General features: G+C 38.4%; 2 protein-coding genes across 4 annotated transcripts; both read right to left on the bottom strand.

The window, feature by feature from the left end:
* Nucleotides 1-28,768: 28,768 nt before the first annotated feature.
* LOC105466202 (transcription factor A, mitochondrial) lies at nucleotides 28,769-38,847 on the bottom strand. 3 transcript variants are annotated; one of them, XM_011715233.2, is made up of 7 exons: nucleotides 38,377-38,833; nucleotides 37,743-37,800; nucleotides 35,704-35,774; nucleotides 35,151-35,300; nucleotides 33,100-33,195; nucleotides 29,540-29,596; nucleotides 28,769-29,024 (listed from the first exon to the last, which is right to left on the bottom strand). In XM_011715233.2, the coding sequence occupies exons 1-7, from the start codon at nucleotides 38,593-38,595 to the stop codon at nucleotides 28,872-28,874; spliced, it is 804 nt and encodes a 267-aa protein (XP_011713535.2). In that variant the 5' UTR covers nucleotides 38,596-38,833; the 3' UTR covers nucleotides 28,769-28,871. The 3 variants fall into 3 exon arrangements, with proteins under 3 accessions (XP_011713535.2, XP_011713536.1, XP_070925664.1); XM_011715234.2 differs by having other exon boundaries at nucleotides 37,682-37,800; nucleotides 38,377-38,609; XM_071069563.1 differs by lacking the exons at nucleotides 28,769-29,024; nucleotides 29,540-29,596 and adding an exon at nucleotides 30,057-32,689 and having other exon boundaries at nucleotides 38,377-38,847.
* A 16,155-nt stretch (nucleotides 38,848-55,002) lies between these two features.
* Nucleotides 55,003-90,703, bottom strand: LOC105466203 (ubiquitin conjugating enzyme E2 D1). Its single transcript, XM_011715235.2, has 7 exons — nucleotides 90,483-90,703; nucleotides 64,253-64,316; nucleotides 64,128-64,159; nucleotides 61,980-62,057; nucleotides 60,805-60,910; nucleotides 57,724-57,817; nucleotides 55,003-57,026 (listed from the first exon to the last, which is right to left on the bottom strand). The coding sequence occupies exons 1-7, from the start codon at nucleotides 90,504-90,506 to the stop codon at nucleotides 56,981-56,983; spliced, it is 444 nt and encodes a 147-aa protein (XP_011713537.1). The 5' UTR covers nucleotides 90,507-90,703; the 3' UTR covers nucleotides 55,003-56,980.
* Between the last annotated feature and the right edge of the window lie 11,802 nt (nucleotides 90,704-102,505).

Genomic DNA, 102,505 nt, shown 5'->3' with positions numbered 1-102,505 from the left:
ACAATGTTGCCCAGGCTGGTTGTGAACTCCTGGCCTCCAGTGATTTTCCTACCTCAGCCTCCCAAAAGAGGTTATTTTTTTTAAAAAAATACATTTGCATCACAAAAATCTCCTAAGTAAAGTGAAAATACAAATGCTTAATTAGTAGAAAAATACTAGCAACTTAGAGTATAGAGGGCTTACCTCTCTAAAATATAAAGAGTTCTTAAAAGGAGAGGAAAAAAAAATTTTTTTAAACTCTAATAGAAAAATGGGCAAAATACAAGAATAGGCTGTTTATAGAAAAAGATATTAAATGACCCTCAAACATATGAACAGATAGTTAATCTTTCTTGTGACAAGAGAAAAGCAAATAAAATCACAATGCAATTACCATTTCTCACCTATCAGACTAAAAAAAACCTAAGTTTGAGAATAAACTCTGTTAGTGGGGCTGTGGAGAAACAGGCACTTTTGTACACTACTGGAGAGAGTACAAAATAGTGCTTGGTTCCTATGAAGAGTAACCTAGCAATATCTAAACAATTGCATTTACTTTTCAATCCAGGAACTCCACTACTAAGAAAGTATTTAGAAGATATATCTCCACCAATATGAAACAACATGCATCCAAGGGTTTTCACTGTGGCCTTACTCACAGTCACAAAATATTGGAAACAGTCCAAATATGCATCAATAGGTGACTTAGTGAATAAACTGCAATACAACCACACAATGGAATGTAAAGTGATTTTTGAAAGAATGAGGAAGATATCTGTGTACTAATATAACGTAATCTCCACAATACCTGAGAGAAGGCTTCAGACGATCAAACTTCTCCGAGCTAAAGGAGCATGTTCAAACCCATTGCAAGGAAGCTAAAAATCTTGAAAAAGATGAGATGAATGGCTAACTAGAATAAACAGTGTAGAGAAGTCCTTAAATGACCTGATGGAGCTGAAAACCATGGCACGAGAACTATGTGGCGCATGCACAAGCTTCAGTAACAAATTTGATCAAGTGGAAGAAACGGTATCAGTGATTGAAGATCAAATGAATGAAATGAAGCGAAAAGAGAAGTTTACAGAAAAAAGAGTAAAAAGAAGCAAACAAAGCCTCCAAGAAATATGGGAGTGTGTGAAAAGACCAAATCTATGTCTGATTGGTGTACCTGAAAGTGACGGAGAGAATGGAACCAAGTTGGAAAACACTCTGCAGGATATTATCCAGGAAAACTTCCCCAACTTAGCGAGGCAGGTTAACATTCAAATTCAGGAAATACAGAGAACACCACAAAGATACTCCTTGAGAAGAGGAACTCCAAGACATATAATTTTCAGATTCACCAATGTTGAAATGAAGGAAAAAATGTTAAGGGCAGCCAGAAAGAAAGGTCGGGTTACCCACAAGGGGAAGCCCATCAGACTAACAGCAGATCTCTCAGCAGAAACTCTACAAGCCAGAAGAGAGTGGGGGTCAATATTCAACATTCTTAAAGAAAAGAATTTTCAACCCAGAATTTCATATCCACCCAAACTAAGCTTCATAAGTGAAGGGAAATAAAATCCTTTACAGACAAGCAAATGCTGAGAGATTTTGTCACCACCAGGCCTGCCTTACAAGTGCTCCTGAAGGAAGCAATAAACATGGAAAGGAACAAACAGTACCAGCCACTGCAAAAACATGCCAAATTGTAAGGACCATCAATGCTAGGAAGAAACTGCATCAACTAACGAGCAAAATAACCAGCTAACATCATAATGACAGGATCAAATACACACATAACAATATTAACCTTAAATGTAAATGGACTAAATGCTCTGATTAAAAGCCACAGAATGGCAAACTGGATAAAGAGTCAAGACCCATCAGTCTGCTGTATTCAGGAGAACCATCTCACATGCAGAGACACACATTGGTTCAAAATAAAGGGATGGAGGAAGATCTACCAAGCAAAGGGAAAACAAACAAAAAAAAAAGCAGGGGTTGCAATCCTAGTCTCTGATAAAACAGACTTTAAATCAACAAGATCAAAAGAGACAAAGAAGACCATTACATAATGGTAAAGGGATCAATTCAACAAGAAGAGCTAACTATCCTAAATATACATGCACCCAATACAGGAACACCCAGATTCATAAAGCAAGTCCTTAGAGACCTACAAAGAGACTTAGACTCCCACACAATAATGGAAGACTTTAACACCCTACTGTCAACATTAGACAGATCAAAGAGACAGAAAGTTAACAAGGGTATCCAGGAATTGAACTCAGCTCTGCACCAAGCAGAGCTTGGTGCAGCTAATAGACATCTAAAGAACTCTCCACCCCAAATCAACAGATATACATTCTTCTCAGCACCACATCACACTTATTACAAAATTGACCACAGAGTTGGAAATAAAGCACTCCTCAGCAAATGTAAAAGAACAGAAATTATAACAAACTGTCTCTCAGATCACAGAGCAATCAAACTAGAACTCAGGATTAAGAAACTCACTCAAAACTGCTCAACTACATGGAAACTGAACAACTTGCTCCTGAATGACTACTGGGTACATAACGAAATGAAGACAGAAATAAAGATGTTCTTTGAAACCAATGAGAAAAAAGACACAACATACCAGAATCTCTGGGACACGTTTAAAGCAGTGTGTAGAGCGAAATTTATAGCACTAAATGCCCACAAGAGAAAGCAGGAAAGATCTAAAATTGACACTGTAACATCACAATTAAAAGAACTAGAGAAGCAAGAGAAAACACATTCAAAAGCTAGCAGAAGGCAAGAAATAACTAAGTTCAGAGCAGAGCTGAATGAGATAGAGACACAAAAAAACCCTTCAAAAAATCAATGAATCCAGGAGCTGGTTTTTTGAAAATATCAACAAAATTCATAGACCACTAGCAAGATTAATAAAGAAGAAAAGAAAGAAGAATCCAATAGGTGCAATAAAAAATGATAAAGGGGATTATCACCACCAATCCCGCAGAAATACAAACTATTATCAGAGAATACTATAAACAACTCTACGCAAATAAACTACAAAATCTAGAAAAAATGGATAAATTCCAGGACACATACACCCTCCAAAGACTAAGCCAGGAAGAAGTTGAATCCCTGAATAGACCAATAGGAGGCTCTGAAATTGAGGCAATAATTAATAGCCTACCAACCAAAAAAAATCCAGGACCAGATGTATTCACAGCCAAATTCTACCAGAGGTAGAAAGAGGAACTGGTACCATTCCTTCCGAAGTTATTCCAATCAATAGAAAAAGAGGGAATCCTCCCTAACTCATTTTATGAGGCCAACATCATCCTGATACCAAAGCCTGACAGAGATACAACAAGAGAAAGAGAATTTTAGAACAATACCCCTGATGAACATCAATGCAAAAATTCTCAGTAAAATACTGGGAAACCAAATCCAGCAGCACATCAAAAAGCTTATCCACCATGATCAAGTTGGCTTCATCCCTGGGATGGTTCAACATACGCAAATCAATAAGCATAATCCATCATATAAACAGAACCAAAGACAAAAACCACATGATTATCTCAATAGATGCAGAAAAGGCCTTCGACAAAATTCAACAGCTCTTCATGCTAAAAGCTCTCAATAAGCTAGGTATTGATGGGACATATCTCAAAATCGTAAGAGCTATTTATGACAAACCCACAGCCGATATCATACTGAATGGGCAATGGAAGCATTCCCTTTGAAAACTGGTACAAGATAGGGATGCCCTCTCTCACCACTCCTATTCAACATAGTGTTGGAAGTTCTGGCCAAGGCAATCAGGCAGGAGAAAGAAATGAAGGGCATTCAATTAGGAAAAGAGGAAGTCAAACTGTCCCTGTTTGTAGATGACATGATTGTATATCTAGAAAACTCCATCATCTCAGCCCAAAAGCTCCTTAAGCTGATAAGCAACTTCAGCAAAGTCTCAGGATACAAAATCAATGTGCAAAAATCATAAACATTCCTATACACGAATAACAGACAAACAGAGAGCCAAATCATGAGTGAACTCCCATTCACGATTGTTTCAAAGAGAATAAAATACCTAGGAATCCATCTTACAAGGGATGCGAAAGACCTCTTCAAGGAGAACTACAAACCACTGCTCAACAAAATAAAAGAGGACACAAACAAATGGAAGAACATTCCATCCTCATGGATAGGAAGAATCAATATCATGAAAATGGCCATACTGCCCAATTTATAGATTCAATGCCATCCCCATCAAGCTACCAATGATTTTCTTCACAGAATTGGAAAAAACTAAAGTTCATATGGACCCAAAAAGAGCCCACATTGCCAAGACAATTCTAAGCCAAAAGAACAATGCTGGAGGCATCAAGCTACCTGACTTCAAACTATACTACAAGGCTACCATAACCAAAACACCATGGTACTGGTACCAAAACAGAGATATAGACCAATGAAACAGAACAGAGCCCTCAGAAATAATACCACACATCTACAACCATCTTATCTTTGACAAACCTGACAAAAACAAGAAATGGGGAAAGGATTTCCTATTCAATGAATGGTGCTTGGAAAACTGGCTAGCCATATGTAGAAAGCTGAAACTGGATCCCTTCCTTACACCTTATACAAAAATTAATTAAGATGGATTAAATACTTAAATGTTAGACCTAAAACCATAAAAACCCTAGAAGAAAACCTAGACAGTACCATTCAGGACATGGCATGGGCAAGGACTTCATGGCTAAAACACCAAAAGCAATGGCAACAAAAGCCAAAATTGACAAATGGGATCTAATTAAACTAAAGAGCTTCTGCACAGCAAAAGAAACTACCATCAGAGTGAACAGGCAACCTACAGAATGGAAGAAAATTTTTACCATCTACCCATCTGACAAAGGGTTTATATCCAGAATCTACAAAGAACTTAGGCAAATTTACAAGAAAAAAATCAAACAACTCCATCAAAAAGTGGGTGAAGGATATGAACAGACACTTCTCAAAAGAAGACATTTATGCAGCCAACAGACACATGAAAAAAAAGCTCATCATCACTGACCATCAGAGAAATGCAAAACAAAACTACAATGAGATACCATCTCACACCAGTTAGAATGGCGATCATTAAAAAGGTCAGGAAACAGGTGCTGGAGACGATGTGGAGAAATAGGAACACTATTACACTGTTGGTGGGACTGTAAACTAGTTCAACCATTGTGGAAGACAGTATGATGATTCCTCAAGGATCTAGAACTAGAAATAGCATTTGACCCAGCCATCCCATTACTGGGCATATACCCAAAGGATTATAAATCATGCTGCTATAAAGACACATGCACACTTATGTTTACTGCAGCACTATTCACAATAGCAAGGACTTGCAACCAATCCAAATGTCTATCAATGACAGACTGGATTAAGAAAATGTGGCACATATACACCATGGAATACTATGCAGCCATAAAAAAAGGTGGGTTTATGTCCTTTGTAGGGACATCGATGAAACTAGAAATCATCATTCTGAGCAAACTGTCACAAGGACAAAAAAACCAAACACCACATGTTCTGACTCATAAATGGGAATTGAACAATGAGAACACTTGGACACAGGGTGGGGAACATCACACACCAGGGCCTGTCGTGTGGTGGAGGGAGTGGGGAGAGATAGCATTAGGAGATATACCTAATGTAAATGACGAATTAACGGGTGCAGCACACCAACATGACACATGTGTACATATGTAACAAACCTGCACGTTGTGCACATGAACCCTAGAACTTAAAGTATAATTTAAAAAAATAATAAATTATAAAAAGAAAAAGAAAGAAAATAGGCCGGGCGCGGTGGCTCAAGCCTGTAATCCCAGCACTTTGGGAGGCCGAGGAGGGTGGATCACGAGGTCAGGAGATCGAGACTATCCTGGCTAACATGGTGAAACCCCGTCTCTACTAAAAATACAAAAAACTAGCTGGGCATGGTGGCGGGCGCCTGTAGTCCCAGCTACTCGGAGGCTGAGGCAGGAGAATGGTGTGAACCTGGGAGGCAGAGCTTGCAGTGAGCCAAGATCGCGCCATTGCACTCCAGCCTGGGTGACACAGCGAGACTCAGTCTCAAAAAAAAAAAAAAGAAAATAAACAGAAACGAATGAAATGAATGATATCCTCTTTGGTAAAGCACCTGTTAAAGTCTTGCCTATTGCTCTTTTTATTGGGTTGTCTCTTTTTTTTGTAAGAAAATAAGAGAATTTTACATAAACGGGTAAGAGTCCTTTGCTAAGCAGGTGCCATTGCAAATATTTTCTCCTAGACCTGGCTTGCCTTTTCACATTCCATGTGTTTTGTTTGTTTGATAAACATAAGTTCTCAATTTTATTAAACTCCAATCCATAAGTATATTCCTTTTTGGTAAGTACTTTGTTGTCTCTAAGAAATCTTTGCCTAATCCAAGGTATCAGAAATTTTCTGTTTTCTCCTAAAGCTTTATTGTCTTACCATTCACATTTAGATCAACAATCCAGCTGGATTTGTTTTTTTAGTATAGTGTAAGGAAGGCTCAAGATCAAGACACATTTTTTCCATATGGATATCCAGTTGACCAGCATCTTGTTTTTTTTTTGTTGTTGTTGTTTGTTTGTTTTTTTTGAGATAGAGTCTCACTCTATTGCCCAGGCTCTGGAGTGCAATGGTGCGATCTTGGCTCACTGCAACCTCTGCCAGGTTCAAGCAATTTTCCTGCCTCAGCCTCCCAAGTATCTGGGATTACAGGTGTCTGCCATCACGCCCAGCTAATTTTTGTATTTTCAGTAGAGATGAGGTTTCGCCATGTTGGTCAGGCTGGTCTTGAACTCCTGACCTCAGGTGATCCACTTGCCTCGGCCTCCCAAAGTGCTGGAATTACAGGCGTGAGTCACAGCTCCCAGCCCAGCATCATTTATTTTTATGTATGTATGTATGTATGTATGTATGTATGTATGTATGTATTCATTTATTTTTTAGGGACAAGGTTTCACTCTGTTTCCCAGGCTGGAGTGCAATGGCATGATCATAGCTCACTTCAGCCTCAAGTAGCTAGTACTACAGTTGTGTGCCACCGCGTCCATCTAATTTTTAAACATTTTTTGGTAGACATAGGGTCTCACTTTGTTCCCTGGGCTGATCTGAAACTCCTGGCCTCAAGTGATACTCCCACCTTCACCCCCAACAATACTGGAATTACAGGTGTGGGCCGCACCACCACCCAACCAGCACCATGTATTAACATGATCATCTATTACCACTCACTGCACAGCAGTGTCATTTTTGTCATAAATTAGGTGACTAGTATGTGTAGATTTGTTTCTATCTTTGCACCAATTGCACTCTTCAGTTGTATTTTTACAGGATCTACATAAATAAAATTAATTAACTGGGTCTCTCTGTTACTGCATCACAGGAGAAGATAGCTGCATGGGATTTTGATGAGATTTGGAGGGTCTGGCTGTGGAACGCCTGATCCTATAGTCATAGAATCCTGGACAATACAGCATCTGATCAGAGAACCCAATGAAGGTATGGGAGAGAAGGAGGTATGAGAGTGACAGCCATAACCAGGAGACCTGATGGTCATATCACATAGTGCCCCATCCAGAAGCTGCCAGCCTATTAGAGTAATGAAATGATGTGCTGAAAAGGAGCAGCTGAAACACTAACTCACAGCCAACACTCTGCAAAAGGCACAACTGAAACACTAACTCATAGGCATCCCACAGGATGAAGTACGCATACTGAATCAGACACCTCCATATAGTGCTGGGTCTCCAGTAGCAACCAAGGTATAGAAGCAGGAGTGGCCCTACTTAACATAATTTGCAATGACCCACTAGGGGATTTTTCTTTTTGTCTCTATAACTCTGGGCTCTGCAGGATTAGAGGTCCTGGTTCCAAAAGGGGACACACCCTTGCCAAGGAACACAGCAAGATTTCCATTAAACTACCAGCCTCGGCTGCCCTCTGGGTACTTTGGCTCTTTATATTCAGGACAAGCAGGCAAGAACAGGAGTCATTGTCCTGAAAGGTGTCATTGGCCCTGACCAGCAGGAAAAGGTGAGGCTGACACCTCTTTCTTATACAATGAGAGGAATATGTACAGAACTCAGGTGATCTGTGGGGGCACTTCCTGTTACTCCCTTATCCAGATGTGACTGTGAATGGACAAGTGCAGCCATCCTGATCTAAGAAAAGTGTGATTATCAGGGGTTCAGACCTCTCAGGAATGGGAGTAAGAGTCAACTCAGTAGGTAAGCCATGGAGGTGGTAGCTGAGGAAGCAGGGAATTTAGAATGGACATTGGGTAGGGAAGGTGGGGATAGTGAATGCCAATTGGAGCCCCTAAGCTCCCTCTTCTCAGTTTCCCCTTAGGAAGAGAGGCTCACTGGGACCCCAAAGAAGCTGCTCTGCAAATGTATACGGTGACATGAAGCCACACAGCACAAGGGTGGATTGTAGCAACCATGGAGGTTTACTGCTCATAACTCTCTTGAAGGAAGAACTTGCTGGCAGCATCAGTTGTTAATGAATTCATGGTCTGCCTTCACTTTCAAGCCGAATCTGCATTCTTCCAAGGTAACCCCCCGCCAGTGACTGAGCACAGTAAGGACACTAGGGCCTGGTCATTTCTGTGGGTTTCTTTAACAAGCAATCTTTGCTCTGGAGCTCCCTGTTGGGTTGGCTGAGATTTTGTCAGATCTGCATCGTGGTCTGAGGCTCCCACATCTGGAACCTTAACTATAAGAAAATCAGGACGTGGAATTTTTGGCTTTCCAGCCTGTGTAGTACAGGAAAGCATCCAAGAATTAGGGAGAAGGGAGGCTGAGCACTAGTCTACCATGTACCTCAGCCAGCTCACCATGTCCCAGGAGGAAGTAGGGGGCAGTGGGTTCTGGAAAGCCACAGGTGAAGGCATTTCCTGGCTTGAAAACAGAAATGTAACCAGGAAAGAGGAGAGAGAAAAGCATAGCCAGTGGAGCATGCAAGCAGGTCTGACGCGAACAAGGTTTTCTGTGCTTTTGGAATCCCTATCAAATGCTGCCCTCTGATGTTTGTGGAATGAACTACTTTTGAGAAATGTGAAAACAGCCTGATAAGAGAATGCATCTAGCTGTAGTTTCCTGGGATAAATAGCTCTAGATGTCTGAACCTCATGGAAACCAGGAAAAATCCACCAAACTGAAACTACTTCCAAATGATTGGGTGAACTGACACACAGATCAAGTTTTACTGAGGTGCTATTAACTTAGACCTCTAGGTATAGCTTATCTTTTCTTCCACAATCAGAGTGGGGGCAGTTTTAAGCATTCCTCGTGGTTCATGGAATGATCAGAAAGCACATGATAAATTATGAATCATTTGTACAAACTATGAATCCAAGTGAAGTCTTCCAATAAAAGTGTTTAATTTATTGCCAGTATTATTCATATCACTTCTCTTTATAATCTATCTTTACAAGGTCCCCCCCCAACCATAACACCATCATAAATGTTGATTAGGAAAAGAGTGACATCACTGATTTTCAGAATGTTATGTGCCAGTAGGGAATAAGTTTATGTCAACAAAGTTTCTGTTTCTGAATATAATATTGCCCAGTACAGTTGAGGAATGAAAGTCACAATGTTTAAAAATATCACATCTCTAGCTGTCAGTTGAGATACAGACCACTTGTCAGAGTTACAGATTAAACAGTAAATAAAAGCCAAGAATCAGGAGATGACCCTTGGACATGCCAAGCATGCTCCTGCCTCAGTGCGCTTACCTTTCCCTCTGCTTGCAACAGACTTGCCCTCAATGTGACATCCACAGGAGTGTGGTTCTCTCCTCTTCCTTCCAAGCTGCTGAAGTGGTAAGGTCCAGGGTCTGTGTTCATAGAAGTTTAAGTCACAGTCACATCTTTCTATTCCCCTTTTATCCCCCATGGTCATTTTGTGGCCAACTGGAACTGTGGCTTGGGATCTTTGGATGGAGGAAGGTGGGTTAGAAGAGGTTTCACTGCAGACAAATTTATGTGAGTTGTCTCTATTGGGGTTGGAAGTCAAAAGCACATATTGTGTTAGTTCGTTTCCCTTTGCTAACCTTCCTTCAGTATATGCCTTCCTTTGCTATTTATTCTTTGGCAGGATTTAAATATTCATGGGTCTCTGGGCCTAGTAATTTCTGATAGCCCCTCAATCTCATTCTGATTTCTAAAGGGATTCATGCTAGAGAAGCCAAGTAGGTTAATGAGCAAAGGCCATCATGGCTGGAATTGCAGCACTCTTTTCTGAGAATCGTCTCCACCCCAAGACCACCATCTCTGAGAACCTCTAAATATTTGCAAACTCTTTGGCAAACAGTATCAAACCATTCAGGTTTGAGGCTAGAGTAGTAACTAAAATAAAAACTGGAGATGCTCAGCAAAAACTACTTATATTGTGCCTGTACAGATCAACCTGCAGTTTCCAGGTGCCAGAGCTGTTTCAATTCCCACTTTTCTCTTCCATCTTCCAGTACTAGGGAAAGGTATGTGCAAACAAGGCAAGGCAGAGATGAGAGCATGCTCCCCTCTGCAAGGCCTGGGGGACGTGCATCACACTCTCCCTCTCGACTGTTTGCTTTCCCACTGGGGAAGAGATGGACTCATCTTCAAAATGCAGGGATGAAAGGCTGCAGAAAACAACAAGCTTGGGGCTAAGTGTGGGGTCAGAGCTGTGTGTAATCAATCATTAGGGGGCCCTGATCTGCTGAGCTACTTTAAGGCTTTGGAATTTGACTTAAGGGATGTCATCCTGCTGGGTTCACAGAAGAAATTCCCAGGGGCTAGAGGTGAGGTCTAGCCACAAAAGTGAGATCATAGATGGAGAAACATTTAGAAAAGAATTTGTAGTGCTGTTGTTGTGGTAATGAAAAGAATAATAAGCTGACTACAAAGATCCTCCCAAATCTCTCATGTTGAGTAGTTTAGTCATTGTACAATAAAAGAGCATAGCTTTGAGAGCTAAATAAATGTGGGTTAGAGAAATGATTGCAGTGTTCAGAAATGAGAGATAAACTAAACAAATTACAGCAATTACTGCCATAGAATAATATGTAGTCATTTAAAAATTATGTACTATACACATATTGTGGAGGGCAATGTGGCACAATGGATTAAAAAATGCAGATTCATATGCCTCTAATCTAGCATTCCACTTTAAGAAATTTATCTTACAGGTGTGTTCATACAGGTGCAAAATGACATGTATAAGATTATTTGCCCTAGAAGAAAACCTAGGCAATACCATTCAGGACATAGGCGTGGGCAAGGACTTCATGACTAAAACACCAAAAGCAATGGCAACAAAAGCCAAAATTGGCAAATGGGATCTAATTAAACTAAAGAGCTTTTGCACAGCAAAAGAAACTACCATCAGAGTGAACAGGCAATCTACAGAATGGGAGAAAATTTTTACAATCTACCCATCTGACAAAGGGCTAATATCCAGAATCTACAAAGAACTTAGACAAGTTTACAAGAAAAAAACAACCCCATCAAAAAGTGGGCGAAGCATATGAACACACACTTCTCAAAACAAGACATTTATGCGATGAACAGACAAATGAAAAAAAGCTCATCATCACTGGTCATTAGAAAAATGCAAATCAAAACCATAATGAGATACCTTCTCATTCCAGTTAGAATGGCGATCATTAAAAAGTCAAGAAACAACAGGTGCTGGAGAGGATGTGGAGAAATAGGAATGCTTTTACACTGTTGGTGGGAGTGTAAATTAGTTCAACCATTGTGGAAGACAGTGTGGCAATTCCTCAAGGATTTAGAACCAGAAATACCATTTGACACAGCAATCTCATTACTGGTTATATACCCAGAGGATTACAAATCATTATACTATAAAGACACATGCAGATGCATGTTTATTGTGGCACTATTCACAATAGCAAAGACTTGGAACCAACCCAAATGCCCATCAATTATAGACTGGATAAAGAAAATGTGGCACATATACTCCATGGAATACTGTGCAGCCATAAAAAAGAATGAGTTCATGTCCTTTGCAGGGACATGGATGAAGCTGGAAACCATCATTCTCAGTAAACACAGGAACAGAAAACCAAACACCGCATGTTCTCACTCATAAATGGGAGTTGAACAATGAGAACACACAGGCACAAGGAGGGGAACATCACACACCAGGGCCTGTCGGGGGATGGGGGAACGGAAGGGAGAGCAAGTACCTAATGCCTGCGGGACTTAAAACCTAGATGACGGGTTGATGGGTGCAGCAAACCACCATGTCACATATAGACCTATGTAAAAAACCTGCATGTTCTGCACATGTATCCTAGAACTTAAAGTATAATAAAAATAAAAAATTTAAAAATTTTAAAAAGAAATTAAAAAAAGATTATTTGTTGCACCATTTTCTGTAATACCAAATGTTTAGAAATCTGTTTTAAAAAGTCATGGTATAGCCATACAATGGAATACAATACAGTCTTAAAAAAAATACAAGCTCCCTATGTCCCGATATATAAAACAACAGTAACACCCACCAAAAAGCAAAACAAACAAACAAAAAATATATGTTTTTATATTACCATTTGAGGTTAATAATGTAAGAAGAGGGCGTAGAAAGAATATTTGCTGGATGAAAGGTGTGCAGTTTAATCCAACTTGCCATCAGCCTCTCATGCCTTCAGTCTCAGTCTATTGGATGCCACGCTGTACCTGAACTGGGCAGCCTTAGCTGAGGAAGAAGCATATATATGTACTCTAGTGTAGTAGATTTTAAATTTTAGTGAACATGAGAATCATCTGGGTTGGTTGCTGAAAATGAAGATTTAAGACATCTGTCTTTAGAGATTGTGACTCAGTAGGTCTGGGGTTGGGCTCTGGAACTGGTGTTTCTTTTTAATGAGCACACCAGGTGATTCTGATTTGGCAGATTCCATCTCTGAGAAACTATGCTATAATGACCACAGAACGAGCACCTGAGGTTAACTAAAGCCTCCTCACTGAGTCTGCTCCCGGATCTGTGAGAGGAAAATCCAGCTAGGTGATTTGGCTTCAACATCAAGTTCGAAGGGCCCTGAAATGTGGCTACTGCAAATTTGCTTATGGAAGCAAGAGTCCCTTCTGCAGATATTTATATTTTAGTTCTTTTCAGCATGAGTATATCAATATCATTTTCTAATCCTTATAATAAAACCACAACAGAGGTAATTTCTGGTCACCCAGGTTTATTCAGATAGAAAGATGAATTTATGAACACAAAACAATTTGTTGCCCAGTTGATGCCTTAAGGGTGTTTTATCCTACTTCTACTTAAATAATGACACCTTTCTTCTCGGAGAGCAACTTGACATAGCTATACCCTTCAATGATCATTCATAGAATTTCATACAATTCTATGTATTATATACACCATAGTTAATGCACATGTGCACGATGTGTGAGTATTATAACTTCATTGTTTTGTCAATTATTTTTTCATATAGTCGTGTTCAGTAATAGTTGTCTTTTGCCATTTCTATATTCTCTATTTACTTTTTATTTTTAAATGATTATTATTTATTTTTATTAATAGGTGACTAGGTCTCTGTCACCCAGGTTGGAGTGCATTGGTGTGACCATAGTTCATTGCAGCTTCAACCTCCCGGGCTCAAGAGATTCTCCCACTTTACCCTCCTGAGTAGCTGGGACTAGAGGCAGGTGCTGCCATACCTGGCTATTTTTTTTCCTAATTTTCTTGTAGAGCCTGTGTCTCACTATATTTCCCAGGCTGGTCTTGAACTTCTGACCTCAAGCAATCCTCCTGTCTCGGCCTCTCAAAGTGCTGGGATTACAGGTGTGACCTACCTTACTCAGTCTACTATTTTTATTTTTAGATGTTATTTTTGTTATTTTTAGATTCAGATAAAATAGAAATGCAAATACACATACAACATTTATAATTTTTTCTATGTTGATATTTATCATTTTTCATCAGTTCTGTCATACTTTTCAAATCTACCAATATTTGTAGTTTTGTTTACAATAAAAAAAGTTCTGATTACTCACTGAATTTCCTAGATTTGTATTCTATTCAGGAAAGTACACTGTAACCTTTGTTACATACCAGATGAATAAGAATTTAGGATGGCAATTTCACAAAATTTTGTTCTAAGACACAGGTTTCCTGATATTTAGTGCTTTCTATGTATAGTATTGTTCTACATGCTTGATAAATATTAACTAATTTGATCTTCAAAACAGGACTGACTGTAAGGCAGGTGCTACTATTACTATGCCACATTGACTGTCAATATTGTTTTCCAGACTTGGACTTCTGACCCCAATAGAAATTCATCTTGAATTGAAATCTCTCCATACTCCCCTAAATTGAAGAGTAAGAAATCTCAAAATCTAAATGCTCCATGGCTTTCTTAGGGCTCTCAGAAGAGTTTATCCAATGTATCTTACCACTCTATGTTGGTCCCAGCAACTGCATATTGTCCAGACAGCCCTGCTGGGACTGGGGCCCTTTCTTGACATCTTGCCATGCCTTTAACTTGGAAACCCTCTCTTGGGTGTTTGTCTACCCTTGTCACTGCCTGGCTTAGTGAGGCATTACCGTTGCTACAACTTGTCTCTGAGTATTGCCTGTTGCTTGCATTCTCTCTGAAACCTGCACGTTTCACCTCTACTTCATCACTCATTGAGCCATTGGATTGGACCATCTAGAAATTGTTATCTACTTGATCTAGTCCAGAGTTCAGTAGTCCCTTTGAATGCTGACCATAAACTCATAACTGACCAGTTTCTTCTAACCCAGTTTGACTTCCTACTGCCATTTTGGGTGCTAAATCCAAACCCAACAAATCTACCTAAGCTATGACACTTTTGTATCAAAGGTGAACATTCCTCTGATTTGGAAGTGATAAGGGCACTGACAAGCTAGGTTTCAGTGATGTGACTGAAAGCATAAAGATCTCGTACTGTCCAAGGAAGGAGGTGAAATGTGATAGAAGCCCTGTGGCAAAAGGAAGGTTAACAGACTACCCCTTGACCCCCCTGCTACAGTTTCCTATGTTGCTTCACATTCGGTCTACTCTTTCACTTCATTTGAAGAACCATCTATTTAGAAGCTATAAGAAGTGTCTTCCCCCAGGCAATGGTACTATATTTCCAGCTGGGCAACTCAACACATCTGTGCGATCATCCTAAATTTAATTTTCATCAAATTTACTTCTCCTCCTGAGGATGGTGTTCTCATTGGAAGGAAGAACAAGTGCTCAGCCTTACAAAACCCTGCTTCACATTCAAGGCTCTGTGTTAACACTGAAGTTAGTTCATCAAAAGACAATTATGAGTGCTCTGGAATCCTATAGTGTTTATAACTTGCTGGTTCAGCCTCTTTGAAGTCAAGATTTTTTGTTTTTGTTTTAGACAGCTCTCATAGGAGTCCCTAGAAGGGCTGAAAATGTATAACAAGACATCTTATTGATCCACATATACACTAACATGAAAAGTCTTCAGTTTTAAGTCTACTTTCCTTTATTTTTTAAATTCAATGTTTACTGAGTGCTGAGTATATGCCAGGCAGAATTTTAGGTACAGGAGTACGACAGAGAACAAAGCAAAGATTTCTGCCCTCCTGGAGTATACAGTTCCTAATAGCAATACCTAATAAACATAATGAGCAAATTATATAGTATTTAAAAGTATTGAGGTCTACAGAATAAAGAGCCAGGCAAAAGAGATGGGAGTGTGGACATGGAGATACATGTCGCCATATCAAAAGATGTTTAGAGTGGTCCTCTTTGAAAAGATGACATTTGAGAAAAGACTTAAAAATAAGGGAGAGACACTTACAGGTCTCTGGGGAAAGAGAATTGCAGGAAGAGAGAAAAGCCAGAGTAAAGGCTCAGAAGTGGGTACATGATCTGGTGTCTGTGAGAAATAGCAGAGGTGAGGAAGGAAGTTAGGGGTAGAATACTAGAAACTAAGGTCAGACTCGAAGATAGGGAGTCAATCTATTAGCTGCAATAATAGCCTTGGTTCAGGAATGAGTGACAGACTTCTACTGCTTTGAGTAGAGATTTATTCTTCTGCATATTTCCAATACAATTTCACTTTCTATTTAATATTTATAAAAACCTAAAACATATAACTTTAAGTGTAATTTATGTACAATAGGCCATATTCAAACTGTACAAATCAATGAATTTTGATAAATGATTATACTGTGAACTCACCACCACACTCAAGTTACAGAACATCCTCATCATCCCTAAGAGTTTCCTCACAAGGCTTTGCAGTCTGTCACTCCATCTACACCAGTCCCAGTCTGCTTTTGGCCACTAATCATTGGTTTGCATTTTCTAATATTTTAATATAAATGGAATCCTATAGTATATACTCTTTTATGTCTGGCTTCTTTTAGCACAACAGTTTTGAAATTTATTCATGCTAATGTATATATAAGTAGTTCCTGACTTTTTTTTGCTGAGCATTCCATCATATAAATACATCTTATTTAGTTTATTCTTTCACAGGCAGAAACTTGGTTTTTCCACGCCCCCCCCACCAAATTATAATATGTTAATGTTGCTTTTATCAAGTGCATTCAGTAGCAATTACAATGATCACACTATCCAGAAGTGTTAAAATACTTAGAGTCTAAGGGCACAGGAAATCTTTTTATTATTTTTTTATTTTTTATTCTTAAAGTTCTAGGGTACATGTACACAATGTGCAGGTTTGTTACATATGTATACATGTGTCATGTTGGTGTGCTGCACCCATTAACTCGTCATTTACATTAGGTATATCTCCTAAAACTATCCTTCCCTACTCCCCCCACCCCTTGACAGGCCCCGGTGTGTGATGTTCCCTTTCCTGTGTCCAAGTGTTTTCATTGTTCAATTCCCACCTATGAGTGAGAACTTGCGGTGTTTGGTTTTCTGTCCTTGCGATAGTTTTCTAAGAATGATGGTTTCCAGCTTCATCCATGTCCCTACAAAGGACACGAACTCATCCTTTTTTATGGCTGCATAGTATTCCATGGTGTATATGTGCCACATTTTCCTAATCCAGTCTGTCACTGATGGGCATTTGGGTTCATTCCAAGTCCTTGCTATTGTGAATAGTGCCGCAATAAACATACGAGACACAGGAAATCTTAAAAGTTAAATCCAAATTTATATAGGTATTCTTGTGCCAGAAGAGTTATATGATAAGGTAATAAATAAAAGACATCCCAGCATGAAAATATATTAGTAGGATAAAATTCTATGGAAAGTGTGGAATAGAAAGATGGGAAATATCCCAATGATAAGAAGTGTGTTAACTATGGTATTTAGAACCTATTATACACATTTCAAAAGTGGGGTGACTTTTATCTTTTTAAGTCAGTATTTACAATATGTTAGAATTTTAATCCTTTATCTCTTTAAACACGAAATTTTATATGCCCATTTTAAAATATGAATTTGAAAATAAAAACAATACAAGTAAAAACATTTGAGGACCCCTTTTCTCAGGCCCCACTCTCTGGCTCTTTAATTGTCTGAGCTGGGCAAGAATATTATGTTTTTTCAAAGTTCCTTTGGTGAGGCCGGGCTCAGTGGTTCATGACCGTAATCCCAGCATTTTGGAAGGCCAAGATGGGAGGATTGCTTGAGCCCAGAAGTTTGAGACCAGCCTGGGCAACATAGCAAGACCCCATCTCTACAAAAAATTTAAAAAATTAGCTAGGTGTGATGGAATGCACCTGTGGTCCCAACTATATGGGAGGCTGAGGTGGGAGGATCTCCTGAGCCGAGGAAGTTGAGGCTTCAATCAGCCTTCTTTGTGCCACTGAGCTCCAGCCTGAGCAACAGAGCAAGAGTCTGTCTCAAAATAAATTAAGAAATAAACAAACTCCCCAGGCAACTCTAATGTGCAGCAAGGTTGTGAGGAGCTGGCCTAAAGACAGTGGTCTCTCTCAACAAGACAATGTCGGACAAGGAGTAGGAAAAATGAGAGCCACATTGTTTACCATTTACCTGGGAGTGTTAGTCATCTGGCAAGGTTTAACTATTTGCAAGGTTTACAAAAATACCAAATCAACAAGGCCTTATAGAACTTAAGCTTAAAAAAAAATAGTGAGCGGGCCCAATAACTATGGTGCCTTCCAATAATGAAACAATATTTGCAAGGCACTGTAGCAATTATTGTAAGTAAGTGGAATTATTTCAACTGTAGACAGTTCCAGGCCTAGAGCACTAAGCCACTAGGAGGTATGGTGACAAAGAAAAATTAACTGGCAATTGTCCCTGGGCTCACCTGTTGACCTTTTTCACAGCAATATGTTTTTCTGCTTGCTGTCCAAAATCTCAAGTCTGCAACTTAATTTTGTTTTCCACATCCCTATTTCTCCTCTATTCTCTTTTTGTGCCTTACCTGTTTTTTTTTTTCTCATCTTTGTTTCTTGTTATGATACACCCTATAGTGATGAAAGATGAAACCAGGATTTGAGCTCAATGCTAAATTCCGCAATTAATTAGCCATGTGACCTAGTAAATAATCTATAAGATGGGTGTCATGGTTGTTTTGTATAGTGGGGTGAATGGTAGGCCCAAGAAGGAAATGCCTGTACCCTAATCCTTGCAGCCCATGAGTATTATTGTATGGCAAAAGATGTGATTAGGTTTCTTGAGATGAAGGGTTTTTCCTGATTATCTGGGAGGACCCTAAATGAAATCACATGTATTCCTTGGGAAAGAAAGGCAGAGGGAGTTTGGGGACACATAGAGGAGATATGAAAACGGAGCAGAGGGAGCTGCAGCCACTACAAGTCAGAGTACTGACAGCACCCGAAACTGGAAGAAACAAAGAACAGATTCTCTCCTACAGCCTCTGCAAGGATTGTGGTTCTGTTGACACCTTGATTTTTGATGTCTAGCCTTTTAAAATTACTGTTTTTAACTTTTTGAAGACAAGGTCTAGCTCTGTTGTCCAAGCTGGAGGGCAGTGGTGCAGTCTCGGCTTACTGCAGCCTCAAACTCCCTGGCACAAGCGAGCCTCCCACCTCAGCCTCCCAAGTAGCTAGGAATACAGGTGTGCACCACCACCTTGACTAGCTAATTTTTTACTAGAGATGAGGTCTCACTATGTTGCCCAGGTGGGTCTCAAACCCCTGGCTCAAGTGATCCTCTTGCCTCAGCCCCCCAAAGTGCTAGGATTACACGCATGAGCCAGGATTATTTCTGCCCTTCAGAATTCTAAATTTATGTGGTTTGAAGTCACCAAATTTCTGGTTATTTGTTACAACAGCCACAGGAAACCAGTAATCCTGGTTACTTCCCAAGGCAAAGCAGCAGCTAAGCAATATACAAGTGCTTTTTGAACTAAACTGTTACACAAACACAAGCTCTCTTTACTGGTCACTCTCCACAGGGATTTCTAATACCATGCACACAGTTGTGGTCATGGATCAGTCTTCATGGAAAAGACTTCAGGGGAGTTCCTGGGGCTTTCCTGTCTCATTGCACACACTTCTCCCTAATCCTTCTCTTTCCAAAAAGTTTAGTATTTCTTTTGGTAGTGCTGTGGATATTGCTAATTGTAGCAAACCCCCCCAAAAAAGAGTTAGAACTACCTTAGCCTTGTCTCTTGAATGTGGCAAGCAATTACTCTTCTCTTTATCACAAGATCCTATATCACTTCAGGATACAAAGCAGGTTTTCTCAACAGCAGCAAGACTGATGTTTGGGACTGGACAATTCTTTGCTATGGGGATGACTCTGCAGCATCCTTGTCCTCTACCCACTAGATGCCAGTGGCACCCTCCCCAGTGATAACAATCATGTATTTCTCAGAATAATGCCAAATGTTCTGAGGCAAACTGCTCTGCCCTCCCTCCCCACCAACCAGGTCAAGAAATCCTCATTTAGAGGATGACGGGGCATGACTGGCCAAAGATCTATCTAGTGTGACTGTATTAGGGAAGCAGAAGCCTAGAAGAGCCAGAGTGACACCATTTTAAAATCAACTCCATCTTAAACTTCCCAGTCATGACCCATGGTCCTAAGATGTTCACAGCTAAGAAAACAGCTTAAAGACACCTGTAAGAACAAACTCCTACAGCAGAAAGTCCAGATGTCCCAATACTCATAACAATATATGCTTCCAAGAATTATAGCTATGCTTTGATGCACTTACACACTAAGATATCAAGCGTAGATTTATTTATTTATTTATTTATTTATCTATCTGAGATGGAGTCTTGCTCTGTCACCCAAGCTGGAGTGCAGTGGCATGATCTTGGCTCACTGCAACCTCCGCCTCCCAGGTTCAAACGATCCTCCTGCCTCAACCTCTTGAGTAGCTGGAATTACAGGTGTGTGCCACCATGCCTGGCTAATTTTTGTGTTTTGTAGTAGAGATGGGGTTTCGCCATGTTGGCCAGGCTGGTCTTGAACTCCTGGCTTCAAATGATCTGCCCATCTAGGCCTCCCAAAGCCCTGGGATTACAGGCGTGAGCCACCGCACCTGGCCGAGGATGGATTTCTTTAAATCAATAAAGTACTAAATTTTGTCATGCTATCCACCTGTATGCACACCTTAGTCTTTACATAGAGAAAACCCCTATATAAGAAAAACTTAAAGACGGTGCATTCCTGGGCTTGTTTTCTGAGGATGCCCTATTCTGGAATGGAGTGGCTTTCAATAAACTATCTCTTCTCACTGCACTTTGCAACTCATCTTGAATTCTTTCCTGTGCAAGATCCAAGCCTCTATCGGGGTCTGGATCAAGATCCCCTTTCTGGTAACAGCTCCACTCCTGGTAGATAACTCCAATCTCTATTTATACTTTAAGATTTGTCCTAGATGTCAACAGAGGACATACGTCCTAGTAGCTTGCTGATTCATCATGAAATTGGTCTTTTTGATAGTTTCATCAATGTTTCTTAAATTACGATCAATATTCCATTTGTGGCAGGATCACTTGAACTTCTTATTGACCTGCTGAGAGATCCAGGAATTTCCATTTTACATGTTTTACAAATGATTCTTAAAACTTCTTTGAGAAACACTAGTTTGGATGAACTTCAGACTCCAGGTAGATGATGTTATTTTATTCTAGAAACTCTCCTGGTTCTGGAAACTGATCCCAGTTCGCCCTGACAAAGTCGTCCTTCACGCTTGCTGTCAGTTGAACATCTGATTCTGGAGACCCCAGCCTAATTTCTGCCTACACTGACATCTCAAGTTGTCTGTTGTCACTTACAGTACTGATGTCTCACCTTTCTGTCCCTAGTAGCATTGATGTCCTTAGATACAAGCTCTGATTTCTTTGGATGCATTCAGAGTTCTTATGTTTGTCTCCATACAAATAAAGCCTTGGCTATGCCTAATGTAGTAACTCTATCAACCCTTCCAGCTTTAACATATTTTTGTATGCATGCCTGCATCCTAAATCCTGGCCTTGTTCTGCCTCTGGAGCCCTGGATACAATAACCTAGAGAGACCAGAAATCTATAGGTCTAGGCAGAGAAATGATCAAGTTGAAGGAATTCAGCTCCTTCTTCAACTTTCCCCATCTTGGCTGTCCAAAGAAACTTAAGCATAATCTTTTCTTTCTCTACCTTCTCTCTCACACTTCATCAATTAACAAGTCCTGTAGATTCAATCTCTTAAATATCTCTTGAGTCAACCAAATTCTCTCCATCCCAACATGAGGCAATTGAACATGCTGTTTCTCCTGCCTTTCCACAAATACAGAAGACTATCAGCTGCACAGTAGCCACTCTCACTGGCAGGCTGGCCCACAATCATGCTCCAAAATTATACAGAGAACAAATTTATAATCTGCCATATGCAAGTTAATATGAAGATGGCATTGATGACACAGAATACTGGAAGCTAATATACAAAAGCACCTATTTTAACTACAGATCCAACATATCCCTATCAAAACCCAGCTGGTTTCTTTACAGAAATTGACAAGCTGATCCTAAAATTCATATGAATATGAAAGAGATCCAGAATAGTTAGAACAATCTTCCAAAAAATCAAAGTTGGAGATCTCATATTTCCTATCTTACAACTTAGAACAAATTACAGTAGTCAAGACAGTGTGGTACTGGCATAAAGATGACATATAAAGCAATGTAATAGAATTGAGACTACAGATATAAACTCATAGATCTGTGGTCAATTGATTTTTCACAAGGGTGTCAAGACAATTCAACAGAGAAAAAATAATCTTTTCAACAAATAGTGCTAGGAAAACAGATATTCACAGGTAAAAGAATGAAGCTAGACATCATATACAAAAATTAACTCAAAATGGATAGACCTACGTGTAAGAGCTGAAACTATAAAACAAGAAAATTTTGGGGGTAAATCTTCATAATCTTCTACTTTGCAATGGTCTCTTGGATATGACACCAAAAGCACAAGCAACAAAATGAAATAGATAAACTGGACCCCATCAAAATTAAAATTGTTGTGCTGCAACTGATACCACCAATAAAGTGAAAAAACTACTCCTGGAATGGGAGAAAATATTTGTAATTAATTTATTTTATAGTGGCCTTATGTCTATTATATATACAGAACTCCTGAAACTCTATAATAAATGAGATAACCCATTTCAAAATGGGCAAAGAACTGGAATAGATGTTTTTCCAAAGACATACAAATGGCCAAGAAGCACATAAAAAAATGCTCAACATCATTAGTCAGAATGTAAACACATCAAAATCAAGAGATTCTTCACACCCACTATAATGGCTATAACAAAGACATACAACAACAAGTGTAAGATTGCCATATACGTGATTCACTCATTTTCAGCCACTACTGCCAGCTTAGGAAGTTAGGAAGCTCCAAGTTATAGCACCACTCCCACCAACACTAGCTCCATATTATTTAACCTAAAGAACTTTTTAAAATGGCCAGTTCCACCCTCCAGATTCTGGCCCAGGTATCTGCATGCATTGAGGGTTGATTCTACTCAGCCATAGTTGAGAATCACAGCACCTGGCTTGAAAAATAAACCTATCCTGCAGTAGCATATCACTCTACTTTACTCAGTTTGAGTAAAATATTCACCGGGGAAAAAGAAACCTCATGTCTACTCACACATACCCCTCTCCTGCCCCATGCATCCTGTAATTTCTCTCCAACCACCTTAAGGGCTTTTTTTTTTTTTTAATTAAAGATAGTGTCCTGCCATGTTGCCCAGGCTTGACTTGAACTCCTGGGTCAAGTGATCCTCCCATCTCAGCCTCCTGAGTACAGGAAGCAGCCACCACACATACCCACCTCCACTCACCTTAGGGTTAATCTTTGTTACTAGCCTTCACTACTCAGAATTAGTGAGACCTCTCCATTTCTGCTTCACTCATCTTATGTGGTTTGCTCACACTGACACCAACGAACACCTATCAATCCCTATGTCCCTCCTGTCTTCCAAAAATGCCTAGAAACTGCTGCTCTATTGACGGTAGTTATTTCTTGTTTTCTAGTGTCGCTATTATTTGTCTACTGTACTTGGTTTTGCATTTTAGTCACCTGAATGATGTCTGGAAGAAGGCGGTTTCACTATTTTCAAATCTTTTTTTCACCACTTTATTGTCATTCAGATTACTTTTGCAAAGTAGAAGCTTTGCAAAAGTAAAAACTGAGTGGTAGGAATCATTTTGGGAAAATATTCTGAACTATTTCAGTCCAATTAATATTTGATACTAAGCTTCTATAGCATCAGATGTTACTTATGTCAACATAAAGAGAAAATTCCTTTATTTTAAAAATTCTCCATTACCCCCATCTAAATATTGCCTGATAGTCACAGTATAAATTCAAGCTTGGAAAAACTACTGGCATCACTAAGTATCTACTGACACCAAAGTTCCTCTTCATCTTAGTTACACAACTACTGATGACCTGTTCTGACTGGTGACTGAGGGGAAGAAATAGAGAAATGAGTAAGATGGTTGGTAATACTTCAACACTTCTCAATGATTAATAAATTTGGACCCGTCATCTCATCACTTAATCCTACCCAACATTTAATGCATGAAATTTCTAGTAAGAAAAAACAGAACCTCATAGATGGGTCTAATCAAATCAGCCCTTTCTAAAAATATGAAGGCTAGCAGTTGGTAACCTATATAATAAAAGGTCACTGTGTCAAAACCATGTAGTCCTTTCCCCTTTCCCCCACTGTATATCTGATTTGTGGGAAAGGGGAAATGAAATAAGATAAACTTTAAATTAATACAAGCAAAAAAGAATAGTCAGAGATTTTCTTTTGATATCACATATGTAAATCAGAAACCAATATATAAATGATGCTCAGTGATTAAAAAATGTTCAGTTTATTTAAAATTCTTGTTTAGAGTCAACTTTATTTACTGGCTCCTTAACCAGTGAAACATTCTGAAATGTATTAGAGAATGGTTGTATGTTTTATGTATTTCATATCAAATATAATAAGTGACTTAATCAATTAACAAAAGTTCTTTGTTTGTGAATGATGAGAAAGACTGACACTAGCTTTGTATGGTTTTACTTTGGAAAGCTTTACAAATTTAAAGTAATAAATGTATTCATTTTCTTATTCTTTGCAGAAGTTCAATTTTAAAAAGAACATTACTGTTTTAAAATTTCAAAACATACAACATAGGCTGTGCTTGTAACATTTTCAGATTTGTCTGTGATAGCTTGATGTGATTAAGAGGAAGGAGAGTGGCTGTGAGTGGAGAAAAGAGGGAGAGAATATTCTTATAGTAAATGTTAGTAAAATTAAGAGAAATAATGGGTACTGTCACTCGCAATATAAAAACTTCTTGCTGTTTTAGCACAAGCTGGTGGTGATAAATTTTAGGTACAGAAAACATCAGAAAAATCAAAAAAGTGTTCTAATTACTTTAAATCTACTTATTGTATGCTACTTTTTTTTTTCAATTCAGAAATCTAAATATACACATTCAGAGCAATTAGTAAAAACTAACATATGCCTTGTCCAAAAAAAGAGACATTTCCAAAAAAGGAGTTAGCCAAATACAATAGCATGATTACAGAATTATAGCAAGCTGAATATGTACACAGTATTATTTAAACAAACATCAGAAAGTAAAATAAATACACAACCCTCTCTTCCCTCATCAAATTACTTTCATAAAACCTAATATTGGTATTCCAAAGAACAAAAGTATAAAAACTACTGTATGACTATTCACAACAGTATACACCCTGCTTGATTTCATTTCTTCAGCATCTTTCCTTCTAACACTCAGGTCCTACAGCAACTACTTTGTTGGATCAAATTAAGAAAAGTCTAAAAACTAATAGTAAGCTGTGATGGTTTGCACCTATAATCCCAGCTACTCAAGAGGCTGAGATGGGAGGATCCCTTGAGCCTGGGAGTTCAAGGCTACAGTAAGCCATGATCACGTCACTGCATTCCAGCTTGGACAGAACAAGACTGTGTCTCCAAAAAATATAGTAAGGCTTTATGACCAAGCATGGTGGCTCACGCCTATAATCTCAGCACTTTAGGAGGCCAAGGAAGGAGAATTGCTTGATGCCAGGAGTTTCAGACCAGCCTGGGCAACACAGCAAGATCTCATCTGGACAAAAAAATACAAAAATTAGCCAGGCATGGTGGTGTGCAACTACTGTAGTCCCAACTACTTGGAAGGATCACTTGAGCCCAAGAGGTCAAGGCTGCAGTGAGCCAAGATCACACCATGCCCTCCAGCCTGAGCAACATAGTGAGACTCTAACACATACACACACACAATAATAAGACTTTACATGAATGGTCATTGGTTATGATGTTCTTATTCTTTATAAGAGAAAATCTGTGTATACTGTTACAGCTGAATGGTATTTGGTATATGGCATGCCAGTCTTCCACATGTACTGAAGTTTAAGAAAGGCTTGGATCCAGTATGTATTCTGGATGTCGGGGGGAAAAAAAGGCTTGGAAACCAGGTTATCCTATTATTTAAAATATTTAAAATTACATTATTTTAGAAACAGAGAACCAAATACAATTTGATATTACCATAAAATTACCATAAAATAGTTTTGCTCTTTTTTCACTGTTTTTTTTTTTTTTTTTTTTTTTTTGAGACGGAGTCTCGCTCTGTCACCCAGGCTGGAGTACAGTGGCCGGATCTCAGCTCACTGCAAGCTCCGCCTCCCGGGTTCACGCCATTCTCCTGCCTCAGCCTCCCGAGTAGCTGGGACTACAGGCGCCTGCCACCTCGCCCGGCTAAGTTTTTGTATTTTTAGTAGAGACGGGGTTTCACTGTGTTACCCAGGATGGTCTCGATCTCCTGACCTCGTGATCCGCCCGTCTCGGCCTCCCAAAGTGCTGGGATTACAGGCTTGAGCCACCGCGCCCGGCCTTTTTTCACTGTTTACACCTTTCCCCCCTACATTAAGTTGTGTAAGTACTTGAGAAACATACTTAACACTGAACTTCCCAATATATTTGGGAAGTTATGATATGAATGTTAAGTATAAAATAATACGGGTAGTTCATGTTAAAAGAACTCAGAGGAAATTTCCCTGCAGGGTAACTACAAAGATGTTTTTCATGCTGCATTTGTCCTGAGATGTAACTCATTCCTCTATCTCAATCATTACATTCTACTCATTACAAACACTCCTATGTGCTCTCTGAGCTCATCTGAAGAGAACGGAATTGAGTCGATGATTTGAGTTACGATTTTCTCCATTCTCCTAAAGACTGTACATAATTAGTACCATTCTAGATGACACAGGGACTTAGGGCTGAATTTTCTCCTGAAAACCAAATTGAGAAAGCCTGTGATAGACACTAGCACACCTCCTTCTCTTTCCCCCTACTCCCAGACTGCTCTGGCCTCAAACCTATCCTATCTATTTCACCAATGGCTGACACTGTCCTGTCTGCACCGAGAGTGAGAAGCACCCACAGGGAAAAGTTATTTTAAAATATCCAACTTTATATATTTAAAGCCTCATCTTTCCTCATAAGCTATTTTCTCTTCCATTCCTACCTATGTCAAGCTCAGCATATAACAAGTCATCTTTTTGTGACATCAAAGTCTTCAAAAGTCTTTCTGGAGATCTAGAATCTACAATTTCTAAATATTTTGCATAACATATAAAGTGTATGTAAATTGAGTTATCCTACACCTGTGAACTGATGAGAATTATTCTGCTCAAACAGGCGGTGAAAACCTTTGCTTGACTTTCCTAAAAGGATAAACAAATGCTAAAGAAGGATCGCTTTCAACTACAGTGAGATTTTTGTGATATGTGCTAACTGGAAAAGGTACATTTTTACTAAGCCATAAATAATTTTAAAAGAATATCATTCCACAGTATATGGATCTTTTTCATTATACTGCAATGTAATTTGAAACTGGATTATTTTCCTTGCTAACACCAAGAAGCAACAATTTGTTTAGCTTATCTAGTGATGACCTTTCTGTGGCAGCTACTCTGCCACTGTAACAGAGAAGCAGCCATAGACAAGTAAAAGAATGATCTTGTGTTACAATAAACTTTATTTATGAACACTAAAGATTCATGTTAATTTTCATGTATCATAAAAGTCTTTTAAAAAAACATTTAAAATTATAAACACAATTCCTAGCTCACAGGTCATACAAAGCAGGCAGCAGGCTGGATTTGACCCACAGGCCATAGTTGGCTGTCTCTTAAACAGGCTTTTATACATTATGCAAAGTGTTTCAAATTCCAGAGACTTTGGAGACTTCGTTTTTTAGATTTCTCATTTTAAAACATATATAATACAAGTTTTCTTTCTGGATCAATATACTCACATGAGAGAAAATAATTCAGAAAAAAATAAAATTCCTTACTTAAAAAAAGGAAAAAGCTGTAAAACAAATGTTTCGTCTTAAAATATATTTAGGAAATGTACAATTAAAGATTAAAAATTTTATTCTATGCAACAAAATAATATGCATAAATCTGGTACATAATTTCTTAGTTTTTACTTTAGAAAAAAGACAGTTAAGAAAAAGGTTTATAGGCCGGGCGCGGTAGCTCACGCCTGTAATCCCAGCACTTTGGGAGGCCGAGGCGGGCGGATCACAAGGTCAGGAGATCGAGACCACGGTGAAACCCCGTCTCTACTAAAAATACAAAAAATTAGCCGGGCGCGGTGGCGGGCGCCTGTAGTCCCAGCTACTCAGGAGGCTGAGGCAGGAGAATGGCGTAAACCCAGGAGGCGGAGCTTGCAGTGAGCCGAGATCGCGCCAATGCACTCAAGCCTGGGCGACAGAGCGAGACTCCATCTCAAAAAAACAAAAAAAAAAAAAAAAAAAAAAGAAAAAGGTTTATAAATTTCTCAGTCCCTTTTATACAAAGTTGCGACTGAAACCAGCAATCACTTAGGTGTACAACCGTCAACTCTGAATATAATATGAATTATACCTAGGAACTGTAATTTACCAAGATGAGTTTTGCCTGCTTTTTGAAAAATGCACAATTATATCACAGAACGTTGTGTCTTCTACAATTTGTAACAATTTTGAAAAGGAAACTCCTGCCTCCATAATATAAGGAAACAAGAATACTCTTTCCATAGTCATCATCCTGTATTAAAAAAAAACTTTATAGTCTGATTTACCTTTGTCAAAGGTAAAATGATTCACATTTGCGTGGATTACTCTGATTCTCAGTAGTTCCTAAACACAAAACAAATTTTGCATGAACCTTTACCTGGGTTTTCCAAAGCAAGTATTACACTGGCAGAAGTCCATGAGCTGAAGAAAAAGACACTGAATATAAAAGGTTTACCAACTTTATCCTTTCTAATTTTACAATAGCTTCAGGCATTGAGACCTAACTGGTTTCCTGTGCCTATCCATTGTGAACACATCTCAATCTTCTACTTGTAATACTCCTCAGCACCATATTTTTGTCGTTGCTTTATTGTGCGACGTAGAACATCCTTTCGTCCAATTTCAATCATGTGTTCTTCCCAAGACTTCATTTCATTATGATAACGAATTTCGTCCTCTTTAGCATGCTGAATATATAACTGAGAAAAAGCATAACTGTTAAAATGATTTACTTATTTTTTGAGATAAAATGATTATTTAAAATCGCAATTAATTTCTGGAAAGGTTCTGTATATACTTTAGAAATTACATTACCATTCTACATGTATAAAGGCAGACTGGAGAAGAAATATTTTCATGAGATAAAAGTTAGATGAGGAAAATGTTAAGAGATAGACTGTTATCTCTTTGAATGAAATTTTTACAAGTTCAGATCTTGAGGTGCAGGAAGGGGGCAAGAGCAGGGTATGACTGCCACTAAATACAGTGGACACTCAGGCTTATGAGTGCTGTGGTTTCAAATACCAATTTTATTTGCAGACAAAAAGTACCAAGAGAAAAATGTCAAACTGGTTCTGAGAATATGAAAATAATTTTAGAATACCTGTATTATTAGAAATATAAGGTTGTCTTCACATGAATCAAGCCTTGCCCTAATACATTCTCTCACAGATATCCTAACTAGACACTTGAGACTAACAACCATAATACTCACTTCCTTTTCAGAATCAGACAGATTTTTCCAGTTTTCCTTTACAGTCTTCAGCTTTTCCTGTAAAACAATATATGTTTAAGTTAAGGTAGATATGGGGACTACAGTGACCTTTATTATTCATTCCAACAACAAAAACTCAGATACCAAGAATTACAGGCAAGGCCTCATCAATTCTTAACATCTTTTCTCTCTAAACAAAAACTATCAAACTGTTACAATTTCTAAAAATGAATTGAATGAAGGTATACATTTTTGATTCAGAAATATTAATATTCAGGTATAATCTATATGTTGACATAAACTAACCTCAAAGTCTGTTTTTATTCCTTCCCTGTAGCTTTAGGTTTTATTTGAAAATCTGTGCTTCAGTGTTTAGATACAGTAATAAAAACAATACAACACAAGTCCAGTAAGTCTACTTAGCTGAACTTAATTATATGACCTGGAAAAGGTTATTTTACCTCCCTTGGGCTTGGCTCTTCATTTATAAAATTAAAGGGATAGAATTTTTTTGTTGTCGTTTTTTTTTGAAACAAGGTCTGTCACTCAGGCAGGAATGCAGTAGTATGATCACAGCCCACTGCAGCATTGACCTCCTGGGCTCAAGTGATCCTCCTGTCTCAATTTCTGGAGTAGCTGGGACCACAGGTGTGTACCACCATGCCTGGTTAATTTTTTAAAAACCTTTTTTATAAAGATAGGGTCTTACCATGTTGCCCCGGGCTGGTCTTGAACTCCTGGAATCAAGCAACCCTCCCACCTCAGCTTCCCAAATTGTCAGCATTACAGGCATGAGCCACCGTGCCCAGCCAAAGATGTTTATTTTTGCTCTCCCTAAAATCCCATTAAACAAAGAAACCTTTTAAGGCATAAACCCACATGAACGAAGATAACAGAAGAGGGCACTGTCAACACAAAATTCTGGAAGCGAAAAAGCAGATGCATTAGTGGTAACTGACTTAACTGACAAAAGAAAGCTAATTGTTAAACGGACAGTGGAGAAAACCTAAAAGCAACTGATTTACAATACAGAATTCCCAAGTATCTCAGGAATTGGCAGCACCAGATAGGTATAAAACAGGTGAAGCTAAGGTTAAACACAAGATTGGCTGAAAGAGTGTTTAAAAAAGAGATTAGGGCCGGGTGCGGTGGCTCACACCTGTAATCCCAGCACTTTGGGAGGCCGAGGCGGGCGGATCATGAGGTCAGGAGTTCGAGACCAGCCTGGCCAATATGGTGAAACCCCATCTCTACTAAAAATACAAAAAATTAGCCAGGTGTGGTGGTGCGCGCCTATAGTCCCAGCTACTAGGGAGGCTGAGGCAGGAGAATCGCTTGAACCCGGGAGGCGCACGTTGCAGTGAGCCAAGATCATGCCACTGCACTCCAGCCTGGGCCACAGAGTGAGACTCTGACTCAAAAAAAATAGAGAGAGGTTGGGTCGGGCATAGTGGTTCACAACTGTAATCCCAGAACTTTGAGGGGCTGAGGTGGGTGGATCACCTGAGCTCAGGAGTTCGAGACCAGCCTGAAGTAATATGGTGGTGATACCTCGTCTCTACAAAATACCCAAAAAATTAGCCAGGCTTGGTAGCACATGACTGTAGACCTAGCTACTCAAGAGGTTGAGGTGGGAAAATTGCTTGAGCCCGGAAGGCGGAGGCTGCAGTGAGCTGAAATAGTGCCACTGCACTCCAGCCTGTGTAATAGGCTGCCTGTCTCAAAAAAAAAAAAAAAAAGAGGTTAAATTTCTACCATGGCAAATTGTAGGACATTTATCCTCTCTAGAGAGTAAATTAGTGTCACTCTGTGAAAACCAGGTACAGGTACAGTTGAAGGAAATGGCACCATGCTAATAGCAGACAGATTAAGTTAAAATGTATCCAGCAGTTCAGGGGGAGAAAAAAAAAAAAAGGAAAGCTAAAGGAAAACAGTACGGAAAAAATAAGAAAATTAGAGGACCAGCTCAGAAGATGCATATACAAGTAGCAGGAGTTCTAAAGGGGAGGGAAAAAAGCACCTGATCACATTCAAAGGATGAATAATCAAAACAAGTTTTAAATTTCTCAAAAGCAGTACAAAAAGGTAGAAGAAAAGGAATTTTTACATTTGGAAGGAATATGTTTTCCAAACTAGAATTCTATGCCCAGTCTAACAAGTGAATGTGAGGATACAGACATTTTCAGACATGCAAAACTCAGAAACTTAATTTCCCATGCACCCTTACCGGGAAAGATGCTACACAAGAATCAGAGAAAACCAAAAAAGTAAACAACAGAAGCAAAAGAAGCACCACAAGGATAATGAAGGAGATCTCAAGATGTTAGCTGTATACTGGGATTAGAAGGCAACAGTCACACTGGAACAAACCCCAGTTTTCAGAATTAAACTGAAAGAAAAATACATCCTAAATTTACTAAAAGCTGGTGAATACTGAGAAGTTTGAGGGTGAACTACTGGTAAGTACAAAAAAAAAAAAAACACAAATCTAACTGAACAAAGACATAAGCAACTTCAGGGAAAATAAGTTTCGTAAGAAAGAAAAAATAACCATAGCATATGACATAGCTCAGCTGTGAATAAGCCTGCATAATCATAATCATAATACTATTAGCTTGGTGCAAAAGTAACTGCTGTGTTTGCCATTACTTTTAATGGCAAAGACCACAATTACTTTTGCACCAACCTAATACAAACACACAATACCGAGCTAACCAAAATTTTAACCATATTGGGAGGTAGAGGAATGGAAACATGAGAACCGTAGGATGACAGTTAAATGTATACTTTAAATGGTGGTAGGTAATGCTTAAAGCATAAGATAAACAATGATTTAAGTTGAAAAAAAAATCAAGAAGCAACAATATAAAATGTTATTTAGGGATACAGAAACAGAATTTGTAAAGTGAACTACAGATATAATAATCCCAAAGGCAGAATGCCAAAAATTTCATCTTAGATTAACATGGGTTAAGGATCTAAACATCCATTTCTCTTACCATGTCATATGATTCAAGAAAAAAAGCAACTGCCCATTTGGAGCTTCTAAGCAGCAAAAAAACAGGAAAGACTAAGCCACAGCAGGGATTGACAAGCTTTCTGTTTTCTTTGACACACTGATATGATGACATTCATAAGCATAACACATCCCTATAGGCATAACCAAAATTTTATTAAAAGATATAAATGACGCAACAGGTTACAATCAATTCCTCATAGAAAATATTGCAGCTCTACTCTCATTCTTTCTAGTGATTCTAAAACAGTTAAGAACTGCTGAAGCAGAAAAGCCTCCAGAACTTTAACATCCCTACATATTTAAAAAAATGTTAAGTATTTATATTTAAAAAGTTGGCAATGTATGTATGTATGTGTTGGCAACTACATACCCAAATTGATTGTATGTGGTAAGAAAAAACATTTTTCTTAAAAGAGGGCCTTATCAAAAGAGTTTACTGTCTGGACATCCACTACTTTTCTTCACTACCTGACATACGGCACTCTAGACTTTTCCTGTCGAAGTATTTTTTAAATTAAACAAAAATGTATTTCAGCTTTACCTGCGGTGATTCACCCTTAGCTTCTTGGAATCTTTCAGCTACATAAACGTTATAAGCTGAACGAGGTCTTTTTGGTTTTCCAAGCTGTATTAACTCCTGAATTAAAAAAAATTGGAGGGTCGGAAATAGTGTTAATCTCCATGAGACTTAATTTTACCTACAGAAACTTTATTCACTACTATGCATTACAGATTATTCCTTAAAGTGAATGTTATGATTCTTATATAGTGTGATTATTACATCTTGTGGTCAGAATTGTTTTGACAGCACTATTTTGAAAATTATATTAGATTTCACCAGTTATTTTCCATACAAAACCATTTCCTTTACCTAATATTTTCATAGTCTCCGTGAAATATATAACTGAATATATATGTACAAAACCTTTTTACAAGATAAAACAATCTCAAGCGCATCCTTGCAAGACACTACCGTCCCCTTGACCAAATCACTGCATGCTTCCACCACGACCCAAGAACAATGGACTATTTGTTTAATAATCTTTCATCTCATTCCATTCTCTGAATGTCTCCACCTTTAAAGCTCCATCGTTGTGTTAAATTGGTTTTACTAGTTACCAAAAGGGAAGAAACTATGGAAAAGAATACAAGTATCCCTTACTATCAGTTTAATTTCTGAGTTCAGGGAGTGATACTGCATTATCATACTTAAGTTTCTGAATTTGGATGGTAAGTAGTACCTGTAATTTATAAAATTCTGTGGCTCTTAATAGCAATTTGGCTATAATCAGTAACAAATTCAACTTTTATTCATAACTATAAGTAGGACTCCTCTGATTTAGTTTCTTCTCTCCGAATCTCTCAGTCACTAAGTACTGAAACTACTATAGACTCCAAGCACTTTGAAACTTAACTATTTCCCTCTTTGTTTCTAGAGCTACCACTAGGGATTTCTCTCCTGAGGGTTTTACTTGTAACTTCCTAGTCCTCACACTTCTCACTTGATCTCTGAACTAGCTGGTACTGGGAGTCAAGAACAACTACAAAAGAAAGAGAGAATGACAAGGGAAACTTTATAAACGTCCAGTTCTCGTTTCTGGTCCTCTCTACTCTTAGCACAGTGGGCTGGGCGCATTAAGGAGGAAGGGAGAATGAAAGAGGGAGGATATACTTTAGTAATCGCTCTTCCAAACAGCATCCTTATGTAGACACTCTATTTTTCACTCTTAGTATCTTTCTGGCTTCCTTTTACTGATCAGATCAGCCACCCTAAAGTAGCAGTACCATGGTCTCAAAACTGGGCGGGTCCTCAACCCTAGTGCTAGGACAGCTTAAAACATTAGGGTCAGGGAAAGATGTTTTGGTGTCTCACATTCAAGGGTGTAATCTAGTCTTTCAAAGAAATAGTTTTAACTCTGATGATCATTTTGTAATAGTGCAGGTACACGACTAGCAAACTGACCACCTCACAACTAATACTGGCTCCACGAAAAAAATGTGTAACTTTCAAACAATGACATTTATGTAAATTAATACATTAAGCTGGGAACTACAAATTTTGAACCATGTGAGGTTTTTAATAATTACTTCTTTGAAGAAAAAAAAAAGAATTCCATTCTAAAGGCACTTAATTGATTAGATAAAATTGGCATTTTCCTGATGTGTTAATGAATTAATGCAGTCTACTCAGCAATATTCCATATCAAACTCACCATAATCTATAGAATAATTCAAATCAATACGTTATTCTAGAGAAGACTCAGAAGCAAAGATTCTTGCTACTCCTGGTTTGACTGTTTCATAACTCTGTTCCTGTAGTTTTCATTACTGTTCTACTAACTGTACACCTTAAATGTGGATACATCTGAAAGTAGCAACAAGGATTTCCAAACAGACTCAATGACAAGTGGTCCTAGTGGCTAGCTCACTTTTCAGAAGAGAACTATCCCACTTCTGCCTAACTGAAGAATACCTGATGACATTCTACCATATTGTATCTGCCTATTATTATTAAGAGAAAATTACCTATATTCATAGTTATATAAATCTCAATTCTTTACCATAAGAAAAAAGTATTTCAATGATACTCACTTTTCTTTTTGTCACAGCTTTCCTTTTTAAACGCTTGTCCAGGATTTCTTTTTCCAAAGATGTAATCTCATCTGGAGTTAGCTGTTCTTTAAATTTGCTTATTTTTTCTTTGTATACCTCCCACTCCGCCTTATAAGCATCTCGATATACCTATAAATAAAAAACCCAAATCAAGTCAAACTATTGCTGGCAAATTCAACACAGCACATGCCAGGGAAAGGCAACTGCGTGACTTCAGATAGAGAGATTTTATCACCAGGTGGAAATGTGCTCTAGGATGAGGATGTATATGGATTAAAACATACATTTTCCTTATACATACTAATCAAGGTGAGAGTATAGTAATCAGCCTCCATTTTCAAACTGCTGACACTTCTTCACCTTCACCCCATACATCCATATTCTCACTATGCAGATGAGAAGATATAAAGTTTCTTTGTAGATAACAGATTATTTTTTTAAAAGTCTGATCCATCTGGTCCTTTAAAGAACATGACAATAGTTCCTAACTGCAGAATAACTGGTCAGCCATGTTGAAAACTTATGTGCTTACTTTTTTCTCTGAATCAGGAAGTTCCCTCCAATGCTTGGCAATTCTTCTAACTAGTTCTGTAGTTTTTGCATCTATGGAATGAAATAAAATGAAAAAAGATGCCACAATTTTACATCTCAGGATAATTTCTAAAGATATCCAGGAAAGCACAATCCATACCACACATAACTTAATAAAATGATTTAACTTTCCTGTATCCAACTAATTTAAATGTAAGTAATTTATCCAACATTATTAAAAGTCTGTTATCTAACAACTAAGGAGTATATCATATACCACCAGAAACAGTCAACAGTTTGATTACTAGGTGTTTTTTTTTTTTTTTTTTTGAGACAGGGTCCGTCACCCAGGCTGGAGTGCAGTGGCACAATCTAGGCTCAATTCAACCTCTGCCTCCTGTGCTCAAGTGATTCTCCTGCCTCAGCCTCCCAAGTAGCTGGGACGACAGGTAGGCGCCATCATGTCCAGCTAATTTTAGTATTTTTTGTAGAGACGGGTTTTCGCTATGTTGCCCAGGCTAGCCTCAAACTTCTGAGCTCAAGCAATCCACCTGCCTCAGTCTCCCAAAGTGCTGGGATTACAGGCGTGAGCCACTGCACCAGGCTGATTACTAGTTTAAGAAGCTCGATGATTAATTGCTTCAAGTTTTTTACTTCCATATTTCAAGCAAAATACTTTTTCAAGTCTTTGAGGACTTATTAAACTTATAAAAGCTAACAACAAAATACATTCTCAATTCATAACATTGCCTCGTATTTCAGTAACAGAAATATCATTTGGAAACAAACTATTCGAAATTCAATCTGTTATTCTCCACTTTCTTCTTCATCTTAACAGGAATGATGGCGTGCAATTAATTGATTTTTTAAAATACCTGTTAGTACTAACTCTTACATTTAAAAGATGTGGGTATTTAAGCATGTCTCTGAAACTAACTCCTTACCTATAATGTGAGCTGCTTTTTTTTTTCTTTTTTGAGAAAGGGTCTCGTTCTGTCACCCAGGCTGGAGTGCAGTGGAGCAATCATGGCTCACTGCAGCCTCAAGTTCCTGGGATCCAGTGATCCTCTCACCACAGCTTCCCAAGTAGCTGTGACTACAGGCACTGTGCCCCGACGCCCACCTCATTTTTTGTAATTTTGGTAGAGACAGGATTTCCATGTTTCCCAGGCTGGTCTCGAACTCCTGGGCTCAAGCAATCCACCCACCTTGACCTCCCAAAGTGCTGGGATTACAGGTGTGAACCACCTCACCCAGCCTAATGTGAGCATTTTTTATTATAGTTCGTTAGATTTTCACAACTGCCCTGTGATGCTTTAGAAATCATAAGGAAAAAAAGTAGCTATTACCTTTACACTATAACCTAAAATAACAGCCCTACAGGCTTTCTAGGGCATCAACAAACATCCTACCTGGAAATGTTTTTTTTTTCAGGAACCCAAGACAAGAAAGGATTTATCCTTTACAACCCACCATCCCCTTGGCAAGGTTGAGGTCTGAATCAAAGAACCAGAGTGGCTCTGAACTCCTATGATGGAAACGTTTATGTTTTCTTATCTTGAAAGCTCCTGAAAGCAGCAGTAATTTGCATAGAACTTTACAGTTTATGGATGCTTCCACAGAAGCTGCAACGTTATTAACAATTCCCTGAGGCAGAAAAAGGAGGAGCTAAGCAAGAGAAAATAATTCATCAGTGGTCCTCTAGACCAAAGGCAACCAGGCCCGAAATTCAGCTTTTTTATCGTCTTCCTAGGGTGCTTTCTACACTACACGATATTTTTAAAATACCGTTTATTAGTTCTCACTTATATTGAAAGTATGTTCATTTGGTATAAAATAGAACTTCCTATTTTACAGACATCAAATGATTGTTCCTGCAGTCACTGAATGCTTTAGTACTGCAATTCAACATTGCTATTTAACTGCTTAATGGCATTTTTATTACATGAGAAAAGGGTACAAGCCCCCAAACACCTTACCTGGGTTCTGAGCTCTATATATGGGTAGTTGTTGTTTAGAAAATCGAAGGTAAGAACTTACAGGTTTCTTTGGACAACTTGCCAAGACAGATGAAAACCACTTCGGTAAATACACAAAACTACATATGAATAAAAAGAAAATAACCAGTATCAGATGTTTAACTGTCAATATGCACATGTATATTATGAGCATAGATCCCAAATAAGAGATGTCATCAAGATACTCCTATGTCTCCAACGCCTTCAACAAGAATGCTAGAGAATTATTAAAACCCTGTCCTAAACGGAGGGGAGCGACTGCAGGACGGAAGTCTCAAAGCCCTTACCTCCTAGGAAGGGCAGAGAGTGGAGGAAAGCGTCTATACTCCAGCTCCTGGGCCCCGCCTCCTCAATGCCTAGATGGTGGCCAGACACTCCGCGCGAATTCGCAGAGGCGGCGCAATGGATCCAAAGCTACAGTGAGGAGGGGTGGGAGGAGCGAACGGAGGGTAGCAAGAAACAAGGTACGGGGTATTAAGGGAGTCAAGGCCTGGTCTCAAAGCCACAGTCCCCTTGGCAAGGTCGAGGTCTGAATCAAAGAACCAGGGTGGCTCTGAACTCCTAGGAGGGGCAGACAGTGAAGGATGGGGTCTACATTCCAGCCCCGGGACGTCCTGGGCCCGGCCGCCCCCTAGGGCACAGGCGAGCGGGCCTACCTGAAGGGGGAGCGCAGTCGACTCCCACAGCCGCTGCACAGCTCCGCTCCGGACCTTCCCAGCGCATTCAGCACGCCCCACATGCTCCGGAGAAACGCCATCGCTCCAGCGGATGAGGCAGTGACCCGGCCCCAATATCGGAGAACCTCCTGACACTACAGAAAAACCCCAGCAATCACAACTGGAACCCGCGTGCGACCCTCCGGTGTTTGTTATCATGCCCGCCACTAGTGAGGCACTATGGGAAATCTGTTAACATCCGGTCGGTAGATGGGGGCGGGGCAGGGCGGAATTGGCGCAGGCGCGGGAGAGCGTCCCCGGTGGGCTGCACTGCGTGGGAGGAAGAGGCGCCGCGGAGATGAAGGGAAACCGCAACCCGCTAGCCTGCGGAGGGCTCTGGCCTCGAGGGGGCGCTGCTGAGCCGCCTCTGGCCCCGACGGCCCGGAGCAGTGGGTTCCTCTGCCCGGCCAGGAAGGTGATGGAGGGACCGCGGCGGACGCACCCCGACCCGGCGTTGGCCGGTGTCCGCCCGTGACGGCCACAAAGGCTGTACGTAACAGACAGTCCTGCATCCAGGACCCCGAGGTCCGATCGGCAGGTGCTGTGCGACAAGCGCAGCGTCTCAGTTTCAAGCCAGGGCTGGGAGCTCGGAGTTCAGAAATAGTACCGGGAGAGGAGGGGATTCGCAAACTTAAAACTGCAGATTCCAAGCCTTTACCGCAGAGCTTAATTCCGTGTGTCTGTGTGGGGCCCATTAATCTGCATTTTAGCGAGTTCCCCAGAGTCTGACAAGTTCTAATGTCTGTGGTCTTGGGACCACATTTAAAGCAATATAGTTTTAGACTGTTTATTCTGCCATCTACTGCAGTCTTCCAGTCTGGCCTCCAGCCTGCTTAATTTGAGCGGAGGAAACTGACTAGTTGTCCACAGTCTCTAGTCTCAATTCTCGTTCCAGTATTAACATTAACGACTTGGGAATATTGCATTCCCTCGTTAAGATTCAGTTTCCCCCTCTGCAAACGAGGATGTTAGACGAAATCAGAGTTTTCCCAACCAAAGCCCTGAGAACTTGTGACAAGTATGCCTGAGACATTGATGTGTCAAAAATTGCTGTACAATTTTTTTATTTGTGTTATACCATTTTCTATATAGGCAATGGCATGAAAAAGATTAGGAAAGACCTAAAGATATCTAAGGGTCCTTCCAGCCCTTAAACACCAGTTGTTTCAGCGCTAACCACCTTCCGAGACAGCCTTTCTTCTGTTGTATAGTCATAATCGTTAGAAAATTCTTACCAGTGTCATGTTGAGCTGACAGTCTATTACCTTTCTGTAACTATGAAAACATTGGCTCTCTGAAAGTAGGACTAAGCCTACTTCTTTTAAGCGGTAATAACCACTTCCCTTTTATAGACTCTCAGGGTTGAAAGGGACCTTCCAGGTCATCTGTTCAAACCTCCCATTCTGGCATGGAATAAACAGGTTTTCTTCCTGAGTATATACTATGTACAACGCCCTAAACATAGATAAAAGACACAGTGTTGTGCCCCAGCCTACCCCCGCCCCCAGCGCCAAACGGTGAGACAAAGTAGTAAATAATTACAACACGGGGCTAAGATAGAAGTTATATTTAAGTTGATTTCTAAAATAACTTGTTTCCCTCTTTGTTCTAGAATATTTTTGTTCTTTCAAATGTTTGACATAAACTTCTTTTGGATATTAAACAAACTTTTTGTTGTTTGCAACTTTCATTTGTATAAATCTTGCTGTAAAGACCTCAAAAATCAAATCCGTAACATTTTTCATCACATACCAGTCTTCCTTAAAACTCACTTACATTGCAGTGATAATTTTACTTCTAAAAGCAGAATTTGCAAAGAAACATAACTTTATCCACTAAAACTGTCATTTAACAAAAAGACATGGTTTATAATTACTTTATAAAACATGAAGACTTACTGCAGTCTTTCCCACGGTCCCTTTGTTGTAAAGTTCATCTAATCCCATGACTTCAGTTATTAGTTGTAGCCTCATGATTGCCATATTGAATCCAGTCCTCTCCTTTGAGTTCTATATCCATATAACCACTGTCTTCTGTACATTTTCACCATCATGTCCCACAAGTACTTCAATTTCAACATTCCCTGAACAAAATTCACTATCTTTCCCCCCTCTTGAAGTCCTTTTCTTGGTAAGAGGCACAAGTTTTCCTCTTTAATCATCCGACCCAGTAACTTGATAAATCATTTTAGAATCTCCCCATTGACACTGCACCCACCATTAACCAACTGATGATGAGTATTGCTGATTCTACCTCATTCATCCCTCTACTATGTATTCCCTTCTCTCCAGTCCCATTGCTGTTGCTTTTGTTCAGGCCAGTAATATGCTGGTAAATAGCTCTCCATAAAACAAAGCCCCAATTTGTAGTGTTTGCTGAGTTTTATGGTGTAAATACTCCCACCATTGGCAGATTTCATGCTAGTGACAAATTTTTTCTTTCCCTATTAACATGCAAACACACATATTACATAATCAGCATTGCACTTCTCTTTCTATTGAACTTTTAGTATTTCTTAAATTAGTAATATTTGAGCAGAAACATTGTGGTAGTTGATGAAAAATTAAAACAACACACCCTGAAGTTGGATTGCACTTTAATATTTTCAGACCTTTTAAAATAACTTTATTTGATTGTATGATTCACAAATCAAAAAAAAAAAAAAAGGTTGAGAAGGTATTGTCATGATCATTATTCCCAATTTCCAGATGAGAAAAATGAAGTTCAGAAAGCCCAACTCATAAGGTTCCAACAGTAAGTTGTGTAGGTAAAAATTGCAATTCACTGTCCTGTGCTTTCCGTTTGTATCAGATCACTCAGACTCAGTGAACATGCCACATCATTCCAGCCCAATATATTTTTATTGGATCATCTATAGTGTGTTCATATCATTTACTTGTGACATCATGTACCACTCTGGCTTCTGATCTTTTTCTCTATGTATACATATTTTTTTCCTCAATAGATGGTAAGTTATATTAGGAAAAGACTAAATCTTATGCCTTCTTTTATCCCCATTGTAGCTAGCACAGTACACTAAGCATGATAGATGGATGAAGAGACAGACGGATGGATGAATGAACTGATAGATAGATAGATAGATAGATAGATAGATAGATAGATAGATAGATAGATAGATGACAGACATATAGATACATAGAGATGAATAGTGTGAAAAGATTACCATCTGCACAAATTATTTATATATAAATTTCGCCCCATAGAGAACAACTACCTGTTAGAAGTGTCATTTGCCAATAGAAGGACACATTTGCCAGTGTATGGAGATGGAAACCATGTAAAATTCTGAAATATATACATCCATGAAAGTAATGATTATGGTTCATTGAGACTTGCATATTGGTAAAGTAGCAGGTAGTGTCAAGAAACAGCAGGAGCAACCGGAAACCTGGATAATTCGCTGCTGAATAATGCAGTTAGATGCACACAGATCACTCAAATGAAGAAAAAATATTGCTAAGAGAAAGCAGTCTTGCTTTTGTAATTATAATAGATAAATAATTTAGCTACAACAGGAGCAATTACCTAATAGGTTTTAGCAGGATAAATAGATGTGATTCTGAACTTGTAAGTAAAATATCTCTGGAAATAAGATCATACTATGAACACCACATTTAAAGACAATTTCCTCATAAGCAATTACATAGCACTGTGATAAGCACTTGAAAGGGACACAAAAAGGATAAGACATTGATCCTGCCCCAAAGAGCTTCCACTGTGATTGGGGGAACAAAGCATAAAGACACAAAAAGAATAAAAGTATAACAGTGCATTGCAGAAATGAGAAAACATGGCCGGGCGCGGTGGCTCAAGCCTGTAATCCCAGCACTTTGGGAGGCCGAGACAGGCGGATCACGAGGTCAGGAGATCGAGACCATCCTGGCTAACACGGTGAAACCCCGTCTCTACTAAAAAATACAAAAAACTAGCCGGGCGAGGTGGCGGCGCCTGTGGTCCCAGCTACTCGGGAGGCTGAGGCAGGAGAATGGCGTGAACCCGGGGGTGGAGCTTGCAGTGAGCTGAGATCTGGCCACTGCACTCCAGCCTGGGCAACAGAGCGAGACTCCATCTCAAAAAAAAAAAAAAAAAAAGAAAGAAATGAGAAAACATTTTACACCGTGAATCTCTCCTAGCTTATTTTTTCTGTGAAGCAAAGTTTTAATAAATTATGTATGGAAAACTACTTGTATAATTTTTTCTTTCAAACCATTTTTATTGACATAGAGTCTGTTTTCATGCCACTGGAGTCAGCCTTTAAAATCAATATACAAAAAGAAGGGAAAGAGAAATAGAGAAATTAGAAGAAAGATCTGTTGCATGTTAATAGTTCCCAGCTACCCAAAATTATTATTATCTGTAAATTATTTCTCAATTAGAACAAAGTCTGCATTAATTGTTAAGGGCATATCAGAATTATTTAAAGCCATTGCTGTAGCAGCATTACAAAAAATAAATATAGCTTGTCTATTTTAAAGCTGATTCTGTGAGTCAGCAGGAGGTAGGACAAGCAAAAAGAACAGCTATAATTTTATGCAAATGTATAATACCCCAATTCATATTACTGGATGTTACTGAAAGCTGACTTCATATTACTGAAAGCTGACTTAAAGATCGGAAGAAATCCAGAATGATTGTATTGAAGGAATAATACCATTAATAAGACAATATAACCTAATGTGTCTGCCCTCATGTCATGGTAAAGTACCTGATCAATACAAATGGTAATAATTATAATTTATTGCTCAACTACATGCCAAGTATTTTACATACATTATCACTAATCCTTTCATAAATCCTCTAAGGTGCTATGATTTCTACTGTACAGCTATGAAAACTGGTATTCAGATATATAAATAAGAGGAAGGATATCTTCCCTTGTTAGCATGTTAACAAAAATTGCCACCTCTGAATCCACAGTTTGCAGCTTTGAAGTTATATGACTCTATGTAGCTACAGGATAGGCAAATCAGTTATGAAGCTGTAGTTTTCTCAAACACCTGCTCACATTCTATTATTTCTTTCCAGTCCCCATAAATACTTTCTTATTTAACTGAGTGGCTTATTAAAATAATATCTTAAGCCAGGGCAGTGGCACATGCCTGTAGTCCCAGTTACTTGGGAGGCTGAAGCAGGAGGATTGCTTGAGCCCAGAAGTTTGAATCTAGCTTGGGCAACATAGTGAGACCCTTTCTCTTAATTAGTATTCAGTCACCCAAAAACATAGGCTTGAATTTAAAGGACTACACATACACATATGCATGAGTGTGCATGCATAAATGACTGCGAAATAGTACACAAAATTTGGTTTAATAGTGATTGTATCTGAGTATTACAGGAGTGCGTGGGTGGTACCCATTTTTTAATTTATATATATTATATATCTTAGTCTTCTTGTAAAACACAATAGTAATATTAATCTTTTGGTAACAATTTTTTAAAAACTCAATTCCTAGGAGAGGCCAATACTGTGCCAGACACTGTGCTAAGTTCTAAAAATACATATGGTTGGGCGCAGTGGCTCACGGAGGGATCACTTGAGCCCAGGGGTTTGAGACTAGCCTAGGCAACACAGTAAGACCCCCGTCTCCATAAAATAAATAAATAATACATACAAATATGATTAAGGCCTGATCATCCATTTAAATTTACCTGGTAAAGTCGGGGATGGCTTCCTAGAGTAGATGACATTTGAACTATTTTTTCAAGTGGGGAAAGGTTGAGATGCCTTCCAGAAAAGGAAAACAGTATGTGCAAGTCACAGATATTTATGAGGGCATGGTGTGCATATGAAAACAAAATATATGTGAAAAGGAGTGGTATGAAACAAACCTCTTTAAGGTTGAGTGGGGTTGGGTTGTAAAGGACTATGTATAATTTGTTAAGTTTGTTAGCAAAATATAGCCAAACAACTTCTTAGGCAGGTTACAGGCACAATTAACTTGTTTTTATAAAAATCCCTTTAGTAGGAGCACAGAGAATGATGGGTGTGAGGAGACTATTGCTTTAATCCAGGAAAGAGGGTCTGAGATTCTGAAGTAACATGGTGCCATGGCTCATACTCCAAAGGCCTAAGTATAATGGGCAAGATTCCATTGACTGGTTAAGTACATAGAACACAAGAATGACTTTAAGGATTCTACCTTGATAGACTATTCCAATTCCAATTGCATACTCTGCTAAGTTAATATCCCCAAGCAAATGCTTTCATTATATCATTGGCTGTTTACAAACTTGCACACTTCTTATTTGCTATCAAACCAAGATTTCATATCCAACAGATCTATGTTCTCCACCTAATCTTTTCTCTCATTCATTGCACACAGACTACCAATGCCATTCTCACTTATTTCTACTTTATTACCTTTGTTTGGATTCTCCTGTTTTCATTAATGCCTTCCCCACTTAAATATGCCAATTAGAACCCTAAGTATCTTCCAAAGCCTAGTTCATTCATTCGTTTAGTGAACAAATATTTAAGTACTTGTGTACCAGACACTGTAGACCCCAGCAAGTATAAAGATGCACACTGGGAATCATGGTAACACTGATGAGAACTATCATTTCCTCAACAGCTAAGAAAAGGAGTGACATAAAAATCAGAGATTTAAAGGATAGGGAAAGAGGGCATTTTAAGCAGAATGAACAATTTGACCAAAATCTGAGAATGAGAAGCACCATTCTATACTGGAAGTGGGGAGAGACTGGGATCCAATGAGAGCTGCAGGCAGTTTGGTGGGAGTCGGGAATGGCAGATGAGACTGGAGATGCAAGTTAAAACCACAAGAGTCTTGAGGACTTGATACTTTACTCGGTTCATGATTGAAACAAGGGGAGGCCGGGCGCGGTGGCTCAAGCCTGTAATCCCAGCACTTTGGGAGGCCGAGACGGGCGGATCACGAGGTCAGGAGATCGAGACCATCCTGGCTAACACGGTGAAACCCCGTCTCTATTAAGAAATACAAAAAAAACTAGCCGGGCGAGGTGGCGGGCGCCTGTAGTCCCAGCTACTCGGGAGGCTGAGGCCGGAGAATGGCGTGAACCCGGGAGGCGGAGCTTGCAGTGAGCTGAGATCTGGCCACTGCACTCCAGCCTCGGTGACAGAGCGAGACTCCGTCTCAAAAAAAAAAAAAAAAGAAAAGAAACAAGGGGAAAGAACCTGAGAACTCAAAGGGTCCTGATATACATATCAGATAGAAATGAGCTTCACTGTTTGAAGTTAAAATGGGTCCAAGTTAAAGTTAGGGTCCAAAGGCTAAACCATTAGCATCTCCCTTCTTTTTTCCATAGGTCCCTCTGCAAAACCACTGCTGAGGCTGTGGGGAACTATTTAAAATTTTTAAAGCTGATAACCCTCAAGATCAGACTTGGGGTTAGAGAGAATACTTTCACACTTCTGTGGATGATGGACTTGAGGGCAGGGAAAAGATAGGATGTTGTGGTAGTACCATCAAAAAATGAAGAGATTTCTGCTTTGAGAAATTCCACTGAGAATCAGAAGAGCTGGATAAAATAAACTTGTAATTGAGAAAGTATGAGAATGCTGCAGAAGTCATGAGACTTTCAGAAGTGAGCTGAGTATCTGTGGTCATTTTTCCCCTGGAGTACAGGTTAGAGGCTGAGAATTTCGGCTCTGTGCAGGCAGAGGAGCACTGCTGAAAGACAAACAGAGTTATTTGTGGTTGCACAGAGCTGGAGTGACAAAACCAGAGACTTAAGGGACCTCAACATTGTAGAGGACTACGTGCTCGCAAACAGGGTGTTCCCGGTAAGTCCTGCTCTGCAAACGCAGCAGGGCGTTCCCCATAAGTCCTCCTCTTGCAAACGAAGCAGGGCGTTCCCCGTAAGTCCTGCTCTTGCAAACGAAGCAGGGCGTTCCCCGTAAGTCCTGCACTTGCAAACGAAGCAGGGCGTTGGGGGCCTGTTTGCAGGGCGTTGGGGGCGTGTTTATATGTAAACATCTTGAAAATCCAGAAAGTCAGGGAAAGGTCAGAAAAACAACAATGTGTCTTGTGACTTGGCAACATTCCGCAAACGCAAGGACTGTATAAAATAAAGCGGAGCGCGCCATTCGAGGTGGCCGCCATGTTTGTCTTGTCTTGTGTTGTCTTGTGTGTTCATTCCTTTGTTTAGGAAACACGCGGACCCCAACACAATATGCAACTAGTTTCCCCCTCAAGTAAGAGCCAAAGTTTTCATTTTGTTGGGCAGCAGGCTAAAGAGCTAAATTTCTGAAAAAACATAGTGTAATTTTCTTCTCTTAGTATTGAGAAGACAACAGCCTGACAGAGGAAAGAGACCCCAAAGAACAGCCTAGGAGCAAAAACACTGAAGTTGTGAACTAAACTAACACCAATGATTTACAACTTCTCTTCTTCCTGCAGCACTTATTGATTTGGATGTGGCTAAAGGCTGAGGATTCAAGCTTGATCCCTTATTACTCTTCATGACAGAAGAACCAGTAGAAGTTTGGTGGTTGCATATAGCAAATGTAACATAATTACATATTTGAAGGGCTTTAGAGACAGCGGGTTTCTTGCTCAAGATGTTTGCCAAAGTCTGAGTCTCCCAGGAGCAATAGGCCTAAACTGTGAATCAAAAATACTGAAAAGCAAGGTGGAATTTCCTATAGCCTGTCTGTGCTGAGAAACAAAGACAGTCGAAGAGGGTTATGCACTATGAACAAAGATAAACTAGACATAGTTTGGGTCTAAATAAAACTGCAAGCCAGCCTCAACTAAGCAAAGGCCCTGACTGCATTAAGGTGGTCATCTTCACACTATTTGACTAGCAGAGCACATGATGTAACCTCTTTGGTGGAAGAAAACATCATGAGTCTTCACAGTTTTTTTGCACAATGTCTGGCATTCAATAAAAGCAGACCCACAGGTAACTCGGATACTAGAGTTAGCAAAGACTTTTAAATAACTGTGATTAAGAACTTCAAAAACTAGAGAAAAATATGGAAAAAATAAAACAATTTAGGAACTCATCCAAAAAACTAAAGTATGTTTAAAAAAATCAAATGGTAACTTAGAACTGAAAAATAAACCTGGAATTAACCACAATGTCTGAAATGGAGTTGATGGGTTTAAAAGCATATTGAAAACAGCAGGAGATAGGATTAAGGCTGGAAAAAAGGTCAATACAAAACTGATGCACAAAGGACAAAGAGGGAAAAAAAAGGAAAACACAGAAAATAGGTTTGAAAACATGTTGGATGCAGTCAAAAGATCAAATATATATTTTTTATACTGGGGTCCTAAAGGGGAGAAATAGAATGGGACAGAAGCAATATTCCATAAAATAATGGCTGAGATTTTCTAGAACTGATGAAAATATATCAACCCACAGATTCAAGAAGCTCTGTGAACCTCAAGCAGGATAAAGACAAAGAAAACTACACCTTGTAACACCATTGTAAAACTGACAAAAATAAGATAATCTTAAAAGCAGTCAGAGAAAATAGGCATATTACTTTTTAAAAAGTAATAAAACTAATAAGGCCAGGTGCAGTGGCTCACACCTGTAATCCCAGAACTTTGGGAGGCCAAGGCCAAGGATCACTTGAGGTCAGGAGCTTGAGATCAGCCTGGCCAATATGGTGAAACCCCTTCTCTATTAAAAATACAAAAATTAGCAGGGTGTGATGGCAGGTACCTGTAATCACAGCTACTCAGGAGGCTGAGGCAGGAGAATCGCTTGAATCCAGGAGGTGGAGGTTGCAGTGAGCCCAGATCACACTACTACACTCTAGCCTAGGTAACAGAGCAAGACTCCGTCTCAAGAAAAAAAGAAAAAAAAAAGACTAATAATAGCTGACCTCTCAATAAATTATGGAATCCAGAACACAATGGAATGACATCTTTAAATTGCTGAAAGAAAATACCCATCTAGAATTCTATTCCCAGTAAAAATACCCTGTAAAAATGAAGGCAAAATAAAAACATTTTCAAAACCAAGCAGAGTATTTTTCACCAGAAGACGTACACTAAACTAAATTCTAAAGGGAGTTCTTTAGTTAAAAGGTAAATGATCCCAGAATGAAACAGGAAAGCAATGAATACTGGAAAAAGTAAAATCGGAGGTAGGTATAATGATACTGACATACAAAACATCAGTGTCTTGTGGAATTTACCATATATATCAAATTAAAATACATGACAATAATAATAAAGGAAAAGGTAGGAAAGAGACAATGGAATCCTGGTGGTCTAAGGTTTTCACATTATAGGGAAAATGGTACAAGTAATAATTTATATTAAACTATAATCAGAGATAGATCTTTTAATTTAGAGTAATCACATGCACAAAGAATGTCTAACAAGTTATCAGAGGGAAAGAAAATGATACTGTTATAAAAACTGAATAACCCAAAAGAAGGCAAAAAGAAAGGGGAAAAAAATAAAACATGGTTAAGAAGAAAAAAACAAAACAAAACTGGGAACATAGTTGGTATAAACCCAACTATATCAGTAATTCCTTTAAATGCAAAAGAATGAAATTCTCTAATTGAAATACTAAAATGGTCAGATTGGATAAAAACCAAATTAAATAGAACCCAACTTTGAAATGAGTACTGGAGACACACATTTATAAAGGGACACAGAAAGGTCAAAAATTAAAGAATAGAAAAAGATATACACTGCAAATACTAGCCAAAAGAAACCATACTAATATTAGATAAAGTGGAGTTTAAGGCAAAAGCATTAATACAGATAGAGACATTTCTTAATGTGATATCACAATTGTATGTGTGTGTATAAGAGATAGTATCCAAGAATATGATTTCAAAATACATAAGGCAAAAATAAAACAGACAATTTCACAATCATAATGGGAAACCTTTTAACATATCTCCCTTAATGGCTGTGAGAACAAGCAAATAAAAATTATAAACACAATTAACAAACTTGATCTAATTAGCACATATAAACACTGAATCTAATAATAAAAATTCATATTCTTTTCAAATGCATATGATACATTTATCATAATTTCCATATGCTGGGCCATGAAGCAAGCTTCAGCAGATTTCAAAGAATTGAAACTATTCATATTATGTTTTCTGGCCACGGAGAAATTAAGCTAGAAATCAATAGCAAAAATTTAACTTAAAAAAAAAAAAAGCCTAATTGCCTGGAAATAAAACAATACATCCTTATATATAACTCATAAGTGAATAAAAAAATCAAAACAAGAATTAGAAAATATTTTTACCTGAATGGCAATGTAGATACAATATTTCAAAACTTGTAGGATGCAGCTAAAGTGGTACTTAGGGGGAAACATAGTTTTAAATACATATATCAGAAAAGAAGGAAGGTTTTTAAAAATTATGTTTCAATCTCAAGAAGCTACAAAAAATGAATCAAAATAAAAAACTAAAGACAATATAAATAAATAATATAAATCAGTGAAACAGAAAATAAATGTACAAAAGAAATTTTAAAAAATAAAATACTGATTCTCTGAAAGATTAATAAAGTTGATAGTCTTCTAGCAAGACTCACCAAGGAAAAAAACTGTGAGGAGATATGTATGACTACAGATACATATTACCTTCAAAGAGACGAGGATATCATGAACAACTCTATGCCAAATAGATCAACGATTTAGATAAAATGCACAAATTCCTTGAAAAACACAAAACCAAGTAACAAAAAACATATCTAGTCCATATATAAAGAAAACATAATTTATTATTAAAATCTTCCCATAACCACCACCACAACAAAAAAACTCTAGACAATATGCCTTCAGAATATTCTTCAAAATATTTAAGGAAAAAATACACAAACCTTTTTTTTTTTTTTTTTTGAGACGGAGTCTTGCTCTGTCGCCCAGGCTGGAGTGCAGTGGCGTGATCTTGGCTCCCTGCAAGCTCCGCCTCCCAGGTTCACGCCATTCTCCTGCCTCAGCCTCCCGCGTAGCTGGGACTACAGGTGTCTGCCATCTCGCCCTGCTGATTTTTTGTATTTTCAGTAGAGATGGGGTTTCACCATGTTAGCCAGGATGGTCTTGATCTCCTGACCTCGTGATCCGCCTGCCTCGGTCTCCCAAAGTGCTGGGATTACAGGCGTGAGCCACCACGCCCGGCCAAAAATACACAAATCTTATACAAACTCTTTCAGAGAACAAAGGAAACATTTCTTCACTCTTTTTATGAGCCCAGCATAACTTGAGGTATGAAACTTGACAAAGATATTCACTAAAGGAAATTATGGACCAATTTCTCTCATGAACACAGTTGCAAAAATCCTAAAAAAAAAAAATTGCAAATAGAATCTAGTGGTTTGTAAGGAAAACAAATACATCTCAAAGTGGGTTTCTATCCAGAAATGTAAGGATAATTTAACATGTGAACATCAATTTGTGTAATTCATCACACTACATTAATCAAAGAAAAGGATAAACATCACAATAATCTTGATAAATGAAGTAAAAGCATTAAATTCAACTTGTAACTCAGTAGTAACAAAAATGCTTTAAGAACTAGGAATAGAAAACTTCCTTGCTATGAAAGAAACACCATTGTTAATATTGATGTAGAGGACTAGTGCTCCCAAGTAAGACGTTCTGATAAGTCCTGCTCTTACAAACGAAGCAAGGCCATCCTTCCCTGTAAACAGGGAGGACAAAGGAGCCAGCTGCAAACAGCAGACCCTGGGGGCTTGTTTATGTGTAAACATCTTGAAAATCCAGAAAGTCAGGGGAAGGTCAGAAAAACAACAATGTGTCTTATGACTTGGCAACATTCCACAAACGACTGTATAAAATAAAGCAGAGCGCACCATTCGAGGTGGCCGCCATGTTTGTCTTGTCTTGTGTTGTCTTGTGTGTTCATTCCTTTGTTTAGGAAACACACGGACCCCAACAATTGACATATAAGAGTTTTCCCTTGGAAATCAAGAAAGGATGCTTGCTATTACTATTTCTATTCAGCATGATATTGGAGCTCAGGCTAAGGCAACAAAAGGAAAAAAAAGAAATGTGGCATATAGATTTGAATAAAATCATCTCTATCTGCAGATGACATGATTGTAAGTATAGAAAACTTCAGAATTGTACAAACTTCAAAGGAAATTTAGCAACGTTGCAGGATATAAGTTGAATATTATAAATTGCTTTTCTATAAAGAATATAAATATGATATGAACTGAAAAATAATTTTATAATAGGTTTTAAAAACTTGATACATAGAAATGAATCCAGTGAAAAATGTGCAAGACCTCTATACAGAGAATTACAAAACAATTAAAACAATTAGCCTATAAAAACAATTAGACAATTAGAAATTAAAGACCACCTAAGTACATTGAGTGATTCACATACATTGGAATGACTAGTCAACAAGACATATTAGTGACCCCAAATTGTTTTCCAAGGAAAAGTAAGGGTCTATGTCCACTTTCCTTGAATTTGAGTTTGTGACTGTTTCGTCCAATGGACTACACACTGTCTGACTTCAAAGGCGAGATCACTTAAAAAGGCAGCTTACTCCTCATTCTCTTGGAACACTTACCTCCAACTGCTCCCTCTTGGAAGTGGGCAGCCATGTTGTGCAAAGATCAAACCACTTAGAAAGGCTCTTAATAAGTGACCTAGAATATACCTGTCCTGGTGCCAATGTATGAGTGGAGAAACCTCCAAATGCTTCCAGCCTCAAGTCATCTGAGTCATCCTGAGCTAAGACCCCAAGTACCGTGGAGTAGACAGGCCATCCCTCCTGTGCCTCATCCCAATTCCTGACCCAACAGAATCCATGTGCATAAAGAAATGGTTGTTCTTTTATACTACTTAGCTTGGGGTGGTTTATTGTTCAGCAGTAGATAACCAGAACAAAAAAAGTCAACTTTACCAAAATTGCTCTGCAGATTCAATAAATCCCAATTAAATCTCAGGACAAATGGCAAATCTGACCCTAAAATATATATGGAATTACAAGGGGCCTGAATAGTCAAAACAGTACTGTAAAAGAACAGAGTTGGAGGGCACACCCTTCCCCATTTCAAAAGCTACTACAAAGTTACAGTAATCAAAACAGTGTCGTACTGGGGCAAGGCATAGTGACTGATGGAATGGAACTGAGAGTCCAGAAATAAACCTCTATAGTCAGTTGGTTTTCAACAAGGGTACTAAGGCCATTCAAAGGGAAAGAATAGTTTTTTCAACAAATTATACAGGCCTGATCTTTAGAATGGCCTGTTTACAAGATTTGCCCTTGGCTGACATCTAGAAACCTGGCTTCTGAAACCATCCCTGAGTGATAAGATGTGCTTGCTGTGCTAGCCTGACTAGACTTCTTAAATAAACAATGTGATTTATGGTGAACACCTGCTTTCCTTCTAGGAGACTAGAATTCTGGAAAACAAAGGATGCGTACGTGATTAGCCCCCAATAAAAACCCTGGACTTTGAGTTTCACACTGGCTTCCTTAGGCAGAAACACTATGCCCATGCTACTACTAGAGGAAGGCTTTACTCTTGTGGCCCCTGCAGGGAGCACACAGGGAGCCTGCACATGGATTCCTCCAGACTGCCTGGTCTGTCTTTCCCCCTTACTTCCCCCACTGTGTATCCTTGCCAGGTGGCTGTAATAAATCTTAACTGTTGAGTATGATGATATGTTGAGTCCTGTGCATTCTTCTATTGACACGCTGAATGTGTGGGACTGCCAAAACAAGTGTACCAAAAGTGCTAACACAAGTGGTGTCACAACTTCCCTCAATATGTATATTGAGTTTATAATGAAATATTTCATATGCAACCCATAGTGATATTTTGCACTCAAGAGATCTTAACAGTTTTTCCTGAGAAGTAAATTCTATGAGGAAAGCAGAGTTCAGACCTTCAGCATATGCCAGTATAATAAAAGCAACCTCCTCATGACAGAAGAAAGGCACATCTCTCTCTTGACAACAGTAGGACCTAAGAGAGTGCTAGCCAAGTTTTTAGAGAAATGTTTCTTATTACACAAAATACCCCCCAATATTAATACTCTCAGGTAAATTTTCTATTAGTTCAGTTCATTTACAATTTAAAGCCACATCCTTATATATAATAGGATAATGGGAGCAGAAATGTAAATGTAACAAAATACAAATAAGGATATAACATCTATTAGGCTGTCACCAGGACACTATCAGCTGTCTACAAATTTTCAGTTATCACCACTACTGAAAAAAGCTAGGGAAAACGTACTAATTACACAGTTTAAGAAGAGCTTGCAGACACATTACTCAGTTCAAAAAGAGAGAACAGAAATGACTAGTTATCTATCTACACGTAGGAACTTTTATAAGTGAAATTAGATGAGACGCTACCTGCTGCCCTATTTGTGCAACACTGCCATCAGAACGATGCAAGAGAAGCATTATAGGATATAAGACCTTTCATAAATAATCTGCATTACATTTTACAGCTATTAAATTGTGATTAAGCCTCTGCTTTAAAAAAAAAAATGTGAAAGCCCTACTTTACAGCTGAAAAGTGATAAAACTAATTTTTAACCAGATTTTTTATTGTATTAATAATCACTTAAAAGACTGAAACAAAGATAAACAGTACTTTCAACAGTTTGAATACAATGAGGCTCCGTTTTTATGGCCATGGCTAAAGCACTGATCACATTTTTCATGGCTGGTCCTAGGAAGATAGAGTAACAGGACTGATGATTCTACTGCAGAACTCAAATTTTAAAGCATTATCAAGTGGGCTGGGCTTTTGTGCAGTTCAAAATGACTACCAGTAAACAGACATGATATAGTCTCATGACCAATAATCTCTTTTAATTTGGGAGGAAAATTAATTTCCTTAATCTCTCCATTTGAAAAATACAGAACTGTGGGAGAGCAGGATGTTGACAAACATCAATGACTGAATCATTAGATAGATCACAGTGATAAGAAAAATTTAAAACTACAATGTATTATTTTTATTTTTTTCTTATGAAAAGTAACTTTTGAGTATTAACTCTTAGAGTTGTCCTTGATATGTAGTTCATTTATAATTTTTAATTTTCCCTATCAGAGTTTTAAGAGGAGTTAAACAGGTAAATAATGCAAAAATTAATAATTAAATATGGTTGACAGAGGCATATATGTAAAGCTTGTGCTTCAGGAATCATATGCTTTTGAGATAGTTGGAGGATGGTGGTGAGGCTGCTCTTACAACCCATATCACTGATGTGGGTAACTGCTGTAAATGGCAGTTATAAGTGTTCAGAATCCAATTTGAACATGTTTTCAACTATGCAACTTCAAGAGGTGGGATCCTAAATCCCCAAAAGACTACCCATTCCTCTCAGTCCAAGAAGTCCTTAAATTAATGCTTAATCCACAAAAAGGCCCTGGCTTTTAATCTATAGTTTTAATAGGTAACCAATGTTCTCCTTGTTAGAGTTAAGCAAAAACAATATACCCAAAATGGTGACCTGACTGATCATGACGCCACTATGGAACTCAGGGTTTTTAGCTAATTATGAGAACTTCTGCTTACTCCTCAAATCTAGTACAATCCAGATGTAAGCAAAGGCAAACGAGTTAGGCAAGTTTCAAAACCTTTAATAAAGAAAAAAAAGAAGACACTTCCAAAAATAAATGCCACACAAATGAAAGTTGTTTTTTTATGTTGTTGTTTAAAATGAAGATACTGAAGAAACAAAACCCTTTATCAAAATATACTAAATACTTAAATCTGATGATGTTGAGTGTTCAAATTCAGGGCAAATGTAGCTTATAATAATATAGCTAAGTATAATTTTTCATGATATGGCTGTTTTAAGACATCATTTTATAGATTTACTTTTTAAGCCTATATTTTCTTAAACATCCATTTCACAATTCATTTAATTATTTTACATTCATTTATAAAAACACATATTTTCTAACAATAGGTTATTTTGTGCTTTAGTAATAATTAACCATGACAAAATACTCAAGTGATTTAAATGCTTTGCTAATGACTACACCCATCACATATTCTTACACACTTCTACAGCTACTGCAATAATCAGAAGGGCTACAACTGTTCTTAAAAATGACACTCACTCAAGGTTAACAAGCATGCTAAACATTAAAAAGATGTATTTTTTCCCCAAGTTAAAACATTAAGACGTTCTAGTTTTCTTTAAAATCTATAAAGATAACCTGCTTATTTAAATCACTTTTCGATGGCAACTTATAAAAACAGAGGGAGGCATAATTTTAGAACTTCCTTTGTAACTTCTATAGTTAAAAAAAAAAGTTTTTCAAATTTTGATGGCATTAAATTCCATTTTATAAATTCTAGATTTTAAAATGTTAAGAAATGTAACGTCAGTTACATCGGGGTGGGGGCATTTTAATGAATTAATCTAGTGACTGTGCAGGTCTATAAAGACCTTCCTTTAGGATGGGTGATACTGCCTTATACTCATTTCAGTACTTTTAACAAATAATCATTTAGATATAATCCAAGACAAACCCCAAATTACTCTAAATTCTCCTTTACAGCAAGGGATCAACATATATCATCTTACAGACTGACAATTTGGTAAAGAGATACTAACCTAAAACAATAAAATTTATATAACTAATGGTGACTAATGGCAAACAAAATAGATCTGATTTTCACAATTTGGAAGTAATTTTCATGCAAAATTTTAGAGTTTTGATCCTTACTTATATTTTTATTTTTTTAAGTAATCAAGACAAATAGTAGAAAAAGCATTTTATTTATATGGAAAAAGCTACAGTAAGATCTGTAAAAGGTGTCAATATAATATTGCCTATACAGGAAAAAATTCAAATGTGAATAGCAACAAATAAAAGTTACACATCTTCCTACTTAGCAGTGCAATTAATTCACATTGCAATAAAGTTAAGTCAAGTATAACAAAATCAAAACAAGTGTTTCTCCATAATCAGTATGCTGAGAATTACAGTGTAAAGATCATTTCAGATTTAAGAAATCTGCAATCAATCTACAGAATATCCTAAGACAAGGGAGACACAGTTAATTCACTTAATTATCAGCCATTGGGGTTTTTCAATACTGTTCACAGGAAAAAAGTAATGAGTCGACATACATGTAAATAGAATATATTTAGTCTATACAGTAAAAAAATACAAATTATAAAGTGAGCTAACAAAGAATGAAATCTGAATACAGATTTATAAAACTGACATCTTAGACAACACATACAGTATTTCTCATGTAAAAACATCTAGTTTCAGCAAAAAATAATTTGGTTGCTTTTCAGCTGCATTGTAGATCTTGTAAGCTGAAGATGCAGATGTCCAAGTGTCTTAAAAACCATAATAAATGTCTTTCTCAATGCATACAAAATGATAAATGCTCTCATCACAGTCTTAAGGGTATTTTTGGAAGTTTGTTTTGTCTTGCTTCAGAAACACATTTAAAATGGGTAAAAATCAAATGGTTTCATGGTACAATGAAACAGTAAACAGTGCTCAATTTACTGCTAATGTTGAAAAAAACCTAGATTTTACAGTACTCTGGTATATATGAAAATGTTTTTGATTTTACATTGCATATTTCTGAGTCCATTCTCTTGCATGTCTGTTGTATCTGTAAATATACAAAAAGGATATAGTAAAAACATACAAAATATTTCAGAAGCATCTATCTATATAAAACTATATATTCTACCTTCTTATACTTAATTGCAATAATCACACATATATCAATTATTGGGTCAATGTGACTTAGGTTCACACAGAAATAAAACAGGAAAAATAATTTTTTAACTCATGGATTTCTCTGCAACCTACATGAAAATGTATCCAACTATACAAAAATCAAAATACAGAAACCGGCTTCTGACAGAAATTTACAAAAGCCAATCCTAAAGGAGCATTATCTACAAATTGCAAATAAACCTACAGTACTAGCAAGATGAAGCAGTTTGAGAATTAGGTCAGTTTGGATGGCCATAGAGAGAACTCCTCTTCCTTGGAGAAGATAATACATATTTAATACTTTCCAATGATTAAATTCTTTCATTTTTAATTTACCACCTAGAATATAAATACCTATTTTTCAAATACAGAGTATATACTATTGAACAGTAAGTGGGAAGGAACAAGATTTATCATAAAAGGTCTAACAGAGTTCTAAAAGAAAGGTTTACTCCATTGGAAAAAGATAAACAATATACACATAACGACCATAATTAAATTTACTCAAAACATATTGATAATATTCATGTTTTAGCATACTATATAGGAATGTATCCATACAGAAACTAAGATAAGTAAACACTTACTTTTCTTTGTCTGATTTATAGATTTGTGCAATATCTGGTACTAAGGGGTCATCTGGATTAGGATCACAAAGTAGAGAACATATGGACAATAAAACTAGATTTAAAAGAGAACATCATATTAGACAATAACCCTCCTACTTCATACAAATTACATATGTGAAAATAATTTTAGTGAATATAGATACTGTACTTACGAAAAAAATAAAATAAACACATCAAATTACATTTTATTCTACTTTGGTTGACAGCAATTGATCTTTAATTTTTAAAGTTATAAAATTACCGTACGATGCATAAAATACAAAATTATTTTAGCTTTTGAAGTTTTAAATTCTGAGTATCCATTTATTTAAAAAAATGTGAGCTTCCAAAGTAGCTATTAGCAACCTTTAAACTTGAGAGTTCTCTACAGAACAATCAAATTACAGTTAACAGTACAAACCATTTTGGATACGGTGCTGATATACCTTTTTATATTGGCTTAAAGCTATAGTCTGTCTACAAAGAAGAAAAATTTGTAAAATTTTTTTCAATGAATCTTTACTTCATGTACATTATTCGTATTGCATGCATTTAAAAATAATGTGAACAGCTATCTTTACATAGCTTGCATATTTTAAAATAGAAATGAAAATTGAAAAAGGAGTTGTTACTCCAGTATGTCAAAATCCTAATGCAAATAACTACACTAAAACACACACACACACACACACACACACACACACAATCTAAGTATCTGAAATAAGAGGGAATAAGGACTCTGGTTCCTCAACTGTCTGCTTCAATTGCATGCCACTACTCAGATCTGAGGAGGTTCATGGAACCCTCTGGACCAACCTCCCATTTCCACTTGCCCCCACCCCACTGCGTTTCTTTTCTATTTTCCTACTCTTTCAAGTCTAAAGGTGGATTTATAGAGCAGAGTTGACTCTTACAATGACAGGCAAAGGGGGGGTGTTATGAACTAAAGAAAAAATTAATATTTTATTCATCTTTCTTATCTTCTATCTGCCCAATGAAACTTAAAGCCTTGTATATTAAACCAACAGGGTAGATTTTCAGGGCTAACTTACAGCCCCAGAATGCTTCCCGACTAACCTCATGATAAAAAGCAAAAGAAGACGTTTAAAATATGGAAAAGCTCCAGGCATGGTGGCATGTGTCTATAATGCCAACTACTTGGGAGGCTGAGGCGGAAGGATCCTTGAGCTTAGGAATTCGAGACCAGCCCGGGCAACACAGCAACCCCATCTCAAAAAATAATAATAATAATAATAATAATAAGCTGGGCAATGTGGCTCACACCTATAATACCAGCACTTTAGGAGACCAAGGCAGGAGGATCACTTGAGGCCAGGAGTTTGAGACCAGGCTGGGCAACACAGCAAGACTCTGTCTATATTTAATTAAAAAAAAAATCTTTTAAGATAAACAAATTAAAAATTTTAAAAAATATATATAGAAAAGTAAAAAATATACAAACAAACGAGCAAGGTATGATCTATCTTATAAAAAAGTAAGCAAGAAGGAAGTTCCTCCTCTGCTCACCCCTACTGCCAGGAGCCATTTGCCCCAATTTCACTATCATGCACACAAACAATGTCTATCCTTTAAGGTAAGGAAAAGGGTAACAGTTAACATTCACGTAAGTGCCTACTATGTACTAGGTACATAGCAACCGTATATGGTAACACTATAAGAATCCCCATTTTTACTTATAAGAAACTGAGGCTGTTTCATTTCTCACAGGATGGTTTCCAGAATCTAACACTACTGATTCTTTATTAAAAGCTACCAATGTCAGAATATAAGTACTCAGTATCTGGCAGTTTGCCATTTCTTTTATATGTATAAGGACTTAGCGGTTTATGCCAAGTGAGATTCATTTTGTGACACCATTCCAGGAAACAGCATTTGAACTTGAATTACCCTTCAACACAGAATTTTTCATATATCTAATGCATGACAGTTACACTGTGTAACTGAAAGATTCTTAAAAGAATATGAGAATCTATATGAATACTGTAGATGAGCATCTGAGGTCAGAAAAACTACCATTCATAAATAATGGAACTGAAAGAGCCATTATTTATCCAATATTTGAAAGAGCTATGGCTGTGGATCCTGCTTCCTATAAACCTTATTACTTTTAAAAACATGTTGTATATTCAAGTAGCAATTATTAAAAATAAAAAATGAGTACAGATTGCTTCCATAAATCCCTTCAAGGGAAACATTTTCTTCAATTTTATAAAAACGGAAAACTTGATGGTTACTTCAGTGCGGCTGCTTCTAACCTAAACAATATTTTCCAACTGTCAGGTTCTCTTCTTTTAGAGAAACAATATATAAATTAAGAGTGCTAGCACAGTAAGTAGTATTGGCTAATGAAATAAAATGGCTTCAGATGGCCTATGTATACACCTGATAATCCAGCAAAGAACACCTATACACCTGTAAAAGTTGAGAATCAGCACAGATCTTGTGTCAGTCACTATAATGACACTCCTGATTATGCAAAGTTTAGACTAACATGCTATATGTATTGCATTATCCTAGTGTGAAATGTCTTCCATTTTAAATCATTTATCAATCAAATCTGGTATTTTTTTCTTGGATGAAGTAAAACAGCTGTAAAGCTTTATTACTGTCAACATTTCCATTTAATGAATGGGACAACTAGTCCCAAAATCTTCCTTTTACTATCTCTTATTCTCTCTTTTTTTGCAGAGACAGGGTCTCCTATGTTGCCCAGGTCAGTCCTGAACTCTTGGGCTCAAGCAATCCTCCTACTTCAGCCTTCCAAAGTGTTAGAGTAACAGGCATGAGCCACAGTGCCTGGGCACTGTCTCTTTTTTAAAAGATAACACCCAAGCTAAAAGGATAAAATGTCTACACTCCCCTCAACCAAAGCTAACTGCCAAAAGCCAGAGTAACATAAGAGCGGAGAGAGCAAAACAAAATCAAAACAGGAGAAAGCACAGTTGATTGTTGTTTTAAAACTTTAGTCCATAGGTAATTCTGTTGTATTTTTCCTGTCTTACTGTTATCAATTGTTTTAAATCTGATCGATGAAATTACCTTTTGATACAGTCAGAGCTGGTGACCATTGTGACCTCAGAATATCGAGACAAATACTTCCATTACTGTTTATGTTTGGATGGTAAATTTTTGTTGTGAAAGCGATCTAAACATAAAACAAAACAACAAAATATGACAATCACCTTTGAATCAACTATGAATAAAACAGAACCAATTTGCTCTAGGGTAAAATATGTTCAAGTTTACATAACGCTAGAGGAGAAAAGTCTTCGGCACAAATCAAATAATTATCTACTTTGTGCTACACATAGTTCTAGCTAGTGAGAATGTGAACACAAACAAGTCAGCTTCCTTCTTTCTCCCTCCAAGGAACTGAAAAGTATTTTGGACAGTGTAATAAATAAGTCTCTAGTAGCTGGTATGACTGGTTGAGTAGCATCTAAAGTAATTAACCATGGCTTTCATCATACACAGAAGTAATCCTTTTCTTGATTTGATTATTGGTGATACCTGGAAGTAACACTTGGATGTAAAAACAGGGTGCTGGCGCTGTTTCAGGGCAAAGTTGAGGGGTCTCAGCTAAGAAATCCATCAAGAACCCCAATTTTCCACAAGAGTTGTCATATCATTTCATAAATACAATGTTAATCTGCTTTTAACTATTTAAAATAATTATTTCCTGAGTGACAGAATCTGCTCATTTTTCCCCTCCCTGAAATCCCCATCATTTGCTTCCTCTTTAGAGCAAATCTAAATTTAACATGTGTTTCTCTCTCCTACCATACTAAATTAAGGGACTGTTTCATATTTACTTTTGGATTCCTCGGTGTAGAAGAACATGGTAGGTACTCAGTGAATGTTTATTGAATACTTAAAAAAAAAAAAAAAAAAAAAAACCGAGAAAGAAGGATCAACTTTGGAAAGATAATCCCATGAAAAGTCTGACTCTTAATCATAAAAATTTCCCAAACTACACGTATCCAATAAGAAGAGAAAGAAAAGCAAGGAATTAAATTTATAGCATGACAGATACTGACTTTTGTTTTATAGACTTAATAAAGTATTTCAATAAGAAATCAGATTTTAGATTCAGTAGTTTTTATAAAACAGAAAATGCTAATCTCCCCCACAGTCTTTGACATACAAAATGAGCTCTAGATAAAAGAGTAAAATCCCTTACATGGGAGTCACATCAATCATAAAAATAAAAATACCTTTGGTGGTTTAAAAGGATAATCTGTCGGGAAATGTACAGTGAGAAAGAAGACTCCACCTTGATATGCGCTATCAGGCTGAAATTACAAAAGATTTGCATCAGCATTTGATTACTGTATTTATTTGTAACGACAGTTATTTCCCCCAAATATTATCAGTTTGAAAAAAATGCCATCATGTTTAAAATAATTTCATTAAATATTACCAGTTTGAAAAAAATGCAACCATTTTGTCATAAGTTCAAATCATTTACCTTGAGAACAGGTTTCTCTTTGCAGGTACGAAGGAGGATTTTCCAACAATTAGGCTGACATCATAAAATTTAAAACAAAACAAAAACAGGACACACACAGTGGTGTGACTTGTCCAAACAAATCTGGTTATGAGTACAAGTTGTTAAAGATCAGTGTACACACAAGACTGCCGCGGGAAAAGATCACTGTCTGCGGCTGTAAGCAGTATTTTTTTTGAAAAAGGCTTGAAGCTAGTAAAACTTAAGTTCTGACGTTCACTTAATGACCAAGAATGGAGATGAACGGAAGAGGCTGTCATGAAAAGAAAATGCTAAGGACCCTGCTACACAATTTATCTGCCAAATCTTCGTGTAGTAATTATTTATAAAATAATGTAGAGAAACCCAAAAAGTCCAAAACAAAATTATATATTCATGCTACTATCAAATTGGGAATCAACTTTACTAGAGAAATTTAGATTTGATCATGTTTCTTTATGGCCATTAGAAAATATAACATTACAAACAAAAAAAAAAAAGGTAAAAAAAGAAAAATGCTAGCAAAATATACCTAAAATTCTATTTTATTCTTTCATATTTCATTAAATATATCATGTTATATCAGCATTCTGGTAATAACACCAAGACTCATTACTTCCTTAGGTTTCCACATATATGCTATAGGATTTTACTGTATAATAATTCTTACTATATATGTTTAATTCTAGTTTCTCAAAAATTGTAAGAAATATAGAAAACGAAGATAAATTACAATGATAGATATGGTCCAGTGTACTGTAGAGTAAATATTTACATTACCAAAGTAAGGGAGTTATGAATAACATAATTATAACCATTCGTTACATGTGATTCACCTAAAAAATATTTGTGAAAGGCCATAATTCAAAAGGTAAGGGTGGGCCTTTAAATGAGAGTATTTTGAAGGTTCTTAGTAACTAATTAAAAACAAACAGAAATACATGGATTCTTATTGAAAGTTGTTATATAAATACATTGTATTTTACCTTTTTAAAAAACAAACTTAATAAAACAATAATTTGAGACAACTGCCCAGAGTCCCGCTTTGAAATTCAGTAGTTTCGGTGTTTTTTAAAGTTAAACACAAGGCCATATGATTAAAAACTCTTTAACTCACTAGATAAAGCTCTTTCAGGGGAGGGAGAAGAGAATGGTGTTCATGAAAATATGTTACTAATGTACTCTCACCCAGAAAGTAGATTTGAGCTGCCAGTGCTCATTCTTATGCAATCAGATTTTTGCTCATAGAAGGAAAAAGCCTGTTTGAAGTCTTAAAACTGCCTCTAAAGTACTGAAAGAAATAATTTTAACAAAAGTAATAACTACTGAGAGTAGCCAATTATCAAACAGTAGATAATTCTGTGTTTAGGACAATGCAACAAAATTAAAAGCAGCAAATTTATAAGGTGGCAAAGATAGACCCATTGTAATATTTTATTTATTCTCTTTCACAAAAAAGAATAGTGATGAGACCTATGGCAAACTGACACTTGTTACTTGTAGGAATTCAATGATTGGCTTCATTAGTCTAATTTCTAATGTACCAAAACTGCAGATGTGAGAACGATTATGCTTAATTACAACTAACTCTCAGTGACTTAAAAAAAAAAAGATAAACACACAGCCTGGTTTCGAGCTGTGGCAATCCATTATGTGCAATGATCTAGGATTCCACAAAGGAAAACATAATAGTGATCCAGGAAATATTTGCCACCAATGCTTTAGAAAATCATTGTAAATCCTTAATAATATTTTGCTTCCTAGGTGATTCAAAGTACAATATTCAACCTTCGTCACAAACATCTGATCAAAGGTGAAATGGCAAGAATGAAGTATGGCTGAGGGGGTTAATTTCATAGATATGAATCATACTTACAGGCCCCATAATAGTGGCTTGCCAGTGGAACACTGAAACAAACAAAGGAGTTTTGGAGTCATTAACAAATGTCCAAACCTATATTTTCAATGGTAGCATAATCCCAGAAATAGAGCAAAGCTTACAGTCATCTCCCACAGGTCCAGCTGAACAGTGAGCAGGTGGATCGCGCTGTAGATCACTTAATTCCTGAAGGAAAGCAAAAATATGTAAGGTTAATTCCTTCTTTTCCCAATGAAACAAGGGTAATGATCCATTAAGATACAAACTATTAGCTTAGCTTTAAAAACATTTAAAGCGGTTCTATTCAAAATATAAAAACATAAATTTTACTTTGTCATTGACTGGTAGAAAGAATAAGGTATGTAAGACAGCTTCAAACCTTGAAAAGATTAAATGGAATAGAATACTGTTTTTCTTTAATATCCCTAAGAGAAAAACTATTTAATGAGTACCTACTGTATGCAAGGTAATTTATGTAAGTGCTAGGTTGATAATATATCAGAACACAGGTACTACTTTAACAGGTTACAATCTATTGAGGGAGCAAGAAGGCTCAGAAAGAATAATACTTCAGGACACCTTTTTTTTTTTCTTTTTGAGACAGGATCTCACTTTGTCGCCCAGGATGCAGTGCCGTGGCACAAGAGCTCACTGCAGCCTCAACCTCCTGGGCCCAAGCGATCCTCCCACCTCAGGCCCCCACCCCTACCCCCACCCCAAGTAGCTGGCACTACAGGCATGCGTCAGCACACCCAGCTAATTTTATTTGTAGAGATGGGGTCTTGCCATGTTGACCAGGTTGGTCTCCAACTCCTGGGCTCAAGTGATCCACCTGCCTCAGCCTCCCAAAGTATTGAATTACAGGCATGAGCCACTGCACCCAGCTCATTTAAGGACAACTTGAAATGGGAAATAAATGAGCAGCAGTCAGGCCATGTTTTGAAACTCAGAACATTGACTCATACCCTCTTTCCTGCCCTCAAGGCAGCAAAGATCACAAAAAAGACACAGCTTTAGAGTTCGCCCCATCCCTGGGTTGTAATCTCAGTTCTTTTGATTTTTCTTCTTTTCTCTTTTTTGGATTTTTTTTTTCTTTTTCTCTAACAGATATAATTCCAGTTCTAACATATCTCACCCTTTGACCTTGTGGAAGTTACTTCACTTCTTTAGCCACAGTTTGGAAAAAACTGATCATCCCAAATAAGAAAGGTATACATTCAATATAAAGGACTATAACTGAAGACTTAATTTAGTTTGGAAGATCAATAACAATCTCTGAGGAAGTGACATTTAAGCTGAAATCTAAAGGATGAGTAGGAGTTACTTTTGGAGGAAAAGGGTGATACTGGGAGGCAGAGTGGCAGAGGATGAGGCTGGAAAGGTAGGCAGAAGCCAGGCAGGAAATAGAGTACCATATAGACCACATTAACGATGTGGTGTTTTATACCAAATGCATCGGGTGGGGGGTGAGGGAGGTCTTAAGAAGTGGCATGCTCTGATTTAATGGACGGTTCTGACTGGATTAGACAGGGGAAAGAGGAGAAGCTACAAGATTAGTTGCTACATAGGCAAGAAAAATGGGGGCTTAGATTGGAGAAGTGGCAACAAGAAAGAAGTGGTAGATATGAGATACTCTAAAGGGCCTATCTATCACAGGAGTTGATGAATTACATGTGCAGAGGAAGGAGAGAAGTCATAGATATGTATGATGAAGATTAGGGACAGCTAACATTTATTCAATGTCTCAGTCATTCTAACAATCCTCAGAGATAGGTGTTATTATGTTCCCCATTTTACAAGTGAAGAGTTAAGGTGACATACTTCACTGCATGCTTGAGTAATTACCATAGGGTGGAACTGGGATTCAAACCCAGGTAGGCGATTATCTCACATTTTAGTTCCACAAATGTACGAATATGGATGCCATTCACTGAGATGGAGAACAGAAGACAAACTGATTTGGAGAGTAGATATGTTGAATCTGTAATCCCTGTGATATGAAGAAACCATGTGGTTCAACATACAGGGGGGGACCTTAAAAAAAGCTAGAAATTGGAAAATCATTGCATATACCAGATATTTAAAACCATGAGAATGATATGACATTTTTGTGGGAACACACAAAAATAAATATGCACTTAATCAAATCTAAGATGTCATCAACTGTACATCACATCCTTATTTTAAGTACCAATAATTAAGAAAAAATGCTGCCAATTTATTTTAAAACACTGTCAATGATAAAATGCATCCACACTTTAGAAATGTTAAAATGTGAAAGACGTGCACCTTAGAATCACTGCAATAGGGTAATTATGGCAATGAGTTCAGTGCTCTAATAGAGACAAACAAGAAGCAGGGCGTGACAGGGAAAGGCCTTCCTAAGAAAGTGATACATGAGCTGAGTAACTGAGCCAAGTACAAACTCAGGTCTCCTTCCAAGCTCTATGTTCTTTTCCAGTATACCTTGGTACTTTCATTTTTGTTTTGCTGGTTTTTTTTTTTAATAGCTAGTACGGTGTTTCTCTTCCTAATAAGAATTAACTAACAGGGTTAGCTGCTTCTTTGGTCAATGTTAGAGTTAAGTAATAAGGCACTGACCAGGCTGACTCATGCCTGTAATTTCAGCTATTTGGGGGGCTGAGGCGGGAGGGTTGCTTGAACCCAGGAGTTCGAGGTTGCAGTAAACTATGATCGGGCCTCTGCACTCCAGCCTGGGTGACAGAGCAAGACCTCCTTAAAAAAAAAAAAAAAGAAGAAAAAGAAAAGAAAAGAAAAAGAAAAAGCAATAAGGAAATGGATTTCAGACTTTGACTTAACTATACTGGTTAAAAGCAGCAAGGCTTTGAAGTTCAAGTCTGGGTGCCACCACTCACTTCACACAAAATCTTGGGAAAAATCTTTTTTTCCTCTCCAAAGCTCAGTTTTCAAGTGGCACTACCTCCATCCATAGTTTCTATGACAACCAAGTGAAGTGATACGTGTCAAGTGTACAGCACAGTCTCTGGCACATAGTAAGCATTCAAATAAAGGGAACTGACAACCTTCCAATTCTCTAGGAGCAGAATACAATTATTAAAATAGTTTAAATGACTGAGGGAGGAACAGTTCCCAAATCACAGCCCCATTTTAGAAGGGCTGTGCCTTATAACAGTTTTCTAATTTGGGCTTTAGGAAATTGCCTCTGTAATTATTCATCATGTTGAATTTTCTAAACACTAGTGTAAATGGGGCTTCTTTGCCCTCATTTTAACTAGAAAACTAGTTAATCAGAAAATGACAGTCTCTGTAGTTTTAAAAAACTGTTAATGACTTGCATGTATATATTTGACAGAGATAATGTGTATGTGAATAAAGCATACATATGCACAAATACATATTGATTTTCTTCATTAACAAGAAAAATCAAAACCTTATTTTAGTTGGAACAGGCTTGAACCATATTCAAATTTCACATGTCAGGCTGTTCTTCAAAACCCTTTAAAATATTGTATTATATATAAAAACAAAGATTATCTTGTTCTTGTTATTATTATTATTTTTGATGTACTAATTCTACCTCCTCTGTTAGAAGTTAGGGCTAAGGAAGAGAGAGAAAATCTAATACACACCTGAAAAGGCCGAGTTCTTAAACTGTCACTTCATTACAGCTCATCCACATAGGAAAGAGGCAGCTGATAGTGTATCAAACATCCTTAATATTGACATGGATCATTATTTGTTATAAATAATTACAGTAATGCTTTGGGGAGGAGACTTACATAACCTAGACTTTTTAGGAGGGTCTAGATTCCTAATATTCTATCTCTTTGTCAATCCATGTGTCTGGAAATATGTCCTGTTATTTTTTCGGAAACACATAACTGAAACTAGGATGCATATGTGCAGATAGAATGACCTACAGAAAACAAAAGGTACAACACATTCTCACTCGGGCCCACAAAAATACAGACCTTAAATTTGAAAAAAGATAAATGAAGATATGTTGGAAAATTTTGAGATGTGTTAATGAGGTGAAAATATAAAACAAACAGAAACTACAACTAGACAAATGAAAACCCCACTCTTTTTGCTTAGTCTATGCAGCAGCCAGTGTACTTTTAGATGACAGACAAAATCAAGGATCACTTTTATTTGTTGAATTCTTTCTTTTGATTTAGATTACTCTAAGTTTTTCTGGAAATGCCTTACTGTCTGATTTACACTTTCTCTGCTATAACTGCCATTCTTAGTTATCTATCTAGTTTTAGCACCACTGCTACATACGGGGTATTAAAGATAATTTAATGATTTTTATATTATTCCAAAAGGATATGTTAGGATTAGTACTCTAATTCCTTGCCCTTCTCCCCTACTCACCATATAAGAATTAACACTGAATTAGACAACTTGCTCAAGACCATAGGAACCTCACAAGAGCCAGGGCTTAATTCCACATTCTTCACTCTAATAGAAGTTCCTCTTGAGAACAATTTATATACCCCAGAGTCACATTTCTTGAACGTTTCTTCCTATTCCACCACTACCTAGAAATCTAAGATGAACCCTATAAATAGCCTCCCAATAACGATTTCGTAAGCCTCCCAGGCCTCCTGCCAAGAACTCTTCATGGCCATGCTTTTGTCTTTGTCATATGCTGGATTAAAAGATCTCAAAGACGAAGTATTTAAAAGCATTCAATATTTTCATTAAGTATTTTATTTACATATGTGTATTACAAAAGCAAAGCAATGATTTGTAGGAAAAAATAGAGAGAGCAATGTATAGTTAAGCACCCACAAGACCATACCTGGACCAAACCATTGTCAATTACAATACATCCATTCACAGCTTTGTTGGGAAATAAGTATGTCACTCACTGTTGGAGGGAGGGTAAGCTGACACAGTGTTCTGGAGGGAAATTTGGTAATAACTGCAAAAGTAGAAAATGCATATGGTCTCTGACCCAGCAATTTCACCTCATAGAAATTACTGCCCAGGTAGCTAAAGATACATATATAAGGATATTTACTGCAGCAGCCTGTATAAGTATGAAAAACTGAAATAACCTAAAGGTCCATCAATAAGAATGGCTTCATGAAATGATACAGCCATATTATGAAATGCTGAGTAGCCATTTAAAAGTGAAACAGATCTACATATGTTGACATTGAAACATGTTAAGTGAATATAGTGATTAAATGAAAAACACAAGTTACAGGACAGTATGCCCATTATGATCTCATATATATAAACTCTAGATGCAAAAATAAATAAATAAAAGGATACACAACAAACTGTTAATGGAGTTATCTCTGGGAGATATGACTGGGTTGTTACTTCTTTATGTATTCTACACCATTTAATTTTTTATAATACTTTTGTAACTTTTTAAAGAAAAATAAAGATTTTCATTCAGGTTCTCAGGCGTTTTAAAAGATAAAATACCCCACACTCTGAGAGAATGGAGGTAATAAATAAATACATAAATATAAAAAAAGATAAAATGGCATTTTTTTCTCTACATATATATTAAGCATCTTCTCTTTTCATTAAAAATGCTTCATAAGACAATGAAAGAAAGATTGAGGTACTGTCACAGATAGGAGGATAGTTACTAAGAAGACCCAGCAATTAAATCCAGTGTGAGATCCCAGATTGGATTCTGTAACAGGAAAAAGGCATTAGTGAAAAAAAAAACTGGTGAGATTTGAATTATGTGTGTACTTAACAGCATGATACCAAGGTTGCTTTCCTTGTTTTGGTAACTGCACAGTGGTTATGTAAGTTGTATTAGGGGAAATTAGGTTAAGGATATAAATGAACCTTATTATTTTCACAACTTTTTGTAAGAAAATTATTTCAAAATGTTAGAAGTAAAACTTCTTATATACAATCCAAAACTTAATTCCCTACTCTCTTTCCTAAGCTTAATTATTTTCCTGTACTCCCCATGCCTGTTAATGGGACATAAGCCAACCAGTCATGAGGCTCAAAATCTCTGTTTTGACTTCCCTCTTTGTCTGTCCTTCGTTTTTAATCAGATGTACTATATATATATATTTATTTATTCTTCCTCAAAACCCGTTACGTTGCTTACCACAGTTACCTCAAACATCAATTACAGTTCAATTGTAACTGCTTCCAATACTCTAGGCATTACTTGCAATAAAAAAAATCTTCTAAAAGCACAGCTCTTTTTATTTCACTCTTCTACTTTACTTCAGTGGCTCCCCATTGCTTAGTAAAGACCAAATTCCCTCAGTGAACATCTTTTCATTATCTAGTCCCAAACCTACAATCTCTTTTGGGTTCCCCTTTACAAACTTGCTCAGTGATTCTCCAAAGAACCCCCTTGGGTTTTCTAAAACACTTTCAGGAAGTCTATGAGATCAAAATTAATTTAATAATAAAACTCAGATGTTATCTGTCTTTTCATTCTCAATATCTCATGAGTATACAGTAGAGTTTTCCAGAGGCTTAATGACATGTGGTATTTTAACAGATTAATGCATAAGCATATGTGAGAATCCAGCTGTCATCGGTAAGCTTGACTATAACGAGATATGAAAACACAAAACAATGCCACTCTACTTTTATGTTTGGAAAATATAGTTATTTTTCATAAAAATGTTATTTATGTTAATGCAGTGGGTTTGTTATTCTTAAATTATTTATTAAATATTTAAAATGTTTTATTTTCTATTATATATATATTTATTTATTTATTTAATTGAGAGACAGAGTCTTGCTCTTACTCCACGCCCTGGCTGGAGTACGGTGGTGCAGTCTCAGTTCACTGCAACCTCTGCCTCCCAGGTTCAAGTGATTCTCCTGTCTCAGTTTCCCAAGTAGCTGGGACTACAGGCATGCACCATCACACCCAGCTAATTTTTGTTATCTTTTAGTAGAGACGGGGTTTCACTATATATTGGCCAAGCTGGTCTCGAACTCCCGCCTCAGCCTCCCAAAGTGCTGGGATTATAGGTGTGAGCCACTGCGCCCGGCCAAATATTTAAAATGTTCTAATCTCTCATATGGTAAATAATAATACATATAAACCCACAGAAATAAAAAATTCTTTGGATTCTACAATAATAATATTAAAGGTTAATTTGTTCTGTGACAACCAAAAAAAAAAAAAAAAATTAAAGGGGTCCTGAGACCAAAAAGTTTAAGAACTGCAGGTACAACCTGACTACTTGGCTGTTTCCTAGACACAGTTAAGTTTTCTGGCCCTTATAATTTTCCTTCTTCTAAAATAACCTTCCTTCCATCTCCCATGCTCAAATTTTACCTGCTTTCCTTAATGCTATCTTTTCAAAGTCCAATTACTAGCTGTGTGACCTTGGGCAATTTGCTTAACTTCTTTGAGTCTCAAGTGTGTCATATGTAATATGGGGACATCTCTGGTTACCTTTAAGAACTATACTGAGAATTAAAATTTCATACCTATGTATAAAAATACATAGGTAAAGCACCTAGCTTAATACCCTACATGTATAATAGATGCTTAATAAATGCTAACTTTCCCCCATCTACCGGAATGTTTTTTAAAACTAAGAATTTTATGCACTTTATCTATGGATCCCTCCATGATACTTAGCACAATGCCTTTCACATAAGGTGTTTGGTATTATTTGAATCAGCAATAAAATTTAAAGAAAAATGTCATCAGTAGAACATGAATATCTCAAATTTCAATATTTTACAAATGCAAGTGATTAGATCTGATAATCGAATCCAAATAAATTATTCTTTTATATAGACATGCAGATTGCATATGGTAAAGAGTATAACAGGTATTACAATAGTGCAGGTCACTTGAAAACACTATGGTTAACTTTTAAATAACATGTGAAACACAAAAATGAATATCAAAATATTAATTATTAAGATATTATGCCATTATCATAAGTATTTTCAATTTATAGAACGTATTATATATTCTAGCAAAGTATCCAAAGCCACACAAAATTCCTGTTAAATTTTTGTTTCCATTTCTCTGGTTTAGAAGATCTCAAAGCTCTAAACATTCCTTATTGTTTATTTAGGATGGTATTGACCGACTTTCAGGACACAGCTTTGGGTTGCTTTCCAAGGGAGTTAGGGGTTTGTGCTGAGCTGACCTCATCTCAAAGTAAGTCGTCTTCTAACCACTGGCAATCCTTCGTGACAGAGCTGCCCACAGACAGGGCTGCAGTCTGTAGCATGGCCAGAAATTTCATTTGTTTGTTTATTCCATGGTTCACTTAACCAGATGTGCTAAATATAGAAATTTATTAAGTATTTCTACATCCTTCCTAACAGGCATTATTCAGATTTTATACTTTCATCCCAACTATACCCTTCCAAGGCATTAAAGATTTAATGCAATAGTATCAGATTATGATGCTAATAAAAATCCTCACAAATCACTGCTCAGGAACATTGTTGATGATTAAACTGGGGCATGAAATTAAAGGAGAACTTACTCATTTGTGGAAAAAATATTTTTATAAGATGTAGCTTAAAAGATATAGGAAAGAGGTCCTCTAGGTTCTTAGAAGCTTAAAAGTAGCTACAGAAGTTGTACCTCCAAGGAAACACATGTAAGAGTAGTTATAAGCCTCAGGGGTCCCCTTCTGAATGTGTCACTAAAGTTTAGAATACTCTAGGGAACCCTGGAAAGAAAGTTTATCCTAGGACAGAAGAGTGATCTAGTAAGGAACTAGTAAAAATAACTGATGTAAACTACCTTCTAAGTCAAAAACAGAAACTGATATATAAAACATTACAAAGTAAGGTGATAAGAAGTGGTAAATTCTGAAAAGTCACAAGGATTGCCTCACAGTTTACTTCCTATCCTTCTCTTTAAACTTGGGGTACACTTTTGTACCCTTATTTGTGAAATGGTAGATTGCTGGGGGCATAGAAAAAGTTAGTGATTTTTTTTTTTTTTTTCGGTTTAAGAGATGGGGGTCTCCTTATGCTGCCAGGCTGGACTCAAACTCCTACACTCAAGCAATCCTCCCGCCCTACCCTCCGCAAATGGTTGGGATTCCAGGTGCATATCGCCACACCCATGATTGTTTTTTAAATATTCCAGTTATTACAAGTAGGACTCAGGGCTGCTATCATCTTGCCACACAGACCGTGTGCCACCGACAATAAAGGACACCATTCACACAGGCCCCAAAGTGAGTGTTGCTCCCTGGGAGCTCTGCAAAGCCTTAATACAGAAAGTTGCACATAGGAAATGAACATATCCTTTAAACCTAACTTAGCATATTATCACCGTCTCAGGCAAACAAATAGTACTTTTGATGTAGAAGCAAAAGTTTTGGTGTTTGGCATCTGAATGGGACCAAGAGTACTTATTTTACCTTTAGCTACTGTGACAATGTGTTGAAAATGGAAATAAAAAGAAAAAAAAACCAATGTCAAACCCAGAACTCAAAAATTAAAAAGCGAAAACAATGACATTTCTAGTAGAGGGAAAGGTTTTGTTCAATAGATGGTGCTGGGTCAATTAGGTATCCATATGAGGAAATCACAACCTTGATCCCCCTACCTCAAATAATATGCAGTTAAGTGCCACATAACGTCTCAAGCAACTGATTGCATATATAGTGGTCACATAAAATTATAATGGAGATGAAAAATTCCTATCACCTAATGACCTTGTAGCCATCCTAACATCGCACTGCAATGTCTTCCTCATATGCTTCAGTGATGCTGGTGTAAACAAATCTACTGTGTTACCAGTCCTATAAAAGCATAGCACATACAACTGTGTACGGTGCATAATAATTGACAGTGATAATCCACAACTATGTTACTGGTTCATGTATTTACTACATTATGCTTTTAATCATTACGTTGATGTGTACTCTTTCTACTTATAAAAAAAGAACTGCAAAATAGCCTCAGGCAGGTTCTTCAGTAGATATTCCAGAAGAAGGGACTGTTATCAGAGGGGACAACAATTCCATGCTGTCCCTGAAGACCTTCCAGTGGGACAAAATGGCGAGGTGTAGAGCTGGAAGATAGTGATAATGAGTATCCTGACCCTGTGTAAGCCGAGGCTAACGTGTGTGTTTGTATCTTAGTTTTTAACAAAAAAGCTTAAAAAGTAAAAAAAACGTGAAAAGAATAAAAATAGAAGCTTACAGAACAAGGATATAAAAAAGGAAATATTTTTATATCACTACATAATGTGTTTTGTGTTTTAAGCTAAGTACTATCAAGAAAGAGTCCAAAAGTTAAAAAAAAATTAAAGTTTATAAACTGAGTTACAGTAAGCTAAGTTTATTATTGAAGAAAAATATTTTTCACATAAATATGTATACACTAAGTGTATGTACAGTGTTGATAAAGTCTACAGCAGTGTACAGTAATGCCCAAGGCCTTCACATTCACTCACCACTCACTCGCTGACTTACCCAGAACAACTTCCAGTCTTGCAAACTCCATTCATGGTAAGTGCCCTATACAGGTATACCATTTTTTCTCTTTTATACTATATTTTTACTGTACCTTTTTAATGAGTAGCTATATTTAAATGTACAAATATTTCCCACTGTGTTACAACTGCCTATAATATCAGCACAGTCACATGCTGTATAGGTTTCTAGCCTAGGAGCATCAGACTACACTATATAGCCTAGGTGTATAGTAGGCTGTACCATCTAGGTTTGTGAAAGTACACTCGATGATGTTTGCACAATGACAAAACTGCCTAACGATGCATTTCTCAGAAATTATCCCTGTCATTACACAATGCATGACTATACAAAAATCAATCCTAAATAGACTATAGGTTTAAGTGTGAAAAGTAAAATAATAAAGATTTTTAAAACCCCATAAAGGCAGAGATTTTTTAACAGGACACAGAGTACTAACAATAAAAGAAAAAAATGAAAAAGTTGGACTTGATTAAAATTAAGAACATCTGTTCACCAAAAGACACATTAAAAAGTGTGAAGAGACAAGCCACCAAGTGGGAGAAAATATTTGATTTGCAATATTACATATATCTGACCAAAGTCTCATCCAGAATACGTAAAAGATATTCCTACAGATCAACTTTCTAAAAAGCAGCTTAAACAGGCACTTTACAAAAGAAGCTATCCAAATGACCAATACATATATATATCAGAAGGGGTTCAGCTTCATTAGTCATTAAGGATATGCAAATTTAAACCAAAATGCTATGCCACTACATATCCAACAAAATGATTTAAATGAAATAGAAGAGAGTACAAGTGTTGGCAAAGATTTGAAACAACTGGAACTCTGGAACTCCTGGTGGAAGAGGAAAACTGATAGTAACCACTACTGGTAAACATAGAAATACTCTACGACCTAGCATTTCTACTGCTAGCTATATACCCAACAGAAAAGTGAATATGCATGCCATTATTTGTAATAGCCCCAAACCAGAAGCAACTCAATGTCCATCAACAGTAGAACGAACCAGAAGCAACCCAATGTCCACCAAAGTAGAACGAACAACTCGAAGCATATTTATGCAATAAGAATGAACTACAGCTCCAGGCAACAATATAGATGAACCTTACAAATATGGTGAGCAAAAGCAACCAGAGACAAAAAGATACATACTGTATGATTCCCCTTAAATAATGTTCAAAAACAGGCTACAGTAATGTACAGTGATAGAGATTAGAATAGTGATTTACCTTGAGGACAGAGGTAAAGCTAAGAAGGGAGAAGAAAGGGTTTCTAGGGTCCCTGTAATACTATTTCTTGAGCTGGGTGCTGGTTTCACAGGTTTGTTCACTTTGTAAAAATTGGTCAAGCTGTATAGTTTATGTCTGTATAACTGAAACAAAAAGTTTACAGTATAACTTTTAAAATGTATTTTGCCACAATGAATAACATAATGATAACAAAAAAGACGAGCAAGGATATATAGAATTCATATAATGGAAAAGATGGCTATCAAATAATGAGACTACTTACAAATCTGTATATGAAAAGAACTCATTATAGAAGAACACTGTGTGAGTATACATATATTTTGTGTGGGTATTTCGGTTTCATTTCCAGTGACTTTTAATCTAAAATTGAAATGCATTGTTGATTCTATTTCCTTCTTCCCCTTTGAGACAAAAATAAGCTTAGAACAAGTCAACTCTATACCTAAACAGATCAAGCAATACATATCATCAAACTGGTGAAAGTATGTTCCAGAAAAAAGTAGTCTGTGCCAATGAAGCAATTTTCCATTCGAATGTGATTAATATTCAAATAAAAAAACCAGCTAGGAGTATCTAAATTTTAAAATAAAAATATAAGATATTAATGATCAGTAGATTAAAGGACAGTGTCTTTATATCATGACCAGAACTATAAAAGCACTTATAACAAAGCCACAAAAATGTGTATTTAATGGATTTATATAGTCTTACATGGCTAAGCACCTCTATTCTAGTTCAGATTTCTATAAACAACTAGACACAAAGAAAAGTACTGAGAGGTCTGAAACTGAATTTTAAATTGCCACAGATGGCATGTTTATAACACCCCCACAATATGCCGAGTGTTCTCCATAAAACCAACCTAGACACAATCCCTGCCTCTAGGGGACTTAAAATCTAAAAGTAGATGAGGCAGCCTAATTCAAACAAAGTAAACAAATAAAAGGAAACAAAGAACGGAATGTAAGAGAAGGGGCCTGCATTAATCTCCTGGCTCCCAGAAGGGTAACTGGCCAATCTGAACAGAGGGGAATAAAAGCAAACAAGTGAGAACTGCCTTATTTACCATAAAACTTAATATGACACAATGCAGTAAATATTTCCTAAAAAATTATGCTGACCAGACTGAAAATGCTTTGTTGTTTTCTAGATTCAACAGTCAGAAGATCTAAATCTCCATAATAGATATAATACATACCCCACTGGGTGTGAGTAAAAGACATTAAACAGTCCATGCAAGGGACTGATTTACAGCCCAAAATTTAAATTACTAAATCCAAAGCCTATGAAAGCATTATTTCAAAACTCCTGGCTCAACCGGCAATTAATTAACATGACACAACCATCTTTACCTCAAAATTCCTAAAACAAGACAGTGATTCTTACTGGACTGCATTTTTCATGTTGCCTCTAAAAGGATATATGAGCTATATTTGGTTTGTCTGTAAATAAACATTTCACGGGCTTACAGTTCAGGCCCTGATCTCCTTATCCAGTTGACTAGAGCTATTTCAATAGAAAGATGTCAAATGATCATCAGAAACGTCTCCAAATACAGAACATCTTTAAGCCTCTGAATTAAAGTACATCTGGATTTTAAACCATGTAGATTCTTCCCGAAGACTTCAAAACGCTGACAACATCCAATTAACTAAGTTATAGGAACCAAATTCACTTCAACAAACTGGTCCTATCTGCTTTGCTGTCTCCTTGGATCAAGTTTCTCTGGCAAAAACTGTTTATTTAAAAATAATAATGCAGCCAAATGCCACAAAAAAGGAAGATGAAGAAAGCAATAATATGTGACTTTGTCTCATCAGTCATATATATTGAAAGTGAACTATAAAGAGTGTAATTTAGGGCCGGGCATGGTGGCTCATGCCTATAATCCCAGCACTTTGGGAGGCTAAGGCAGGCAGACCACCTGAGGTCAGGAGTTTGAGACCAGCCTGGCCAACATGGTGAAACCTCACCTCTACTAAAAATATAAAAAATTAGCCAGGTTTGATGGTGCGTATCTGTAATCCCAGCTACTTGAGAGACTACTCTGCCCAGGAGGCAGAGGTTGGTTGCAGGGAGCCGAGATCGTGCCATTGCACTCCCGCCTGGGCAAAAAGAGCAAAACTCCATCTTGGGGGGCGGAGGGTGGGGGGGGAAGAGTGTAATTTAGAATAAAAGCTTGAGGTCAGAATTACAGACATTATTTACTCAGTGCCTCACATCTCAACCACTTTCCCCCAGTTTTCTCTGTACCAGGCATAATGACTCAATTTCCCAAAATGCTATCTTGCCTCTACTTTCAAACATGGCTTCCTATTTAGATGGTAGACTCTTGACCACACTCTCTACATATAATATTTCCATCAGAGGAATTATATAAATAAAAATCTATTTTAGACAAATCCAAAGTAGCCGAGTAAAAGCTGTATTTGAATCTGTTTTATGAAGTCTTACAGTAAAAATGCATTGATTCGTTTCAGTAATTCAAACTCTTAAACCTTGGAGTTACCATCTAACTCCTCTCTTCACAACCCACTCCCTCACAATTTGAAAAGTACCAAATTGTTCAGATTCTCCTTCTGTCTAGATCCTTCCCTCTGAAAGGGTCCCAGAAGGCCCATCAAATAGGACAGCTGAGGTCTAACGTGCAGAAGAGTCTGATATGAGCCAGAGGAGAGGTAGTTTAGGATAAGAACCCAAAGGTTCCAGCCAGGCAGACAATATTAATATCTGGGACCAGACTGGATAACAGAAGAGGAATCTGAAGAGATTGCCTAGACCAGGGAGCCTGTGATACTTGACTCGAAAGGTCAAGAAGGTGTAGGCATAGATGGATCACACCAACTCAGAAGGGCCAGGTGGTACAAACACCCTGTAATTTTTGTCATATACCCCTCTTTTCAACGTCCTCTGCTGACATCGTAGCTTAGACCCTCTTTGGATCTCACTTAAGTGCAATATCGTAACTTACCTACTAGCCTCCTATTTCTCTACCTATACACTGCTGCCAAAATCATCTTCTTGAAGAGCCATGTGAAACCTCTTCGATGTTTTCCATTCACCTTCAAGTAAGACTAAGTCCTTAAAACGACTTACCAGACCTTCCAAGATCTGAATTCTCTCTAGCCTCATATCTGCAATACTTTTCCCCAGTGCTCTCTGCATCAGCCATGACTTTTAATTCCTCCAAATGCTATCTTGCCTCTAGTTGCAAACATGGCTTCCTTTTAGGCAGAAGATACTTAATCACCTCCCTTCCCCAAAACACACTCTCTCCCTCAGTCATTCATTTTATCTACTTTACTTTTACTTTCATGTCTCATCTTAAACATTACTGCCTTCAGGAGGTTTTCCCTGAACCCTTCAATGGGTCCCTGCTATATTCCTAGAATACTCTGTGCATCCCTTTTCATGACATTAATCAAAATTATAATGACAAACAGTAAACAATCTTGAGTTTGATGAGGGCAAGGATGCACTATGATTAAGACCGTTCATTCCAGCTGGTGTGGTGACTCACACCTGTAATCCCAGCACTTTGGGAGGCTGAGGTGGGTGGATCATTTGAGGTCAGGGGTTCCAGACCAGCCTGGCCAACATGGTGAAACCCAGTCTCTACTAAAAAACACAAAAATTAGCCGGGCGTGGTGGTGCACGCCTGTAGTCCCAGTTACTGGGGAGGCTGAGGAAGGAAAATTGTTTGAACCTGGGAGGCAGAGGTTGCCATGAGCAAAGATCATACCGCTGCACTCCAGTCTGGGTGACAGAGTGAGACTCCATCTAAAAAAAAAAGCATTAGTTCCTATTACTCAAAAACCTTCAGTGGCTTCCCCAATCTTCTGCATTAAGTATGTATTTCTCAGCACGGGCCTTCAAGGTTGTCTACAATATGAAGCTTTATGGTCTACTGTTTCTGAATGATTCCCAAAAAGCAGGATTATCTGCTCCTTCCCAAATAAGCCAAGCATATTCTAGTGTCATTTCTGTAGCTTCCTCTACGAGCCTGGCTCCCCTAAGTCTTTCAAAATGCTATCCACTCTTCCCAACCTATATCAAATTCCATCTTCTCCACAGTCTTTCCTGATTTTCCCAAATAAATTTGGCCTCTCCCATCTTTGACTCCCTTCCTGTTTAAATACATTGTATTTTCTGTTTGGTACTTTCCTAAATCCATCTAGTTGTCACAGGATTTTTCTTACGCTTATTAATTCTAAATTTCTTAGATAATGGTGATAGCTGTTTTTCTATATAACTAGCATCTCCTTACTGCATTTAGTACATGCCTTATATCAGAAGGTGTTCCATAAATGCATTAACTTGAATCTTTTGAGACAGGGTGTTGCTGTCGTACAAGCTGAAGTGCAGCAGCACAATCACAGATTGTAACAAGGTTACAATCAACTGTAACCTTGAATTCCTGGGCTCAAGTGATCCTCCCACCTCAGCCTCCTAAGTAGCTGAGACTACAGGCACGTGCCACCACACTGAGCTATTTTTTAAATTTTTCTTTTTTTATAAATGGGATCTCACTATGTTGCCCAGGGTGGTCTCAAACTCCTGGGCTCAAGTGTTTCTTCTGCCTAGGTCTCTCAAAGTGCTGGGATTACAGGTGTGAGCCACCGTGCCCAGCACTGAATCTTAAAAATCTATTACACAGGCTGGGCACCAGGGTCTCACCTGTAATCCCAGCACTTTGGGAGGCTAAGGTGGGTGGATTACTTGAGGTCAGGAGTTCGAGACCAGCCTGAACAACATGGCAAAATCCTGTCTCCACTAAAAATACAAAAATTAGCCAGGCATGGTAGTGCACACCTGTAGTCCCAGCTACTCAGGAGGCTGAGGCATGAGAATCCCTTAAACCCAGGAGGTGGAGATTGCAGTGAGCCAAGATCATGCCACTGCACTCCAGCCTGGGCGACAGAGCGAGACTTCACCTCAAAAAAAAAAAAAAACTATTACCTATAAGGCAGTTGTGCAGCTGTGTATGGCAGTTGTCTAAATATGTGGATAAAACACTCTTTTAAGTACAAAAGCTATCCATGACATACAGAGAAGCTAAATTGAATTAGAGAAGCACATTATGTTACCAGTGCAATAATAGAAATACATTTTATTTGCATCATAAATAATTGCTCTTTAGAGAATAAGATTTATTGACCTTATATTATACATTAAGAGATGTCAACATTTATTTCAAATCTGATATTTCAAAGTAAATGGAATTTTAAGTCAAGTCTAATACAGCTGCAGAGCACAGTGCCAAAGCTCAGTGTTTGTTTTTGTGATCACTACTGTTTGCTGCAAAACAAAACAAAACAAAACAAAAACAGCAAATAACATTATTTAGGTTTGCCTAAAATTATGATTCAGAAGGGATGATATAAAGCACCAAGTTCAATCCATTAAATTTCCAGGTGAAGAATATAAAGACTATGAGTCTCTTGGCCAAGGTCACAAAGCCAAACTAGGACGAAGGTTCAGACCATCTGACTTCTACTCCAGCACTCTTCCCACCCCAGTTCAATACTCAACACTATAACGGCTACAGCACATGATTTTCAACCAACACTGAAGCAAACAATGCTCCAGTACTGTATTAAGGCCATTTGCACATTTTTAGCTATGCACCAGAGAAACAAAGTGTGATGAGTGAAGGAATGAGAAGGAATTCTTATATTTTCTCAGGAGCTTATATCATATAAAAGGTTAGAAATGAATACTACTTCATAAGCTTTCAGGAGAGTTGTGTTTAAAGACACTCTGAGAGACAAGAAAAACTTGATAGGAAAGTATACACAACTTACATAGAATTTTGACATAAAATATGCAAATGGAGCATTCTGAGTGCTCCATTATCAAAACTTACTATTTACTTTACAGTAACCAAAAAAAGATGGAAGAAAAAAAAGAAAACCTAGCTGCCTATTTGTTAAAACGCATGTAAAACATGAACATGCCTACCAATACCTACCAAATATTTGTTATTACATATTGCTTCTTACAGCTCTATAGTTCATAACTGGCATATAGTGGGCACTTAAAGTGTTTCATAATAAATTCTCTACTCTGTGTTAGTATCATCCAGTATTATTCTTGAATATTATGGTTGTACATCAGTCACTAAAATGTTGCTACTTGTAGAAGTAAACAATGCATACAGTCTGTATCAAATGGAAATGTTTCCAAGGCTAGAACAGTTTACATTATGTGTATATATGTATCAATATATTTGTGTGTCTCTCTGTATGTGTATATGTATTCATTTGCTCTCCCTATATATGTATGCATGTATATATATGTTTGTATGGCATGTATTTTTGATGTTAATTTTACCTAAGGATCTTATGTTATGGAACAGTGATTTTCCAGCTTTCCTTACAGCAATTCATAATGCGAAAAAGATTTTACATTACAACCTAGTACACACACACACACACAGGGACACACATACACAACCAAAACAAAAGTTTCATGAAACACCACCCTTACTATATGCAAAGCACTAATATTTTCCATTCCATTTAAAAAAGTGGATGTTTATTATTCACTAAACTGTTTGGAAACTCACAAAAGAGAAAAAAAAAGATGCTGAGAAGGTGTATACCTTAGTTTGGCATCCATTTCTTAGAAATAATCTACCATCAATAGATACCAACCAGAAAATACCAAAATGAAGTCTACAAACTATTAACCATCATTCATTCAAAAGTGCTATTGAGCACCTGAAAGGCTGGGTCATAAAACAAGTCCCTACTTGGGAGGCCAAGGCAGGTCGAACACCTGAGGTCAGAAGTTCAAGACCAGCCTGATCAACATGGTGAAACCTAGCCTTTACTAAAAATACAAAAAGTTAGTTGGACGTGGTAGTGGGTGCCTGTAATCCCAGCTACTTGGGAGGCTGAGGCAGGAGAATCACTTGAACCCAGGAGGCGGAGGTTGCAGTGAGCTGAGATTGCGCCACTGTACTCTAGCCTGGGCGACAAGAGCAAACTCCGTCTCGGCGGGGGGGGTGGGGGGGGGAACAAGTCCCCACAATTTAAAAGGAGTCATATAATAATGGAATTTGTTCTCTGACCATAACGGAATTAGAAATCAGTAACAGAAAGCTATCTGTAAAATCCCCAAACATATGGCAAATAAATAATGTACTTCTAAATAATCCAAGGGTCAAAGAAGAGATAAAAGGAAAATTAGAAATTATCTTTAAGTGAAAACAAAATACAGCAAAATTTGGGAGAAGTAAAAACACAAGCCGGAGATTTTCTGGTTTAAGAGAAGAACAACGAGCCCAGACCATTCATTAGGTCCACTTAGTTTTCTCTAGAGCAATCCAACCATACTACTCCCAAACCCTGCTCACATAAGGAAAGTGGCCACCTACAATGAGAACAATCAGATTATTATTTGAGGAAGCTTAAGGTGAAGGAACCAGCTCCTCAGCTCACCCCCATTGGAGAGGTTTCTTAAGTCTAAAAAAAGACCAGGAATCGAAATAAGCATTGTGGTGTCACTAAAGGAGATGAGCCATACAAACGGGACCATATGAATAGAGGGCAGTGAGAAATAAATCCAGAAAGAGGCAAGACAAGAGGATGCAGAGCATGATGGTGGAATGGACAGCACTAGACTGTATGCTTCTAGATAGCAGCTTCCTCCCCATACTAAGGGCAACTCCTGGAACACAACAGCCTGCTATTGTCTAACGTGTGAAACTGAACCTTCACAGATTCATCTCAGAACCAAACTAAGCACAGAAACACTTTAGCTTCTCAGAGATCGTCAAGACCAAGATGGGCCAGAAATAAAACCTGTCCTGCCTTCAGACATATGTGCTAAGGTAGCCTGAGGACCCACCCCTCCAATCTCCAAACTCTGCAAATATGGGTCATATTATATATTCTAGTATCATTTATTCCAGCATTTCACAGGAGAGGAGAGAGGATAAGTATCTCAATTCCTGTTGTTAATTCAATGTAATTAGTTTATTCACTATTAAAAAGGCGGGGGCTATTACATTAGTAGACGACCATTAACTTAGTTTTATGGCTAAATATTAGGTTTATCATTTCTATTAGTAGCACTCATTAAATGAAAATAAAGGGCCCATATGTTTTCTATGCGTATTTCAGGGAACTAAAGTGAGTAAGGACGCTATTCTGCTTTCCTGGAGCCAATCCCACATCCTGCTAGGTTTGGTTTTCATATGCGCCCGGCTTCTTAAAATAGGCATAAACAGTCTTATTTAGTTCTAGGCTATTCATTTCCACAGAGAAAAAATCTCAGAACTTTTTAACTGTCATAGGTTACCTCATTTTTTTACACCTTTATTGTGATGAAGAAAGAAAAATACCGTATCAGGGCAAAAGAAAGACTGAGCTTAATTACAAAGATTTAAAAGAAACATTTACATAGTGGCTTATTAGAGAAAGAACACTATGTCCCTCTCATCTCAAGGAAAACCATTTATCCCAAAACGCATAAATACTATGCTTCTTTAAGTTATATCATTCTTTCTAGAAAGAACTGGAGTCTTGGATTTAATCTCGTAATACGAACAGTTTACTACTCAAAACCACTATAGGAACTAAATGACTCTATCAATTCAAAAACAGTTATCTCAAATAAAAACTTCACAATGCAATGATACTTTTGACAGAGCATTTATGAACTACAACCAATGTTTCAAAATCCTTTTGGAGGAGAGAAATTCAAAGTGATGAAATAAAGATGATCAAAGTTATATTACTGATTTACAACATTAAACGATCTCAGCATGCATTACTTTGGAGCAGAGATTTACACAGCACAATCAATACATTTGAGCAATGTGTCAGTGAAAGTGATTAAATATGCCAAGGTCTTAATTATAACACCACTTTACATTTGTATAGAACATTCCAGTTTGCAAAGCACTTATATCCCATAAACCCATTTGACTCTGTGTCTTCCAGTTTAAATATAATAGATATGAGTTCACGTGGATAAGAGAAGCTATGTACTGAAGTGGTTAAGAATATGGAATTACATAAGATGTATTAAATTTACTTTTGCTTGCTTCTATTTCCCTTTTTTAGAATGTGGCTACTAGAAAATTTAAAATTAAAATGTGGCTCACATTGTATTTCTATTGGATAGCATTGTTCAGTCAGTTTATTGACAGATTTTATTTGCTAGCCTAGGGGGCACAATCATTGACATATAAAAAGATTAAGAAAAGGAAATAACACCCTCTCCACTAAAGGATTTGACATTTTAAGTGAAGTGTCACAGGTTCAGTAATAATATTGCAGCCAAGCTTAAAAGCAAAATAAAAGGTAAAGTCATACAAAACTTTCTTATGGAATGTAGCTGTTCTCTTCTATAAATAGATTACTGACATTAAATTACGGAAAGTGATTTAAGAAACAATGTTACCCTCTTTAAAAGCCCACAAATTTGCTCTGCCTGAACAAGGAGGAAAATGTTCTGCCCTCCTCTTGCTAGAACCTGAACGCAAAGACAGAATAAGGCAAGTAAGTCCTACAAGGGGGTTTCACCATCTACTCTGATATCATTTACTCCTTCATTTTTCAGAGAAAGAAAATGAGTCTTAGCCTGACTAGGTGGCTTATCCAAAATGTCATCATTTCAAAATGTAATCAGTATAAAAATATCTGTTTATAAATATCTCATTTAGTAACAATTATTTAGACTTTTATACTAGGTCTTCAAATTCCAGGATATATTTTACACTTCAGCACATCTCAATTTAGATACTAAATTTTCATCAGCAATATTTGATCTATATTTAGAGTTCATAAAGCTCAAGGTTGAAAACTAAATTTTCATAGCCAATTTGTTTCCATGTGGCTAGTGGCTACATTAGACAGAAAGCTTTATAGAATATCTGATGAGTTCAGTAAGCTCAGTGAATGCTCTCTTCAATATCCAAAAACTATCATTCTCTCCTAAGGACAGAGGTGGAAGAGAAAGATCCTAGACTCTCCCTTCAGATAGGCAGTTTGGTGGCTTTCATTAGCGATATGTAACTGCAACTATTTTTGTGTTAACTAGGCATGAGAAGGTATTAAATACAAGATTCTAGAACTAAAAAAAAAAAAAAAAAAAAAAAAAGAATATGGAATTGAAGTCAACTGTTTGTTTTGGACTTGCAGCAATGTCACTTACTAGATAACACGATCATGAGTAAACTACTCAATATTTCCCTGCCTTAGTGTCATCATCTGTAAAATGGAAATAACACTCTTTCCACCTCTTGGGCATACTAAGAATTAAGTCAATTAATATATGTCAAGTACTTATAAGGCAGAGTAACCATTATATACACCCTGGTTTTTGAGATCAGTAGCCTCATATGTATGGATATCCATACATATCCATTGTATGGAAATGTATGGGAAACTGTACTAACCTCATTATACGAAGCTAGTAAGCCACACAGCCAGGAATAAAAACCAGACCTTTGGCTGCGTGAGGTGGCTGTAATTCCAGCACTTTGGGAGGCTGAGGTGGGCGGATCACCTGAGGTCAGGAGTTCGAGACTAGCCTGGCCAACATGGTGAAACCCTGTCTCTACCAAAACTACAAAAATTGGCTGGGCATGGTGGTATAGGCCTGTAGTCCCAGCTACTCAGGAGGCTGAGGTGGGAGGATCACTTGAGCCTCGGAGGTGGAGGTTACAGAAAACTGAGATTGTGCCACTGCATTCCAGCCTGGGTGACAAAGTGAGATCCTGTCTAAAAACAAAAAACAAAACAAAAAAACCTCAGACCTTCTTCTTCCATTTGATGCTCCATCCATAGAGGGCTGGGTTAAGGTTTTCTAGACTAACATAAACAGTTTAACATAAAATTTTACAAATCAAAAAAAAATTCAGCAGCTCAAAACATTAATCAAATTCGATTTTAATCTATATGTCTCTACATATGTTTCAGATTACACTGATTATTAAAAAACAAAAACAACTAATGTTCCATTTGGGGGGCAGAACTACACACCAAGGAATAGTTCTCTGGGTTGCTATATTTGTAAAACAAAACTCTATTGCCTCACTTTTCAAAAGACAGACAAAAATGGAAACAAACTTATCACATCACATCACATCACATAATGCTAGTATGATGTTCATTACCTCAAATTCTTTATCAAATAAGATCTATGATGATGATAATGACTGTTTTAGGATTTCCTTTTTTCCTCCTTTAGTTTTCAAAACATTCAGTATTGGGATATTAACATCTGTAATTTAAAAAACAATCCCTCCCAAAAAAGTGTATCAAATAATGAAAACAGTATTGATAGAAGAAACAACTTAGAAATTAATTCTAGAAAACAGATACTTAGCTGAAAAACTGTCCTCTTTTTTCAGACATGTTTTAGGTATCTTTCCTTAGACTTTGTTCAAACTTTTTTCTTTTAATGATTTAGGTGACTGTGATAACATCTTTCACTGTATTTAAAAATAGGGCATGGGTGCGTAAATGTATGAGCTGGAATGCAAAACTGGCACACTAAATCAGAGCATTAAATCATTTAGTATATTCTAGTACATTTAGTATATTCTAGTATAAAAATGTATTTTAAGCATTGATATCTCCATGCTCTGTCTTCACATACAGTTTTAATCCAATCATCTTTATTCTTTTTCATAGTGAAGAAATGTGAAATCATGAACTTCTTAACGTTCTCAAATATGCCAAGCCAATTAAGAGATTATTGGCCGGGTGTGATGGCTCACACCTGTAATCCTAGCACCTTGGGAGGCCGAGGCAGGTGGACTGCCTAAGCTCAGGAGTTGGAGACCAGCCTGGGCAACACAGTGAAACCCCATCTCTACTAAAATACAAAAAATTAGCCAGGCCTGGCAGCGTGTGCCTGTATAGTCCCAGCTACTCAGGAGGCTGAGGCAGGAGAATTGCTTGAACCCAGGAGGCAGAGGTTGCAGTGAGCCGAGAGCACGCCACTGCACTCCAGTCTGGGAAACAAAGCGAGACTCCATCTCAAACAAACAAACAAAAAAAGATTATCCTAGGACAATGCACTCCTCTATTCCAGGCCTCTGGATCCCTCCTTGAATAAGGACAGGCCAGAACATCAGTGGTTCTCAGTCTTCTTTCCACCCCAACCCATCTGAGGGATTCAACACCTCTCCATTTATAGAAGTGACGACAGTCTGAAAACGTCCCTCAGGTGATTCTAAGACACTACCCTAGAAGCTGTTCCCGTGCTGGTACCCTCTAGTACACTACGGCAGACTTATCTGAGGTTCCACACAGCTCTACAGTCTGCAACTTTAGGTACAGGAAAACTATAGTAACACTTCAATAGGAGCTTAGGAAGAAAGGCCAAAAGTTAGTATACATCTTCATTTGTTGGAACATGAAAGATTCAAATAAGAATGTCTATACTGACGACATCAAAGAAGAAGATGGTATAACTGTTCATATGGCAGGCGGCACAACTGACCTAGAATTGGCTTCTAATCAAGGAGGTAGATAAAGGAGGAGGAAAAATAGGGAATCAATCAAAATAATCACCCCTAAGGTTTGAGGAAACGGTCTGAATGTGTGATTAATGGAAAGACTTGTGTAAGTTAACTTGCCTGATATCAGAAAGGGAAGCCAAAGATGAACGCACAGAGATGTGATGGTATATGATCCCAATTTCTTCTCCAAAATATCGATTTGTCACATGTTTGATATCAATTCCATGTAAGTAATTTTTTTTTTTTCTGAACAACTCTATAAACTAATAACCAATAAATACTAAAAAGAAAAGATTTGGACACACACATTATAAATACAAATCAAATACACCAGTTCAGCATGGTGATTGACGAGAACTGCCAAGTATGGTATTTACAAACAATGTTCATATTTCTTTGAATATCCACTTACTGTGGACAAATTGCACAGCATTTAAACGCTATTGTTATAGTTGGGTATGGTGACTTGTGCCTGTAATCCCAGACTCTCTGGAGGACAGGAGTTCAAGACCAGCATGGGCAACATACTGAGATCCCCATCTCTTAAAAAAACACAGTGATAATTTAAAAAGCTCTTGTATGTGCAAAATCATGTGAAAAATTCTCACAACTAGGAAAGAAGGAAATAGAATTTGAAAACTTCCTTGGAAGATGTGCATTTTCTGATCCAAATGTGAACCAATATTACGTCGTCATTAATAAGTATGCAAGTTATGGTAAAGAGGCCGACTGAGGCTTCAAAATTAGGATATTTATATAAAACAACGTGTAACTGAACTATCTTCAAACAAGAAAACATTATAACTTAATAAATGCTGATGCTGATTGTTAACTGTATGTTTTACAATGAGACGACCTTTAAATGGGACAAAAAATAACAGGTGATCAACAGATTTAGAATTTGAAAATAAAAAACTGGCAGGCTCTAAAAGTTGCTGTCCTCTGTACCTAAAGATGCCACTAGTGGCTAGTCAGAATACAATGTGTACGTCACTATCACTGCTCTAACATTTACTATTGCTGTAATGGACTACTGGTCAAAAAAGTAGATAAAAATGTGGGCATTAATTTCTTCTGAAACAACTACAAAATACACTGACCATTGTTGCTTAACTTAGTGAAAAGCACTCCCTATTTAACAAACACATTCTCAATGTTCCCAGTGTGAACTGTAACTGTAAAACCTAAAACTTGGGTCAGTACACAGACCAACAAGAAATAAAAATGAACAGAAAGAAATGCCCGAATATCAATTCTGAAGGATGTTCGCTTCTGAAATGGTGGCAATAAATACTGTGAAAAAAAGACAATTCCACACACAGGGTTGAGATGGGTGAACAGTTGTTGGATGAAGATACACATTTCTTCCTCATTTTATACCCATGTGTCAAAGCATCAAAACAATCTATTTGCGACAGTTTATGTTGTGTCTCGAACTTTACATCTAAGTTTACCATGAGGGGCAAAAAAAACCTGTTTGGCTTGACTCACCGTGAATCACAGCCAGGAGGTCATCTTGTTGTGTATCAGCAACTATGTTTTCGCTACAGCTATGTGACCTGAAGTGGCAGCAGCAGAGGCACCAAAATAGAAGGGGCAGGAGCCTTCTCTTGGCTTCTTGGCCGCAAATGGGCTTTCCAACCCATTCGGGCAACTGAGCAAGAGCCAACCGCAGAGGAGAAAGAACCAACCCGACAGCTCCGCGGAGAAAGGCTGCAGGCCCACCCCACCTTCCGTGCCCTCCCGGGGAGCCCGGGTAAGCAAGAACATAAAAGAGACAGGCTTAAGAAACAGCCTGGAGAAAACACAGCATGACAGGGGTCAAAACTAGCCTCATGGAGGGCAAAACCCAGCCGTGACCGTGAAGCACAGATTTCGGGGCGGTCTGGACGCGGAAGAGGCTCTATACCCTGGGGCTCCGGGAGCGGCCCCGGCGCGAGCGCGCCACGGGCCCCCAGCCTTCAAGCTCCTCCGGCCGCCTGGGACCTGCCCCCGCTCCCACCTAACCTGTCCGGTGCCCGCTGGCCGGGCCCGAGCCTCCAGCTCCCTGCCCGCACCCCGGCCCACCCTTCCATCTCGTGCTCTCCCTGCATATCTCTCGGGACCACTGGCCGAGTCAGCGTGGGCAGGCGCCGCTTCCCTGCTGCCCTGCTGCCCCGCAGCCCCAGGCCCGGCCCCGGCACTCACTTTCTGAATCCGCTTCAGCGCCATGGATCAGGGATCGCGGTGGGGACACCGGCCGGCAGGGGTCGGCTGCGGGGCTCGGGGGCGCGAGTCTTCGCGAGTTGGGCTCGCTGGCAGCTCAGCTGGCTCCGCGCGGTGGGTCCCCGGTTCGCCGCTCCCTGGCTCGCTCCGGGCGCCGGTCCCTGCTCCGTCTGCGCCCGAGCGCGAGTGTGCGCGAGTGTGCGGGCGGGGAGGCCGGCGAGACTCTTTTGTTTCCGCTTTTGCTTCTGGGAAGGAGCCTGCGCCCTCCCCGCCGCGCCCCGCCCCGCCTGGCATACTGGGAAGTGTAGTTCCAGCCCTGTCCTCGGCCGCAGGCCCCCAGACGCTGCCAGGTTACTTGCTGCTGACCTTAGCCAGGCAGCTTAAGGTGAGACCTGCCGGGTGCTGGAGTTAGTCTCTACAGTCTCATTTAGAGCAAGTTACTGAACCTGGGGCTGCGCATCTGTAAAATGGGGATAACAAATGAGCTCCTAACGCACATAAAGGAATTTCTAAATCATCAGTTAGTAATTCCTTATCCAATAGGTGCCACAGCTGGTTTTATTATTTTTACCTTTAAATATTTCACTGTCTTTTCTCAAATATATGAATTATCTCAATTACTCGCCCAGCACACATGCACAAACTCATATCTATCAGACCCCTTACTTACCTCCTTGGTTCTTACTGCAGAGGAAAAAGGTGTCTCTTCTGTCCAATGCACAGATCTTCCGTGTCTGAGTGCATTGTCTGCTCATAGGTATGCCCCTCCCATGAATTACCCGCTTCGAACACCGAGTTCAGAGCTCTCACTCCCATCGTTGACTCCTTCCCTTCCATTGACAGTCTCTGACTAATAGTCAACGCACACTCCCCACTCTCCAATTCCTGGGCACTTGTGTACCCATTAAAACTTGGCTTCTTGGCCGGGCACAGTGGCTCACGCCTGTAATCCTAGGGCTTTGGGAGGCTGAGGCGGGCAGATTACCTGAGGTTGGGAGTTCGAGACCAGACTGGCCAACATGGTGAAATCCCATCTCTACTAAAAATACAAAAATTACCTGGGCATGGTGGTGGGCGCCTGTAACCCCAGCTACTCAGGAGACTGAGGCAGGAGAACCGCTTAATCCCGGGAGGCGGAGGTTGCAGTGAGCTGAGATGGAGTCACTGCTCTCCAGCCTGGGCGACAGAGTAAGACTCTGTCTCAAAAAGAAAAAAAAAAAAAGTGAAAACATCAACAGATGTTGGTGACGCTGAGGAGAAAAGGTAACATTTATATGCTGTTAGTGGGAATGTAAATTAGTTCAGCCATCGTGGAAAACAGTTTGGAGATTTCTCAAAGAACTTACAACAAAACTACCATTTGACCCAGCAATCCCATTACTGGGTATATATGCAACTGAAAACAAATTATTCCACCAAAAAGATATATGTTCTCACATGTTCATCAGTACTATTCACAATAGCAAAGACATGGAGTCAACCTAGGTGCTCATTAATGGTGGATTGGATAAAGAAAATGGGGCATACACTGTGGAATACTATGCAGCCATAAAAAAGAATGAAATAATATCCTTTGCAGCAACATGGATACAGCTGGAGGCCATTATCCTAAGTGAATTAATGCAGGAACAGAAAATGAAATACCACATATTCTTACTTATAAGTGGGAGCTAAACATCAGATATGCATTGTATTAGTCTGTTTTCATGCTGCTGATAAAGACATAGCCGAGACTGGGCAATTTACAAAAGAAAGGGGTTTAATTGGACAGTTCCACGTGGCTGGGGAAGCCTCACAATTGTGGCAGAAGGCAAGGAGGAGCAAGTCACACCTTACATGGATGGCGGCAGGCAAAGAAAGAAATGAGAACCAAACAAAAAAGGGTTTCTCCTTACAAAATCATCAGATCTAGGCTAGACATAGTGGCTCATGCCTACAATCCCAGAACTTTGGGAGACCAAAGCAGGGGCATCACCTGAGGTCAGGAGTTTGACACCAGCCTGGCCAACATGGTGAAACCCCGCCTTTACTAAAACTATAAAAATTAGCCAGGGTGGTGGTGCACGTGCCTGTAGTCCCCGCTACTTGGGAGGCTGAGGCAGGAGAATTGCTTGAACCCCAGAGGCAAAGGTTGTAGTGAGCTGAGATCATGCCACTGCACTCCAGCCTGGCAACAGAGTGAGACTCCATGTAAAAAGAAAGAAAAAAGAAAAATAAAATCAGATCTCACGAAACTTATTCACTACCAGAAGAACAGTATGGGGGAAACCACTGCCATGATTCTGTTATCTCCCACCAGGTCCCTCCCACAACAATGGGAACTATGGGAGATTCAATTCAAGATGAGATTTGGGTAGGGACACAGTCAAACTCTATCACTCAGGGACATAAAGATGGCAATAAATAGACACTGTGGACTACTAGAGAGGGGAGGGAGGGGGCAAGGGTTGAAAAACTTTTGGGTACTATTTTCAGTACCCGGGTGATAAAATCATTCATACCACAAATCTCCCCATCACACAGCATACCCAGGTAACAAACTTGCATATGTACCCTCTAAATCTAAAATAAAAGTTGAAAAACAAAAACAAACAAACAAACAAAGAATCTTGGGCCCCACTCCAGACATGCTACATCAGGCTTTGCAGTTTAATAAGATTCCTAGGTGATTCAGATGAACATTAGGGTTTGAGAAGTACTACACTGGAAGGCATAAGAGGAGCTCCTAAAAATGCAGATTTCCTTTAAAGGATTTAATTTAGCAGTAAGTTTTGGGTGAAGCTCTGAGTCTAAACTTTAGAACAAACTTCCCAGGAAGTTATGATGCAGGTATCTGAGGACACTTTTGAGAATCTCCACCTTGGACAAATCTTCAAATCCTTCTAAGCCTCAATTTCCTCACCCATAACTAAGGCAATAAATGTTGTATTTGTTTAAAGGTGAATAGAGCTGAAACTTTTGGTGCCCTTCTAACTCAAAGGTCTATGATTTGCACACACACAAAAAAAGGTGATTTTTTTTTCTCTCCTTTGTAAATAGAAAGAAACCTAAAAAGTAAGCTTACAAGATTATTTTTGTCTTTCCTAGGGCAGTTTACCCCCCAACAAAAAAGAAATTAACACTTATAAAAAAAATCTACTTTGGCATCTTGCATTAATAGTTTACACTTTAAGATTGCTTTAAACAGGCTGGGTGCGGTGGCTCACACCTGTAATTCCAGCACTTTTGGAGGCCGAGACCGGTGGATCACCTGAGGTCAGGAGTTCGAGATCAGCCTGGTCAACATGGTGAAACCCCTTCCCTACTAAAAATTCAAAAATTAGCCAGATGTGTTGGCACATGCCTGTAATCCCAGCTACTTGGGAGGCTGAGGCAGGAGAATCGCTAGAAACTGGGAGGCAGAGGTTTCACTGAGCCGAGATGGAGCCATTCCACTCCAGTCTGGGTGACAGAGTGATACTCCATCTCAAAAAAAAAAAAAATTGCTTTAAACTTTTCAAAACATTTCACACACATTTTTGCAACATGCAAATACATGTGCAACATCTAGTAGTTCAGCGTGTTATTTAATCTCCTCCTCTTTCTCCCAGGGTGTAGTTTCAAAACATAGCTTGTGGTCAACTGCATAACTCATTCAAAAATATTACTTAATGCTTACTCTATGCCAGGCACTGAAGACACATGATAAAGAAAATAGACAAGATCCCTACTCACAAGCAGTACATCAAAATCCTATGGGGTGGGGAGGAGGGTACAAGGCTTGTTAAAAATGCAGATTTCTAGGCATCAGGCCACACTGTAAATAAATAATCCTTGCCCTCTGAATTATCTCTGTTTGGGATATTATACTGCACTAGGTGGCAAAATATATGCAAAGGAAAGATTATATTTGCTCCTACCTTCCATAAACTTAAAATCTTCATGGTAAGAAGATAAATGCATAAAACAAATAAGTAGCAATGCAAGATATTCATTCATTCATTCATTCGTTCATTCATGCAGACAACAGCAACAACAAATTTCAGGAAAATTCCCTTAAAGCAAAACAAATGGTGCAGAGGATAAGGGTTAAAGATGTTCAAAAGGGCATTGCCATGGATGGAGAGTAAGGGAAGCCTTGTAGAGACAATAGAACTTGAATGCAAGACGCATTTGGATAAGCAAAAGAATAGGTAAAGAACTTCCTATCATAAGGAAATGCATGTGGAATGGACATTAAGTATGAAATGCTCCACATGGAGGCCAAAGTTCCTGTTGGAGACTAGTGAGGAAATACAACTAAGTCCAATGGTTGAGATCAGATAGTGAAAGACATTGACTGTTAGTCTTAGAAACATGAAATTGAGCTTAAATGCAACAAGAGGTTGTGTATCAGGAGAGTATTATTGTGACAGTGATGCATTAAATAGACAATTAGTCTAGTAGAGGGACATAGAATGAGTAGAGAATTGAGAAAGGGAAATAAGTTCAATAGCTATTGCAGTATTTAGGACCAAGATAATAAGGGCCTGCCTGTACAAGGTCGATAGCACTAGAAACCCAAAGAATAACCTTTTGGGGGGGGGGGAAGCATGGAACTTGGTTGCAATTACATACAAAAATAGAAAAATAGAAGAGTAAATATGAACTCGAAATTTATGTGTGGTTGATTGGATTAAAGGTGTTAACATTGATAAGCTTTTGGAGGGGAGAATGGTAAACTGAGCTTAAGACATACACATATATGAAATGTATGTGGTATTCCAGTGGAACTTCCCTAATGGTAGGTAGAGATATGGGGCTGAGAATATGGATTTGAGATCAATCATGTGAGAGAATGATTTTGAAACCGTAAGATACAAATTGCTTCCCAAAGAGGTAAGGGGAAGACAGAGAAAAGAGAAGACACTAGAAAATGGGCTTCGGAGAGTAGCGACAGTGAAGACCTGTGAGGAAAAAGATGGGTCATGGGTGGGAAAGTAAGTGGAACACCAAGAGTGTTCTGTGTAGTGGGAGCCAAGAAAAGTGAGAGCTTTAGGTAGGAAAATAGCTTCAAAAAGATGTATTTTGCAACAGGGATCTAAGGGAATAAGGAACAGGAAAATGATATCAGAATTAGTGAGGTGCTACCATCAAGGATAGTGTTTCAGAAGGGTGATGGGTAAAGAAGACATTGTGAAGGATAAACAGGTAAATTAAATGGAGTCAAGCAGTGTTATCACACTTTGGAAAATGCTGGTGAGGAAGGGGCATGAGATAGGAACTAAAAGAGGGCCTGTGATTTTTCCAAATATGATCTCTGCATGCTTGAAGGTAGATGTGAAAGAGTTAGTGGGTCTATTATTTTTACTTCAAAGTCAATTACCCCAACCCATAGCAGCTTAAATCAACAATCAACATTTATCATCTCACATAGTTTCTGTGGGTCCGGAATTTGGGAGCATCTTAGCTGGGTGGTTCTGTCTTCTGGTCTTTCATAAAGTTGCAGTCAAAATGTCGGCCAGGGTTACAGTCATCTGAAGTCTTGTTTAGAGATAGAGGATCCACTTCTAAAACACTTCGCTTACATGGACAGCAGAATGGCCTTTGTTTCTGGCCATCTGGACTTTTTCATAGGGCTGTTTGTGTGTCCTCACAATATGACAATTGACTTCCCCCTTATTCCTTCTTCCAAGGAAAGAGCAAGTTGGAAGTCACAATGTCTTGGAAGTCACACACTGTCAACTTTACCCAATGTGGAAGGAAACTACACAAAGATGTGGGCACCAGGATGTGGGACTCACTGAGGGGCCATCTTGGAGGCTGGCCACCACAGAGGGAAAGGAAAAGTCAATGCAAGTGTTAAGGGAAAGGCATAAGCCCTTGATACTCAAAGTATGGTCCACGGAGTGGCATCACTTGTGAAATTGTTAGAATTGTAGAATCTCAGGCTCTACCTCAGAACTACCAAATCAGAATTTGCATTTTTAAAAGATCTCCAGGTGACTCATATGCATATTACATTTTGAGAATCATTGATCCAGGGTACAGAAAGGATCCTCTTTAGAGAAGGAAATTGTAGCCTACGCAGGAGGAAGGAAGAGCAGAAGTGAGTCTTGTGACAGAAGTGAAGCAGAGTAAATAAGAGTGCCTACAAATTGACTGCTTACCACACAGAGTTAGCAGTTAAGGCAACATACAACAAAATTAGACAACTTAATGAAAATAATCCTGTTTTTTAATAGCTAATTTAATGCAGTGGAAAGAGTATAATCTTGGAATAAAAACATAGATTTGTATCCTGATTCTACTGCTAGTTAGCTGTATGTCTTTGGGCAAGTTTCTTAACCACTCCAGTTCTTAATTTTTTCTTAAATAATATGATGGCAATAATACCAATTTTATAAAGTGGAGTAGAGGATGAAAAAAGCAGACTATATAAAGCACTGAGTTCAGAATAAGTACTTAATAATGTTATTTTTCCTTTCCTCCTTGTCTTCCAGTGCTTTAAACTCTCTATTAAGTCCTATCTTTTACCCTTCTAATCATGGTTGCTACCTGTAGGAATATTTATGTTTAATTTTCTTGATTTTCTGTCTCAATCTTCATGATTTTATTAGAGACAGCACATTACATTTGCAAGTACGTATCTGAGAAACCACAGATATTTTGGAAACCCCTAAATCTTCTCTCATTTCATCAGAGTTGATGGAATAAAAGGTGTTATATTGAGCATGTAGTACTAGCCAAAAAATACAGGCCAATTGCACAAGAGAGGTAGGGATTATGACTAGTGTTGACCCTACCTAAGATTATGAATATCCCTTTCCTCACCCTATGCCTAGTATTGGCTCTGCATCTCCATTGTCTGCTTCTCCCCCAACACCAAGACCCCAGGTTCCCCCATTTTTCTCCTGGACCCTCTTGGAAACCTATAACAGGTTTCCTATTTCTTCTTCTCACATCCTTTCTCTAAATTCACAGACACCTTTACTTTGAGACTCTTTTTTTTTTTTTTTTTTTTTGAGACGGAGTCTGGCTCTGTCGTCCGGGCTGGAGTGCAGTGGCCTGATCTCAGCTCACTGCAAGCTCCGCCTCGCGGATTTACGCCATTCTCCTGCCTCAGCCTCCCGAGTAGCTGGGACTACAGGTGCCCGCCACCTCGCCCGGCTAGTTTTTTGTATTTTTTAGTAGAGACGGGGTTTCACCGTGTTAGCCAGGATGGTCTCGATCTCCTGACCTCGTGATCCGCCCGTCTCGGCCTCCCAAAGTGCTGGGATTACAGGCTTGAGCCACCGCGCCCGGCCCTACTTTGAGACTCTTTAGAAGGCATTTAATATAAGTAACAACAAGGAAACTGAGAACATCAACATACATGATGAACTACAGCGGCATGACAAATTTATAAGAATTATTTAGAATAAACATACAACAAAACTATTAAAGACTGGTTCTCATCAAGAAAGTGAAAAGGACCAAATGTAGTGGCTTATGCCTATAATCCCAACACTTTGGGAGGCCTAGGCAGGAGGATTGCTTGAGCTGAGGAGTTCAAGACAAGCCTGGGCAACATAGCAAGACTTTGTCTCTACTAAAAATTTAAAAATAGCCAGGTATGGCAGTGTGTGCCTGTAGTCTCAGCTATCTACTCAGGAGGCTGAGGTGGGAGGATTGCTTGAACTTGGGAGATCAAGGATGCAGTGAGCCATGATTGTGCCACTGTACTCCAGCCTGGGTGACAGAGTGAGACAAAGAAAGAAAGAAAGAAAGAAAGAAAGAAAGAAAGAAAGAAAGAAAGAAAGAAAGAAAGAAAGAAAGAAAGAAAGAAAGAAAGAAAGAAAGAAAGAAAGAAAGAAAGAAAGAAAGAGAGAGAGAGAGGAAGGAAGGAAGGAAGGAGAGAGGGAAAGAGAAAGAGAGAGAGAGAAAGAAAGAAAGAAAGAGAAAGAAAGAGAGAAAGAAAGAGAAGGGAAGAAAGAGAAGGGAAGAAGGAAGGGAAGGAAGGAAAAAGATAACCCACCAACTTGTAGAAAACATTTGCAAATCACATATCTGATAAGGGACTTCTATCTAGAATATGTAAAGATCTCTTATAACTCAATAAAATAAAGATAAATAACCCAATTTAAAAATAGGCAATAAATTCAAATAGATATTTCTTCAGAGAAGATATACAGATGGATGATAAGCACATGAAAACATGCTCATCATTAGTCAATAAAGAAATGCAAATCAATGAGATAAAACTTCACACTCATTGGATGGCTATACTCAAAAAGATAGACAATAGCAAGTGTTGGAAAGGATGTGGAGGCATTGGATCCCTCATACATTGTTGGTGAGAATGAAAAATGGTGTAGTAACTTTGGAAAACAGTTTGGCAGTTCCTCAAAATGTTAAAAATAAAGTTTCCATAAGACCTAGCAGTTCTACTTCTAGGTATCCACCCAAGAGAAATGAGAATATATATCCACGCAAATGCTTGTACATGAATATTCCTAGCAACATTATTCATAATAACCAAATAGTGGAAACAACCCAAATGTCCATCAACTGGTGAATGGAAAAACAAAACATGGTATATCTAAACTATTGAATATTATTCAGCAATAAAAGGCATAAAGTACTGAAATATGCTACAACAGGGATCCCCAACCAGTCTATGGCCTGTTAGGAACTGGGACACACAGCAGGAGGTGAGTGGCAGGCAAGTGAGTGAATGTTCATCTGTATTCACAGTCACTCCCCATGGCTCTCATTACCATCTGAGCTCTGCTTCCTGTCAGATCTGCCACGGCAGTAGATTCTCACATGAGCACGAGCCCTAGTGTGAACTGTACATCTGAGGGATCTTGGTTGCATGCTTTTTATGAGAATCTAATGCCTGATGATCTGTCAGTGTTTCCTATCACCCCCAGATAGGGTCATCTAGTAGCAGGCAAATGAGCTCAAGGCTCCCGCTGATTCTACAATGTGGTGAGTTGTATAATTATTTCATTATATAGTCAAATGTAATAATAATAGAAATAAAGTGCCCAATAAATGTAATGCACTTGAGTCATCCTGAAACCACCACCCCATCATCCGTGGAAAAATTGTCTTCCACGAAACTGGTACCTGTGGTGAAAAGGTTGGAGACTGCTGTGCTACAACATGGATGAACCTAAAAACCTAAAAATTGCTGCTGGGAGGAGTGGCACATGCTCCTAGTCCCAGTTACTCCAGAGACTGAGGCAGGAGGATTGCTGAGCAACATAGCCACACTGACTCCAAAAACAAAACAAAACAAAGCCCAAACCATTATGCTAAGTGAAAGCAGCCAGTCACAAAATATTACATATTGTATGATCTCACTTATATAAAACATCCAGAACAGGCAGACCTATAGAGCTGATAAGTAAATTTGTATTTGCTAAGGGCTGGGGGCAGGGAGGTCTGGGGGAGAATGAATGAATGATTGCTCATGAGTACAAGGTTTCTTTGGGGGATGATAAAATTGCTCAAAAATTAGATTATGATGACGATTGCAGAATTCTTTAAACACACTTAAAACCATTGACTTGTACACTTATTAAACTTTAAGGTATGTAATTATATCTCAATAAAACTTTTGTTAAAGTCAGTTCTGTCCTCATTGGGATTTGAACCCTCAGGCCTCATCACCGTCACTCTCTTTCTTGCGGATTCTTTATGAGGACAGCCCTATCTGTATGTAGCTTCCAACTCAGGAATGCTGTTTCCGTCTTTGCATCCCACCAAATAAGAAAGGAAAGACGATCTCAAAATCCCCCAACCCCAGCATCTGTAAAGTAGAAATTCTCCACCCTGGCTGTACCTCAGGATAGCCTGAGTTACTTTTTAGACATCCCGATTGGCTGGAGGCACAGGGAGCGCCGGCTCAAGCAGTTCATCCAAAGGCCAGACCAGGACCGCGTCTGGGGAGACCCCGCCCAGGCCTGTTCGACTCCTCCCAGCCTCGGTTAGCCGTGGCTGACTCGTCACCTGCCCCGCCAGCTCCCGCGCTCCAGGCAGCCAGGGAAGGAGCGAGGATGCCACAGGAGCCGGGCTCCATGTGACCGTCACCCACAGCAATACGAAGCCTGGGCTTCCTGTCACCCCCAGCACAGCTGCAGCAACCCAGTTCTCCCACACCCGACCCAGCTTGTGGAAGAGGCCACAGGGTCCCGCAGCCTTCAGAAGCTCAGATTTAAGAAGTCTCTGCAGGATATCGAGCAGGCTGTAGGCGTTGTCAGCGCACGGAATACAGAGAGGTTACCGAGTCATGATGCGGGGAGAGCGGGGATGGTCCAGAGAAAGAGGATGAATTAAGGAGAGGTGCAGATTTGGAGAAGTCTTTGGAGGGGATCACTGGCCAAGTCGAAGAGGCGGATGAAGAGCTCCCTGGGCGTGCTGCTGACCAAGGTAGATCTGGAGGAAGAGTCAAAGCAACAGTCGGCAATCGGGCAATTTATGAAGACGTCGAAGGAAGGAGTTGACACAGGGATTTAGTCAGAAATTTCAAAGAGAGTAGAGTGAAATGAAGGGTTTGGTGAAAAGATTCAGGCATTCCTGGTGGAGGTGACATAGTGGAGCAGGACATCTACCAGGAGTCCCGGGGCTATAGTCCATATAGTGCAGCCTGGCTCCGCTGCAGGGGATGCCACGACCAGTCTGCCCTCTCTGGAACAAAGGTGACCTCATTTCTCAGGTACTGCTGGGGACTGCCGGCCAGTTGCCAATTTTGCGTCTCCTCCACTCAATGAAGAAGTGTTTGTCTTTGCAAATAGGGGAAGCGCTCTTTTTTGTCTTCTCCTTGTGCCTTTGAGGCTGTGCTGTCCTAGAGTGGTTTCTAGGGAGGGCCACCCCATCGAATGTCCCCGCCTTTTTTGACCTGTGGGTGCTTTATTTGGGGTGATGAGAGCTCTCATTTGTGCTGGGGGCAGTTCTGAGCTTACAGGCCACTGAGGTCTTCATATACAACAGGGCCTTTTCCTTTTGTGGTTAGGTAGTCCCACCAATTGTAAAACCAGAATCATCAGGAGGTAGAGCCCAATCAGGAGAGCTGGGAATGAATGGCTCAGAACGGGTGTTTGGAACACATGTAGGACAAGCATTCTTAATTGTGATATATTTTCTGAACAGCTGTCTAGATTGTTGTCTCACAGGTTTTGGCATTATCTGTCCCCCACATCCCCAATTCTGTCCTGCTACAGGCCATAAGATTTCAGGGGGACCATTCCCAGGGTGGGACCTGTGGTTGATACATGAACTTCCTTGTCCCCCATGAATCTCCACAGGGTTGGAACCCAGTGTTGAAATGAGTCTCTGAAATTAGATTAGAACCACCATTTGGGAAGGGCAAAGAGCAGACAGCCTCAACAGTGGTGGAGCCAACCATGAACTTCTCAGGAGTGACCTGTGCTTCCTTCAAGGCTGCTTCTGTTATGTGTATCTTTCTAAGACCTGCATTTCTTTCAACACTGATCCTGTCCATTCTGTAGCCTATTTTTCTTCATTAACAATAAAACCGGCCGGGCGCGGTGGCTCAAGCCTGTAATCCCAGCACTTTGGGAGGCCGAGGCGGGCGGATCACGAGGTCAGGAGATCGAGACCATCCTGGCTGACACGGTGAAACCCCGTCTCTACTAAAAAATACAAAAAACTAGCCGGGCGAGGTGGCGGGCGCCTGTAGTCCCAGCTACTCCGGAGGCTGAGGCAGGAGAATGGCGTGAACCCGGGAGGCGGAGCTTGCAGTGAGCTGAGATCCGGCCACTGCACTCCAGCCTGGGCGACAGAGCGAGACTCCGTCTCAAAAAAAAAAAAACAAAACAACAACAACAACAACAACAACAACAAAAAACAATAAAACCAATTTTGAGCACCAAACAGCAAGCAGAAGAGTGTTTAAACATTTTTTGTTTCTTTTTTTGATTGATGAAGTATGAGAAAAAAATCCCTCTGTGGTTTTACTTAGTCATAGTTTATTTTCATAACGTTCTGAGGGGCCCTGGCTAGATCCCTTCTTAAACAGGGCAACTGCATCCCCCATT

The sequence above is a fragment of the Macaca nemestrina genome, chromosome 9 (assembly GCF_043159975.1).
Source record: "Macaca nemestrina isolate mMacNem1 chromosome 9, mMacNem.hap1, whole genome shotgun sequence".
Lineage (NCBI taxonomy): Eukaryota > Metazoa > Chordata > Mammalia > Primates > Cercopithecidae > Macaca > Macaca nemestrina.
The sequence above is the reverse complement of the archived record's forward strand: the minus strand, read 5'-3'. Positions and strand labels throughout refer to the sequence as shown.

What these genes read in the sequence shown, in the direction of transcription:
- LOC105466203 (XM_011715235.2), bottom strand. Translation starts at nt 90,506, where the DNA reads ATGGCGCTGAAGCGGATTCAGAAA. An exon ending in CGCTGAAGCGGATTCAGAAA is followed by an intron (nt 64,317 to 90,482) that starts GTGAGTGCCGGG and finishes GCTTTCCTTCAG; the next exon opens with GAATTAAGTGATCTACAGCG. An exon ending in AAGCCACTATTATGGGGCCT is followed by an intron (nt 62,058 to 64,127) that starts GTAAGTATGATT and finishes TTGTAATTTCAG; the next exon opens with CCTGATAGCGCATATCAAGG.
- LOC105466202 (XM_011715233.2), bottom strand. Translation starts at nt 38,595, where the DNA reads ATGATAACAAACACCGGAGGGTCGCACGCGGGTTCCAGTTGTGATTGC. An exon ending in TTCCTGATTCAGAGAAAAAA is followed by an intron (nt 35,301 to 35,703) that starts GTAAGCACATAA and finishes TTTTATTTATAG; the next exon opens with GTATATCGAGATGCTTATAA. An exon ending in CTAAGGGTGAATCACCGCAG is followed by an intron (nt 29,597 to 33,099) that starts GTAAAGCTGAAA and finishes ATTGTTTTACAG; the next exon opens with GAAAAGCTGAAGACTGTAAA.